Genomic DNA, 144,179 nt, shown 5'->3' with positions numbered 1-144,179 from the left:
GGCTTGTTCTGCTTGGAGTAGACAAAATTAAGGGTAGACATAATCGATATATTCAAATTTCTGAGGTGTTTTGAACAAGAAAATAAGGGGGAACCAGTCATTCTGACGAGTTGGTCGGTAATAAGAGATCATAGATTTGAAATAATTGACAAAAGAGCTAGAAAGAAAATGTGGAAAAAGCTTTGTGGAAAAAAAAGGCTGTTAAGATCTGGAACATCCTAACAGAATGGGCGATGGACGCGGATTCCAAAATAACTGTCAAAAGACAATTAGAGTGTCCTTGAATTTTCAGGATTCTGGGGAGAAAGCCGGAGTGTGTGAATAAATTAGCCAGATCTTTCAAAGAGCCGACACAGACATGAAGGGTCTGAATGGCATCGTTCTATGCTGTAAGATTCCGTGATTCTGAGCTCACACCAGATATAGAGATTGAATTTAATGCGCATTGCGCCTTCAACTTGCTCATTGCGCGGCGGCTACTTGAGTCTCTTAATCCATTGTTGCAGGCACTCATCATTTTTCAATTCCAGATTATATGAGGCTGCCTCCAAAAGCTTCTCTTTACATTCATCCTTGATGTCATAAACCACTTATGTCATCAAGTCCTCCGTGGCTTCACTAACGCAATGGGTCACGAAGCAGCCATGTATCATATTATCAAACTAGATTCAGAGCCACTTTGGTATCCAGTTGGCTGTTCGAAATGAATATTAACATAATCCTGCCTGCTTTCCCATTCTCTTCTCATCCCATCTGGGAAGTAAATTTCCCAGCTTCATATCCTGATCAGACGGTGTATAGTTAATAGTGTAACTGCGCACTACCCATCCAGACACCATCATGTCCATCCTGTACGCTAATGTTCCCGATAAGTGATTGCAAATATAGAGAGAGAGAGAGAGAGAAAACAACTATTAACAGGAGACGCGAACCTGGAACTCTCCTTCAAAAAACTGGACACTAGGATAAATCAATTTAAAGTTTTCAGGACTGAGGGATGACAGCTTCTTGTTGATTGGGCACATTAATGGAGAGAGAATAAAGGTGGGTAAATGCAGTTGAGGTACAGAGCCACTCATGATCTAACAGAATGGTGGAACAGGCTCGAAGGATTGAATGTTCGCCTCTGCAGACAACCTTGTTTAAAATATTTGTACAGTGTTGTAGTTCCAGAGTCACACAGCCATACGTGAAAGAATTAATTATGCTTAATGCATTTAGCATTTCCATCTCTACAGCTTAGTGTAGATATGACTATCCTTTGTTCCTTAGTTTACCCTTGTAATGTTACCTAGCCCTTGTATATCATCCGCCTGCTCTCTAGATTTAATTAATCAATCGGTGTCAAGTGGGATCGCATTTCCTCTTGGCCTTCTCTTTATTGTCGGCTGAAAATGTTTCTTGCATCGACTTCCACGCTACTAAGCAGTTCCATTGCTTTTATTTGGTCATCGCTCCTGTTTTGTCACAAGAACATCATCAAAATGGTTATGTTGCTGGACTAGTAATCCAGAGACCTGAAATAATGACTTGGCGACATGAGTTCAAATCCTGTGACGGTAGCCAGAGAATTTAAATTCAATAAACTAAAAAGACATCTGAAATGGAAAAATAGAATAGGTAATGGCGATCATGAGACAATGGGATTGTTGTAAACAGTCATCTGGTTCTCTAATGCCATTTAGGGAAGGACATTTGCCATACTTACCTGGGCTGCTCCGTATGTGACTTCAGAGCCATAGTATTGTGTTTCACTTTGAACTGTCTTCCAATGGGCTAACAAGCCATTCAATTGTTTTCAAGAATGTGGCTCAGTGCCACCTTCCCAAATGTAATTAGGGGTGGAAAATAAATGCTGGCCTTGTCAGCAACATTGACAACGCGTGAATGTCTTACCTTTTTTTAAAAATTACAAACCGCCATTATTTTTGCAGCAGATTGGCCGGCCGATATTCCTATTTGCAATTTTCCTAACATTTGTTTTATTATGGCAGGAAATATCGTGAAGAAAATTGCTCTGATTTTCTAGGCCAGCCTTGCATGGGAAGTTTCAGAGTCCTTGCATCATTTCTTAAATTGCCATTCAGTCGTTTCTGTTACACGAGTGTCCTTTGTCATTTATTTTCAATGTGAACCTATCCATCTCTAGGTAACTCCCTTTTCATTAGTCCCACTCTCATCACTACCCACTTTCCTGCAGCCAGAATCTCCCTGCACCTTACCAACCGCATTTTTGTCCTAAACATAGTCTCTCACTTCCTAACAACTTCTTCCTTCATGATTTGGTCACCTGCATTAGGAGTTGCTGCTTGATTCAACTGAATGGTCGTAAAGGTTGCCGAAGCTGCATAGCCCATTACTATTCCTCTAGATTCATATTATCGTCCCTTTCTCTGTGTTTTTATAAGTGTCTTCCTTTCGTCACTGCATCTTCAATTAACTGATTATTTGGTTTCCTCCAGCACTTATTTCTGTTTCTTGTTGACTTTGTATCTGTTTATAAAAATCCCTGTCACAAGCTGGCCAATCACTCACCCTCAATATTGAACGCCAGAACGTTGACTGCACTAACCTTTAAATCAGTTAGTCCAATACAATTGGCTCGCCTTTGCTAAATAGCTTTACAATTGTTTCCTTCCGACAGTATACATCAATTGCTCTTCAAGGTCCAAACCTCCCCTTCAGCTTTTTGGCATTTGAGATCAGCCAGTTGCTCAACATGTTTATGATTCATTCTCGTGCTCTTTCACATTGCAAAGTTGCACCTTGTCGACTGTGCACTGCCATCGGTCTGCTGTTAACGTGTTAACAGATACGTTTTGTCAATTTCAGGAGAGTACGTCCGAGGAGCGAGGTACGACCAGTTCTCCAAAAATAACTGAGCAACAATATGAAGTGGCATATTGAAGTGTATTCTATGTTATGCTGTCAAATGTTTGGTATTCACGTAAGTTATGAAGAAGACTCCGAACCAAATATAAAACAAGGCCTCTTGGGCTAGTTAAAGGATCCACTCAGTAAAAAGAGTGGAGGCATGTAATAGATATTTTCGAGGCTAGTCCAGAGGTCATTTTTTTGTTCTCTTATTTACCATGCAAAATCCTCAATAAGTGTGCACACCTTCTGAATGCCAGGTAAAATTATAAATATTATTCATAATGACTTCAAATCTTAAAAAACGAAGGCTTGACATGTAATATATCTGTTTCATGATTTAGAATGCAAATAGTAACGAAATATTGAAGAAAAATCTATTTCAGAAAAAATTCATCTTTCGATACAACAAAGGTTCACTAGATTGGTTCCTGGGATGAAAGGTTGTCCTTTGATTGGCGGGTTATAATCTCTGGTGTTCAGAAGAATAGAAGTGATTTCAAAGGAACGTACAAGGTTATGAAGGGCCTTGACAGGGCTGACACTGCAAGGTTGTTTCCCCTGACTGCAGAATCGAAAACACTAGGGCACAGCCTCAGGATAAGGGGCTGAACACTTAGGACTGAGATGAGGAGAAACTTCTTTGGAATTCTCTTCCCCCGAAGGCTGTGGATGCTCCATTGCTGAAATTATTTCAGGCTGAGATAGACTGTATTTTGAAAACCTCTCAGCATGTTGAGGAATATGGGAGAGGATGGGAAGGTGAAGATGAGAGAGAGGATCAGGGATGGTCAAATTACAGAGCAGGCTGGTGCAGCCTTATGATCTACTCCCACTTATAGTTCTTGTGTTCTCATGATTCGATATAATCAATTCATTAATAAGGAACACTGATCTCAATCATAACCCTGTCACAATGGGTCCTTAAATGGCTTAAAACTGGATAATTAATATACAAGGATATTCACAACTGATTTGGTCAAATCACTTTTGAATGTTCATTTGGAAGAGACTTTCAACATGAAATGTTGACACTTCCATGAGAAAACCAGAAAGGCTCGAATGGTTTGGAACACAAGGAAAGTTGATGATATTTGGAAATATAATGAAGTGAAACAGAAAGTAATGGTTCAGAGATGGCAGGAATGTGTTTTTAACGTTATTATCACCTACTGGCGAGACAGTTCCTCTGGATAGTGTCCTCGGCCCAACCATCTTCAGCTGCTGCATCAATGGCCTCCCTTCCATCATAAGTTCAGAAGTGGGGATGATCGCTGATTCTTGCACATTGTTCAGCACCATTTGGAACTCTTCAGATACTGAAGCAGTCCATGTCCAAATGCAGCAAGGCCTGGGCAATATCCAGGCTTGGGCTGACAAGTAGCAAGTAACATTCACGACACACAAGTGTCAGACAATGATCATCTCCCACAAGAGAGAATCCAATCATCACCCGTTGACATTTAATGACATTACAATCACTAAACCCCCATTATCAACAACCTGAAGATTACCATTGACCAGAAACTGAACCGAACAAGCTAATAAATAGTTTGGCTACAGGGGAAGTTCAAAGGCGGGAAATTCTACAGCGAGTAACTCACCTCCTGACTCCCCACAGCCTGGCCACCATCGATAAGGCACAATTCGAGTGTGATGGAATACTCTCCATTTGCCCGGATGAGCGAAGCTCCAAAAACACCCCAGAAGCTTGACACCGTCCAGGACAAAGCAGGCCGCTTGATTGGCTTGCCATCCACCATCTTCAATGTTTACTCCCTCCAACATGGATGCACAGGGGCTGCATCCATACACATATGCACCATCTACAAGGTGCACTGCCGCAACTCGCCAAGCGTCCTTTGACAGTACCTTCCAAACCCGCGATCTCTGCCACCTAGAAGGACAAGGGCCGTAGGTGCATGGGAACACCAGCAACCTCCAAGTTTACCTCACAGCCACTCACCATCTGACTTGGAACTTTATCGCCGTTCCTTCACTGTCACTGGGTCAAATTTCTGGAACTCCCTCCCTAACAGTCATGTGGATATGCCTAGGCCACATCGACTGCACAGGTTTAAGGAGGCGGCTCACCAGCACCTTCTCAAGGGCAATCAGGAATGGACATTAAATGCTGGCCTGGCCAGCAAGGCCCACAGCCCGTGAAAGAAGAACAAAAAATAATTTCTCCATAAATGGGTTACATATTAGCTGGGAATCTGGCGTAATGCACTTCTGTTGTGTCAATTAGTTAGTGGGGTAGTAATTTTTGAGAATTTGGTGTATTGCTTGCATGTTAGGTCATGTTAAGGCTATTTTGAAGTAAAAGTCTTAAAACGATTCTTTCTGTTGGTGGTTGGGATTTTTTTTCTTGCTTTTTTTTAACAAGTGATTGATTTTTACGAGGTCGAAGCAGAAGCAAACAGAGTCTGGAGCAAGTTGCAATAAAATATTTATCTTATGCTTCTGGAATGTAATTAAACAACGAGTTGTTCCTCTTAAAGAAAATGCGGTTTCCATTCGATAGTTGAAAGCAGCGCTTGGCAGCAGAAGGGTTGCACTGATTCATCTCAAACATGGTGATCTGGCGCCACCTGCTGCCTATGCAGCAACATTACAGGTTCCTGCAGTTCCCAGCTCATTCTACCCAGGAAGTTCCTCTCTCCAATTGAGCTTCAATTTGTTTCTTCTCTCCCCCAGCCCTACTGAGGTCCTTGCTGATCTTTGAGTTTCCAGTTCCGATACAGGGTTTGTACCCGGAATATTAACCTGGTTTCCCTCTCCACCTGTGCCTGAGACAAAGGAACATCGGAACAGGGGTAGGCCATTCAGTCCATCGAGCCTACTGCTGATCATCCGCTTCAATGACTTTTACCCACAGTAACCCAATATCCCTATTCGCTATTGGCATTTAGAAATCTCACAATCTCTGCATTGAACAAACTAAATGCCTGAGACAGAAACAGAAAATGCTGGAAAAGCCCAGCAGTTCTAACAGCATCTATGGAGAAAAAAAAAATCCAGGATATCAGTGTCGGAGTTCCTCAGAATAAGAAGGCCAAAACCAAGGATGTATCTGGCCCAGATGAATTATAATGAAATATTGGTAGGCAAATATGTAACTGAGCAATGAGCTGCCTTTAAAGAAGAATCAGTTCGGGTCTAGCCAAAGTATATTCCCACGAGGGAGGAAGATAGGGCAAAGAAACTCAGATCTCCTTGGATGATGAAAGAGATTGAGATAAGTATGACACGGAAACAGTCTGCTTATGACAGATGTAATGTGGATAATGCAATTGAGAACCAGGCTGAATATGGAAAGTTCAGAGGGGAATTAAAAAACAAATAAGAGAAGCAAAGAGAGAGTGTGAGAACAGTCTGGCAGCCAATAGAAAACGGAATCCAAAAGTCTACTATATGCATGTGAATAGGAGGATTGCGGTTCATTACGGACCATAAGAGGGATCTGCACATGGGGTCAGGAGCCATTGCTGAGGTGTGACATGAATATTTTGCATTTGCCTTTACCATGGGGTAAGGTGCTACACAAGTCACAGTAAAAATGGAGGTAGTTCAGGCACTTGAAGTGTTTAAAATTGATAAGTAGAAGGTGTTTGATAAGTGGCCTGTACTTGAAGTTGATAAGATAACAGAATCAGATCCAGTAAAATACACTGAGGAAGTAGAAGTGGAAATTGTGGAGGCACTGACCATAATTTTTTAATCTTCGATAAACTTGCGGGTGGTGCCAGATGACTGGAGAATTGCATTCTCATTCATAAAAGGGTGTAGAATTAAGCCTAGCAACTACAGGCCAGTCAGTTTAATCTAGCTTGAAGAGAATCTTTCAGAAACGATAATTCAGGACAAACCTAAGTTTCCATCTGATGTGATGCATCAAGTGTGTTGACGTAGTGGGTGGAAGTACATTAATTGTAAAAAAGAGACCTGACTGTGGAAATCACTCCCTGTTAGTACATAGCCTCTCCATCACCAAACCCTGTGCAGTGCCTCACTGTGGTGACATACACAAACTGAGCGCCCCGGGTCCCAGGTTAAACTAGAGGGCACTCGGAGGAGGCCTGGCTCCCAGAAATATGGCATGCGGGTCCACCAGCGAGTGATTCGGCCCTGGTTCCCATGAACCAGAGCCCAGGGCAAAGAGCTTCATCGTCTTCTGTGTGTCCTGGCAAAGAAGAAGACTAAGGACATAACCCCAACATAAAACCCAGGGTGGAATCTCAAACGCCATCATCGATCAGGCAGCTTTCCAACAAGTCCTGCAGCTGAGCTTGTAGCAAATAGTAACTGGCTGCATCCTTTCCTCTGGCATTACCCGCAAGTTTATGGAAGATTAAAAAATTATGGTCAGTGCCTCCACAATTTCCACTTTTACTTCCTCAGTGTATTTTAATGCATCTGATCCTGTTCTGTTGTCTTATCAACTATAAGTACAGGCAGCTTATCAAACACCTTCTACTTATCAATTTTAAACTCTTCAAGTGTCTAAACTTCCTCCCCTTTTACTATGACTTGTGTAGCACCTTACTCCATGGTTTAGGCAGATGCAAAGTATTTATGTCGTACCTCAGCAATGTCTCCTAACCCCATGTGTAGATCCCTCTTATGGTCCGTAATCAGCGACAATCCTCCTTTTGTCATCATTTTACTATTCACATGCATATCGTGCACTTTTGGATTCCGTTTTCTGTTGGCTGTCAGACTGTTCTCATACTCTCTTTGCTTCTCTTATTTGTTCCTTAATTCCCCTCTGAACTTTTTCTCTGAACTGGTTCTCAATTGCATTATCCACATTACATCTGTCATAAGCAGACTGTTTCCGTGTCATCCTTACCTCTAGCAATGCTAACAATGCCAGCGAGGGGATGGGGGTGAGGTGCGTGGGGGGTGGTAGTTGTTATGGGGTCTTGATGCTTGGGGAATTCAGGGTCTCCATGCTATACGACCAAGCCTGTGCCTGGAGTGGACACTCCAGCTTCGTGGATTATGTTGGCACAACATGGGAAGAAGCAGTTACGGTTTACAAATTCTCTCTCAATTAGCGTGGGGAATTAGCACCAGGGGGTATGTTTGATGGTCGTGGAGGTGGGCGTTGGAGCATCATGTCTCATTTGTTAACTACAACCCGGTCCAAGCTGGCCTCAGTCAATTAGGTGTCGTCCTTCCACGGCCTGCCTGCATCAATGGGTGTTTGGAGCTTAGAGAGTTATCTCTCAACATGCGGGTCGATAATCTATGCACCGGGCAAAGCAAGTTCAAATAATACACCAGTTTATTTACCTTGCAAGGTGGAACATAAGGACCATGCATCCTGGCCTTACCGACGACTTTTTGCAGATTTATTTTTCATGCAAGACAACTGTCAGCGACGTAGAACTTACAAGGCTCGATGTAGACATACCTGCACTGCAAGAAACTGGGTTTGCTGAAAGTGTACCCCTTAAAAAGAAACACTACACGTTCTTCTGGCAGGAGAAATCTCAAGAGGCATCGCGTGAGCATGGAGTCAATCTTGCAGTAAAAATAACAGGCTTCTTGTGATGATTGAACTACAGCCCCCACCTCCCCCACCCCATCACCACCACCCCCGCCACTTCCCCGCCCACAGAAGGCTCAGAGAGACTTCGTGCTCCTTGTTTGTCAACACGTGTGGACCCAGTTAGCCACATGTGCATCTATGCGTTAACATTCACCTCCACCCCAGATGTCAAGGATCAGGCCAGAGCACCTGACGTTGCTATCAACATAATACCCAGCACCGAGGGATTATTCCTTCTCGGGGTCTTCAATACAGGGGCGGGTGCCGACTGCACAACTTGGACGTTGTGCACAGGGCACCAAGGAACCGGCAAGATGAATGAAAATGGAGAGAAGTTTCTGGCGCCATGGACTCGTTGTGATGAACAGTTCCTTGCAAACCGAGCCATGCCACAAGGTGTCCTGGAGACATGCGAGTTCATGCCACTGGCGCCAGCTAGGCCTTGTCATCACCAGTAATACCATCCTCAACAGTGTCCACATGACCCACAGCTATCACAGCGCTGACTGTGGCACTGACCACTCCCTGTTCTGTAGCAAGAGCAGGCTTCAGCTAAGGAAACGAAACCACTCCGAGAAGAAAGATCATTCTCGGATAAACACTTACCCTACCACTGACCCAGAAATGACCCAGGCGTTTCTCAACATCCTCAATCGGGATCTTTCAGACAACAACACTCAAGGCCAGAGTGTGGAGTCAGAGTGGGATCATCTGTGCAACGCCATCTAACATTGAGTCGATCACTGCAACCAAGAGGAGAGCCCTCATAAACCAGCAGAAACTCTCCAGCAAATAACAGCTATATACACTCAGGACTGCCAGAATCGAGTCTCAGCAGACTCCTCAGTAATGCACCAATCGATATTCATTGAAACTCTGCAAAAGGATACAATCTGCTGATGTATTCCAGGATGCTACAGGGATGTATGACGGAATTAAGAAAGCAACGAGCCCAGCAGCAAACAGGGCAGCTCACTTGAAGACAAAGATAGGGATGATCATCACTGAACCTAGCAATTAGATAGAAGGCTGGTGGACAACGATCTCAAATTCCACGAAATGGGGATCATTGTCACTAAAGAAGCTCTCGGTGCCATTCCAGACGTTCCAGTCATGAGGGAGCCAGACAGTGAGCCCAATGTAATGGAACTCAAGAAAGCCATTAACTGTCTGGCCAGTGGCAAAGCTGCTAATTGTTGGCATTCCACCCGAAAAAATCAAAAGCAGAAAACGAGCACTGCTGGAGCATTTCCATGAACGTTTGTGTCTTGTTGGAAGGACCGATCTGTGCCTCAAGACAAACGTGATGGAAACATGGTTACCTTGTAGAAAAGAAATGGAGATGGCAGTGAGTGCAACAGTTATCGAGGCATCTACTTGCTTAGTATTATGGGGAAGACCTTTGCTCGCGTTCCTCTGACCAGATTGCAGACCTTGGCAACACGCATCTATCCTGAGTGTCAGTGCGAATTAAGAGCTGACAGATCGATAGTCGACATGGTTTTCTTACTTCAGAGTTGGAGGGAAAGTGCCAAGATTAGCACAGAGCACTCGACATTGCCTCCGTAGACCTCCCCAAGGCCTTCGATTTAGTCAACAGGGATGGACTCTACAAACCGCTGAGGAAAATAGTCTGCCCTCCTGGACCCCAGGGCACCATCCTTTTTTACACGAGAACATGCATAGTTCCGTCAATTGCAACGTAGGAACATCAAGTGCTTTCAAGGTCAGCAGTCGAGTAAAGCAGGGAAATGCTCTGGCGCCAATTCTCTTTGGCATATTTTTTCCTATGTTGCTATTGTACACTTTTGGCAAGTCGAATGAGGGTGCCTACCTGCATGCAGAACTGACGGCAAACTGTTCAATTTGGTAAGGCTGTGCACCAAAACCAACGTACGCGAAGCCTTAGTCTGTGACTTGCTGTTTGCTGCTAAACCTGTGCTGGCAGCCTATATTGAAGCTCACTTGCAGCAGCTTGTAGATCCCTGACCTGAAAGGTGTTTGGACTGGAAATCAGCGTCAGGTTTGGTCTTCAAAGATACGGTCCAGGGTGCAGAGACTACACCTTCCGTTAAGATAAACAACCTCCATTGCCTGGGTCATGTGACTGCCACATTCCCAAAGACATGCTCAATTGCAACCTCGAATTGGCATCAGGCCAACAGGAAGCAAACGTCTGCGATATAAGGATGTCTGCGAATTTTATTTTTAATTTATTAATGCATCCATAGGAGGTGGGCATCGCTGGCTAGGCCAGAATGCATTGCCCATCCCTAATTATCAATGAGAAGCTCGAGGTGAGCTGCCTTCTGGAACCGCTGCAGTCCATGTGATGGAGGGAGTTCCAGGATTTCGGCCCAGCGGCAGTGAAGGAACGGGAATATATTTCCAAGTCAGAATGGTGAGTGACTTGGAGCGGAACTTCCAGGCGGTAGTGTTTCCATCTGCCTGCTGTCCTTGTCCTTCTAGATGGTTGTGGTCATGTATTTGTTAGTTGCTGTCCAAGGAACCTTGGTGAATTCCTGCAGTGCATCTTGTAGATGGTACACACTGCTACCACTGCGTGGATGTGGTGACAATCAAGCGGGCTGCTTTGTCTGGATGGTGTTAAGCTTCTTGAGTGTTGTCGGAGCTGCACTCATCCAGGCAAGAGGGGAATATTCCATCACACCCCTGACTTGTTCCTTGTCGATGTTGGACAAGATTTGGGGAGTCAGGAGATGGGTTAATCGTCGCAGGATTCCTAGCCTCCGACCTGCACTTGTAGCCACTGTAATCCAGCTGATCCTGTTCAGTTTCTGGCCAATGGTAACCCCCAGGATGTTGCTGGTGGGGGATTCGGTGATGGTAATGCCATTGAACATTTGGGACGATGGTTAGGTTCTCTCTTGTTGGAGATGGTCATTGCCTGACACTTGTGTGGCATGAATGTTTCTTGCCACTTGTCAGCCAAAGCCTGGGTATTGTCCAGGTCTTGCTGCATTTGGACATGGACTGCCTGAATATCTGAGGAACCACGAATGGTGTTGAACATTATGCAATCATCGGCGAACATCTCCGCTTCTGACCTTATGATGGAAGGAAGGTCATTGATGAAGCAACTGAAGATGGTTGGGCCCAAGACACTAACCTGAGGAACTCAGTAATGTCCTGGAGCTTAGATGACTGACCTCAACCACAACCACCTTCCTTCATGCTAGGTATGAATCCAACCAGCAGAGATTTCCCCCTGATTTCCATTGACTCGTTTTGCTAAGGCTCCTTGATGTCACACTCGGTCAAATGTGGCCTTGATGTCAAGGGCAGTCTCTGTCAACTCACTTCGAGAATTTAGCTCTTTTGTCCATTTTTGAACCAAGGCTGTAATGAGGTCAGGAGCGGAGTGACCCTGGTGGAATCCAAGCTTGGTGTTAGTGAGCAGGCTATTGCTAAGCAAATGCTGTTTGATAGCACTGTTGATGACCTATTCCATTAACTTACATATGATCGATGTAGACTTATGGGGCGGTAATTGGCTGGGTTAGGTTTGTCCTGCTTTTTGTGTACAGTACATACCTTGGCAATTTTCCACATAGCAGGGTAGATGCCAGTATTGTAGTAGTACTGGAACAGCTTGGGTAGGGGCAAGTTCTGGAGCTTAGGTCTTCACTACTATTACTGGAACATTGTCAGGGCCCATAGCCTTTGCAGAATCCTGTACCTTCAGTCGTTTCTTGATTTCACTTGGAGAGAATTGCTTTGGCTGAACCTTGGCATCTGTGATGCTGGGGACCTCCAGAAGAAGCCGAGATGGATAAGCCACTGAGTACTTCTGGTGGAAGATTGTAGCAAATGCGTCAGCCTTATCTTTTGCATTGATGAGCTGGGCTCCTCCATCATTGAGGATGGGGATATTTATGGAGCCGCCCCCTCCAGTGAGTTGTTTAATTGTCCACCACCATTCACGACTGGATGTGGCAGGGCTGCAGGGCTTTGATCAGATCCGTTGGTTGTGGGATCCCTTTGCTCTGTCTATCACTTGTTGCTTATGCTGTTTGGCATGCAAGTCGTCCTGTGTTGTAGATTCACCAGGTTGACACCTCATTTTTACCAGTATCTGAAGAGTCACGAATGGCACTGGACATCGTGCAGTTGTCAGCGAATATCACCTCATGTCTGGTGCTGCTCCTGGCATGCCCTTCTGCGTTCATCTCCTGGCTTAATGGCAGTGGTAGATTTGGGGATATGCTGGGCCATGAGGTTACAGGTTGTGTCCCAGTACAACTCAGCTGCTGCTGATGGCCCACAGAACCTCATGGATGCCCAATCTTCATTTGCTAGATCGGTTCAACATCTGTTATATTTAGCACGATGATAGTGCCACACAACACGATGGAGGGTATCCTCAATGTGAAGGCAGGGCTTTGTCTCCAGAATGACTGTGCGGTGGTCACTCCTACGATGCTGTCATAGACAGATTCATCTACGGCAGGCAGGCTTGTGAGGGAGAGCCCAAGTATGTTTTTCTCTCTTTTTGATTCCCCCTCTCTACTTGCCGCAGACCTAGCCTAGCAGCTATGTCATTTACTCGGCCAGCTCAGTCGGTAGTGATGGTACTGAGCCATCCTTGGTCATGGACATTGAGGTCCCCCACCCAGAGTGCATTCTGCGCCCTTGCTACCCTTTGTCCAACTAGTGTTTAGCATGGAGGAGCACTGATTCATCAGCTGAGGGAGGACAGCAGGAGGTGTCTTTGCACATGTTCGAACTGATGCCATGAGGCTTCGTAGGGTCCGGAGTCGATGTTCAGGGCTGCCAGGCCAACGCAATTCCTGCTATATATCACTGTGCCGCTACCTCTGCTAGGTCAATCCTGCCGGTGGAACAGGACATATCCAGGAATGGTGATGAAGGTGGTATCTGGGGCATTTTCTGTAAGATATGATTAGGTGCGGATGAACATGTCAGGTTTCACTAGTGTATGAAACTAGTAAGGAGGACTTTGCAGGGTCAACAGGGCTGAGATTTCCGTTGTCGTTTCCCGTGACCCGTCCGGTTTCGTTTGTTGAGGCTTTGTATCAGTTTGATACAACTGAGTGACTTGCTAGGCTATTTTAGAGTCTGTTGTTGTTGGTGGGGTGTGGTTCTCCTGAGAACACTAGTGAAGCAGATGGGTTTCTACAACAATCGACAACGGTTTCATGGTCATCATTAGACTTTTAATTCCAGAGGCTTTTTATTACTGGGATTCGAGCCCGGGCGACAATACCACTATGCCATCGCAGTGTGCAAGAGCAAGGGGGCTATGTTGAACTTGTATAAGACACTAGTTCGGCCTCAGCTGGAGTATTACATCCAATTCTGAGCGCTGCATTTTAGGTAGGAAATGAAGGCATTGGAGGGAATCACAGAGTGCAGAAGAGGCCTTTCGGCCCATCGAGTCTGCACCGACACGTGAGAAACACCTGAGCTACCTACCTAATCCCATTTACCTGCACTTGGCCCATAGCCTTGAATGTTATGACGTGCCAAGTACTCATCCAGGTACTTTTTAAAGGATGTGAGGCAACCCGCCTCCACCACCCTCCCAGGCAGCGCATTCCAGACCCTTTGGATAAAAAACGTTTTTCCTCACAACTACCCTAAACCTCCTGCCCCTCATCTTGAACATATGTCCCCTCGTGACTCACCCTTCAATTAAGGGGAACAGCTGCTCTCTATGCACCCTGTCCATGCCCCTCATAATCTTGTACATCTCGATCAGGTCGCCACTCAGTCTTCTCTGCTCCAACGAAAACAACCCAAGTCTGTCCAACCTCTCTTCATAACTTAAATGGCAACATCCTGGTGAATTTCCTCTGCACCCCCTCCAGGGCAATCACATCCTTCCTATAATGTGGCCACCTGAACTGCCCACAGTGCTCCAGCTGTGGTCTCACCAATGTTCTATACATCTCCAACATGACCTCCCTATTTTTGTAATCTGTGCCTCGATTGATAAAGGCAAGTGTCCCATATGACTTTTTCAACACCCCACTAACATACCCCTCCGCCTCCAGAGATCTATGGACACACACGCCAAGGTCCCTTTTTTCCTCAGAGCTTCCTAGTGTCATACCGTTCATTGAATGCAGAAACTTTTCACGGGAATGATTTCAGGGACATGGAACTTCAGTTATTAAAATAGATTAGAGAAATTCCGGCTGTTTTCCTCAGAGAAAAGGAGGATGAGATGACATTTGATAGAAGTATTCAAAATCACGAGCGCTTTAGACAGAGTAGATAGCGAGAAACTGCTCCCACAAGTGGAAGGATCGAGAAAGAGAGGGCACAGGTTTAAAGTAATTAATAAAGAAGCAAAAGCGACATAAGGAAAATATTTTCTTTCACACAGCGAGTGCTTAAGTTTTGCGATGTGCTGCCTGAGTATGGTGGAGGCAAGTAAAATTGAAGCGATCAAACGGGAATTTGACTCTTATCTACAAAGGACCGATGTCCAGGGCTACGGGGAGAAATGCGGGAGAATGGCATTAAGTAAGTTGCTCACTGGGAGAGCCGATGCAGACATGATGGGCCGAATGACCTCTTTCTGCGCTGTAATAATTAAGTGATTCTGTGATTCTGATCAAATCAGCACACGCCGTCCCTTTTCCAGAAGTGATTTCCCCTCATGTTGACTAAAGTGTCTAATTTCATAGAACAAATTAATTCCCTCCAATGCTCTCACATGCTCCCCATTATCTGCATGTCTTTCACAAATTAGGTTGATCATGAAAATGTTACACAGAGCTCCAGACGAGACAAATCCAAACTTCTCTAGAAATTCCCTTTCTTGTCCTGAGATCCGTCTCTGTTTCTCTGGTTATACAGATCCCTTCACTGCTTTGACATACAGAGCTAACATCAACCGCTTAATCAGAGGAGCCCACAAAAAGCAAAATATGGGAATGGAGAGATCCCGGGATTAAAAACCGGGCAATGTGAGCATTTAATCTGGGGCCTTGGAGCCCCTTTAGCCCCTTAACAATCTCATTTATAATCAGGGAAACGCAGAGTTTTACCGGGGTTAATGACGCCACTCATTTCTCTCCACGCTGTGCACTGTAAAGGGCCTGTGAATTTTCCAATAGACAGAGCAGCATCGGACACTGAGAGTGACTGACAGTATTCTCCGATCCTGAAAGCATTAAACGGTTGATGTTATAAATTAATCTTTGTTGGAATATGTTAGAATTGTTTTAAATGTTTAAGATATTCGTTCGACTGTTGTGATCGAGCAAATGTAGAAAGTGAAATGCTAATGTTGTTTCTATAACTGAGAGAAGCATAACTTGGAAATGCAAAGGGCAGAGATTGGAAAAGCCAATGTCAAGGAAAAGGTTCATAGCGTGATAATAGACTAGTTTCCAAAACACCACTTAGCACAGGAAAAGATATTTTTAGTTGTATTAGAAACAAAGTTTGCAGAACAAAAATAAAGGTTGATAACATCTAAAAAGTTTTACATCCAACTATGTAATATGTGGGCCCCGCAACCCTCCTAGACACCTGCGCTGCTCTACTTCTCGCCCTTGAATATCCCTGATTTTAGTCGCTCCACTACTGATGGCTGGCCCATCAACTGGGCCTAAGCTCTAGAATTCCACCATCACCTCCCCCCCCACCCCGAACCCCGACCCACTCACTAACCCTCCCCTCCGCTCTATCTCTCGTTCCTCCTTTGAGACCTACCTCCGTTATCTGTGTTAATATCTGCTTATGTGGTTCGGTGTCAATTTTGCTTTATAACGATCTTGTGAAATGCCTTGGGATTTTCTAATATGTTAAACATGCTTTGTAAGTAGAACTTATTGCTGTTGTGGTTGTCCAGGTTGCAAGATTGTATTATAGTGTAAACACAAACACGCTCCTCCTTTATGGTATGACTTTTCCAGTTCCACATGCTCCATGGAGGCACATGGACGCCCCACTCCTGGAAACATGGGTCGTGTCTCAGGGTCAGCCGGAAGGCCACAGCCAGGAAAGCAGCCTACAGCCTGCAAGTGATCACTTCGGGACCCCGTGCCCACTTGCCACTTAATACACGGTTATATAAAATCTACTACCGTTTGGAAACTGCAATAAAGAATGTTATAACAATAACTCGTGCGTAAAATATGATCAGTTATTGTTGCCCGACGTACGGTCCTTTAACGCTGCTATGGTAACCTGGAAAGAAATCCATAACAAGAATTTTCTAAGCTGTTTTACCAATATGTACAGAGTTTCAGTAAAGCACGACCTACCTTCACTTCTGACAAGCTTCCTCCTGAAATAAATGAAGTAAGAACAAACAGGAGGACAGTAACAAATTTCAGGAGGAAATAGGCTCGTGAAATGCGCAAAGGGGCAGACAGGGATTCATCAGGAAAGAGTAAAAGCGGTGCATTTTTGAAAAAAATATTCGTTGATGCAACACAAACTGCACATCAATTCAGTCCACTTCCTAAGCACAGTGATCGCCACACCCACCTCACTAGACACACGCACACCGCCAAAATATGGAACAGGAATTGGATTACAATGAGAGTTCGAAGAGAAAATTATAGTTGGACAAGGCGGAAATAATGAGAACCCAAGTCTCCAAATCACGTCATCACATTGCCTAGAGGTTCCAAGCATCGCCAATCGGGATTCTGCTGACAGGGTTCGAATCGATTACTTCGGTGGCAACAGAAGAATCGCCCTGAATAGAAAAACAATCCGTTTTAATCCGTTTCTAATTAGAGAGTAAATGCTGCTTTCATTTCCTAGTTACGATCTGATATTTTGTGACCGTGTGATGTTTCACTGAACTGACCCGCAATCTATTCCTTCACCTTCAGAAATGTCAACTGGTATTTTTGCTCCATCTGTTTCAGCAACAATAAACGTTGCCCTTTCTCAGTAAGAATCTGGTGCATTTTAGTGAACTCGGATGTGACGTGGGTCTTGTGCAAAGAGTTGTCCCCGACCGAGTGTTGCAGACTGGCCTATTCCAAGGTCCAGGACTACGTGCTGAGGGACGCACTAAAGCACGGGGCAGCCTCCAAGGAGCAATGGGGAAAGGTCGATGTCTAAGACATAGTGCACCGAGGGGCTGGGAACTATATAGGCCCCTCGGACTGTATGACTCACAATTAATGTATGTAGTGAATACAAAATGTATTATAATTTTATTGAAGCACCTCAGAGTGCAACATGATTATGTCGATAACTCCAATACCATTGCACTGTCTGACTGTACGCAATGACCATATTGCAATGACCGCAACATTCATTGATTGTATTGAAGCACCTCGTGATCCGTATAAAAGTTGAATATGATTGCACTTTTCCTGATGGTAATTTAGAAATGTTTTGTAACGTTCTTTCAGATATTTTATGATTAAAATATATTTTTCCAAAAACAAAATGAGTGACATCACCTCACGAAAGAGCAGCAGAGAGATCAGAACCAGCGCGAGTGAGGGGAAGCTTCAAAAATTGAAGTCAGCACAAAAATGAGAGCTGATTGGTGAGTAGTGGGTGAGTGTTTCTCTCCAGATTTTTTCTCCAGTTTTTCTCCTGGATGCATGTGTCCAGTGGGGTTCCACAGAGATCGGTGCTGGATCTCTTGCTGTTTGTGGTATATATAAACAATTTAGACTTGAATGTAGGAGAGTTGATCAGCAAGTTCGCGAATGACACGAAAATTGGTGAGGTGGTAAAAAGTGAGGAGGATAGCCTTAGATTACAGGAGCATATAAATGGGCTGTCAGATGGGCTGATCAGTGGCAAATGGAATTTAATCCGGATAAATGTGAGGTGATGCGTCTGGGCAGGACAAACAAGGCACGGGAATACACGATGAATGGCAGGACCCTGGGAAGTACTGAGGATCAGAGGGACTTTGGTGTGCATATCCACTGGTCCCTTAAGGTAGCGGGACAGGTGGATAAGGTGGTTAAGAAGGCACATGGGATACTTGCCTTTATTAGCTGAGGCATAGAATATAAGAGCAGTGAGGTTATGCTGAACTGTATAAAACGCTGGTTAGGCCACAGCTGGAGTATTGCATGCAGTTCTGTAATCCACATTATAGGAAGGATGTGATTGCACTGGAGAGAGTTCAGAGGAGATTTACCAGGATGTTGCCTGGGCTGGAGAGTTTTGGTTCTGAGGAGAGATTGGACAGGCTGGGGTTATTTTCCTTGGAGCAGAGGAGATTGAGGGGGGGTATGATTGAAGTGTATCAAATTATCAGGGGGATAGAGAGAGTAGACAGGAAGGAACTTTTCCACTTAGTGTTGTGGGGGGCGGGGGGCGGGGGGGGTGGTGGGGTGGGATCAATAACCAGGGGGCATCGATTTAGAGATTTAGAGGGTATGTGAATAAGATTTTTTTCTCCCTGAGGGTGGTGGGAATCTGGAACACACTGCCTGAAATTATGACAGAGACAGAAACCCTCATAACATTTAAGAAGTACTTGGATGTGCACTTGCGATGCCATGGCATGCAGGGCTATGGGCCTCATGCTGGAAAATGAGATTAGAACAGTTAGGTACTTGTTTGACTGGCACAGACTCTATCGGCTGAAGGGCCTTTTTCAGTGCTGTAGACCCCTATGACTCTATGACTCTATGGATCCCTGTTTAACTCAATCTTACCTCGCTATTATTTGAGCGGCCCAATTACAGAAGATATGATGCACCCATCAGTCTGCCGAAGACAGGTCAGAGTCTCAGGATCTCCGACTCCCCGCGCTGAGATTTCTATCAGCTCGGAAACATTACAATGTTCAGCTTGGCTAAAAGAAGTAAATAGCGGTGGCCTTGGTGCTCAGTGATACTGTCTTTGTTCTACCTACCTATGCTTCTACCAAGATGTTTATATTAAATTCTCACACAGCACCCAGCTGCTTTTGCATCCTGCTATTCACATGCACTAAAAGAAAAGAACTGGCCATTCAAAACATTTAAATTAATTTTACTTAATTAGCATGAAAAAAATGATGTACGGACATCACAGGGTTCTGGCAGATATGAAAACACAGACCTCAAAATTCCCTAAAAAGACATTCAGTTTCTGAAAGCTTCTTTGGTTCCGAAAATAAACTTAATTTGCACAACCATATAGAAAAGAAGCTGCAAATACATCATGTGCTTAATAAAGACATCTTGGAATTCAAGCCTCTATATCAGTGCATCAATACTCTCTCTACCTCCACCACTCCAACCACATTTTCACCACCCACTGTATAAAGAAAATACTCCTAATCTTGGGGGGACAGATGATCGCCGAAACATTCAGGAATCAGTTGATGTTGTTTTGCCTGGGCGAAGGCCACATGGTAATGATCCATTGAGCACAGAACCCTGCATTCTGGAGTTGTCTGGGAGGACCCGGCTTCAACATAAAATCCACTGCATCATCTCTCCAAGCTTCCTGTGCAAAAATCATTCATGAAAGGATATTTACACATGGAGACAGAGGAAATAGCTGAGGTTTAAAATAAAAAATTGTATCCTTCTTTACCAAAGAAGAAGATGTTAAACAGGCCACGGTGAAAGAGGAGGTAATTAATACACTATAAGAGTTAAAAATTGATAAGGAGGAAGCAAAGGATTGGATGTCAGGTAGCGGCTGCCGTTTCTCTCCAAGCCTCATGATGGTTCCGTGTTCAGATAGGATGAGTCAGGTTTTCCCCACTGCAAAGAATCTCTCTGTGCGGGGCAGGGAGGGTGGAGTGGGGGTGGGGGGAGGGCAGGAGGTGGGTGAGGTGCAGGCTTATGGGAAAAGAACGGAAAGCAGGAGTAATTGGGTAGCACTCTAAAAAAAGCTGACACTGACAGGAGGGGCCGCACCCTTCCACGCTGTAAAACTCGCCGATTTTGGACCTGACTATGAATCATGTTAACCCAGTTGTCGTCGTTTATAGATCTTTAGAATCAATGTCGTGGGGATGTCGATCCCAGAAAGCAGCGGCTCCTAATTTCATGAAGGCTGGATTCAGTCACATTGGAAATGATTGGAAATATTACCTGATGTCTATTTGGGGTAGGCGTGATCTGAGTGTCCGAATTAATGACAAGTGCAGATCAATGTGATGAACCTTGCAGTGTTTCAATGGAAGATTTGGCGATGATAATGTCCGCCTCGACTATTCACTGGCCTACTAGATTGGGGTTAGGCTGCACAAGACTTTGATGCAGGATCCAAAGGCAGCAAACTACACTGAGTTGACCCTGTGAACAACATTCCTCGGTTGTTAATATTCAATGACTGTTTTGTATTTTGATCTGATTTATGTATTGATAATTGACAATCATTTGCTTTGACACATTAAAAAGTGGTTATCAGTAAGTTGACACATTTGACGCCACCCAGTGATAAAGATAATTTCGCGCAGGTAAAGACTCTGGGGGCTCAGCACTCGGCAGTTGGTCAGACTCTGACTGTGTTTCCTTCCCGCTGGACGGTACACAAAGTGGCGCTGAGGAGTGGCGGCATTTAACGTGCGGCATTAGATGGCAAATCTGAGAGCCAGTCCTGCAGACTGCCCCAGAGAACAATGTCAATTCCCAGACTTAATGTTCAGATTGAAGAGAACTATATATTTCATGATGTTAAAATAGTGAAATACCAATTCAATTGTTCCACACAATGTTTTTAACTTCAAGGTAGTGATAACATTTGAACCCGTGCAGATCGGTAGTAACACGGGGTGAAATTTGTCTTGGCAGTTAGCCAGAAGCAGGCATTTGCACATCAGCCTCCCATTTCATCGGCTGTTGATTTACCATCAGCCTTTTGACTTCACTGTTCAAGGTAAACTTTAAACCCATTTAGCCTTTGCAACTTTATCGTGACGAGTCACTTTGACTTTTATTCACTTCCAGCCTTACTTGAGCATCCTTGTGGTTCCAAATCACTGATTTCATTCACCACCATTGGCCACATCTCCCACGCTCTCCCATAAGCAGGCAACACCCCATCACATCGCAGCCTTTCCATGTGAAATGATACCTCTCCGTCCTCATAGTCCAGGTACACACCCATCGTTCGCAGTTTCACACTCATGGTGAGATGGGTGGAAGATAAAGTGTATGGATTTCCAAGAAATGTTAAATTCCTTATATTCATTTCCATTCCCCCGCCACGCCATCTGATATGATATGGATACTGATCCAAACTATCGAGCCGGTACTTCAGATCATTTCCCGTCAATGGATTCTCGAACCATTCACACATTTCAAATCACCTTAATTCTCACCCGCACATCCCAATAGTTTCTTCCTGATGCTGTGAATCCCTCAGATCTCAGCGCCAATAGTCAAATGTTAAACCATTCAGTTAACCTCCGCAGAGAAGTTGAAGGGGAGGTTTAATAGAGATATTCAAAACCATGAAAGGTTTTGTTAGAGTAAATGGGGTGAAACCGTTTCCACTGGCAGAGGGTTCAGCAACCAGAGCATACAGGTGTAAGGTAGTTGGAAATGGGACAAAGATAAAAGGAAAATACTGCGGATGCTGGAAATCTGAAACAAAAACAAAAGTTGCTGGAAAATCTCAGCAGGTCTGACATCTGTGGAGAGAAAGACAGAGTTAACGTTTCGAGTCCTTATGACTCTTCATCAGAACCAGAGAAAACTAGATATGTGGTGAAATATAAGCTGGTTGAGGGGGGTGACTGATGGAGCTGGATATAGGGCCAGTGATAGGTGGAGGCAAAGGAGAGATTGCCAAAGATGTCTTAAACAAAGGGACAAATGGTTGTTGACGGTAGTGATATTAGCTAAAGGATGTGCCAATGGTGACATTAAGGGTCGAAAGCAGAATGAGCAAGTGACAAATGGCCACAGTAGGGTTGGGTTGGGGGGAAGGGACAGAAATAGGTTAAAAGGTGGAGATTAAACAATGGATGGAAATAAATTTTTTAAATAGGTATTTATATATAACTAGGGAAAAGGGGACCAAGAAGGGGGTGAGGATGGAGGAGAGAGTTCATGACCTGAAGTTGTTGAACTCAATAATAAGTGCGGAAGGCTGTAAAGTGCCTAATCGGAAGATGAGGTGCTGTTCCTCCAGTTTGCGTTGAGCTTCATTGGAACATTGCAGCAGGCCAAGGACGGACATGTGGGCATGAGAGCAGGGTGGTGTGTTGAAATGGAAAGCGACAGCGGGGTCCTGGTCATGTTAGCGGACAGACTGAAGGTGTTCTGCAAAGCGGTCACCCAGTCTGCGTTTGGTCTCTCCAATGTAGAGGAAACCACATTGGGAGTTCTGATGAAGAGTCCTATGGACTCGAAACGTTAACCCTGTCTTCCTCTCCACAGATGCTGTCAGATCTGCTGAGGTTTTCCAGCAACTTGTGTTTTTGTTTTGAAAATGCAACTAGGCTGAGAGAAAGAGGGTTTTTCAGAGTCAGATGTGATCTGGAATGCATTGCCTACCTGTGTGGTAGAAGCAACATTTAACAGCAACTTTCAAAAGGGAATTGGGTGAAAACTTCAAAATAAAACACAAAAGAAAATACAGAGCTGTGGGGGAAAGGCACTGAACGAGGACCAGTTGAATAGCTCTATTAGGGTGCCTCTACAGGCACAAAGAGCCGATTGACCATCTTCTGTGCCTTTTCATTTTATGATTTTTCGTTGCTACCCACCCAAAGCAGGATGGCATCTCCACTGCCCATCTCAGAACACAACCCAAGGTGGCAATTGCTGACGTCCCAGACAAACTTCAGTCCCATTTCCAGGCAACTATCACTCCATTTACTCCAGCCGAAGGCTTCTAAAATCACCCAGCTGAATTTGGAATGGGCGCTGTAAGGATTCAGACTGTTTTAGTATAAATAAAACAAACAGCATATTTAGTTTCTAATGTAACAGCAAATTACTGCAGATGCTGGAAATCTGAAATAAAATCAGAAAATGCTGGAAAAACTAAGCAGGACTGGCCACATCTGTGGAGAAAGAAACAAAGTTAACATTTCGAGTCCGAATGACTTCTTTAGAACTAAAGAGAGGTAGAAATGTGATGTGTCTTTTCTGCTTCTTGGATTCAATTATGAGCTGAGTCATTCTTTGAGAAAACTTTCTATTCCAACGGTTCTCAGGTTTTTTTTGTTGAAGATCCACTTTACAAATAAATTATCAATCATGGAGCCAAATGTAAGTTATAATGTATAACACTCTATAAAAGCCATAAAGTAACATCCAAAGAGTATTTTAATAATGCTTTTAATAAAACAAGTAATTACATAGTCGTGATTTAAGGACTATTTCACTGACGTAGACAGTGATGAGACAGACCAGACAAACCAAAGAGAAATGATAACTGTGACTCCACGAACATTCCAGCGCTGCAACTGAACTGCTTTTCACGTGGTTAAAATTACCTGTTAAAAGCATAGATACAGTCCACACATCACGTTCAATACAGACAGACTGTCAAATCAGTACTCACAGCAGTCTCACATCATTTGCATGTTTAAAGAGTCTCTAGGCAGGTTCCTATTTTACTATAAAAGTAACCTGCTAGAAACACATGGGGTTCCTTCCCTCTTATTTTATTAGAGTACCAATTTGAGTGTGACATTCTGGGCAATATTTACAGACCTGTACAAACCCAGTCCAGGTTCTCAGTGTTATTTAAACATACAAGCAAGTTACATTATTGAAACATGGTGAGAGATTGAAGTAAATCACACTGACAGTTTTATGGCGATTACAAGAAACAAACCAACTAGAGATTAATATAAACAGAAAATGATGGAAATACTCAGCAGGCCAGGCAGCATGATAACGGCACTTGCTCACTGCCTGAGCCCAAACTGAGGACAGCCGAGAATCTCAGCAGCAGCTGGTCTCCCGCCTCCCCTCCCCTCCCCTCCCCTCCGACCGAAAGGAAATGTCAGACTCACCGCTGAAAACCATGACAGCCGAAATATCAATCAAGTGAAGAAGGGAGAGAATTCGGGAGGTTTGGGGGTGGAAATCTTGACAGCTGCTCATGCAGGAATAACTCTAACTCCTGGGAATTTATACAAAGCGGGGAGCTTGTTATTTTGATTCGATTCACTTCATAATTTTCCTTTTTATCTCTTCCCAACCTCTGGAGAAATTATTTCCTGGACCCCCTGGAAAAACACCCCGGACCCCAGTTTGCAAATCACTGATCTGATTCATCTCAAACACGCTGATGTCCCACCACCTTCCGCCTGTGGAGCAACATTACAGGCAGGAAGATCACCGGGTTCCTGCAGTTCACAGCTCATTCTACTCAGTAAGTTCCTGTCTACAATTGAGCTTCTATTTGTTTCTTCTCTCCCCCTCCTTCTTTCCCCCAGCCCTACAGAGGTCCTCGCTGATCTTGCAGTTCCCAGTTCCCATACAGGGTTTACATCCACAATGTTAACCTGGCTTCTCTCTCCACCTGTGACAGAGACCGACACCCATCAATTTACAGCTGGCAGGAGGCAGGGAGACGGTGTGAAATTATGGGATGGATCTGTTCGTGGCCTTTAATCCCGCAGATTTCTCAGCGGTGCCGAGTTTACCCCGTCATCATTTGATCCCGGAAAGAAAAATGGGAAGATTATTTCAGTGAAAGTGTGGGTGAAAGTGTGGAGATGGGACATGTTGTCCGCATTGTAAAATGACACCTGTCCACCCTCATAGTCCAGGAAAACCCCGATCTCCTGGGGTTTCAAACTCGGGGTGAGCCGGGTCCATGAGGGGGAGGTGGCGGCAAAATAACCACTTCCAGGATTCAGCTCCACAATCCAGAACCCGGTCTCTGGTTTTGGTTCGATTCCTCCTTTCCTGTTCACAGACTGTCGGATCACTCCCACAATCCATTCAGTCTTCTCCCCCACCTCCACCTCCCAGTAATGTCTCCCTGATGTGAATCTCTTTGATCCCAGGACACAGGCCCAGGGGTCAAATCTCTCCGAGGTGTCAGGGAGCGGCTGCCGTTTGTCTCCGAGTCTCACACTGGTCCGGTCCTCAGACAAGATGAGCCAGGGATTCGTCGTGTTCAGATCCAGAGTCAGAGAGGCTGGAGCTGGGGAAAAGTTAAAATAACACAGTCAGTGATTTGGAGAGAGGGGATCAATCGCAATGGAGAGACAGGTGAGGTAGAGCATAACGAGGGAGAAAGATCAGGAATAGAGGGAGGAGGGTGATGGATAGGGGAGGAGGTGAAAGATGCAAAGATAAATAGAGAGGGAAGTGAAGAGACGACAGCAAGCAGGAGTGCAGAGAGAGTGTGACAGAGGGTGCATTTGGTGGGCTTGGAGTGGCAGAGCGGGAGCAGCAGATGGAGAGGAAGAGTTAACAGAGAGAGCAAGAATGTAAAATAAAACTGGAGGAGAGAACAGTCAGGGAAGAGGGAGGAGAATGAGAGAGGACAGAGTGCAGGAAGGTGGGAGCGAGAGAATGGGAGGGAGTGGGCGGAGGAAGGAAGAATGGAATGAAGGGTGTGGGGAGAGTGAGAAAACGGGAGGGTGTGAGAGCGCGGGTGCAGTGAGAGAGACAGAGAGAGGATGCGTGTGGAAGAGAGCTTGGGAGGGAGGGGAAAGTGGGATGAGGGGGGAGGAGAGTGGGATGGAAGGGTACAGAGTGTGGATGGCTCTTCTTCCTGTTCTCCCTTCCACAATGTCTCTCCCCGTGCATTCATGCTCTCTCCCCTCCCCCCTTGGTCTATCAAGGCTCCCGATGCCAAATGCTCTCCCTGCCCTTCCCATTTTCTCTCTCACCTTCCCCTCCCACGCAGTGGTCCAGCAAACCCTCCCCCGCCAGCTTCTTCACTCACCACCCTTTCCCGTGCTCTTTCTCTCCTCCACTGACTGCACTCTCTTTCCCCTTCCCTTGCTACTCTCTCACCCCTCCCCACACAACTCTCACTCTCTCCTCTACCTCTTGCAACCTCTCCTACCCCTCCATCTCCTACTCACTCTTCTGTACTCCTCATGCGCTCTCCACTCCTAGTGCTCACGCTTTCTGCCTCTCCCTCTACTCTTTCCACCCCTTCTGCAGTCTCTTACCCTCCCACTCTCCACATTATGCTCCAGCTCTTTATTTCATCTCCCCTTCTGCTTTCCTCCATTCCCCCGTTCTTTCCCTGCTCTCTTTCCTCTCCAGTCACTTACATTCTTCTCTCCCCAGCCACTCTCCATCTGACCCTTTCTCCTTCACTCATTCTTGCCCCTCCACGCTCACCCTCATGGCCACCCAGCCCCCTATTCTCCCTCTATCACCTCCCTCCTCTCCCCTTCCACACACTTGCTCTGCACTTCCTCTCTTTCCCAACCCGCTATTCCCTCCTCTGCCCGCCGTTCCAGCTTGCAAATGCCCACATCACCTCTTTCCCTTCTCCATCCTGCTCCCCCCGCCTCTCCATTCCGCTCTCTCACATGCCCACATGCTCCTGCTTACCCTCGCTCCACCCCTCCTGCTCTTACTATCTCCTTACATCCCTGCTGTCTTCTCTCCCTTCCCCCTTCTGGTCTCTTTCTCTTCCCTCCCCTACTGCTCTCTTTCTGCCCCCTCCTCTCCGTTCCTCTCCCCATCACTTCCTATGCTCTTTCTATCCCCTCACCTTCCTACTCTCACTCCACCCCCTCCGGCTCTTTCTCTCTCTCCCTTCCGACTCCCACTCTCTTGCTCTGCACCTGCTTTTTCTCTCCTCCCATTCTGCTCTCTCTCCTCATTGCTTTCACACCCTGACCTTCCTCTCCCACACTCTGAAACATGCACAAACATGTGATGTTGACTGAGTGATAAACATTGGCCAAGGTACTGGGATAAGCAGCGCCCCCCGCCCGACGCCACCACCCCCCCCCCCCCCCCCCCGCCCCAACATCCTCTCCCCACCACCACTCCTGTAAATTGATGCGCCTCCTAACTCCTCAACCAAGGAGTCTGTGGAGCTCCTGTCTCCCACCACCTTCCACATGAACGACCGATCAAATTCGCATGCCAGAAACCCACAGATAACTGACCAGCAATATTGTACTGAAATTCCTCAGAAAGGATTGGATCTCTGACTAAATTCTTAGGTCAAGCAGTTGTCACTAAAAAATCAACTTCTCTCAATCTAAACTGCTTTTCACAGCCCTGCACGACCACCCCCACCACATCCCTCACCACCCCCAGTCTCCCGCTTCTAAGTTTGACAACATCACTACTTTGCATTGGACTTGGTAACTGTGGTAAACCTATGAATGTTCATCTTCTCTGTTCCGTTTAGAATCTTGAACACTCCAATAAGATCCTCACACTCCCTCCCTTATGCAGTGCAGAGTCAAAGTTTGTTATTTTATTATTATTTGTTGGAATGTGTGCGTCGATCTCAAGGCCAGCAACAATGTTGCCCATCCCTAATTGCCCTTGAACCAGGCCATTTCAGAGGGCAGGTAAGAGTCAACCACATTGCTGAGGTCAGGGGTAGGCCAGATTTCCAGAGTAGTAAACCAGATGGCCTTTTACAAAATGTTCTGATAGTTTCATGGTTACCTTTACGGAGGCTAAATTTCATATATGATTTTTTTATTAATTGAATTTAAATTCCACCAGCTGCTGTGGTGTGATTTGAACCGTGCACGAGAACATTAGCCTGGGTGTCTGGATTACTAGTCCAGTGTCATTTCCACTACATCACCTGCATGTCACTGACTCCTCTTCAGACAATCTTGATTAAGGTGTCTATTTTGATCCATCAAATTAGTTGCCTTTTAACATAGTCTCTCTAATGATATCACATACATAAAATATTTACCAAAACTCCAAAAGGAGCAAGACCAGTCTCTTCTACGGATTAGCTACAGCATACTGAAATTCTTGATCTATTCCTTTGGGTATGCTGATCCACTTAATTCTTTGACACACTGTACTGATGGCTTCAACCACTTCCCAGGGGTATGAAGAGGAAAACAAAATTTGAAAACAGAGGTCCTCTGGAGAATTCACAACTGGCAATGAGTATTTAGTCTGGGGCCTTGGGTCTCCTTTAATCCCTTCACAGCTGGATTGAAAATCAGGAAATTTATATAGGAGTTTTACCGGTGTTAATGGCGGTTTTCATTTCTCTCCACGCTGTGTACTCTAAAGGTCCATTGAACTTTCCGATAGACAGGGCGGCATCTGTTACTGAGAGTGTGTGACTCTTATCACTAATCCTGTAAATATTAAACAGTTAATGTTATAAATTGGCCTTTGTTGGAATATTTAAGAAATTATTTAACTGATCAAGCCATCCTAACACCCCTACCTTTCGGCATTTTTCATGATAGGGCCAATGTAGTACAGAGTGAAACGTTAATATTGTTTCTATAACAGAGCAAAACATAACTTAGAAATGCAAAGGTAGAGATGGAAACACCCATGTCAAGAAAAAAAAAACATGCCCTGAAGACAGGTTAGTTATCGGGATACCACAAATTACAGGGGAAGATAACATTTAGCTTACACACTTGATGTTTTATATTTAAAAATCATTAAGAACAAAAACAAAGGCTGAAAGTATTAGAAGCAGTGTGACGTTAAAAATAAATCTGCAGCTTATTTTCCAGTTTATGCAATACGTGAGCCCAACAAACCTCCATAACACCTGCCCTTCTCTACTTCTGGCCCCTCCAACATCTCAGATGTTGAATGTTGCTGAATATAGAGACATTTTGCTGAAGCTTTTTGCCTTGCACTCATCCGGATAAATGGAAGAATGCCAAATTTCAAACGATCGCAACAATTTATACATTGGGAGGGAAGGTTGCTGATTGTTTGGAAAATCGACTCTGTTTGGCCGATGTGTTGCCATGGAGAAAGCAAGGAGGAACTATAACCTCCCCAAGCTCCCAGCTATTTCAAAAAAGGCACAAGGCTTGAACGTATCTCTGATTTTAGTCACTCCCCCATTGTTGGCCAAGCTTTCAGCTGCTGGGGCCCTAATCTTTGGAATTTCCTCCCCCTACACCTCTCTACCTCTCTTTCTTCCTTTAAAATGCTCTCTAAAATCTACATGCGTCATCTCTTTTAATGTGGCATCGCTTCAATGCTTTTTTTCTTTATATCACTTCTGTGAAGAACCTTGGAAGTTTCTAATATGTTGAAGGTGCTATATGAATACAAGTTATTGCTGCTGTTGTTACAGAGCAAGCTTGTATGATCGTACAAAAATAGTACCCGTTACCACTTTATGGTATGTCTTTCTCAGGTTAGTCAGGAGCTGCAGGTAAAAGGGTGACCGACTCCATTGAAACTTGGGGCTTGTGGATGAGGAGAAATGTCTTCACTCAAAGGGCTGTGAATCTTTGGAATACCCTACCCCAGAGAGCCATTGATGCTTCATCACTGATAATATTTAAGGGTGAGTGAGACAGGTCTTTGTTCACCCAGGGAATCAAGGGATATGGGAAGTGCACGGAAAACTGCAGTTGAGACAGAAGATCAAACAGCATGTAGTGAATGGCTGAATGGGATTGAGGGGCCGAATGATCTGCTATTACTCCTTTTTGATGTTCTTATTTGTGGTTCTCTCAGGATAAGTCAGAATCCCTCAGCCAGGCACGCAGCCTTTAGACTGCAAGTAAATCTCTCCGGGCCTGGGGACTAGGTTGTACTTTTTACATGCAACCTTGACATTTAATGCAATATTGTCGAAGAGTAATATAAATGTGAAATGGTAGTGGAAGGCAGAAATCCAGTGAGTGAGCCTGGGAGTCAGAGGCAACAAAAGATCGAAAAGAGAAAAAAGAGAGTGTGGCTGTGGCCAGGGGTATATACTTCAATGCAAGGAGTATAGCAAATAAAGCAGACAAGCGGAGGGCACAACTAGAAACATGGCAGTATTATATCATAGCTATTCCAAAAACATGGTTTAAAGAGGGCCAGGGATGGCAGCTCAACATTCCTGATAACGGGGCTTTCAGAAGCGATAGAGAGGATGATGAAAAGGGAAGGGGTGCGGCAATTTTGGCTAGAGAAGCAATTTGGGTATGAGGAGGGATGATACGTTGAATGATCATCTATTGAGGCCATATGATTGAGCTTAGGAACAAAAAAAGGGGCAGTCACGCTACTCGGAATGTAGACCCTCAAACAGTCAGAGGGAGGTAGAAAAACAATTATGTAGGCAAATCTCTGTGAAGTGCCAAGAAAAAGGCAGTAATAGTAGGGGATTTTAACTACTCCAATATAACTGTGATCGTTTTAATGTGAAAGGAATGGAGGGAACAGAATTCTAAGGGTACATTGAGAAAAACTTTTGTGGCCGGTATGTAGCCAGTCCAACAAGGGTGCGGTTCTGGCATTAGTTTTAGGAAATGAAGCTGTGGTGGAAGGAGCGACAGTGAGAGAGAATTTTTGTGATGCTGATCATAATTCAGCCAGTTTCAACAAAATTATAGAAAAGGATAAAAATGGAATGGGAGCTAAAATTCTAAATTGGGGCAAGGCCAATTTCAGTCTGCTGAGGTGTAATTCAGCAAAATGGACTGGAAACAGCGACTTGAAGGTAAACCAGTGTGTTATGACTGGGATAGGAGGATTACGCAGTTGATCTAGTCCCACTACTCCCCAGGTCATACCAATAGTTTCAAAGATCAAATTGCTCACCAATGTTTACCTTCACGACTGGTATTCAACTTAAAAGAGAACCCAGACTTCTTTCAATAAATAACAAACTTATTGGTTTATTATGAAACCATTCTTGTGGAATAGAAGGGCAAAGCTTATCAACATACGGTATGGAATATTAATTTGTATTAATTTCTCTTTCAACATACCCTAAGTCTCTCTCTCTCTCTCTCTCTCACACACACACATACACACACACAGAAGCACACACACACACGAATGAAAATACTATAGAAATGACAGAATTCGGCCAAAGATTAAAATTCAATGTTCAAAGGCAAAGGATAAAGATGGAACTCTTGGAATCGTGCTTGGGTTATACGGTTGATTTCTCAGCACTGATGCATGAATCAATCAATGACTCTGGCAGGAAAGTGGTAAATGAATTCAACACAAAGAAGTATGAAGTGATGCACTTGGAGAAATCAAACAAGAGTTACGCAACAAATGGGAGTATAATGAAAGGTGTGAAGGAAGTGAGGGACCTTGGAGTGAATGTCCACAGATTGCTGAAAGTAGCAGCAGGTCAATAAGGTAGTTAAGAAGGCACATAGAATCCTTTCTTATGAGCCAACCATAGAATATAAGAGTTGGAAAGTTATGCTTGAACTATATAAAATATTAGTTAAGCCACAACTGTATAAAACATTAATTAAGCCACAACTTAAGTACTGTATGCAGTTCTGGTCATCTCATTACAGAAGGGATGTAATTACATTAGAGAGGATACAGAGGAAATTTACAAGGATGTTGCCAGGACTAAAAAAGTGCATCTTTGACGAAAGGTTGCATAGTCTGGGTTTGTTCTCCTTAGAACAGAGGCGGCTTAGGCGAGATTTGATTGAGATGTAAGAAAATCGTGAGGGGCCTAAATAGAGTAGATAGGAAGGGCCTATTTATCTTAGCAGAGATGTCGGTGACCAGGGGCCAAAGATTTAAAATGATTGGTAGAAAGATTAGAGGGCAGATGAGGAAATACATTTTCACCCAGGGGGTTGTGGGGGCCGGGAACTCACTGCCTGAAAGGGCAGTAGAGGCGGAAACACGTAACTCATTTAAAAGCTGTCTGGATATGCACCCTAAGTGACGTAGCCTGCAGGGCTCCGGACGAAATGCGGGAAAGTGGGATTAGGCTGGGTGGCTCGTTTTTCGGCCGGCACAGACTCGATCAGCCAAGTGGCCGCTCTCGGTGCCGTAAAACTTCAATTATTCCAAAAAATCTAATACTATTAAACCACTGCAATTAAAGTTGTTACTGTAAAAAAAACTTGTGCGTGAGCTATATTGCAGATTTGTCATTGACTAACAACCCTTTAATGGCGTCTAATTTTAACACTGTGTAAGTGAATAGGTTTTGTGCGATTGAAAATCGGGTCCAACCCTGCGATGGTAACCGGGAAAAAAATCCGCCAACAACCATAACATTTTACCAACTGTGCGGAGTTTCAGAAAAGCGCAATTCCTACCTTCTCTTCGAACAAGTTTCCTCCTGAAATAAGTAAAACACGCAAAGTAAGGATGAAATACAAAATCATAGGGTAAGAGGCCATTTGTCCCGCCGTGTCCGTGTTCGATCTCCGCAACAAGAAGTCAACTAGCCCCACTGCCCTACTTTTTTTCCCAGGAGGATACAGACGGGCTGGTTAAGTAACCAGACACAGAGCAGATGAGACCTAACACGTTAAGTGCAAAGAGATGCAGTTTGATGGGCGAATAAGGAGAGGCAATATAAACTAAGTGGTGGAGTTTTATAGACAGTGCGGGGATAGACTATGGAGACGAAATGCACAAATGTTCAGGATGATTGAAAAAAATGGAGAATGTTCTATCAGCAATGACGTTTGTTGATCTGGAATGTGCTGACAAGCCGGAGAAAGCAGGGCTTTGTGTATATATATATATATACATATAAATTGTCCCCACCCATAAGACCATCAGACTATAAGACATAGGAGCAAAAGTAGGCCATTCGGTCCATCGAGCCTGCCCCGCCATGCAATGAGATCATGGCTAATCTGATAACCCACTTCCCTGACTTTTCCTCTAACCCTTGATTCCTTTACTGATTAAAAATCTGTCCATCTCAGCCTTGAATGTACTTAACGACCCAACTTCCACAACCCTCTGCCGTGAAGAATTCCACAGGTCCACTTCCCTCTAAGAGAAAAAAATCCTCCTCATCTCTGTCTTAAATGGGCGACCCCTTACGCTAACCTTATGCCCTCTGGTCCTAGAATGTTCCATAAGGGGAAACAACCTCTCAGCATCTACCCTGTCAAGCCCCCTAAGAATCCTATATGTATCAATTAGGTCGCCTCTTATTCTTCTAAATTCCAATGAGTAGAGGCCCAGCCTACTCCACCAAGTGAAACGTTCACCTCTATCGGGGGAAAGAGCAGGGTAGGACGAATTTGATAACTTTTCCACTAAATCAGCACAGGCAAGATAAGCCGACTTGAAACCCTGTGGATTGCTGATAGGATTATGTTTTTAAGTCTAAACTTTGTGTCACACACTGGATCTCAAAGTCAGTTCCTGTCACAAACACAGTGATTCTCAAGCATCACTATACCACACACTCGTCTGGAGCTGGAAGTGGATTGTAACAGGAGTTCAAGCAGAACATTAATCAGGGGCAACACGGAAATAGTGGGAAACAAAATTTAAAAATCGCGACAACTAATTCCCAGGAGTTTGCAGGTTTTCCAGGGATTCTGCAGACAGTGTGGGAATAGTTCGGCGACAACAGCAGAACCGACCTGAATAGACATTAATTCAGTTCAGGTCCATAGCTTTTTTTCAGTATATACTACATTTATTTCACTCTTATCCGCAGACTTTATCTGACTGTGTGAAGTTGCACTGACTGAACCGACCCTCAATCTGTTCCCTCACCTTCAGAAATATCAGCTCGTCTTTTTGCTCCATCTGTTTCTGCAAATTTGAGAGCTTCTCCTCAATCGAAATTAAATTCTTCTGAATCTCTCGAAAGTTTTTCTCCATTGATTCTAGAATCCTCTCCTCTTCTTCCCTGAGATCTCTGAGTAAACGCTGCTCTTTCTCAGTGAGAACCTGGTGCATTTTAGTGAACTCGGATGTTATGCGGGTCTGCAGACTGCTCGATTGTTTCTAACAAATGAAATGTGAAACATAATTAATGCCCCGCGATAAAGGGAACTAGACTAAGCGAGATGCCGGAAAATCAGCACAGGGACCTTACCCTAACTTCCGAAATCTTCCGCTTCTGTTTCAGTTCCGTTTCTAGAATCTCTGATTTCTTCCGTGTGACAGAAAATAAGGACAATTTCAGTCGATCCAGAGATTTAGGGAGAAAATACCAGAATTAAATAGTGAAACCGTAAGAATCTCGCAAAATAATCAGCCTGTAAAATATTTTCCCTCTTACCTTGTAGATTTCAACAGCTTCATCGATCGGCAGGAAGCGGTGCTCTCTGTGTTCCCGCGAATCTCCACAAATCAGACAGATCCATTTCTTGTTAGTTTCACAAAACAGCTTCAGTTCTTCCTGATGTTCCTCACAGTGAAGTTTACTTTCCTTCTTTATCGGATTCAGCTTTAATTTTCGAGCTTTCTCGGCCAGATTCGCTAAGGCCGATTTACCCTGAGGTTTCTTTCCGGAAACTTCTCTCTACATTCCGGGCAGGAGTTTATCTCCTTCTTTTCCCAACACTGGGTGATGCAGGAGCGGCAGAAGTTGTGTCCATAATCTATTATTACCGGATAGGTGAAGAAATCAAGACAAATGGGACAATTTAAAACCTCTGAAATTCTCTCCCTCCTCTCTGGAATCCATGTTCACACTCGGCAGTTGCTGATTCAAACCGATTTCATTTTCGATCTTATTCAGGTGCTGCACACCTTCAGTTCATGGATCCGCCGACGAAGGTCACTACAACACTCAGGAAATTATTAGTATATACTAGTCTGTGCCCGGTCGGCATTCACATTGACAAACAAGACACAGGGCGGTATGAAAGATACACGGGTGTGCAGTATGGAAAAGAATGGCCGAACGCTGTCAGAGAGGGTAAAGTTTCATGGAGCGTTGGTAATGGGAGAAGGGAGAGAAGGGGCAGGGAGGAGGCGGAAATCGGCAGATCGATATTTCATTGCACTTGCTTCAGGGGAACTCGCTGTCAAGTACAAACACGGCGTCAGGTCCAGAAACATAAACTGAATTCTGTTAATGATTGCAGCCTCTCACCTTAAAGCAGAAAGAGCCAGAAATGTCAATGAGTTATTTTCGATAACAGGTGCCGAGATATTTAGGTCAAGTTCGACTGGGCTAAGTGGGGAGGTAGTGATATTATCTCTGGGCTGGTATTCCAGAGACCCAGGGTGTTGCGCCGGCGATAGCGTTCGAATCCCACCACGGTAGAAGATGACATTTGCATTCAAAGAAAAAAATCTGGAATAAAATGAATGACCATGAAACCACTGCCTAAAAACCCATCTGGTTACCTAATCCATTTAGAGAAGGAAATCCGGCCTACGTGTGACTCCAGCTCCACAGCAATGTGGTTGGCTTTTAAATGCCCACTGAACAAGGGCAATTAGGAATGGACAATAAATGCTTGCCCAGCCAGCGATGCCCACATCCCATGAATAAAGGTTAAAAAATGCTGCTGGAAGGAAAATGAAGACTAGTTATATAGTACCAGTCATGATGCCGAGTCATCCAGAAGCGCTTTAGAACGCGCGAAATACTTTTGAAATATAGTCACCCAATCCCTGGAAGGAACCTCGCTTGATAGCTCCGAATTTACAATGTTTGTTTAGAAACATGGAGGGCGGCTTCTGAACAGAGTCACAGAGTCTGCTCACAAAATTTTAACATAAGAATAAAACATTTATTAAACAAGCACAGGTTACTATATTGCACTACTCCTTGAGCCACAGTCATACCTTTCACACATATACAGAGTTTTAACTTTGGTACAAGTTACAAAATCCATCTGATACTCTAATGTTCACAGTAAGTTTACAATCCATGTAAATCAATAGGTGACTAATGGTCAGGCACACCACACTCTGAAGCTAAGTGACAGATGCCACCCAAAGGAGATTCTATTGATCTCACATCAATTCCCCGCAGATACTGGTCACACTGTGAGCCAACAGGTCTCACTGAAACTCTGTCTATCACATGAGGTTTTGCAATCTCTACACTCGAAGAACTCACCTTGGAATCTTCTTTCAAATGATAATTTCTCTGACACATCTTCAACAAGGATCCACACCCCAGGGTTTCAATCTCTCCTTTCAATGTTCCTCTCCCTTTGATCACAATGTGCATTAAAGCTTTGCCTTCCACACATTCTCCCAGATACTCCGCCATGCAAACAGAACACCACTGCTTCACAGGCTCTTAGTAAGGAGTCACCTCCCTTTGGCTGTCTCCTCGGATCTTCTGGCTTCAAGCTTTAAGTCTGCTTCCTGCAGCTCTGTCTCTTTAATTTGGAGCCGTTTTTATGCGCCTTACTTTAACTAAGCTGAAAAGGACCTTTTTCAGACCCCTCTTCTTTTTCTTTGACGAGAAAGCCTTCTTGGCCCACTCCCTGATTTTTCAACATTTCTTTTTTGTTCTGAGGTCTTTCTGTCTTCACCTTGTGGTATTCACAAACCAACTGAACTTAAACTGCTTTCTGTTTCTCCCAGTCTCTCTGTGGACCTTCTGTTGCAAGGCAACAGCACAAATTTTCTACTATGTTTTAACTTTCCTAATCCAATTCAAGGGTCGTAAAATCTCATTAAAATGCAGGAATAGAAACAAAGCTCTGGCCCTGCTGGCTCCACTCTTAAATGAAATTAGGCCGAGGTTTCACCTTTTTTCCCACAAAGAAAAAATAAATAAACTTAAAGCTAGAGCTTGCTCCTAACACATACAAATAGCCACATAATTTACTAAAATCTATCTTTAGTTCCAAACATCACTGTTGCAATGTATATCAGCCAATTTGAGCTCAGCAAGCTCTCACAAACAGCAATGAAATAAAGAAGCAGAACATCTATTTTTTTCTGTACTGATCAAGGAATTAATATGAGCCATGGCATCGGGAGATTTCTGAAATACAACATACAAAATACTTGAAATACTCAGCAAATCAGGCAACATTTGTGGAGAGGAACAGAATAATGTTTCAGGTCCATGGTGACCCTTCATCGGGAATGAAAAAAGATAGAATGGTAAAATAAAAGTAAAATACTGTAGATGCTCAAAGTAAAAACAGAAAATACTGCAAATACTCAGCACATCATGGTGAGTTAATGTTTCAGTCGAATATGATTCTTCTTCTGAAAATGTTAACTCTTTCCCTCTCCACAAGTGCTGCTGAATATACAGAGCATTTTGCACACTTTCTACTTTTATTAAAATTAAAAATGTAATAAGTTTAAGTAAGTGCAAGTTCTAGGGGGGATCAAAGAGTTTTGCGATGGGGTCAAAGATTGGAGAGATTAAGTGACAAAAGGTTTTGTGGTAATGGGTAAAGAAGCAAAAGATGTGTTCAAATTGGACGTGGATGTTGGGATAGCAGCAATCTGCAAATTAAATAGATAATTAAAGTTATGAAATGGAGGCAGAGATTATGATCTAAAATTGTTTCACTCAGTGTTGCAGTAGAGTGTGTAGTCAAAAGATGAGGTGTTGTTACTCGAGCAAGTGTTAAACTTCATTGGAACACTGTAGCTAGCCAAGGGCAGAACGGCCAGACAGGGCGCAAGGTGGAGAAATAAAATGACAAGCAAAAGGAAGCTCAGAGTCATTCTTGCGGACTGAATGGAATTCTTCCGCAAATCATTTTGCTTTGTAGAATGTAGAGGATGATGCATCGTGAGCAGGAAACACAGCATACTAAATTGAAAAAAGTACAAGCAAATCATTGCTTCAGTGGAAGGAATATTTGTGGCTTTTGATCGTGAGAATCAATGAGGTAAAGGAGCACGTGAAGCATTTCCTGTGCTTGAATAGAAAGGTCCTTCAAGAAATGGAGGGTGTGTTGTTGGTGACAGAGAAGGAAACCAGGGTATTGCAGAGCGAACAATCCCTTTGGAATGCTGAAAGACGAGGTCAGGTGATGGTGTCATGTTGGAGATGGTTGAAATGACGGAGGTTGATCTGTTGAATGTGTAGGCTGGTGGGGTGGAAGATGAGGACTCAATCATTGTTGGGAGAGAGAGAGAAAGGGTTTAGAAGAGAAGCGCTGGAAATAGATCAGACCAGGTGGAGGGACCTAACAATCACAGTGGGACGGAATTCTCAGTTGTTATTGGAAGTGCTATTATGCAGAGTTGCATTGCCTGAACAGGTGTAATGGAGAAACTGGGAAAATGGAGCAGAGTACTAACAGGAAGTGAGATCTGAGGAATTGTAGTCAAGTTAGTTGTGGGAGTCAGTGGGTTTATCATGAATATTGTTGACAGCATGTCCCCAGAAATGGAGACAGGAAAGTCAAGGAAGGGAAGGGAGGAGATGGACCAGGTGATGGTGAGAAATGGGTGGAAATTCAAATCAAAGCCAATTACATTTTCTGGTTCAGGGCAAAATCAGGGAGCAGCGCTGATAAATTAGTCAATACACCAAAAAAAAAGGATTGAGTGAAGGGACATGTGTAGGATTGGAACGAGGAGTGTTGGACATACCCCACAAAAAGTCAGTCATATCTGGGACACATGGAAACACCTTTTATTAGCATGAAATCATTGGAGTTGAAGCAATATTTGCTCAATGTGATAGCTTCAGCCAAGTGGAGGAGGGCAGTTGCGGATGTGGATTGCTTAGGCCCCCGTTCCAGGAACAAGTGGATGTATGAAGTACATTTTCTGCTTTTGACATTGTGATTATATCAGTTTATTGTTTTAATAACTTATCAATGCATAAAAACATTCAAGAAAATAACTGTGTACTGGTGTGAGATGAAGAGAAGGGTAAAGAAAATTACTACAACCATCCAGGTGGGGAACGGACATGTAGACGGATTGGACATTCATGGTCGAAGAAAGAGTTGGTTGGGCTCAGGAAACTGGAAACTGCTGAAGTGATCTAAGGAAAATGGAAGAGTCACAATGTAAGTAATATGAAACAGGGAAGGGGGAGAAAGAATCGATTCAAAATAGGAAGAAATATGTTCAGTGTGGTCAGGAACAGACTGAAACAATAGATTAAGCAGGGCAATCCTGTTCTGGATTTTGAAGGTAGAGGTGGGCTATTCCGTCTTGGGGCACTATGAGTTTGGAGATGTGCAGGGAAGATCTCCTGAGGAGATGAGGTCAGTGACATTCTAACTACATTGGTTTGATGCTTGGTAGTGGAATCATGGCCCAAGGAGGTAGGAAGAAGTGCCACAAAGTTGTCATTTTATTTCTGTTGGTAGAGGCCAGTATGTCAGACAACATCTGCATCACACTTGTCAATAGGTTTAATGACCATGTTATGAACGGATTTGACAGAAGGGAGTGCTGCAATTTCAGAGGGAGATACGTTGAGTGAGAGGAACAGATAAATTGAAACAGCTGATCTCACGTCAGCAGTTGTCAATGAAAAGATCTAGAAAAGATAAGAGGCCAGTGAGAGGTGTCCAAGTGGAGGGAGAACATTGGATGGGTAGAAGGGTCCGCTGTCTGGCAGGAACTCTCCTGACAATATAAGTGAGCAAGGAAGCAGAGACAATTGAAGAAAAGCTTAATGTGTTGCTGAGTTCGAAATTAATAGAGTTGAGAATGTACAGATGTGACACTGAGGCCTTTGACAGATCGTTCAGTGTCAGAGAGAGTAAGGTCAGATTGTATTGTGAATCCCTGGTAAGTGGTGAGAGTCAAAGTGGAAGTAATGTCAGAGGGAAGGGAAGTGAAGGAATAATCCGGAGGGTGTGTGTATCCATAAGGTGGAGAACGTTATGATCCTTCACACCTGAATGGAATATTAAAAAAAAACATGTTCAACGTCTGAATGAGGCAAGGATAAAATGAAACAATGGAGTAGGACACCTTTGAGTTAGAATGAGCCAGTGCATCTTCATAGAAACATTGAGAGTGTGCACATGGTGACACATGACATTGAGACACATGACATGATCTTATGATGTGGGGAGAACATCAGTTCGAGGAAGTCTGAATGTCTGAGAGATATCCATAATGCTAGATAGATCCCAAACACAGAGGATGGAATCTCAATTTGAATCCACATGGTGTAGATGGAGCCAGAGACAGTTGCTAAGGAAAGAGCTCGAGAAACAGGTTTTTGTTAACACATGATGAAATAATACCTCCAGCATTTTCTGTTTGTATCTCAGACCTGCAGCATCTGTGGTATTTGCTTTTGTGCCGGGAATAATTCCCCTGCTCATATTCGAATAATACTATAGTTTTTTTTTATGTCCACTGGAGGGCGTAGAATGGGCATCGATTTATCAGCTCATCCAAATACAGATCTTCTGGGGAGGGAAAAGTTCACATTCTCCTATGTTTGTAATATAGCACTCCCTCAGTAGTGCACAGGAAAGTCTTGCCTGCATTATGAGTTCAGGATTCTGTGATGACCTTATGACTCAGGTCCAAGCATTGCCACTGAAATACAATTAACGCCTGCCACGACTCCAGAGTCAGTTGACAACCTGAGGTTTGAATGTTTGGTAACAGAGGAAGTCTGGAGAGATGATGGTGTGGATTGTCTGCTGTTTTCAGTCCTTGCAAACAACTACAGAACTTAGGCCTCTATTCAAGGGATCCCTCCGAGGCACCCGAGGCCAGAATTTTTGTTTAAAAATGCAGGACGAACTCTCAGTGTACGAATAGTTGCTTGGTAGTGTAGAATTTGATTATTGCTGCAAAAAGAGACATGCTGTCGATTCTTTCTGCCTTGAACTCAACAGGACAGAATTTCAAGAATACTAAATTTCAAACGGAACAACAATTTATACTGCATGGCAAAAAGGGACTGATAGGTAAGCAAGTGGGCACTCATCGGTCGAGACATTGCCATGGTGAATGTGCGAGGCAACAGTTCTGTCCAAACCTTTTTTGAAATTCAAACCAGTCAAGTCAACTGAGATTGATTGAGTTATTGTCATGGGAAATACCCCCAGGGACTTCTTGCTCACCGAAAAAGAACTTCTGTTCAGTTGAAAAAGGTGCAATGTTTGGACATGTTCTTTTTGTTTACAGAGGGCAGAGCCCTGTGTGTGATTTTATGTCGCTTCTGGCAAGCGTAAGTGAGTCCCATTACAAGCCTGACTGTTATTCTTGAATTGGTTGTTCATGTAATATTGTAGTGTAATTGAGTTTGTTCAGTAAGTGCTGCCCAATCGTGGAATCACATCTGATGTTAGGCGCTATGGTCTGAGTTTAGAAAGTACAGGCTGTTTGAGTACGGTCCGTACTCAGGGTGAGGGCAGAGTGGGTGAGGTGGTGGCATAGTGTTAATGTCAACAAACTAGTAATCCAGAGGTCCAGGCTACTGCTGTGGGGATACAGGTTCCAATCCCAGCAAGGCAGCTGGTGGAATTTAAATTCAGTTAATAAATCTGGTATCAAAAAGCTAACCTCAGTAATAGTGACCATTAAACCATTGTCGATTGTCAAAAAGATCCACCTGGTTCACTAATACCTTTACACAAGGAAATCTGTCGTTTGCTGGCTGCATATCCACAGCAGCATGGTTGACTCGTAATACCTTCTGAAATGGCCTAGTTGTTCACTCAGTCCCATTGCAAAGTCTAGAAAAAGGAATGAAACCAGACAGACCACCTGGCAGCAACCTGGGCACCGGAAAAGACAATGACAAAATCAGCCCTGTGAACCTGCAAAGTCCTCCTCACTAACATCTAGGGGCTTGTGGCAAAATTGGATGAACTGCCCTGCAGATAGAGTCATAGAGGTATACAGCACAAGAACAGGCCCTTCAGCCCATTGTGTCCATGCTGGCCATCAAGGATCGATCTATTCTAATCCCATTTTCCAGCGCTTGGCCCTGTATGCTATGGCGTTTCAAATGATCGTCTAATTACTGCTTAAATGTTGTGAGGATTCCAGCCTCCACTACCTTCTCAGGCACTGTGTTCTAGATTTCAAAAACCCTCTGTATGAAAATGTTTTCCTCAAATCCCCTCTAAACCTCCTGCGCCTTAACATAATTCTATGACTCCTGACAATTGACACCTCTGTTAAGGGAAAGAGTTTCTTATTTACCTTATCTATGCCCATCATAATTTTGCACACCTCTATCAGGTCCCCCCTCAGCCTTCTCTGCTCTAAGGAAGCGAACCCTAGCCTATCCAGTCCCTCTTCGTAGCTGAACCTTTCCAGCCCAGGCAACATCCTGGTGAATCTCCTCCGCACCCTCTCCAGTGCAATCATATCCTTCCTATAGTGTGGCGACCAGAACTGCACACAGTGCTCCGCCTGTGTCCTGACTAGCGTTTTATACAGCTCCAACATAACCTCCCTGCTCTTATATTCTATGCCTCGGCTAATAAAGGCAAGTATAACATATGCCATCTTAAGCACCTTATCTGCATGTGCTGCTGCCTTCAGGGATCAATGGACATGTACACCAAGGTCCCTCTGACCCTCTGTACTTCCTAGGTTCCTACCATTCATTGTGTATTCCCTTGCCATGTTAGTCCTCCCAAAATGCATCACCTCACAATTCTCAGGATTAAACTCCATTTACCACTGCTCTGCCCATCTTACCAGCCCATCTATATCGCGCTGTGATCTAAAGCTTTCATCCTCACTGTTTATGACACCACCAATTTTCATGTCATCTGCAAACTTGCTTATCATACCCCCTATATTCACATCTAAATCGTTAATGTACACTAGAAACAGCACGGGTCCCACCACCGATCCCTGCGGTACATCACAAGCTTCCAATCACAAAAAAAACACCTTTGACAATCACCCTCTGCCTCCTGCCATTAAGCCAATTTTGGTTCCAATTTGCCAAATTGCCCTGGAACCCATGGGCATTTACCTTCTTGACAATTCTCCCATGCTGGATCTTGTCAAAAGCCTTACTGAAGTCGATGTAGACTATATCAACTGCCCTCATCTACACAACTAGTCACCTCCTCTAAAAAATCAATCAAATTTGTTAGGCATGGTATTACCCTGACAAAGTCAAGCTGACTATTACTGATTAATCCCTGCCTCTCGAAGTGGAGCTTAATCTTGTTCCTCAAAATTGTTTCCAATAGTTTCCCTAACACTGATGTTAGACTTACTGGCTGTTGGTAAAGTGGAGTTATTTTTAAAAATCCCAGAAGGAAACTTTAAACAATGGTCATAACCAATAATTTTAAGTGTTATGTTTGAGAAGCGACTCTAAACTCAGGAATCAGACCACTAGTTCTCGAGGTTTTACATTAAACTACTTGAAACATTTTATTAATTTACGCAGGTTAAACTATATGTACGCATGGCTACAAATTACTACTATCATATCTTTTTAACAAATTCCCAAACTAATCTCCATTAAGGCAATAGCAATTCATAGACTTAACCAAACACCAGGCAAAGCATTTTTAATTTACGAATTCAAAATGAGGTTCTTTTCACGTGAAGCCAGTTGGAGGCTTGCAGCTGCCTTTTGATCTTACATTGCCTCTGCCCGCACACAAAACTTCACCTTTAAACAACGAAACCTCTTTCATAATCCCAATTTTATTAGTAATATAAACATATTGCTTCGTAGCTGCACGAAAGGCATCAATTTTCACCCCACTTCTTGAACGCTCTATTGAAAACATGCAACTGCATGCTATCTGTCTTACAACTCAAAACTAGTACATATCAAAGCACCCAGACTAGCTGGCTTTAATGCAATTAAGACGTACCCACAAACTAAACCTCTTTTTTAAAAGAAAAATATCTTCCCAAATTTTATGTACATTAATAGATTCATTATACCTGGTTTATCCCTACTACCTTTGTTGAATAAAGTTATCACATTCGCTGACTTCCAGCCCTCTGGCACCTCTCCTGCGGCCAGAGAGGGTTTGAAAATTAGTGTTCGAGCCCTTGCAATCTTCTCCCTTGCCTCACATAGCAGCCTGGGATACATCTCATCTGGGCCTGGGGATTTATCCACTTTTAAGCCCACTAAAACCGTTAATACCTCCTCTCTTTCAATGTTAATTTGTACAAGTACACAGTCCCCCTCCCCGATTTCTACACCTACATCGTCCTTCTCCATAATGAACACAGATGGAAAGTAATCATTTAAAAACTTTAATGTTGAGTCCTCCGGCTCCACGCACAGAGTGCCACTTTGGTCCCTAATGGGCCCTACTCTTTCCCTGGTTATCCTCTTGCCGTTAATATATTTATAAAATGCCTTAGGATTTCCCCTTGCCTTGCCTGCGAATGTTTCTTCGTGTCCCCTCTTCGCTCTCCTAATTACTTATTTAAGTATCCCTCTACACTCCTCTGGGGCTTCTGCTGTTTTAAGCCCTCTGTATCTGCCATAAGCCTCCTTTATTTTTCCTTATCCAATCCCTTATATCCCTTGACATCCAGGATTCCCGAGACTTGTTGGTCCTACCCTTCTTCTTTACGAGAACATGTTGGCCCTGAACTCTCACTATTTCCTTTTTGAATGACTCCCACTTTGTAACAAGTAGACTTTGCAACATGGAGCTCCTCCGACTCACTTTGGCCGGGTCATGTCTTCTTACATTTAAATAGGCCTTCCCTCAATTCAGGACCTCTATTTCCGGCCCATATTTTCCCTTTGCCATAACTACCTTAAATCTTACAGAGTTATGGTCACTATCCCCGAAATGCTCCCCCACTGACACTTCTATCACTTGCCCGGCTTCTTTCCTCGCCCTTCTCTAGTAGGACTTTCTATGTGCTGGCTCAGAAAGCTCTCCTGGATACACTTCAAAAATTCTGCCCCCTCTAAGCCTTTCACTCTAGCACTATCCGAGTTAATATGGTTGAAATCCCCTACCCTTAATACCCTATTATCTTTTGCTTCTCTGAGATTTGCCTACATATCTGCTTCTCTATCTCCCCTGACTATTTGGAGGCCTCCCAGCAAAGTGATTGCCCTCTTTTTGTTTTTACGTTCTCCCCATTTGCCCTCATTTGAGGAACCTTCTAAGATGCCATCCCTCCTCATTGCAGCAATAGGCTTCTTGACCAATAGTGCAATGCTCCCTCCTCTTTCCATCCCCCTTGTCACGTCTGAAGATTCTAAACCCTGGAATATTGAGTTACCAGTCCTTCCCTCCCCTCAACCATGCCTCTGTGATAGCAACAATATCATATTCCTATGTGTTAATCAACGTCCTCAATTCATATGCCTTGTAAGGATACTTTGGTTAAAATAGAGGCAATCCAGCCTTGCATTATTCCCTTGCCTTAACAGGTCTATATTTGCTCTTCCTTCCAGACTGACTTCGTTTCTTTTCCAAATTTGGCTTTGCATCATCCCCTCCTGTGCCTCCACTCTGTATCCCATCCCCCTGCCAAATTATTTTAAACACCCCTCCCCCCAAAACAGCACTTGCACTTCGTTAAAAAAATGCTTCGAGATTTCACCCCTGAATGACCTCGCTCTTATTTTAAAGATAATGACAGAACTCTCCCCATGCTGATGACAGGCGAGAATATTTTCCAAAATTGAGTAGAATTCCGTCCGGCGGGAAGGATTATCGCCAATGACAGGAACTGCCCAGATTTTCCTCCCCTTGAAATGAATATAAGGAAATTCCGCTGGGCTGCGTAAGGGGTGTATTTTTACAACCTTAATAAAATGTCTGTTTATGTCTCAGTTCCGAGACGGGATTCTTTCGAGCAGGAAGTGGTAGCATCTAAGGATCGACCACAGGAGACTCAGATATAGTTTAACGATTGGTTTATTCAAGCAAACGCAGGGAGAAACTGTCTTAGTCTGCCTAACGCAGAATTCTACTGATTACAAGAAAGCCAACATTTTTATACCCTATTGGTCACGTAGACAGTACATTATTTGAATTCCAATCTTTGTCAATACATAATCACATAATAAGCAGGTGTTGCCCTGTCCCATGTACATATTTTCCCTTACTCAAGTAAAGCTCCCCTTATCTTGTCCTAGCCTGACTCGTCCTGGTACCAGCTGTTCTCATCCTTTTCTGTTTATCTTCAACTCCGTTCTGTCTCCCAAACCGTTAATATGTTATGACTCCCAAGGTATGTCTGGAGAACTCTGCTGACACGGACCTTTATGGCCAACAAGGCTTGCCTGGAAAATTCTGCTAACCCTTAATTTTACTAAGAACACAGAAATAGAAACCTTATATAGAAATTTTTACTTAACTCTAACATTTTTATTTTTCTGCATTTATGTTGGACTGTGGATTTAAAACTACAATGGCTGCAGTTTGAAAGATATGTCTACTGGAACAGGGTGAGAAATATATACAAATGTTGCTATCCTGGAACAGAGTGCGCCATGAAAGACTGTTTGGTGCAGGAAAGGAGTCCCGGACTTATGTCTCACCATAATATTTTAATTGGCTCCTGAAGAGGTGACCAGGTTTTGTGTGGTAGCCATGCAACAGAAAATTAGCCTGGAAATACAAAACACCTAAAACCTCTTTCTCTTTGTGTGTAAGATTCCATTAATTCTACAAGAATAGCTGGCTGGATTTTTACTCATATCTCTGTAACCTGCTCTCTCTAAAAAAAAACCTGTAAAGAGGTAAAAGGGAAAATCATCATTAAAAACATGAAAAAGCAAGTTCTCAACCAATGAACGAATGACTGAAAGTGCTGGAAGGCGACCTCATGTCATCAACAGAGAACTGAGGGGAATTTGGAAGACATCAATTAAAATCAGTGCGTCGAATCCTGTACTCCGGATTGGTGCTATTGAACTGTTTTATCCCACCCTTAAAATCCAGGTTTTGTCTGTCTTTTATATCTTGTTGTGTGTATGTGGGATTTCAGAAGGGGTAGAGTTTAAGTTATAGAGTTAGAAGTTAACAGTTCATATTTCTTTCTTTTACCACTTGTTAAAGTCAAGTTGTTTAACAAACAGTTATTTACTTATTAAGTTTACTAACCCGGTGCTCGTATTCTGTTAACCAAAATTAAACAGGTAGGTAGAATTGGGGAAATTTGGTGCTTTGATCAAGCTTTTCACATTTGTCGTGGCCCAGGGCGCAGTGGGGCTTGATTATACAGCGCACTATCCCCAGTGAGTTGTGACACGGGTCACACCCTGTGTTTTCTCCCTTCTGGATTGGCAGGAATGATCTCCCTGTAGGAGGACACAGTTCAATACCAATCCCAATCGGAATGTGATTTAATCCCCTCCCATTTTCCACTGGTCTGTCCCATAGTCCTGTTCAGACACTCTGTGATGTGCAGCCTCTTTTTCAGGCGCTCGTTGTGGGTGGAGCACTGCCTGAGATGTGAATCCACAGGTCCCAAACCCCCAGACACAGCGTTTGAATATTTCGAGATTTTTTTCTAGTTCCGGAAATGAACTTTATCTGCTCAAACTTACATTAAAAAGTCTTGCATTTATATACTACTTCATGCCACTTTATAGACAAAGAGGTAACTTTGAAGCGTGGTCATTGTTGTAGGAAACACGGCAACTAATTTTGTGCAAAGCAAACTCACACACAAATTACAATGTGACAATCGCCATTGTCACTGTTCAAATGAACATACGAACTAGGAGTCAATGACAGTCCATGGAGTTCTGAGGGAGTGCCACACTGTCAGAGGTGTCGTCTTTTGGATGAGATGGTAAACTGAGGCTACATGTGCTTGCTCTGGTGGGTGGCAAAGGTCACATAGCACCTTTTCAAAGAAGAGCAGCTAGCTATCCCCAGGTCATAGTTTGTATGTTCGTTTGACCAATGACAACACAGAATGTCTGACCATTATCACATTGTTATTTTTGCGATTTGCTTTGTATAAAATTAGTTGTTTCCTGCCTTTCAAAAATGACCGTGCTTCAAAGATGCTATAAAGCAGCTTGAAGGGCTATATAAATGCATGTCCTTTTAAATGTCAGTTTGAGCAGATAAAGCTCAATTCAGGAGCAGCGCCCTCCATTTGTCAGATATTAACCCATTCATTTAACATACCTATGGTCTCTTGTAGTGCCCTTATGTCCTCTTCACAAATGAATTTCCGACCTAATTTTGTATCATCAGCAAATTTAGCAACTTTACTTTTGAGTTCTTCATCCAAGTCATTTATATAAATTGTAAAAAGTTGAGGTGATGTTGATTGAGGGATAAATTTTGGCCAGGACGCCGGGGATAACTCACTGCTCTTCTTTGAAATGGTGCCAGTGAAATTTCTAATTAACAAGAGCAGGCACATGCAGCCCCAGTTTATCATCTCATCTGAAAGACGTTATCGCTGACAATGTGGCACTCCATCAGTGCTGCACGGAGTGTCAGCTTTGATTTTAGGGCTCAGGTTTTGGAGGGGGACTTGAACCCAAAACCTTGCGACTGAGCTGCCCTTCGAGACTGCTTTGTCATTCAATACAGATCATGGCTGATCTGACCGTAACATCCAGGCGACCCCCGGAAATATTTCACCCCCTCCTTTATCAATAATCTATCCATCTCTGCCTCAAAAACATTCAAAGGCTCTGCTTCCACTGCTTTTTGAGAACGGGAGTTACAAAGGCTCACGACCCTCTGAGAAAAAATCTTCTCATCTGTCTGAAATGGGCGGCTCCTTATTTTTAAACAGACACCCCTCATTCCAGATCCTCCCACAATCGGAACCATCATATCCACATCCGTCCTGTCAAGACCACTCAGGATCTTTCAATCAAGTCGCCTCTTAATCTTCTAAACTCCAGCGGACATAAACCTAGTCTGTCCAATCTTTCCTCATAAAATAACTTGCCTATTCCTGTTATTAGTCTAGTAAGCCTTCTCTGAATTGCTTCTAATGCATTTACATTCTTCCTTAAATAAGGAGACCAATATGTACACAGTATTCCAGATGTGGTCTCACCAGTGTCCGGTTAAACTTATAGATTTTCATTTATCCATGTTTTCATGACGCCATCGCAGTCATTGCGCGTGTGCACGGTTTCCACCTGTGTCAAAAGGGTTTCAATCAGTTGCAGGCGTCACAGTGAACCTTTCAAAGACAGTCATCGGTTTATTTCTTTATTGGGGTATTGTTTCCTGCAGCACTGAGGTTCTGTCAGCAGGTGGCAGCTGTGTGCTTTGTAACAATGAAAGACTTGCGTTCAGACAGGGTCACAACTCATCCCAGAAACTTACCACCCGCAATGAATTTCCGCAAGTGCAGTAGCCATTTTACATGCAGCAAGATCCACAGAGAGAATGTAAAACTAATAAACTGCTAAATTCTCTTTGGCATTCTTTTGAGGGCAGAAGGATAACTCCCCTGCTTCTCTTTCCTGTCGCCTCCGAAACATAGCTTGAAGCAGATAAGACCTTGGTTTAACATCTCACCTGAAAGGCAACATTTATGCCGATAAACAGAGCGAGCTCGGTGTGGTATTTTGGAAGCGGAGCATTTAGCCTCTCGATCTTTGCGACCATTCAAATAAAGCATGTCTGATCCATACACAATTATAATACTTTGGATGCTGAAAAGGTTGGGGACATTAGCGAGACTAAATGCTCTCCGCCTGATATTCACTTTCATTGACTTCAATGTTACAGAATATCCGCCCTGTCATATAACAGTCGGCAAATGTGATTCCACGACTTTACGACCCCACGGTTTTCCAATATCACCCCGAGTGTTGATTTGCTGCCGTGACTCTGCTCTTCCACACAATCGCTTCAAGTTTAAGGTCACTTGTTATAAATTCATGGTCAGAACAATATTACACTGCACAGCTGGTCTCTGAGCTTTATTCTGCTACTTTGCCGTGTCCTGGTCAGAAATTGGTTTTCGCCTAAGCTGAATTCCAGCTGTGCTGCTGTCACCGTATTTGCTGCAGCTTTTTACTGAGATTGGATCTCAGGATCTTCCTCCGAGCTCCAGTGACCCCATTCCCATTGAACTGCTGCCAGCGAACGCATTTGCCTGTCTTCCATGTTAGCTCACATTGGTGGTGGCTTGTAGTATTGTCACTGGGCTAGTAACCTAGAGACAGTGCTCCGGATACACGGGCTCGAATCGTACCAGAGCAGATAGTGGAACTGGAATTCAATAGAACTCTGGAATTAAAAAGTCTAATGAAACTATTGCTAATTGACGTAGAAAACCATCTGGTTCCTCAACTGGTTTGGCCTACATATGACTCCAGATCCACAGCAATGTGGTTCACTCTGAAATAGCAGAGCAGGTCACTCAATTGTATCCAACTGATAAAAAGTCAATAACAAGGAATGAAAAGGCATGGTAATAGGCACCAGAAACGTCGATGGCAAATGGGGTGAAAGCCTATCGGGGGTAGGCAGGATTGTGAGATTGAGGTTACAATCAGATCAGCCACAAGGCTCAGTGGGCCGAATGGTTTACTCCTGCTTCTAATTGGTATCTAAGCCCAACCCTGTCGACCATTAAAATCTTCCTTGTTAACATCTAGGGGCCTGTGTCAAAATTGGGAGAGCTGCAACACAAACTAGTCAAGCAACAGCCTGAAATAGTCATCGGAATCATACCTTGCCATCCCCATCCCTGGGTATGTCCTTTCCCATCGGCAGGACAGACCCAGCAGAGGTGGCGGCACATTGGTATAGAGTCTGGAGGGAGTTGCCCGGAAAGCCCTCAGCATTTATTCCGACCCCCATGAAGTCTAATGACAACAGGTCAAAGGTGGTCAAGGAAGCCGCCTGCTGATTATCACGTGTCACAAACCCCAACCTCAGCTGATGAATCAGCACTTGGAGGAACCACTGAGGGTGATAAGGGTGTAAAATGTACTTTGGATTGGGGACTTCAATGTCCATCACCAAGAGTGGCTCAGTAGAACCACCACAGTCCGAGCTGGCCGAGTCCTCAAGGACTTACCTGCTAGAATGGGTCTGCGGCAGGTGGTGAGGGAACCAACAAGAGGGACAATCATAATTGACCTAATACTCCCAAACCTGCTTGCTACAGATGCATCTGTCCATGACATTATTGGTAGGAATCGTCACTGCACAGTCGTTGGAGATGAAGTAACACCTTCGCACTGAGGATATCCTCCATTGTGATATGTGGCACTACCACTGTGCTAAATTTGTTAGATTTTGAACAGGTCTAACAACTCAAGACTGGGCAACCATGAGGCATTGTGAGCAATCAGCAGCAGCAGAATGGTACTCAACCATGATCTCTAACCTCATGGACCGACATATTCCACATTCTGCCACCAATGCCAAGATAGGGGATAACACTGGTTCAATGAAGAATGGAGGAGGTCATGCCAGGAGCAGCACCAGGCACACCTGAAAATGAGGTGCCAACCTACTTAAGCTACTACAGAGGACTAAACATCATAAGTAGCAAAAGAAGTAAGTCACTCCACGACCAATGGATCAGATTTAAGCTCTGCAGTCCTGCCACATTCAATCGTGACTGGTGGTGGACAATTAGAAAGTTCACTGGAGGAGAAGGCTCCACAAATATCCCTATTCTCAATGATGGGGGAGTGCAGTTCATCAAGGAAAAATATAAGGCTGAAGTATTCGCAGTAATCTTCAGCCAGAAGCACCAAGAGGATGATCCACCTCGGCCTCTGCCAGAGACCCCCAGCATCACAGGTGCCAGTCTTCATCCAATTCGATTCACTCCACGTGATATCAAGGAACGGCTGAAGGCGCTGGATAGTACAAAGGCTATGGGCCCTTACAATGTTCCGACAATGGTGCTGAAGGCTTGTGGTCCAGAACTTGCCCCGCCCCTAGCCAAGTGGTTCCAGTACAGCTACAACACTGGCATCTACCCGACAATATGGGAAATTGCCCTGTTATGTCCTGCACACAAAAAGCAGGACAAATCCATCCTGGTCAATTTTCGCCTCATCAGTCTACTCACGGCCATCAGTAAAGTGATGGAAAATGGTCACCAACAGTGCAATCAAGCAGCACTTACTCAGCAATAGCCTGTTCACTGATGCCAAGTTTGATTCTGCCAGGGTCACTCAGCTCCTGACCTCATTACAGCCTTGGTTCAAACATGGACAACAAGCTGAACACCAGAGGTGAGGTGAGAATAACTGCCCTTGACATCAAGGCAGCATTTGACCACGTGTGGCATCAAGGGACCCTAGCAAAACTGAAGTCAATGGGAACACTCCCAGCTGGTTGGAGTCATGCCTAGAACAATGAAAGACGGTTATGGTTGTTGGAGGTCAGACATCCCAGTTCCGGGGAAGCACTGCAAGAGTTCCTCAGGGTAGTGCTCTAGGCCCAACCATTTTAGCTGCTCGATCAATGACCTTCCTTCCATCAAGAGGTCAGAAGTGAGGATGTTCACTGATGATTACACAATGTTCAACACCATTCGTGACTCCTCAGGTACTGGAGCAGTCCATGTCCAAATGAAGCAAGACCTGGATAATGTCCAGGTCTGGGCTGATAAGTGGTAAGTAACATTCACGCCACACAATTACCAAGCAATGACCATCTCCAACAATAAAGAATCTAACCAACACCCCTTGAATTTCAATGACATTGCTATTTCTGAATCCCCCAATATCAACGTCCTAGGGGGTTACCATTGACCAGGAAGTGAAATGAACCAGCCATATAAATGCTGTGGCTGCAACAGCAGTCAGATGCTATGAATCCTCTGGTGAGTAACTCACCTCCTGACTCCCCAGAGCCTGTCTACCGTCTTAAAAGGCACAAGTCAGGGGTGTGATGGAATACTCTCCACTTACCTGGATGAATGCAGCTCGAACAACGCTCAAGTAGCTTGACAACACCCAGGGCAAAGCAGTGCCCTTGATTGGCACCACATGCACAAGCATTCACTCCTCCACCAGCAACGCACAGCAGCAGCAGTGTGTACCATCTACAAGGTGCACTGCAGAAACTTACCAAGGCTCTTTTGGCAGCACTTTCTTAATACATGACCATGAAGAAGGACAAGGGCAGCAGATACATGGGAACACCACCACTTGGAAGTTCCCCTCCAAGCCACTCACCATCCTGATTTGGAAACATATCGCCGTTCCTGTCGCTTCATAAGAATCCGAGAACACCCTCCCTAATAGCACTGCGGGTGTACTAAACCATATGGACTGCAGCGGTTCAAGACGGCAGTTCACCGCCATCTTCTCAAGGGCAACTAGGGAGGGGCAATAAATGCAGGTGTAGCCAACGACACCCAGTTCCCATAAATTAATTTTTAAAAATCTCCAGGGTCTCCTCTGAACGCCATTCACCATGGACACTGTCGATTTTCTGTGAAGAATCAATAATTCTTCAATCACAAAGTGTTTATACTCCACAATTTCAGCTCAGCCTTTGCCTCATTCAGCACTTGAACAAAAACTTATTTTTGTTATCTTCTGTTCGGGTGTGAAGGATTGCAACCTTCTCCTACATAAGGATACCAAGACCCTCTGGATCCTACCTTCACTTCGCTTCCCTTCAACACTTTCTCACCTTCAGATTTCACCATTTACCATGTATTCACGATGGACTCTGGCCTTCCTCTCCTTGACACCGAATGATCTGCCCTCAGCAAAGGCCTCAGCTTCATCCCATCACACCTGCACCCCAATGAATTTGATCTTGGAAACGCTTTGAGATCTTCTTCCGTCATCTCCACTCTGTGCTCATTCTTTTGCTAGGAGACTTCCTGCCACTCAGTGGAACATGTTACCCGCTTCTAATGTTCTCCTTCCACATAGACACCACCGTCTGGCCTCTGACGCGCTGTATATTTTTCATTGGCATGGAACGTGGCGTGAGATCAGCTGTCTCAAATTATCTTTTTCCCTCACTCACCAACCTTTCTCCCTCTGAACTTGCAGCGCTCGGTTCTGTCAAGCCCAGACATAAAATCGCCATCAAACCTGTTGACAAGTATGATGCTGATGTTGTCTGACATATTGACCTCCACCTAGCAGAGCCTGAAAACGAACTCCCTGAAACTTCTTCTTACCTCCGCTAAGCCATGACCCCATGGCCAAACATCAAGCCAATGCATTGGGACAACACTGACCTCATCTCCTTTGGAGATCTTCCCTCTACAGCCTCCAGCCTTATAGTCCTGCAACTACAACAGCCCGCTTCTACCTCCTTCCCAAAATCTACAAGAGGATTACCCTCATTGATCTATTGTATAAGGCTGTCCCTGTCCCACTGAACTGAGGCCTACCCATTTTGCCATTATTTCTCCCCCCACTTTGTGGAGTCTCTTCCAACCTACATCAGTGACTGTTCCATTGCCCTACATCACTCCAACTGTTTCCAGTTTCCAGATCCTATTGTCTCTTCTTCACCACGGAGATCCAATTTTACAGGTACATCCCCCATCAAGCTGGACTGAGAGATTTCCACTTTGCCCTGGAATGGAGGCCCAACCGGTCCTATTCACCATCACCCTCCTCCACCAGGCTGAACTTGTTTTCATATTGAACAACCTCTCCTTCACTTCCTGCAAATCAAAGTTGTTTCTATGTGTTACCCCCATGTGCATTTTATATGCCTGACGTTTTGTGGATGATGAGGAACACTCCTTGTTTCAGTCTTCAGGCTCCTTCCCTCATTCCTATTCCAGGATATCGCCGTCTTCTGATTAAATTTCATTATTTTGATTTGAATTTCCACCTTTTTGGTACCTTCACCTGGTCCATCTCTTCCCTTCCCTTCCTTGATTTCTCTACCTCCCCTTCTGAAGATAGGCTACGAACAATATGCATCACCAGTCCACTAACTCCCACACCTCCCTTGACTACACTTCCTCACAATCCGCTTCCTGTACAGACTCTATTCCGTTCTCCAAGTTTCTCCATTCCATCTGTTCAGAAAATAGAACCATGTATATTAGCTCTTCCAACATGTTTTTCTTTTTCCTCAACTAAGCATAACCTCTCTCCTCTCCATCCCCCCGCCACCCCCTCCCACCCCAACCTCCATCGTCGTTAACAGGGCCCCCCACCCTCTCTCATCTATTTCATGCCCTTCTTCTTTGATCCCTTCCTCTCCCTCCCCTAACATCACTAGATTTCTCCCTGTCTTCACCTTCCACCCCTCTCGTCTCCATATTGAACCATCATTCTCCGCTCTTTCCACCACCTGCAGTGTGATGCCACAACCAAACAATATTTCACTGCCTTCCCCTTTTAGCATTCCGAAGTGTCTGTTTCACCTGCAAATCTCTGGTACATTCCAGCCCCAAAATCCCCTCTCCTTCCTACAGCACCTTTCCATGCAAACACAAGAAATGCAACACCTGCCTTTTTACATCCTCCCGTCTCACCATTCAAAGCCCCAAAAGCTCCTCCTAAGTGAAGCATCAATTTACTTGTACTCCTTCCAATCTATTATACTTTACTTGGTGCTCATGATGCGGTTGCCTCTACATTGACCACACTCAGACTGGGTGACCATCTTGTGGAAAAGCTTCATTCGCTTTGCAGGCATGACCCTGAGCTTCCTGTTCCTTGTCATTTTAATTCTCCGCTATGCTCCCACTCTGGTCTTTCTGTCCCTGGCCTGTTACAGTTTCCAATGAACTCAACACAAGGTTAAGAAACAGCACCTCATATTTCGTCTCAGCTCCCTACAGCAACACTGAGTTGAACAAATTTACATCATAACCTCTGCCTGCATTTTGTGCCCTTTCTTTCCTTCTTCCTTCACTTTGCATTAGGCGGCTGTTATCCATCCATTCACACCCCATTTCAACACATCCCTTGTTTCTTTACTACTCATTACCAGAAAAACTACCGTCTTCAACCCTACCGCAGAACTACCTAAGGGGTTGCCGGGGGTGGGGTGGGGGGCGCTTCCTTGCTGTGAAATAATTGCCCGATATGTTTCCCTACATTGCAACAGTGAGTATATTCCAAAGGCATTTCCTGGGTCTTACAAGTATATTCGGACGACACGATTTCGTGAAAGACGCTAAATAAATGCAGGTCTTTTTCTTTCTAGCGGTTAATTCAAATGGAATCTGACGGCCCGAATCCCTCTAAAGCTCTTCCCAGCGCCTGTTATCAAAATAACTCCTTAACATTTATGGTAATTTATATTTTAGGGTGAGCGGCTACAATGATTAACAGAATTCAGTTTATGGATCGGGATTTACACCATGTTTCTCTGGATAGTTTATAACCGTCAGCAAGTTCCTCTGGAGCAAAGTGCGATAGAATCTCGAACCTCGCCCGTCTCCGCCTCCTCCCTCTCTCCAATCTTTCTCTCCACCCACTGCCAACTCTCCATGGACTTTCACCCTCTCTGGCTGGGTTCAATCATTCTCCATTTTCGTAAACTGTGCATCGCTCCCACCACTCTCTGCCTTGTTTTCCCATGTAAAAGACTACGGCACATGGTTTAGTAATAATAATAACTACCCAAGCATGGAGGTGAATTTCGTCGAAAAATCCGTGATCTGAAGGTGTTCGAAAGCGCAGTAAAGTCGAAACTGAAACCGGATTAAATCAGCAGTTGTTGAGTGTGAACATGGCTTCTAAACAGCACGGAGAAAATTTCACAGAGGATTTAAATTGTTCAATTTGTCTTGATTTCTACACCGATCCGATAATACTGGATTGTGGACACAACTTCTGCCGATCCTGTATCACGCAGTGCTGGGAAAAGAAGGACATAAACCCCTGCCCAGAATGTAGAGAGGTGTTTCCGGAAAGAAACCTCAGGGTAAATCGGGCCGTAGCAAATTTGGCCGAGAAAGCTCGAAAATTAAAGCTGAATCCGAAAGAGAAAGAAAGTAAACTTCACTGTGAGAAACACCAGGAAGAACTGAAGCTGTTTTGTGAAACTGACAAGAAATTGATCTGTTTGATTTGTAGAGATTCGCGGGAGCACAGAGAGCACCACTTCCTGCCGATCGATGAAGCTGTTGAAATCTACAAGGTAAAAGGGGAAATATTTTATAAATGGATAGTTTTATCACATTTTCATGGTCTAATACTCTCATTCTGTGATTTTCTCTCCCAATCCCAGGATCAGCTGAAATCTTCCTTAGATTCTCTCACAGAGAAGAAATCGGTGGTTCTAGAAACGGAACAGAAACAGAAACGGAAGATTTCCGAAGTTAGGGTCAGGTCTCACTGTGGTGATTTTCTGGGATCTCGGTTAGTTTTGTTCCCTTTATCGCGGGACATTAATTATGTTTCGCATTTCATTTGGTAGGAACAGTCGAGCAGTCTGCAGACCCACATCACATCCGAGTTCACTAAAATGCATCAGATTCTCACTGAGAAAGAGGAGTGTTTACTCAGAGATCTCATGGAAGAAGAGGAGAGGATTCTAGAAGCAATGGCGAAAAACCTTCGAGAGATTCAGGAGAATTTAAATTCTATTGAGGAGAAGCTCTCAAAAGTTCAGAAACAGATGGAGCAAAAAGACGAGTTGATATTTTTGAAGGTGAGGGAACATATTGCGGGTCAGTTCAATGAGGCTTCACACAGTCACAAAATAAATGATAACTGAAATAAATATAGAATGTACGGAAAATATAAAAACTGAGTTAAACAAATTTCTGTCTGTTTCGTGGCAATTCTGCGGTCTCCCCGAAATAATCGGCTTCCACATTGTCTACAGATTACCGGGAATACTTATAACCTCCAGAGAATGTATTTTCTTGATCTTCTCACTTGCTTTGTGATTATTTCCGTGTTGCCAAGTTTAATTTTCTACTGGACGCCTATTTCGATCCAGTTACAGCTCATGTTCTGTGTGTGTGGGTGTGTCTGGTACGGTGTGTGAGAGTTACTGTGTCTGTGAGAGGGATTGATGTTGAGTTCCAGTTTATTTGACTCTCCACAATCTTCCTTCCAAAATGTATCACTTAACACTTCCGTGTTAAATCTCATCTGCTTTGAGTCTGCTCATTTCACCAGCCGCCCTGTTTATGTCCTCCTGAACAGTGTGCAGGTCAACTCATTACAGAAAGGATGTAATTGCATTAGGACACAGAGGAGATTTACGAGGATGTGACCAGGACTAGAAAAATGCAGCTATGAGGAAAGATTGGATAGACTGGGGCTGTTTTCCCTGGAACAGAGGAGGCTGAGGGGAGATTTGAGATATACAGAATTGTGAGGGTCCTGATAGTATGGGTGGGGAAGGGCCTATTTACATGCCAGAGAGGTCAGTGACGAGGGGGCACAGGTTTAAAGTTTTGGATAGAAAGATGAGAGGGGAGTTGAGGAAAAACTTTTACACCCAGAGGGTTGTGGGATCTGGAACTCACTGCCTTAAAGGGTAGTAGAGGCAGAAACCCTCAACTCATTTAAAAACTGGCTGGATATTGACATCAAGTGCTGTAACCTGCAGGGCTGTGGACCAAATGATGCAAAGTGCGATTAGGCTGGGTGTTTTTTTCCATCTGGCGCAGATACGATGGGCCAAGTGGCCTCTTTCTGTGCCGTAAACTTTCTATGATTCTAAATCTGTTACTTTGCTCCTCACTGTTCATGATTCATTTCTTTCAGGAGGAAGCTTGTCGGAAGAGAAGGTAGGACATGATCTCTACTGAAATTCTGCACAGTTTGGTAAAATAACTCAGAAAGCTTTTGTTATGATTTCTTTTCTAGTTATCATCGCAACATTAAAGGGTCATTCATCGGGCGACAATAACTCTGCTTATGGTTTAAGCAGTAGTCTTTTATTAAAATGACAAACTTTATTCCAGCCGTTAGATGAGATTTCATAAAACTGGTCTACATCATTGAATTAAATTACAAGATGCCATTCAGTCCTGAAGTGCTCACTTGCAGACTGCAGACTGCTGTTAGTGCGGCTGTGACCTTCCGACTGAACCTGAGAGAGCCACACCACCCATGTTTCCATGGTGTCGACCATCTATGTCCCTGCAAGGCTCCTGATCAACCCGAGAGAGTCATATGTTAATGGGGGAATGGGATTTGTTTTTATTCCAATATAGAATATTGATCTGTATCCTTAACACCAGCAAAACAGACCCAGCAGATGTGACGGCACTGTGGGATAAATCTTGGATGGAGTTGCTCTGGGAGTCCATAACATTGACTCCAGAGCCCATGAAGCCTCATGGCGTCAGGTCAAACATCGACGAGGAAAGCTGCTGATAATCTTGTACCCACCCATTCGCCACACCTCAGCCCCTCACCCTTGCCTCAGCTGATGAATAAGCACTCCTCCACGTGGAACTTCACTTGGAGGAAGCACTGAGTGGCAAGTGAGTAGAACGTACACTGGATAGGATTCAGTGTCCATCACCAAGATCGGTCGTGGAACTACCTCCCTAGAGCACTGTGAGCGTACCTACACCACATGGACTGCAGAAGTTCAAAGAGGCAGCTCAGCACCACCTTATGAAGGGCAATTAGGGGGGCAATAATGCTGGCCTCAGCAGCGCTGCCCACATCTCATTCATTGATAAAAAAACAATTTGCCACTACTGGCGAGCTAGATATGCCCCAAAGGACATAGCTGCTAGACTGGGTCTGTGGCAGGTAGTGAGGGAACCAACAAGAGGGAAAAACATACTTGACCTCTTCCTCGCTAATCTGCCTGCTGAGCATACATCTGTCCATGGCTGTATCAGTCGGAGTGACCACCACACTGTTATTGTGGAGGTGAACTCCTGCCTTCAGATTGAGGATACCCACACACAAGACAGGGCATCCATGGAGCGCTGTGGACCATCAGCAGCAGCAAAATTGTACTCAACCACACTCTGTAACTTCGTGGCTCGGCATATCCCCAACTCTACCCTTACCACCAAGCCATGGCATTAACCCTGGTTCAATGAAGGCCCAGATTTTCTGGCCCTGACGCTGCTGCGACCCGCCGTGGGCAAGGCAGCAGCCCAGCCACAAGTCCATTGACTGGCGGTGGGACTGGAAGATCGTGGCGGCGGGCGGGTGCGGAAAACTCCGCCTTTTCAGGAGGGCATGCCAGGAGCAGCAGCATTTATACCTAAAAGGGAGGTGTCAACATGGTGAAGCCAGGACTCAGGACGACTTACATGTCAGACAGCGTAAGCCACATGCGATAGGCACAGCTAAGCGATCCAACAACCTATGGATCAGATGTAAATTGTGCAGCTATGGCCCTTCCAGCCATGCATGGCGGTGGACAATTAAATAACTAATTTGGGGAGGAGTCTCCACAAATATCCCCACCGTCAATGATGTGGGAACCCATCACATCATTGCAAAAGATTAAGGATGAAGCTTTTGCTACAATCTTTAGCCAGATGTGCCCAGTGGATGATCCATCTCAGCCATCTCAGAAATTCCCTGCCTACCAGTATTCAGCCAATTCGATTCATTCCATGTGACAACAAGAAACGGCTGAAGGCATTGTTTCCTGCAAAGCTATGGGCCCTAACAATATTCTGGCAATAGTACTGAAGACTTGTGCTCCAGAACGTCCTGCGCCCCGAGCCAAGCTGTTCCAGTAAAGCTACAAATCTGGCATCTACCCGGCTATGTGGAAAATTGCCCAGGTATTTCCTTTCCACAAAGAGCAGGACAAATCTGCCCTGGACAATTACCACCCCATCAGTCTACACTCCATCATCAGTAAAGTGTTGGAAGGCGTCATCAGCAATGATATCAAGAGGCACTTGCTTAGCAATAACCTGCTCACTGGCGCTAAGTTTGGGTTCCACCACAGTCACTCAAATCCTGACCTCATTACAGCCTTGATTCAATCATGGACAAAAGAGCTGAACTCCTTAGGTGAGGTGAGAGTGACTGCCTTTGACATCATGGCCTAACTTGACCGAGTATGGCACCAAGGAGCCCAAGCGAAACTGGAATCAATGGAAATAAGGAGTGGGGGGGACTCTCCGGTCGTTGGAGCCATATCTAGCACAAAAAAAGATGGTTGTAGTTGTTGGAGGTCAATCATCTCAGCTCCAAAGCATCACTGCACGAGTTCCTCAGCCCATCCATCTTCAGCTGCTTCATCAATGACACTCCTTCCATCATAAAGTCAGAAGTGGGGATGTTTGCTGAAGATTGCACAATGTTCAACACCATTCACGACTCTTCAGATACTGAAACAATCCATGTCCAAATGCAGCAAGACCTAAACAATATGCAGGTTTGGGCTGACAAGTGGCAAATAACATTCGGGCCATAGAAGTGCCAGGCAATAGCCGTCTCCAACATGAGAAAACCTAACCATCTCCCCTTGATGTTCAATCATTTCCATTACCATTGCTGAATCATGTGCTTGCACACAAACAGGAGAGAGAGCTCATCGTGAGTGAGATACAGCCAGAGTGAGTATGGGTATTGGCAATTTGGTGCACAGTGGGAATTCGTTGCATAGGGGAAAAGGTGCTCTTTGCATGTTTATTTGGATATTCAACTTCTTAAATCTTCAAAGAGTGGTCTTGTCCTGCTGCAGCAGTAGAGTCTACAAGGGAAAGGAATGACTGGTAAGTAGTGGGTCAGGTCAGGTAAGTATTTACTACTTTAATCGCTTCTAATTTAAGGTCTTCTTGTGGTTTATACTTTGTATATACTACAGTAACGAAGATCAGGAAAGAAGGGCCCTAGAGTAATTGATTTAAAGGTTTAATTTAAAGTGATAAGACATGGCAGGAGAGCTCAAGCCATGGTGTGCTCCTCGTGCTCCATGTGGGAAGCAGGGGACATTTTCAGTGCCCGGGACCAGCATGTGTGCATGAAATATGTCCAGCTGCAGCTCCTGGAATCTCGGGTTTCAGAGCTGGAACGGCGGCTGGGGACGCTGTGGAGCGTCCGCGAGTCTGAGAGCATTGTCGATAGCACGTTTAGAGAGGAGGTCACACCTCAGCTGAAGGGACTTGAGGAAGGAAGGGAATGGGTAACCACCAGGCAGTCGAAGAGAAACAGGCAGGTAGTTCAGGAATCCCCTGGGGACCCGCTCGCAAATTGCTATTCCATTTTGGAGGCTGATGAGGGCGCTGGTTCCTCCAGGGAGTGCGGACAGAGCCAAGCGTCTGGCACCACAAGCAGCCTGTCTGTACAGGAGGGGAGGAAGTGCAGTAGTAATAGGGGATTCTATAGTCAGGTAAACAGATAGGTGCTACTGTGGCCGTCAACGTGACTCCAGGATGGTATACTGCCTCCCTGCTGCCAGGGTCCGGCATGTCACTGATCAGCTGCAGGGCATCCTGAAGGTGGAGGGTGATGAGGCAGAGGTCATGGCACAGTTTGGTACCAACGACATAGGTAGAAAGAGGGATGTGGTCTTGCATCAAGAATTCAGGGAGTTAGGCATTGGACTAAAAAACAAGACCTCTCAGGTTGTAATCTCTGGATTACTCCCAGTGCCACGTGCTAGCGAGCTCAAAAATAGGAGAATAGCACAGATGAATACGTGGCTTAAGAGTTGGTGCAGGAGGGAGAGTTTTAGATTCCTGGATGACTGGGGCTGTTTCTGGGGAAGGTGGGACATGTACAAGCGGGACGGTCTACATCTGAACCAAAGCGGGACTAAGATCCTTGTGGGTGGGTTTGCTAGTGCTGTTGGGAGGAGTTTAAACCAATTCGGCAGGGGGAGGGGACACAGAATGTTAGCCGGATAGGGACACATCATAATCCAGTAAAACAATCAAGTCTGAGGGAGGACAGCTTCATTATGTTTCAATGGAATAAGGCAAGGCTGGATGGCGTCTACTTTAATGCCAGGAGTATTACAGGTAAAAAGGATGAGTTAAGGGTGAGCATTGACACGTGGAGTGGTGATATAGTAGCCATTGCTGAGACGTGTTTGAGTGAGGGAAAGCATTGGCAGTCAACCTTCCGGGGTATAGAATATTCAGGCGAGGCAGGGGAGGGGGTAAAAGAGGAGGAGCCATTGCATTATTAGTTAAGGAGCCAGTTACTGCAGTAAGGAGAGATGGTATCTTGGAGGGGGCATCGAATGAAGCTTTGCGGGTAGAGCTTTGGAATAAAAAAGGGGCAGATACATTGTTAGGTTTCCCAGATAGTCAGCGGGAAATTGAGGAGCAAATATGTGCACAATTTGCGGAGGTGTATAAAAACAATAACAATAGGGTAATTATATTAGGTGATTTCGACTTTCCCAACATTAATTAGGATAGACATAGTGTTAAGGACTTGGATGGAGTGGATTTCTTGAAATATGTACAGGAGAACTTTTTAGGTCAATATGTAGAGGGTCCAACAAGGGATGGCGCAGTGCTGGACCTAAATCTGGGGAATGAAGCCAGACCGGTGGCTGAGGTGGTGGTGGGGGAGCATTTTAGTGATAGCGACCACAACATGGTACGGTTTAAGTTTATAATGGACAAAGAAATAGACAAGTTGCAAAAAAATGGCTTGGATTGGGGGAGATTGGATTTTCGTAAAATAAGGCAGGATCTGGCCAAGGTAAACGGGGAACAGCTACTTGTGGGGAAATCTACAGAGGAGCAGTGGGGGGCGTTGTAAAAGGAAATAGGGACTCTACAGGCTCAACATGTTCCCTCTAGGGTGATAGGAAGGAGTAACGAGCCCAGAGAACCATGGATGACCTGAGATATTCAGGATACGATGAGAAGGAAAAGAAAGGCTTTTAGGAGGTACAAGGGAAGCAAATCAGTGGAGGCATTAATGGAGTACAGACAGTGCAGGGTGGAGCTTTATAAATCAATTAGGAGAGGAAAGAGGGGATATAAGAAAGCTCTGGCTGGTAATAGTAGGGAAAATCCCAAGATATTCTACAAGCGTATCAATGGGAAGAGGATAACCAGGGAAAGAGTAGGGCCAATAAGGGACCAAGGGAGCAATCTATGGGTGGAGCCAGAGGACATCGCTAGAATGTTGAATGAATACTTCACGTCCGTCTTCACCCAAGAGAATGAAGATGAAGGTATTGAGCTCGGTGAGAGAGACTGCGAGGTTCTTAAGCAAATTGATATAGGGAGTGGCAAGATATTGGAGGTGTTTGCAAGCTTAAAAGTGGACAAATCTCCAGGTCCAGATGATTTGTGTCCCAGACGGCTGAGGGAGGCAAGGGAAGAGATCGCAAGGGCTCTGACCCAAATTTTTAATTCCTCTCTGGCCACAGGGGAGGGTCCTGAGGACTGGGGAACAGCTAATGTGGTTCCGCTCTTTAAGAAGTGTTGTAGAGAAAAGCCAGGGAACCACAGGCCAGTGAGTCTCACGTCAGTGGTAGGGAAACTATTGGAGAAATTTCTGAAGGAGAGTATCTATCTCCACTTGGAGCAGCAAGGTTTGATCAGCGATAGTCAGCATGGCTTTGACAGAGGGAAGTCATACCTTACAAATTTGATTGAATTTTTTGAGGAGGTGACCAGGTGTGTAGAGGAGGGTCGTGCAGTTGATGTAGTTTATATGGATTTCAGCAAAGCCTTTCACAAGGTCCCACATGGGAGACTTATAAAGAAGGCAAATGCACATGGGATACACGGTAATTTGATAAGTTGGATTCAAAATCGGCTTAGTTGTAGGAGACAGAGGGCGATGACAGAAGGATGCTTTAGTGACTGGAAGCTAGTGTCCAGTGGTGTGCCACAGGGATCTGTGCTGGATCCCCTATTATTTGTCATTTATATAAACAACATAGTTGACTATGTGTGGGGTACGATTAGTATGTTTACGAATGACACAAAGATTACCCAGGTGCTTAACAGTGAGGTTGAGTGTCTTGGGCTACATGAAGATATAGACGGGCTCGTCAAATGGGCAGATGGAATTTAACCCTGAAAGATGTGATGTGATACACTTTGGAAGGAGTAATTTGACAAGGAAGCATTCAATGAACGGCATGACACTATGAAGTTCTGAGCAACAAATGGACCTTGGCGTTTGTGTCCATAGATCTCTGAAGGGGGAAGAGCATGTTAGTGGGGTAATGAAAAAGGCATATGGGACACTTGCCTTTATCAATCGAGGCATAGATTACAAAAGTAGGGAAGTCATGTTGGAATTGTATAGAACCTTGGTGAGTCCACAGCTGGAGTACTGTGTGCACTTCTGTTCACCACATTATAGGAAGGATGTTATTGCACTGGAGGAGATGCAGAGAAGAATCACCAGGATGTTGCCTGGGATGAAACATTTAAGTTATGAAGAGAGGTTGGATAGACTTGAGTTGTTTTCGTTGGAGCAGGGAAGACTGAGGGGCGACCTGATCGAGGTGTACAAGATTATTAGGGGCATGGACAGGGTAGATAGGGAGCAGCTGTTCCCCTTAGTTGAAGGAACAGTCTCAAGGGGTCATAAGATCAAGTTGAGGGGCAGGAGCTTTAGGGGGGATATGAGGAAAATGTTTTTTATCCAGAGGGTGGTGACGGTCTGGAATGCACTGCCTGGGAGGGTGGTGGAGGCGGGTTGCCTCACATCCTTTAAAAAGAACCTGGATGAGCACTTGGCACGTCATAACATTCAAGGCTATGGGCCATGTGCTGGTAAACGGGATTGGTAGGTAGGTCAGGTGTTTCTCACGTGTCGGTGCAGACTCGATGGGCCGATGGGCCTCTTCTGCACTGTGTGATTCTGTGATTCTGTGAATCCCCCAATATCACGATCTTGGGGGTTAGAATTGACCAGAAACTGAACTGGATTAGCTGTGTAAATACTGTGGCTACAAGGGCAGTTCAGAGACTAGGAATCCAGCGGTGACTAACTCGCCTCCTGACTCCCCAAAGCCTGTCCACCATCCAGAAGACAAAAGTCAGGAGTGTGATGGAATACTTTCCACTTGCCTGAATGAGTGCTGCTCCAATAACATTCGAAAAGTTTGACACCATCCAGGACAAAGAAGCCCACTTGTTTGGCATCTCATCCACAAACATTAATTCTCACCAACACTGACGAACAGTGGCAGCAGTCTGTACCATCTACAGGATGTACAGCAGGGCCTCACCAAGGCTCCTGAGACAGCACCTTCCAAACCCACGACTGCTGATGGACAAGGGCAGCAGAAGCATGGGAACACCACTACCTGAAAGTTCCCCTCCAAGCCTCACACTATCCGGACTTGGAAATATATCACCGTTCCTTCACTGTCACTGGGTCAAAGTCCTGGAACTCCCTCCCTAACAGCACCATGGCTGTACCTACAACATGTGGACTGCAGCGGTTCAAGAATGCAGCTCACCACCGCCTTCTGAAGGTGCAATATGGCGTTGGCAATAAATGCTGGCATAGCAGTGAAGGCCACATCCCATGAATGAATTAGAAAAATCAACACAACAGCTGAAACTTGTTTTAAGATATACAGCAAAACTGACACCGAACCACAAGGAGATATTAATACCGATAACGGAGGTATGTTTTAAAGCGTATTAAAGGAAGAAAGAGGGATAGAAAGGCAGAAAGCTTTCAGAATTTCAGAGTTCAGGGCCTTGGCAGCTGAAGGTCCAACTCCCAATTGTGGAGTGATTAAAATCAGGGATATTCAAGACGCCAGAAGTAGAGGAGCGCAGGTGTCTCGGAGAGTTGCGTAGACGTTTTCAGCCATTGCCTTTATTCTACAAGCTTTGTTTGTAATACAGCAGGTGGACAGGCTAAATGTTTATCTTCTCCTGTGATTTGTCATATCTCGGTAACTGATCTGTTATGGGCTATGGGCCTTTTTCAGGACATGGGTATTTCCATGCTCTGCCCTTGCATTTCATGTCTAAAATCATGCCTAAAGTGTTCTAATACGATGAATTTATAACAGAAACTGTTTCATATTAACAGGATTAGTGATGACGGTCATGAGCTCTCAGTGTCTGATGCTGCCCTGACTATCGGAAAGTTCAAAGGCCCTCTACAGTACACAGCGTGGAGGGAAATGATAAACTCCATCAACCCCGGTAAAACTCCTATATTAATTTTCTTGATCATAGGCCCCAGATTAAACACTCACATCGCCGGTTGTTAATCCCTAGAGACTCTCCATTCTTATTTTTTTTTCTGTGGTTTCCTCTGGGTAAGTTTCTGAAGCCATCACCACTGTGTGTCAAAGCAGTGAAGGGATCTGTGTAACCAGAGGGATAGAGCACGGATCTCTGGATGTGAAATAGAATTTGTAGAGGAGATTGGACTGGAATTCTGGGAACATTTTTCATCAATGTATAATCAGGAAGTCATGCAGACTTTGAAGAGAATGTGTGAAAAGAGAGCGAATGCGTGAAGTGGAATTACACTCCTTAGTCACGAGAAAGTGAGTCTGCACTGGAAAAGGGAGGACACCAGGGGTTTTATCCAAGTGTTCGAGATTGAAACAGTACAGAGGGGATAAACATTCATAGTTTTCACACAATCACAGAGTCTGCATCAATGTAAGGATAACGACACAGCGGTTTGGGTTGAACGAGGTTGATTTTTTGAGTGACCCCATTGATCGAGCAGGTAGTGAAACAGTGAACCCACTTCTCTGTCTACGAACTTCATCAGAAGCTAAATCCATTCTGAGGGTTGAGCTGCAGTATAATGTCATTGTCCAGTTTGTCATAGGTCTGTTGTGTGGAAAGGTGCTCGGTGGTCCTTGTTAGACAGAGGTGGGCGGGGGTGTGGGAGAAACAAGAAATCCGATGTTCCTCCAGTGAGGGGTTGTGGTAGTGTGATCATCGTAAGGTCATAAGAAATAGGCGTAGGAATAAGCCATTTGGCTCAACCTGCTCTGCCATTTGATACGATCATGGCTCATGTAACTGTGGCCCTAACTGCCCTTTTTTCCTGTCCCCTGTAGCCCTTCACTCCACTATCGATCAAAAATCTGTCTAATTTAGCCCTGACTAAATAAAACAACTTCGTCTCCATTGCTCTCTGTGGAAGAGAATTGCAAAGGCTAACATCCCTCCAAGAGAAGAAATTCCCTCTCATCTCTGTCTTAAAAGGGAGACAGACCCCTTATTTATAAACTATTTCCCCTGCTTCTAGATTCCCCCGCTAGTGGAAACACCCTCTTAGTATGTCCCCTGGCAAGCTCCCTCAGAATCATATATGCTTCAATAAGATCACCTCTGATTTTTCTAAACATCAAGAGTACAGGCCTAATCTGCTGAACCTTTCCTCAAAAGACAACTCCTTCATCCCAGGAATCAGCCTAGTGAACCTTCTTTGAACTATTTCAAAGATAAATATATATCTCCTTTAAGTAAGGAAACCATACTGTACCATTACTCTCGCCAATGCCCTAAGCAGCTCTCTCAAGAGTTCTCCATTATTATGCTCCATCTCCCTTTCAATAGAGGACAACATTCCATTTGCTTATTAATAACTTGCCGTACCTGGTTAGGGAGGTAGTCAGAAAAGTGGAGTTGAGGCGACAGTTAGAGCAACCATGATCTTATCGAATGGTGGAGCAGGTAAATGGGAAAATGGCTTACTCATGCTCATACTCCCTGTATTCTTGTGCCAAACGTTTATGATTAATGTACAAGATCCCCTTGTCCTCCAGTATTCAGCAATTTCTCACCATTTAAATAATATTATACTTTTCAATTCTTCCTGAAAAAGTCATACTCCACATTATGCTCCAGCTGCCAGTTTTTCCCACTTACTTAACCTCTCCATATCCCTTTGCAGACACCTTAAATCCCCCTTCATGATTTGCATTCCTGCATATTATCATCAGCAAATTTGTCTGCAATATAGTCTGTCCTTCTAATATGTCACGAATATAGATCATAAATAGTTGAGGGCCAAGCACTGATTATTGCAGAACTCCACTAGTTACAATTTACCAACCTGAAAATGACCTATTTCCCCTGGCTCTCTGTGTCCTTCGAATTAGACAATCGTCTAATAATGCCACTGTATCACCTCTAACACCTTGAGCTCTTATCTTCTGCAGTAAACTTTCATGCAGCACTTTATCGAATGCCTTTTGGAAATCAAAATACACTACATCTACTATTTTCCCATTATCCACCATGCTTGTTACATCATCAAAGAACTCTAATAAATTTGTCAAACATGATTTCCCTTTCAAAAAACAATGTTGACTCTGCCATATAATGTAACGATTTCTAACTGTCCTGCTATACCTTTTTAAGATAAAGGTTTCCAGGGTTTTCCCAATGACAGATGTTAGATTAGCTGGCCTGTAGTTCACTGATTTCTGTCCCCCTCCTTTCATGAACAGTGATGTTACATTCATGGCTTTCCAGTCCGTTGTGAACTTTCCAGAATCTAGAGAATTTTGGCAGATCACAACAACCATTCCATTCAGCCACTTCCATTCAGACCCAATGATGCAAGTCATCAGGTCCAAGGTTATTGTCAGCTGTTAATCCCTTTAGTAGTTTTCCTACTGCTTTTTCTCGACTAATCATGATCGTTTCTAATTCCTCGGTCCCTTTTGCCCTTATTTTTCTTAGGATGCGTTTTTGTCTCTTCTACTGTGAAGAATACTTGTTCAAAGTCTCTGCCATGCCCCGGGTTCCCAGTATTAATTCGCCAGTCTCACCCTCTGAGAGGCCAGCACTGACCATCATTACTCTTCATTTTGATATAGTTGCAGAAGCTTTTACTGTCTGTTTTAGCTTTCTTGTAAGTTTTCTCTCATACTCCAATTTCTCCCTCTTTTTTTACTCATCCTTTGCAGGTTTCTAAACTTTTCCAAATTTTCTGGACTACCACTGATCTTAGCAGCATTATACATCTTTTCTTTCAATTTTACATCACCCTTAACTTCCTTAGTTAGCCACAGATAGAGCACTCTGTTCACTGAGTCTTCCTTTCTGGATGGAATATATCTTTGTTGGGAGTTATGAAGTATCGCCTTAAACGTCTGCCACTGTTCCTCTACCATCTTATCTTTAATCTATTTCCCCAATCCACTTTAGCCAACGCTGTCTTCATGCCCATGCAACTGTCTTCATTTAAGTTTAAGGCACTAGTTTCAGACCTAAATTGCTCACCCTCAAACTGAATGTGAAATTTTATCATATATGATCTCTCTTACCGAGAGGATCTTTTACGATGAGGTAATTCTTTAATCCTGTCTCATTAGATATTTCCAGGTTTAATATAGACTGTTTCCTGGTTGGTTCAGGAACATATTTTTTTCTAAGAAACTGTCCTGAGTGCAACCTATGAGCTCATCCTCAGGCTACCTTTTCCAATTTGATTTATCCAATCTGTATGAAGGTTAACGTCGCCCATAGTTATTGCAGTATCTTTCTTACAATCCCTGGCTTCTGACTTGCCTTTATAACCATAGTGTCTATATGCTCACACAGTTCAGTGTCTATTCCATGGTAATCCCCAAGGTGTTGATGGTGGGGGATAGAGTGATGGAAATGCAGCTGAATGTCAAGGATGATGCTTAGATTCCCTTTTGATTGTGATAATCATTTCCTGGCGCTTATGTTACGTACTACTCATCAGCCCAAGATTAAATGCTGTCTAGGTCTTATAGCATACGGCCACCAACTGCTCCAGCATCAGAGATGTTGAAAGTGGTCATGAGCACTTTGCAATCATCAGTGACCATCCTGTCAATTGATGCAAGGCAGATTATTTGAGAAAGCAGCTGAAGACTGGTGGGTTGAGGTCACTAACCTGACAAACTTCTGCAGTGATCACCGGGGCTGAGATTATTGGCCTCCAAAAACTGCAAACATCTGCTTTGGTGCTGATGTGATGTCTATAAATGGTGATTCCCTGACTGCTAATGACATCTTATCACTGGCTTTCAGCTCTTTTGTCCATGATGGACGAAGTCTGTATGGGATCTTGAGCCAAGTGGCCCTGCCGAAATGCAAACTGAGAATTGATAAGCATTTTAATTGCTGTGTAAATGCCATCTGATGGCATTGTTGGCAACACTTGTCTGACGATTGTTGCATCAGTGATTGGCCATTTTGGATTTGTCCTGCTTTTGGTGGACAGGATATGTTTGGGCAATTTCCCACATTGTTGGATAGATGCCTGTGTTGTAACTCTACTGGAACAACTTGGCTATGGGTGTAGCTAATTTTTGAGTACAAATCTTCAGTAGTGCAGCTGAGATGTTGTCTGAGCCCATAGCCTTTGCTCTTTCCAGTGAGATAATCCATTACTTGTGATCATGTGATGTCAGTTGAATCAGCTGAAGACTGGCATCTGTGATATTGATAACGTTGGAAGGAGACCAAAATGGATCATCCACTCGACATTTCAGGTTGAAAATGGTTGCTGTTGTTTCAGGCTTGCCTTTTGTATGACATGCGGGGCTCACTCCTCACTGTGCCTGGATATGTAAATGAAGCCTGCTCCTCCAGTGAGTAGTTTAATTGCCCACCCTCATTGATGACTGGATGTGGCAGAACTGCAATTTTTCAAGTAAAAACAGAGAAAGCTGGAAATGCTGGTCAGGCAGCATCTTAGGAGAGGTAATCAGAGTTAACAGGTGGAATCTTCCACTCTAAAGGCGACGTTCGGCGATGGGCACAGAAGTGGAAGTGATTCCCGCTGTCGGGCAGGGCGGCTGAACATGGGTGATCTTGCCCTTTTCCGCTTATTACTGATTCATTGATGTGGAGCACAGAAAATCTGGTGTTGAGCGCGGGCAGGAAGTCGCTGTCCCTATCATTACCTCATGGGTTCGCAGTCCAGGCGTCTTTATTTAAAGATACCCGGAAAACAGGGTGTAGCAGTCAGCAGGCTGCTTCCACCTCTGCTGAGCAAGTACGGGCTGCACCTAGACATAGCGGTAAATTCAGATAAAATTAAGAAGTATGATGCTGGATTAGAACTGCTGTTGGCAGCAGTAGACCATCCAGCCCTTCGAGCCCATTCAGCCATTCAATGGGATCATGGCTGATCCTCTACTTCAACACCATTTTCCTGCACTATCCCCGGGTCCATTGATGTTTTTAATATGTAGACATCTATCCATTGCAATCTTGCACGCACTCAATGACTGAGCCTCCACAGCTGTCTGGGACAGAGACTTACAAAGATTCATCACCCTCTGAGTGAAGAAATTCCTCCTCATCTCGGTCCTAAATGACCTGCCCCTTATTCTGAAACTGTGTCCCCTGGTTCTAGACCCACCCGCCACATCAACCAGGGAAACATCCTTCCTGCATTTACCGTGTCAAGCCCTGTAAGAATTTTGTATGTTTGAACGAGATCACCTCTCCTTCTTCTAATCTCCAGAGATTAATGGGCCCATCTATTTAATCTTTCCTTAAAGGGCAATCCCTCCATTCCAGGAATTAATTTGTGAACCTAAATTACACTCAGTCTATGGCAAGTATATCATTCCTTAGGTAAGGAGAACAAAACTACACATAATATTCCAGGTTCATTCTCACTAAGGCACTATATAATTGCAGTAAGACATCTTTACTCCTGTGCTCAAATCCTTTTGCAATAAAGGTCAACATGGCATTTGCATTCTATATTCCTTGCTGTATCTGAATTTTAGCTTTCAGTGTCTCATCAACAAGGACACTCAAGTCCCTTTGATTTTCAACATTTCCCAGCCCCTCATCATTTAAGAAATACTCTGTATTTCAGTTTTTGCCACGAAAGTGGATACCCCCATATTATTCCGCATTGAATTCCATCTGCCAGATTTTTGCCCACTCACTGAGCCTCTCCAAATCTCCTTGAATCATTTCTGCATCCTGCTCACAACCGACACTTCCATCTAGTTTTGTGACATCTGGAAATTTGGAAATATTACATTTAATCCCAAAACATCCAAATCATTGAAATGGATTATGAATATCTGGGGTCCAAGGACTGATCCTAGTGATACCCCACTAGTCACAACCTGCCCACCTGAAAATGACCCATTTATTCCTACTCTCTGTTTTCTGTCCGTTAACCAGTTCTCAATCCATGCCTGAACATTCCACCAAATTGCATTTGCTCTCATTTTGTTTGCCAAACTCTTGTGTGGGATGTTATCAAAAGCTTTTTGAAAATCTAAATACACCACAAACCCCAGTTACCCCTTACATATTCTGCTAGTTACATTCTCCAAAATCTCCAACAGGTTTGTTAAACATGATTTCTCTTTCATTAAGTCCATGTTGATTCTGCCCAAGCTCACCATTATTTTCCAAGTGTCCTGTTATCACATCCTTTATTAATGATTCTAGCATTGACCCTACTACTGATGTTAGGCTAACAGGTCTGTAGTTTCCCCTTTTCTCTGTCCCTCCTTTCTGAAATAGTGAGGTTATATTTGCCACCCTCCCATCTGCAAGAACAATTCGAAGGTCTATAGGATTTTGAAAGATGAACACCAATGCACCGACTTTCTCTCCAGCCACCTCATTCAACATTCTGGGATGTAGATCATCAGGTCCAGGAGATTTGTCTACTTTAAGTCCCATTCATTTCTCTAATACTTTTCTTTTACTAATGATATTGTGTTGCAGTTCCTTCTTGATATTTGTCCCTTGATCCTCCACTATTTCTGGGAGGTTTTTAATGTTGATCATTGATATTCGGGTGGATCATGAGAAAGTTCATGTGATTTGCCTTGGCCGCATCTGTCATTAAGTATGCAGTTTGTGGTGTGTTCAACCACAGTTTTCCTGTTAATTCATGTTTACTTCATGTTAATTCTTTATGTTAGAACATAAAATAGATAGTATTGTCTGTTTGCCTTGTTGACTCTTGGATATTAAAATTATTCTGTTTGCTTCAAAACATGGATCTATAGGCTTTAGTAAAAATAAAAGCAAAAACTGCGGATGCTTGAAATCCAAAACAAAAACAAAACCTGGAAAAACTCAGCAGGTCTGGCAGCATCTGCGTAAAGGAACACAGTTAACATTTCGAGTCCGAATGACCCTTCAACAGAGCTAAGTAAAAATAGAAGAGAGGTGAAATATAAGCTGGTTTAAGTGGGGGTGGGACAAGTAGAGCTAGATAGATGGCCAGTGATAGGTGGATATAACCAAAAGATGTCGCAGACAAAAGGCCAAAGAGGTGTTGAAGGTGGAGATATTATCTAAGGAATGTGCTAATTAAGGGTAGAAAGCAGGACGAGCAAGGTACAGAAAGCCTTGGTGGGGGTGAGGTGGGGGTGAAGGAATCGAAAAAGGCTAGAAGGTAGAGATAAAACAATGGATAGAAATACATTTAAAAATATTGGAAATAGGTGGGAAAAGAAAAATCTATTGAAATTATTGGAAAAAAAGAGGGGGATTGGAAAGGGGATGGGGATGGAGGAGAGAGTTCATGATCTAAAATTGTTGCACTCAATATTCAGTCGGGAAGGCTGTAAAGTGCCTCGTCAGAAGATGAGGTGTCGCTCCTCCAGTTTGCGTTGAGCTTCACTGGAACAATGCAGCAGGCCGAGGATGGACATGTGGGCATGAGAGCAGGGTTTGAGTGTTGAAATGGCAAGTGACAGGGAGGTCTTGATAATGCTTGCGGACAGACCAATGGTGTTCTGCAAAGCGGTCACCCAGTCTGCGTTTGGTCTCTCCAATGTAGAGGAAACCGCATTGGGAGCAACGAATGCAGTAGACTAAATTGAGGGAAGTGCAAGTGAAATGCTGCTTCACTTGAAATGTGTATTTGGGCCCTTGGACAGTGAGGAGAGGGGAAGTAAAGGGGAAGGTGTTGCACCTTCTGCGGTTGTATGGGAAGTGCCATGGGAGGGGATTGAGGTGTAGGGGGTGATGGAGGAGTGGACCAGGGTGTCCGGAGGGAACGATCCATGCAGAATGCCACCAGGCGGGGTGAAGGGAAGATGTGTTTGGTGGTGGCATCATGCTGGAGTTGGTGGAAATGGTGGAGGATGATCCTTTGAATGTGGAGGCTGGTAGGGTGATAAGTGAGGACAAGGGGGACCCTATCATGTTTCTGGGAGGGAGAGGAATGCTTTATTATCTTAATTTATTATCTTTATTTATCTAATGTCTTTATTCTCTTAGTAAGTAACTGGGATTTCAAATTTGGTCAACTAACAAAAAAAAGTTAATGGTCACTAACCAGATGATAACCAAATTTGAGGGTCTTGTCTGGGACTGTAACAAGTTTTTGGCTCTGGCCGAGCAATATACCAAGAGAGACAGCAGAACTCTACAGCAGAGAGGGATCTGGGAATTCTGGTACATCAGTCACAAAAAATAATACGCAGGTACAGCAAGTGATTAGGAAGGTAAATGAAATGTTGATGTATGTTGCAGGAGGAATCAAGTATTAAACGATGCAATTGTTCCTACACCTGTACAGGGTCTTACTGAGAATGTATATGGAGTACTGTGTACCATTTTGATCTCCTAACTTAAGAAATCAGATAATACATGAGAATCAGTTCAGAGAAGGCTCGCTTTACTGATTCCTGGTACGGAGGGGTTATTTTACGACAAAAGGTTGAGCAGGTTGGGCCTATACACATTGGAGTTTAGACGAACGAGACGTGATCTTACTGAAACATGTAAGATGCTGAGAGGATGTTTCTTTTGGAGAGGAGTCTGTATCCTGGGGACAGTTTAAAAATTAGGGGTCTCCCATTTAAGACTGAGATGAGGAGAATTTGTTTCCTGTCAGAGGGTCGTTAAGTTTGGAATTCTCTTCCCCAGCGAGCAGTGAAGGCTGGGTCATTGATTATATTCAATCAGATCAGCCATTATCTTGTCAAATGGTGGAGCAGGCTTGAGGGGCTGAATGGCCTACTCTTGTTCCTAATTCTAGTGTTCTATTTTAATTTTGTTTGGTATCTTACAGGATAAGATTGCGTACAGCCTGTGTGACATTTTCACACTGCGTCTCGGAAGTATCACTCCCCACCCACACTCTCTCCAGCTCTCTTTCTCTCCTGCCCCGCTGTTCCCTCCCCATCTCTCCCCAACATTATCTTTCACCCTCCTGCTCTCCTTCTCACAATCTCACTTCCCTCTCTCACATTATTTGCCCCCCACCCCACTGTTGCCTTCCACTCCCTGTCCCTCATGCTCTCCCACTTCTCCCCCATCCTTCTCTCCACACATACTTTCTCACTCCCCTTGACCACACTCTCTCACTCACCTCCCACTCTCCCTTTCTCTCTCCCTCTTTAACTTCTGCTCTCTTTCTTACCTCTGCCCTACCCACAATCTTTCTCTCTCCCCTTCCACACACTTTATCTCTCTTCTGCCATGCACTCATCACCCTCCACTCCCTCTCCTGCTAGATCTAACATCAGTCCCTCCTGTTCCCTACCTCCATTCCCTACCTATTGTCCCATTCCGGCCCTTTCGCTCTCTCTTCCACTGACCCAGACCTCTCTCCACTTCCTCCTTCCCTCATCATCCCACTTTACCTCTTCCACGCACCGTCTCCTCCCACGCACCCGCTCCTCCCACGGTCTCCCTTCACTCTTCCACACTTTTCCCTCTTCCGCACTATTTCCTCTCCCCTTTCTGCTTTCCTTCCTGCCTTGCACATTCTCTCACCTCTCCCACTCTCACACCTTCCCATTCTTCCTTCCACACTACTGCTGTCGCTAATCCTGCCCCTCTCTCTTTTCACACACTACCACTTTTGCATTGACCCTCCAGCTCCCCTCTCTCTCACACACTATGCACTCTCCCTGCCCCCCTACACTCTCTACCCCTCCATCTTGCTCTCTCACACCATAACACTCTCCCTGCCCCCCTGCACTCTCTACCCCTGCATCTCACTCTTTCACACCATCACACTCTCCCTGCCCCCTTGCACACTCTACCCCTGCATCTCACTCTCTACCCCTGCATCTCAGTCTCTCACACCATCTCAATCTCCCTGCCCCCGTACACTCTCTACCCCTCCACCTTGCTCTCTCACACCATCACACTCTCCCTGCCCCCCCCCCAGCACTCTCTACCCCTGCATCTCAGTCTCTCACACCATCACAATCTCCCTGCCCCCTTACACCCTCTACCCCTCCATCTTGCTCTCTCACACCATCATGCTCTCCCTGCCCCCCCTGCACTCTCTACCCCTGCATCTCACTCTCTCACACCATCACAATCTCCCTGCAGCCTTACACTCTCTACCCCTCCATCTTGCTCTCTCACACCATCACACTCTCCCTGCCCCCCCAGCACTCTCTACACCTCCATCTCACTCACTCGGATCCCCACACACTTCCTGCCACTCTCCTGCTCTCTTTACTCGAACCTCTCTTTCTCACCCACTCTCCCAATCTCCCTGTCATCCTGGTTTCTCTCTCTCTCTTGCTTCCTTTTTCTCAATCCCTCCTGCTCTCACTCTCTCCCACCTCTTCCTCTCCGGCACTCCGCTCCCACTCTCCCTCTCCACTCTCCTGCTCCCTCCCCCTCATCCACTCCCTCCTCTGCTACCATTTTCTCTCCTCAACTTCACCTCCCACCTCCATCTCTTTCCAGTTCCCTCTCTCTCTGTCTCCGACTCCCCCTCTGCTCTCTCATCCATTTCCTTTCCACTCTCCCCCTCTCTCCCACCGGGATCCTTCCTCACACTCTCTCCCCCTCCCCAGCCCCTCTCTCTAAATCACTGACTGTGTTATTTTAACTTTCCCCCAGCTCCAGCCTCTCTGACTCTGGATCCGAACACAGCGAATCCCTGGCTCATCCTGTCTGAGGACCGGACCAGTGTGAGACTCAGAGACAAACGGCAGCGGCTCCCTGACACCCCGGAGAGGTTTGATTCCTGGGCCTGTGTCCTGGGATCAGAGGGATTCACGTCAGGGAGACATTACTGGGAGGTGGAGGTGGGGGAGAAGACTCGGTGGTGGCTCGGAGTGGCCCGAGAGTCTGTGAACAGGAAAGGGGAAATCTCCCTCAGGCCCGAGTCCGGATTCAGGACTGTGAGGCTAGAGTCCGGATTCTGGGCTGTGAGGCTGGATCCTGGATGTGATTATTTTGCTGCCACATCCCCCTCTGATACCCACCTCACCCCGAGTGTGAATCCCCGGAAGATCGGGGTTTTCCTGGACTATGAGGGTGGACAGGTGTCATTTTACAATGCGGACAACATGTCCCATCTCCACACTTTCACCCACACTTTCACTGAGCGAATCTTTCCCTTCTTCCGCCCGGGATTGAATATTGGCGGGAAAAACTCGGCACCGCTGACAATCTGCGGGATTAAAGGTCACTAACGGATCCATCCCATAATTTCACACCATCTCCCTGCCTCCTGTCAGCTGTAAACCGATGGGTGTCAGTCTCAGTCACAGGTGGAGGGAGAAGCCAGGTTAATATTCCAGGTATTAACCCTGTGTGGGGATTGGGTGGGGTTCCCTGTGTGTGCGGTGGGTTGTCGGGGTCCCTATTTGTGTATTTGGGTAGGGGGTCCCAGTGAGTGCGTGTGCGTGGAGGGAGGTGGGCCCCTGTGTGTGTCTGTGTGTGTGTCTGTGTGTGGTGTGGGTGTCCCTGTGTGTGTGTGTGCCAGTGGGGTGGGGGTCCCTGTGTGTGTGTGTGGAGGGCAGGGGTCCCTGTTAGTGTGTGGTGAGGGGGTGGGGGTCCCTGTGTGAGTGTGTGTGGGGTGGGGATCCCTGTGTGTGTGTGTGTGTGGTGGGGTGGGGGGGGGGTTGGTCCCTGTGTGTATGTGTGCGTGTGTGCGCGTGGAGGGTGGAGTTCCCTGTGTGTGTGGGGGGGGGGGGGGGGGGGGGGGGGGTTTGGTCCCTGTGTGAGTGTGTGCGTGTGTGTGTGCGTGGAGGGTGGAGTTCCCTGTGTGTGTGTGTGTGGGGGTGGGTGGGGATGTGAGGGTCCCTGTGTTTGTGTGTGTGTGGGGGGGGTGTCGCGTTGTTTGTGTGGGGTAGGGTGTCCCTCTGTGTGTCTCGGGGATGGGGGTCCCTGTGTGTGTGTGTGGTGGGGGGGGAGGGGTTTCCCTGTCTGTGTGTGTGTGAGTGTCCCTGTGTGTGTGGGGGTTGGGGGTCCCTGTGTGTGTGTTGGGGGGGGGGGGGGTGATGTCGCTGTGTGTCTGTGTGTGTGTGTGGGGGTGGGTGATGTCGCTGTGTCTGTGTGTGTGTGTGAGGGGGGTTCCCTGTGTGTGTGTGGGTCGGGAGGGAGTCCCTGTGTGTGTGTGTTGGGGGGGGTGGGGGTCACTGTGTGTGTGTTGGTGGGTTGGGGTCCTTGTGTGTGCGTGTGGTGGGTGGGGCTCTCTGTGTGTCTGTGTGTGTGTGTGTGGGGGTCCCTGGGTGTGTGTGTATGTGGGGTGGGGGTCCCTGTTTGTCTGTGTGTGTGGCGGAGGTGGTGGTCGCTGTGTGCATGGGTGGGGTTCCCTGTGTGTGTGTGTTTGGGGTGGGTGTCCCTGTGTGGGTGTGTGGGGTGGGTGTTCCAGTGTGTGTGTGGGGTGGGTGTTCCAGTGTGTGTGTGTGGTGTGGGTCCCTATGTGTGTGTGTGTGTGGGGTGGTGGTCCCTGTGTGTGTGGGGGTGGGGTCGCTGTGCGTGTGAGAGAGGTGGGGGTCCCTGTGTTTGTGGGGGGTGGGTGGGGGTCCCTGTGTGTGTGTGTGTGTGTATGGGGTGGGTGGTGTTCCTTGTTTGTGTGGGGTAGGGGTCCCTGCGTGTATGTTTGGGGTCCCTGTGTGTGTGTGTGTGGGGGGGGGGGGGGGTGGGGTTGCGTGGGGGTCCTGTGTGTGTATGTTTGGGATGGGAGGTCGCTGTGTGTGTGGGGAGGGTGGGGGTCCCTGAAAGATCAGCGAGGACCTCTGTAGGGCTGGGGGAAAGAAGGAGGGGGAGAGAAGAAACAAATAGAAGCTCAATTGTAGAGAGGAACTTACTGGGCAGAATGAGCTGTGAACTGCAGGAACCCGGTGACCTTCCTGCCTGTAATGTTGCTCCACAGGCGGAACTCTTTCGAGTTATCAACAGTCACAGATTGCAACTCTTTCGAGTACAATCACAGTTCTTGGTTTCCGGGAGTGGGACATGAACCCACAACCTTCTGATTCAAAGGCGAGGGTGCTATGAACTGAGCCACAGCTGAAGGTGGAGGGACATCACCGTGTTTGAGCTGAATCAGTTCAGTGATTCTCAGACTGGGGCCCGGCGAGTCTTTCCAGAGGGTCCAGGAAATAATTTCCTAAATAAAAAGAAATGAAGTGGGGGAAATAACAAGCTCCCCGCTTTGTATAAATTCCCAGGAGTTAGTGTTATTCCTGCATGAGCAGTGTCAAGATTTCCACCCCCAAACCTCCCGAATTCTCTCCCTTCTTCACGGTGATGGACATTTCGGCTGTCATGGTTTTCAGCGGTGAGTCTGACATTTCCTTTCGGTCGGAGGGGAGGGGAGGTGGGATACCAGCTGCTGCTGTGATCCACGGCTGTCTTCAATTTGGGCTCAGGCAGTGAGCAAGTGCCGTTATCATGCTGCCTGGCCTGCTGAGTATTTCCATCATTTTCTGTTTATATTAATCTCTAGTTGGTTTGTTTCTTATAATCGTGATAAAACTGTCAGTTTGACTTACTTCAAACTCTCACCATGTTTCAATAACCGAACTTACTTGAGTGATTATATAACACTGAGAAACTGGACTGGGTTTGTACAGTTCTGTAAAAGAAGTTGCCTTGAGACCGTTTAAACATGTAAATGATGTGAGATTGCTGAGAGTAGTGATTTGACAGTCCGTCTGTATTGAAGATGATGTGTGAACTGATCGGGTTTCTCTGCTATTAACAGATTATGTTTAACCGCATGAAAATCAGTTCATTTGCTGCACTAGAATGTTAGTGGAGGTAAAGTTGGAGCAGATTTCCAGCATCCGCAGTGTTTTGCTTTTATCTTAAAGTTATCATTTATCTCTGGATTGTCTGTTTACCTGTTTTATTAAAAACATCATTAAAGTTCTCTGTGCATGTAACCTGTTCATATTATGGCTATTATATAGAATTATAATTTACACTGGGGGTCCATGATTACATTTGTAAATTGTGTTTTCAAACAAAAATACCTGAGAACCACTGGATTGGAAGCAGGTTTTTTTTGTCAAAAAGGACACAGTTCATCATTAAATCCAAGAAGCAAAACTAAATATGTTGTTTGTTTTATTTACAAATTGCTCCAGACTCTGGATCCTTCCAGCGCCCATTCCAGATTCATCAGGGTGATTTTAAGAGCCTCCGGCTGGAGTAAATGGAGCGATAGTCGTCTGGAAATGGGACTGAAGTTTACTCTGGGACTTCATGTCCCCACCCATAAGACCATCAGACCATAAGACGTAGGAGCAAAAGTAGGCCATTCGGTCCATCGAGCCTGCCCCACCATGCAATGAGATCATGGCTAATCTGATAACCCACTTCCCTCTCTTTTCCTATAACCCTTGATTCCCTTACTGATTAAAAATCTGTCTTACTCAGCCTTGAATGTACTTAACGACCCAACTTCCACAACCCTCTGCCATAAAGAATTCCACAGGTCCACTTCTCTCTGAGAGAAGAAATTCCTCCTCATCTCTGTCTTAAATGGGCGACCCCTTACGCTGACATTATGCCCTCTGGTCCTAGAATGTTCTATAAGGGGAAACAACCTCTCAGCATCTACCCTGTCAAGCCCCCTAAGAATCCTATATGTATCAATTAGGTCGCCTCTTATTCTTCTAAATTCCAATGAGTAGAGGCCCAGCCTACTCCACCAAGTGAAACGTTCACCTCTATCAGAGCAGGGTAGGACGAATTTGATAACTTTTCCACTAAATCAGCACAGGCAAGATAAGCCGACTTGTCACCCTGTGGATTGCTGATAGGATTATGTTTTTAAGTCTAAACTTTGTGTCACACACTGGATCTCAAAGTCAGTTCCTGTCACAAACACAGTGACTCTCAAGCATCACTCTACCACACACTCGTCTGGAGCTGGAAGTGGATTGTAACAGGAGTTCAAGCAGAACATTAATCAGGGGCAACACGGAAATAGTTGGAAAGAAAATTTAAAAATCGCGACAACTCATTCCCGGGAGTTTGCAGGTTTTCCAGGGATTCTGCAGACAGTGTGGGAATAGTTCGGCGACAACAGCAGAACCGACCTGAATAGACATGAATTCAGTTCAGTTCCATAGCTTTTTTTCAGTATATACTACATTTATTTCACTCTTATCCGCAGACTTTATCTGACTGTGTGAAGTTGCACTGACTGAACCGACCCTCAATCTGTTCCCTCACCTTCAGAAATATCAGCTCGTCTTTTCGCTCCATCTGTTTCTGCAAATTTGAGAGCTTCTCCTCAATCGAATTTAAATTCTTCTGAATCTCTCGAAAGTTTTTCTCCATTGATTCTAGAATCCTCTACTCTTCTTCCCTGAGATCTCTGAGTAAAAGCTGCTCTTTCTCAGTGAGAACCTGGTGCATTTTAGTGAACTCGGATGTTATGCGGGTCTGCAGACTGCTCGATTGTTTCTAACAAATGAAATGTGAAAAATAATTAATGCCCCGCGATAAAGGGAACTAGACTAAGCGAGATGCCGGAAAATCAGCACAGGGACCTTACCCTAACTTCCGAAATCTTCCGCTTCTGTTTCAGTTCCACTTCTAGAATCTCTGAAATCTCAATAAAATGCAGGTATAGAAACAAAGCTCTGGCCCTGCTGGCTCCACTCTTAAATGAAATTAGGCCGAGGTTTCACCTTTTATCCCACAAAGAAAAAATAAATAAACTTAAAGCTATAGCTTACTCCTAACACATACAAATAGCCACATAATTTACTAAAATCTATCTTTGTTCCTAACATCACTGTCGCAATGTATATCAGCCAATTTGAGCACAGCAAGCTCTCACAAACAGCAATGAAATAAAGAAGCAGAACATCAATTTGTTTCTGTACTGATCAAGGAATTAATATGAGCCATGGCATCGGGAGAATTCTGAAATACAAAATACAAAATACTTGAAATACTCAGCAAATCAGGCAACATTTGTGGAGAGGAACAGAATAATGTTTCAGGTCCATGGTGACCCTTCATCGGGAATGAAAAAAGATAGAATTGTAAAATAAAAGTAAAAAACTGTTGATGCTCAAAATAAAAACAGAAAATACTGCAAATACTCAGCACATCTTGGTGAGTTAATGTTTCAGTCGAATATGATTCTTCTTCTGAAAATGTTAACTCTTTTCCTCTCCACAAGTGCTGCTGAATATACAGAGCATTTTGCACACTTTCTACTTTTATTAAAATTATAAATGTAATAAGTTTAAGTAAGTGCAAGTTCTAGGGGGATAAAAGAGTTTTGCGATGGGGACAAAGATAGGAGAGATTAAGTGACAAAAGGTTTTGTGGTAATGGGTAAAGAAGCAAAAGATGTGTTCAAATTGGACGTGGATGTTTGGATAGCACCAATCTGCAAATTAAATAGATAATTAAAGATATGAAATGGAGGCAGAGGTTATGATCTAAAATTGTTTCACTCAGTGTTGCAGTAGAGTGTGTAGTCAAAAGATGAGGTGTTGTTACTCGAGCAAGTGTTAAACTTCATTGGAACACTGTAGCTAGCCAAGGGCAGAACGGCCAGAGGGCGCAAGGTGGAGAAATAAAATGACAAGCAATAGGAAGCTCAGAGTCATTCTTGCGGACTGAATGGAATTCTTCCGCAAATCATTTTACTTTGTAGAATGTAGAGGATGCTGCATCGTGAGCAGGAAACACAGCATACTAAATTGAAAAAAGTACAAGCAAATCATTGCTTCAGTGGAAGGAATATTTGTGGCTTTTGATCGTGAGAATCAATGAGGTAAAGGAGCACGTGAAGCATTTCCTGTGCTTGAATAGAAGGGTCCTTCAAGAAATGGAGGGTGTGTTGTTGGTGACAGAGAAGGAAACCAGGGTATTGCAGAGCGAACAGTCCCTTTGGAATGCTGAAAGACGAGGTCAGGTGATGGTGTCATGTTGGAGATGGTTGAAATGACGGAGGTTGGTCTGTTGAATGTGTAGGCTGGTCGGGTGGAAGATGAGGACTCAATCATTGTTGGGAGAGAGAGAGAAAGGGTTTCGAACAGAAGCGCTGGAAATAGATCAGATAAAGTGGAGGGACCTAACAATCACAGTGGGAGGGAATTCTCAGTTGTTATTGGAAGTGCTATTATGCAGAGTTGCATTGCCTGAACAGGTGTAATGGAGAAAATGGGAAAATTGAGCAGAGTACTAACAGGAAGTGGGATCTGAGGAATTGTAGTCAAGTTAATTGTGGGAGTCCGTGGGTTTATCATAAATATGGTTGACAGCATGTCCCCAGAAATGGAGACAGGAAAGTCAAGGAAGGGAAGGGAGGAGATGGACCAGGTGATGGTGAGAAATGAGTGGAAATTCAAATCAAAGCCAATTACATTTTCTGGATCAGGGAGCAGCGCTAATAAATTAGTCAATACACCATAAAAAAAAGGATTGAGTGAATGTGTAGGTTTGGAACAAGGAGTGTTGGACATACCCTACAAAAAGTCAGACATATCTGGAACACATGGAAACACCTTTTATTAGCATGAAATGATTGGATTTGAAGCAATATTTGCTCAATGTGATAGCTTCAGCCAAGTGGAGGAGGGCAGTTGCGGATGCGGATTGCTTAGGCCCCCTTTCCAGGAACAAGTGGATGTATGAAGTACATTTTCTGCTGTTGACATTGTCATTATATCAGGTTATTGTTTTAATAACTTATCAATGCATTGAAACATTCAAGCAAATAACTGTGTACTGGTGTGAGATGAAGGGAAGGGTAAAAAATATTACTACAACCATCCAGGTGGGGAACGGACATGTAGACGGATTGGACATTCATGGTCAAAGAAAGAGTTGGTTGGGCTCAGGAAACTGGAAACTGCTGAAGTGATCTAAGGAAAATGGAAGAGTCACAATATAAGTAATATGAAACAGGGAAGGGGTAGAAAGAATCGATTCAAAATAGGAAGAAATATGTTCAGTGTGGCAGGAACAGGCTGAAACAACAGATTAAGCAGGGCAATCCTGTTCTGGATTTTGAAGGTAGAGGTGGGCTATTCCGTCTTGGGGCACTATGAGTTTGGAGATGTGCAGGGAAGATCTGAGGAGATGAGGTCAGTGACATTCTAACTACATTGGTTTGATGCTTGGCAGTGGAATCATGGCCCAAGGAGGTATGAAGAAGTGCCATAAAGTTGTCATTTTACTTCTGTTGGTAGAGGCCGGTATGTCAGACAACATCTGCATCACACTTGTCAACAGGTTTAATGACCATGTTATGAACGGATTTGACAGAAGGGAGTGCTGAAATTTCAGAGGGAGATACGTTGAGTGAGAGTGATGTCACGTCAGCAGTTGTCAATGAAAAGATCTGGAGAAGATAAGAGGCCAGGGAGAGGGGTCCAAGTGGAGGGAGAACATTGGATGGGTAGATGGGGCCACTGACTGGCAGGAACTCTCCTGACAAAATAAGTGAGCAAGGAAGCAGAGACAATTGAAGAAGAGCTTAATGTGTTGCTGAGTTCGAAATTAATAGAGTTGAGAATGTACAGAGTTGACACTGAGGCCTTTGACAGATCGTTCAATGTCAGAGAGAGTAAGGTCAGATTGCATTGTGAATCCCTGGTAAGTGGTGAGAGTCAAAGTGGAAGTAATGTCAGAGGGAAGGGAAGTGAAGGAATAATCCGGAGGGTGTGTGTATCCATAAGGTGGAGAACGTTATGATCCTTCACACCTGAATGGAATATTAAAAAAAAACATGTTCAACGTCTGAATAAGGCAAGGATAAAATGAAACAGTGGAGTAGGACACCTTTGAGTTAGAATGAGTCAGTGCTTCTTCATAGAAACATTGAGAGTGTGCACATGGTGACACATGACATTGAGACACATGACATGATCTTATGATGTGGGGAGAACATCAGTTCGAGGAAGTCTGAATGTCTGAGAGATATCCATAATGCTGGATAGATCCCAAACACAGAGGATGGAATCTCAATTTGAATCCACATGGTGTAGATGGAGCCAGAGACAGTTGCTAAGGAAAGAGCTCGAGAAACAGGTTTTTGTTAACACATGATGAAATACTACCTCCAGCATTTTCTGTTTGTATCTCAGACCTGCAGCATCTGTGGTATTTGCTTTTGTGCCGGGCATAATTCCCCTGCTCATATTCGAATAATACTATAGTTTTTTTTTCTGTCCACTGGAGGGCGTAGAACGGGCATCGATTTATCAGCTCATCCAAATACAGATCTTCTGGGGAGGGAAAAGTTCACATTCTCCTATGTTTGTAATATAGCACCCCCTCAGTAGTGCACAGGAAAGTCTTGCCTGCATTATGAGTTCAGGAGTCTGTAATGACCTTATGACTCAGGTCCAAGCATTGCCACTGAAATACAATTAACGCCTTCCACGACTCCAGAGTCAGCTGACAACCTGAGGTTTGAATGTTTGGTAACAGAGGAAGTCTGGAGAGATGATGGAGTGGATTGTCTGCTGTTTCCAGTCCTTGCAAACAACTACAGAACTTAGGCCTCTACTCAAGGGATCCCTCCGAGGGACCCGAGGCCAGAATTTTTGTTTAAAAATGCAGGAAGAACTCTCAGTGTACGCATAGTTGCTTGTTAGTGTAGAATTGGATTATTGCTGCAAAAAGAGACATGCTGTCGATTCTTTTTGCCTTGAACTCATCAGGACAGAATTTCAAGAATACTAAATTTCAAATGGAACAACAATTTATACTGCATGGCAAAAAGAGACTGATTGGTAAGCAAGTGGACACTCATCGGTCGAGACATTGCCATGGTGAATGTGCGAGGGAACAGTTCTGTCCAAACCTTTTTTGAAATTCAAACCAGTCAAGTCAACTGAGATTGATTGAGGCATTGTCATGGGAAATACCCCCAGGGACTTCTTGCTCACCGAAAAAGAACTTTTGTTCAGTTGAAAAAGGTGCAATGTTTGGACATGTTCTTTTTGTTTACAGAGGGCAGAGCCCTGTGTGTGATTTTATGTCGCTTCTGGCAAGCGTAAGTGAGTCCCATTACAAGCCTGACTGTTATTCTTGAATTGGTTGTTCATGTAATATTGTAGTGTAATTGAGTTTGTTCAGTAAGTGCTGCCCAATCGTGGAATCACATCTGATGTTAGGCGCTATGGTATGAGTTTAGAAAGTACAGGCTGTTTGAGTACGATCCGTACTCAGGGTGAGGGCTGAGTGGGTGAAGTGGTGGCATAGTGTTAATGTCAACAAACTAGTAATCCAGAGGTCCAGGCTACTGCTGTGGGGATACAGATTCGAATCCGAGCAAGGCAGCTGGTGGAATTTGAATTCAGTTAATAAATCTGGTATCAAAAAGCTAACCTCAGTAATAGTGACCATTAAATCATTGTCGATTGTCAAAAAGATCCACCTGGTTCACTAATACCTTTACAGAAGGAAATCTGTCGTTTGCTGGCTGCATATCCACAGCAACATGGTTGACTCGTAATACCTTCTGAAATGGCCTAGTTGTCCACTCAGTCCCAGTGCAAAGTCTAGAAAAAGGAATGAAACCAGACAGACCACCTGGCAGCAACCTGGGCACCGGAAATGACAATGACAAAATCAGCCCTGTGAACCTGCAAAATCCTCCTCACTAACATCTAGGGGCTTGTGGCAAAATTGGATGAACTTCCCTGCAGATAGAGTCATAGAGGTATACAGCACAAGAACAGGCCCTTCAGCCCATTGTGTCCATGCTGGCCATCAAGGATCGATCTATTCTAATCCCATTTTCCAGCGCTTGGCCCATAGCCCTGTACGCTATGGCGTTTCAAATGATCGTCTAATTACTGCTTAAATGTTGTGAGGATTCCAGCCTCCACTACCTTCTCAGGCATTGTGTTCCAGATTTCAAAAACCCTCTGTATGAAAATGTTTTTCCTCAAATCCCCTCTAAACCTCCTGCCCCTTAACATAATTCTATGACCCCTGACAATTGACACCTCTGTTAAGGGAAAGAGTTTCTTATCTACCTTATCTATGCCCATCATAATTTTGCTCATCTCTATCAGGTCCCCCCTCAGCCTTCTCTGCTCTAAGGAAGCCATCCCTAGCATATCCAGTCCCCCTTCGTAGCTGAACCTCTCCAGCCCAGGCAACATCCTGGTGAATCTCCTCTGCACCCTCTCCAGTGCAATCATATCCTTCCTATGATGTGGCGACCAGAACTGCACACAGTGCTCCGCCTGTGTCCTGACTAGCTTTTTATACAGCTCCAACATAACCTCCCTGCTCTTATATTCTATGCCTCGGCTAATAAAGGCAAGTATACCATATCCCATCTTAAGCACCTTATTTGCATGTGCTGCTGCCTTCAGGGATCAATGGACATGTACACCAAGGTCCCTCTGACCCTCTGTACTTCCTAGGTTCCTACCATTCATTGAGTATTCCCATGCCATGTTAGTCCTCCCAAAATGCATCACCTCACAATTCTCAGTATTAAACTCCATTTACCACTGCTCTGCCCATCTTACCAGCCCATCTATATCGCGCTGTGATCTAAGGCTTTCCTCCTCACTGTTTATGACACCACCAATTTTCATGTCATCTGCAAACTTGCTTATCGTACCTCCTAAATTCACATCTAAATCGTTAATGTACACTAGAAACAGCACGGGTCCCACCACCGATCCCTGCAGTACATCACAAGCTTCCAATCACAAAAAAAACACCTTTGACCATCGCCCTCTGCCTTCTGCCATTAAGCCAATTTTGGTTCCAATTTGCCAAATTGCCCTGGAACCCATGGGCATTTAGCTTCTTGACAATTCTCCCATGCTGGATCTTGTCAAAAACCTTATTGAAGTCGATGTAGACTATATCAACTGCCCTCATCTACACAACTAGTCACCTCCTCTAAAAAATCAATCAAATTTGTTAGGCATGGTATTACCCTGACAAAGTCAAGCTGACTATCCCTGATTAATCCCTGCCTCTCGAAGTGGAGCTTAATCTTGTTCCTCAGAATTTTTTCCAATAGTTTCCCTAACACTGATGTTAGACTTTGTGGCTGTTGGTAAAGTGGAGTTATTTTTTAAAATCCCAGAAGGAAACTTTAAACAATGGTCATAACCAATAATTTTAAGTGTTATGTTTGAGATGCGACTCTAAACTCAGGAATTAGACCACTAGTTCTCGAGATTTTACATTAAGCTATATGAAACATTTTATTAATTTATGCAGGTTAAACTATATGTACGCATGGCTACAAATTACTACTATCATATCTTTTTAACAAATTCCCAAACTAATCTCCATTAAGGCAATAGCAATTCATAGACTTAACCAAACACCAGGCAAAGCATTTTTACCTCACGAATTCAAAATGAGGTTCTTTTCACGTGGAGCCAGTTGGAGGCTTGCAGCTGCATTTTGATCTTACATTGCCTCTGCCCGCACACAAAACTTCACCTTTTAACAATGAAACCTCTTTCATAATACCAATTTTATCAGTAATATAAACATATTGCTTCGTAGCTGCACGAAAGGCATCAATTTTCACCCGACTTCTTGAATGCTCTATTGAAAACATGCAACTGCATGCTATCTGTCTTACATCTCAAAACTAGTACATATCAAAGCACCAAGACTAGCTGGCTTTAATGCAATTAAGACGTACCCGAAAACTAAACCTCTTTTTTAAAAGAAAAATATCTTCCCAAATTTTATGTACATTAATAGATTCATTATACCTGGTTTATACCTACCACCTTTGTTGAATAAAGTTATCACATTCGCTGACTTCCAGCCCTCTGGCACCTCTCCTGCGGCCAGAGAGGGTTTGAAAATTAGTGTTCGAGCCCTTGCAATCTTCTCCCTTGCCTCACATAGCAGCCTGGGAAACATCTCATCTGGGCCTGGGGATTTATCCACTTTTAAGCCCACTAAAACCGTTAATACCTCCTCTCTTTCAATGTTAATTTGTACAAGTACACAGTCCCCCTCCCCGATTTCTACACCTACATCGTCCTTCTCCATAATGAACACAGATGGAAAGTAATCATTTAAAAACTTTAATGTTGAGTCCTCCGGCTCCACGCACAGAGTGCCACTTTGGTCCCTAATGGGCCCTACTCTTTCCCTGGTTATCCTCTTGCCGTTAATATATTTATAAAGTGCCTTGGGATTTCCCCTTGCCTTGCCTGCGAGTGTTTCTTCGTGTCCCCTCTTCGCTCTCCTAATTACTTATTTAAGTATCCCTCTACACTCCTCTGGGGCTTCTGCTGTTTTAAGCCCTCTGTATCTGCCATAAGCCTCCTTTATTTTTCCTTATCCAATCCCTTATATCCCTTGACATCCAGGATTCCCGAGACTCGTTGGTCCTACCCTTCATCTTCACGAGAACATGTTGGCCCTGAACTCTCACTATTTCCTTTTTGAATGACTCCCACTTTGTAACAAGTAGACTTTGCAACATGGAGCGCCTCCGACTCACTTTGGCCGGGTCATGTCTTCTTACATTTAAATAGGCCTTCCCTCAGTTCAGGACCTCTATTTCCGGCCCATATTTTCCCTTTGCCATAACTACCTTAAATCTTACAGAGTTATGGTCACTATCCCCGAAATGCTCCCCCACTGACACTTCTATCACTTGCCCGGCTTCTTTCCTCGCCCTTCTCTAGTAGGACTTTCTATGTGCTGACTCAGAAAGCTCTCCTGGATACACTTCAAAAATTCTTCCCCCTCTAAGCCTTTCACTCTAGCACTATCCGAGTTAATATGGTTGAAATCCCCTACCCTTAATACCCTATTATCTTTTGCTTCTCTGAGATTTGCCTACATATCTGCTTCTCTATCTCCCCTGACTATTTGGAGGCCTCCCAGCAAAGTGATTGCCCTCTTTTTGTTTTTACGTTCTCCCCATTTGTCCTCATTTGAGGAACCTTCTAAGATGCCATCCCTCCTCATTGCAGCAATAGGCTTCTTGACCAATAGTGCAATGCTCCCTCCTCTTTCCATCCCCCTTGTCACGTCTGAAGATTCTAAACCCTGGAATATTGAGTTACCAGTCCTGCCCTCCCCTCAACCATGCCTCTGTGATAGAAACAATATCATATTCCCATGTGTTAATCAACGTCCTCAATTCATATGCCTTGTAAGGATACTTTGGTTAAAATAGAGGCAATCCAGCCTTGCATTATTCCCTTGCCTTAACAGGTCTATATTTGCTCTTCCTTCCAGAGTGACTTCGTTTCTTTTCCAAATTTGGCTTTGCGTCATCCCCTCCTGTGCCTCCACTATGTATCCCATCCCCCTGCCAACTTAGTTTAAACACCCCTCCCCCCAAAACAGCACTTGCACTTCGTTAAAAAAATGCTTCGAGATTTCACCCCTGAATGACCTCGCTCTTATTTTAAAGATAATGACAGAACTCTCCCCATGCTGATGACAGGCGAGAGTATTTTCCAAAATTGAGTAGAATTCCGTCCGGCGGGAAGGATTATCGCCAATGACAGGAACTGCCCAGATTTTCCTCCCCTTGAAATGAATATAAGGAAATTCCGCTGGGCTGCGTAAGGGGTGTCGGGGCCCATACATGAGGTTTACCTTCCTATGCAGCTTCTTTCCAGGCGATGCTTAACATCCAGACAGTAACAATAAAAATAGACACGGATGATCCTGATTGTGGAACATGTGGAACATTTTTCACAATAGAAACACAGAATATCTCTGCAATAAAACAAGTTATTTATTTCAAATCAACATTGGCCTCTTCTCTTCCCTTCCCCCTTTGCTCTGTATTTTTACAACCTTAATAAAATGTCTGTTTATGTCTCAGTTCCGAGACGGGATTCTTTCGAGCAGGAAGTGGTAGCATCTAAGGATCGACCACAGGAGACTCAGGTATAGTTTAACGATTGGTTTATTCAAGCAAACGCAGGGAGAAACTGTCTTAGTCTGCCTAACGCAGAATTCTACTGATTACAAGAAAGCCAACATTTTTATACCCTATTGGTCACGTAGACAGTACATTATTTGAATTCCAATCTTTGTCAATACATAATCACATAATAAGCAGGTGTTGCCCTGTCCCATGTACATATTTTCCCTTATTCAAGTAAAGCTCCCCTTATCTTGTCCTAGCCTGACTCGTCCTGGTACCAGCTGTTCTCATCCTTTTCTGTTTATCTTCAACTCCGTTCTGTCTCCCAAACTGTTAATATGTTATGACTCCCAAGGTATGTCTGGAGAACTCTGCTGACACGGACCTTTATGGCCAACAAGGCTTGCCTGGAAAATTCTGCTAACCCTTAATTTTACTAAGAACACAGAAATAGAAACCTTATATAGAAATTTTTACTTAACTCTAACATTTTTATTTTTCTGCATTTATGTTGGACTGTGGATTTAAAACTACAATGGCTGCAGTTTGAAAGATATGTCTACTGGAACAGGGTGAGAAATATATACAAATGTTGCTATCCTGGAACAGAGTGCGCCATGAAAGACTGTTTGGTGCAGGAAAGGAGTCCCGGACTTATGTCTCACCATAATATTTTAATTGGCTCCTGAAGAGGTGACCAGGTTTTGTGTGGTAGCCATGCAACAGAAAATTAGCCTGGAAATACAAAACACCTAAAACCTCTTTCTCTTTGTGTGTAAGATTCCATTAATTCTACAAGAATAGCTGGCTGGATTTTTACTCATATCTCTGTAACCTGCTCTCTCTAAAAAAAAACCTGTAAAGAGGTAAAAGGGAAAATCATCATTAAAAACATGAAAAAGCAAGTTCTCAACCAATGAACGAATGACTGAAAGTGCTGGAAGGCGACCTCATGTCATCAACAGAGAACTGAGGGGAATTTGGAAGACATCAATTAAAATCAGTGCGTCGAATCCTGTACTCCGGATTGGTGCTATTGAACTGTTTTATCCCACCCTTAAAATCCAGGTTTTGTCTGTCTTTTATATCTTGTTGTGTGTATGTGGGATTTCAGAAGGGGTAGAGTTTAAGTTATAGAGTTAGAAGTTAACAGTTCATATTTCTTTCTTTTACCACTTGTTAAAGTCAAGTTGTTTAACAAACAGTTATTTACTTATTAAGTTTACTAACCCGGTGCTCGTATTCTGTTAACCAAAATTAAACAGGTAGGTAGAATTGGGGAAATTTGGTGCTTTGATCAAGCTTTTCACATTTGTCGTGGCCCAGGGCGCAGTGGGGCTTGATTATACAGCGCACTATCCCCAGTGAGTTGTGACACGGGTCACACCCTGTGTTTTCTCCCTTCTGGATTGGCAGGAATGATCTCCCTGTAGGAGGACACAGTTCAATACCAATCCCAATCAGAATGTGATTTAATCCCCTCCCATTTTCCACTGGTCTGTCCCATAGTCCTGTTCAGACACTCTGTGATGTGCAGCCTCTTTTTCAGGCACTCGTTGTGGGTGGAGCACTGCCTGAGATGTGAATCCACAGGTCCCAAACCCCCAGACACAGCGTTTGAATATCTCGAGATTTTTTTCTAGTTCCGGAAATGAACTTTATCTGCTCAAACTTACATTAAAAAGTCTTGCATTTATATACTACTTCATGCCACTTTATAGACAAAGAAGTAACTTTGAAGCGTGGTCATTGTTGTAGGAAACACGGCAACTAATTTTGTGCAAAGCAAACTCACACACAAATTACAATGTGACAATCGCCATTGTCACTGTTCAAATGAACATACGAACTAGGAGTCAATGACAGTCCATGGAGTTCTGAGGGAGTGCCACACTGTCAGAGGTGTCGTCTTTTGGATGAGATGGTAAACTGAGGCTACATGTGCTTGCTCTGGTGGGTGGCAAAGGTCACATAGCACCTTTTCAAAGAAGAGCAGCTAGCTATCCCCAGGTCATAGTTTGTATGTTCGTTTGACCAATGACAACACAGAATGTCTGACCATTATCACATTGTTATTTTTGCGATTTGCTTTGTATAAAATTAGTTGTTTCCTGCCTTTCAAAAATGACCGTGCTTCAAAGACGCTATAAAGCAGCTTGAAGGGCTATATAAATGCATGTCCTTTTAAATGTCAGTTTGAGCAGATAAAGCTCAATTCAGGAGCAGCGCCCTCCATTTGTCAGATATTAACCCATTCATTTAACATACCTATGGTCTCTTGTAGTGCCCTTATGTCCTCTTCACAAATGAATTTCCGACCTAATTTTGTATCATCAGCAAATTTAGCAACTTTACTTTTGAGTTCTTCATCCAAGTCATTTATATAAATTGTAAAAAGTTGAGGTGATGCTGATTGAGGGATAAATTTTGGCCAGGACACCGGGGATAACTCACTGCTCTTCTTTGAAATGGTGCCAGTGAACCTTCTCATTAACAAGAGCAGGCACATGCAGCCCCAGTTTATCATCTCATCTGAAAGACGTTATCGCTGACAATGTGGCACTCCATCAGTGCTGCACGGAGTGTCAGCTTTGATTTTAGGGCTCAGGTTTTGGAGGGGGACTTGAACCCAAAACCTTGCAACTGAGCTGCCCTTCGAGACTGCTTTGTCATTCAATACAGATCATGGCTGATCTGACCGTAACATCCAGGCGACCCCCGGAAATATTTCACCCCCTCCTTTATCAATAATCTATCCATCTCTGCCTCAAAAACATTCAAAGGCTCTGCTTCCACTGCTTTTTGAGGACGGGAGTTACAAAGACTCACTACCCTCTGTGAAAAAAAAATCTTCTCATCTGTCTGAAATGGGCGGCTCCTTATTTTTAAACAGACACCCCTCATTCCAGATCCTCCCACAATCGGAACCATCATATCCACATCCGTCCTATCAAGACCACTCAGGATCTTTCAATCAAGTCGCCTCTTAATCTTCTAAACTCCAGCGGACATAAACCTAGTCTGTCCAATCTTTCCTCATAAAATAACTTGCCTATTCCTGGTAATAGTCTAGTAAGCCTTCTCTGAATTGCTTCTAATGCATTTACATTCTTCCTTAAATAAGGAGACCAATATGTACACAGTATTCCAGATGTGGTCTCACCAGTGTCCGGTTAAACTTATAGATTTTCATTTATCCATGTTTTCATGACGCCATCGCAGTCATTGCGCGTGTGCACGGTTTCCACCTGTGTCAAAAGGGTTTCAATCAGTTGCAGGCGTCACAGCGAACCTTTCAAAGACAGTCATCGGTTTATTTTTTTATTGGGGTATTGTTTCCTGCAGCACTGAGGTTCTGTCAGCAGGTGGCAGCTGTGTGCTTTGTAACAATGAAAGACTTGCGTTCAGACAGGGTCACAACCCATCCCAGAAACTTACCACCCGCAATGAATTTCCGCAAGTGCAGTAGCCATTTTACATGCAGCAAGATCCACAAAGAGAATGTAAAACTAATAAACTGCTAAATTCTCTTTGGCATTCTTTTGAGGGCAGAAGGATAACTCCCCTGCTTCTCTTTCCTGTCGCCTCCGAAACATAGCTTGAAGCAGATAAGACCTTGGTTTAACATCTCACCTGAAAGGCAACACTTATGCCGATAAACAGAGCGAGCTCGGTGTGGTATTTTGGAAGCGGAGCATTTAGCCTCTCGATCTTTGCGACCATTCAAATAAAGCATGTCTGATCCATACACAATTATAATACTTTGGATGCTGAAAAGGTTGGGGACATTAGCGAGACTAAATGCTCTCCGCCTGATATTCACTTTCATTGACTTCAATGTTACAGAATATCCGCCCTGTCATATAACAGTCGGCAAATGTGATTCCACGACTTTACGACCCCACGGATTTCCAATATCACCCCGAGTGTTGATTTGCTGCCGTGAATCTGCTCTTCCACACAATCGCTTCAAGTTTAAGGTCACTTGTTATAAATTCATGGTCAGAACAATATTTCACTGCACAGCTGGTCTCTGAGCTTTATTCTGCTACTTTGCCGTGTCCTGGTCAGAAATTGGCTTTCGCCTAAGCTGAATTCCAACTGTGCTGTTGTCACCGTATTTGCTGCAGCTTTTTACTGAGATTGGATCTCAGGATCTTCCTCCGAGCTCCAGTGACCCCATTCCCATTGAACTGCTGCCAGCGAACGTATTTGCCTGTCTTCCATGTTAGCTCACATTGGTGGTGGCTTGTAGTATTGTCACTGGGCTAGTAACCTAGAGACAGTGCTTCGCATAAACGTGCTCGAATCGTACCAGAGCAGATAGTGGAACTGGAATTCAATAGAACTCTGGAATTAAAAAGTCTAATGAAACTATTGCTAATTGACGTAGAAAACCATCTGGTTCCTCAACTGGTTTGGCCTACATATGACTCCAGATCCACAGCAATGTGGTTCACTCTGAAATGGCATAGCAGGTCACTCAATTGTATCCAACTGATAAAAAGTCAATAACAAGGAATGAAAAGGCATGGTAATAGGCACCAGAAACGACAATGGCAAATGGGGTGAAAGCCTATCGGGGGTAGGCAGGATTGTGAGATTGAGGTTACAATCAGATCAGCCACAAGGCTCAGTGGGCCGAATGGTCTACTCCTGCTTCTAATTGGTATCTAAGCCCAACCCTGTCGACCATTAAAATCTTCCTTGTTAACATCAAGGGGCCTGTGTCAAAATTGGGAGAGCTGCAACACAGACTAGTCAAGCAACAGCCTGAAATAGTCATCGGAATCATACCTTGCCTTCCCCATCCCTGGGTATGTCCTATCCCATCGGCAGGACAGACCCAGCAGAGGTGGCGGTGCATTGGTATAGAGTCTGGAGGGAGTTGCCCGGAAAGTCGTCAACATTTATTCCGACCCCCATGAAGTCTAATGCCAACAGGTCAAAGGTGGTCAAGGAAGCCGCCTGCTGATTGTCACGTGTCACAAACCCCAACCTCAGCTGATGAATCAGCACTTGGAGGAACCACTGATAAGGGTGTAAAATGTACTTTGGATTGGGGACTTCAATGTCCATCACCAAGAGTGGCTCAGTAGAACCACCACAGTCCGAGCTGGCCGAGTCCTCAAGGACTTACCTGCTAGAATGGGTCTGCGGCAGGTGGTGAGGGAACCAACAAGAGGGACAATCATAATTGACCTAATACTCCCAAACCTGCTTGCTACAGATGCATCTGTCTATGACAGTATTGGTAGGAATCGTCACTGCACAGTCGTTGGAGATGAAGTAACACCTTCGCACTGAGGATATCCTCCATTGTGATATGTGGCACTACCACTGTGCTAAATGTGTTAGATTTCGAACAGGTCTAACAACTCAATACTGGGCAACCATGTGGCATTGTGAGCAATCAGCAGCAGCAGAATGGTACTCAACCATGATCTCTAACCTCATGGACCGACATATTCCCCATTCTGCCACCAACGCCAAGATAGGGGATAACACTGGTTCAATGAAGAATGCAGGAGATCATGCCAGGAGCAGCACCAGGCACACCTGAAAATGAGGTGCCAACCTACTTAAGCTACTACAGAGGACTAAACATCATAAGTAGCAAAAGAAGTAAGTCACTCCACGACCAATGGATCAGATTTAAGCTCTGCAGTCCTGCCACATTCAATCGTGACTGGTGGTGGACAATTAGATAGTTCACTGGAGGAGGAGGCTCCACAAATATCCCTATCCTCAATGATGGGGGAATGCAGTTCATCAGGGAAAAATATAAGGCTGAAGTATTCGCAGTAATCTTCAGCCAGAAGCACCAAGAGGATGATCCATCTCGGCCTCTGCCAGAGGCCCCCAGCATCACAGGTGCCAGTCTTCAGCCAATTCGATTCACTCCACGTGATATCAAGGAACGGCTGAAGGCGCTGGATAGTACAAAGGCTATGGGCCCTTACAATGTTCCGACAATGGTGCTGAAGGCTTGTGGTCCAGAACTTGCCCCGCCCCTAGCCAAGCGGTTCCAGTACAGCTACAACACTGGCATCTACCCGACAATATGGGAAATTGCCCTGGTATGTCCTGCACACAAAAAGCAGGACAAATCCATCCTGGTCAATTTTCGCCTCATCAGTCTACTCACGGCCATCAGTAAAGTGATGGAAAATGGTCACCAACAGTGCAATCAAGCAGCACTTACTCAGCAATAGCCTGTTCACTGATGCCAAGTTTGATTCTGCCAGGGTCACTCAGCTCCTGACCTCATTACAGCCTTGGTTCAAACATGGACAACAAGCTGAACACCAGAGGTGAGGTGAGAATAACTGCCCTTGACATCAAGGCAGCATTTGACCACGTGTGGCATCAAGGGACCCTAGCAAAACCGAAGTCAATGGAAACAATCCCAGCTGGTTGGAGTCATGCCTAGAACAATGAAAGATGGTTATGGTTGTTGGAGGTCAGACATCCCAGTTCCGGGGAAGCACTGCAAGAGTTCCTCAGGGTAGTGCCCTAGGCCCAACCATTTCAGCTGCTTGATCAATGACCTTCCTTCCATCAAGAGGTCAGAAGTGAGGATGTTCACTGATGATTACACAATGTTCAACACCATTCGTGACTCCTCAGGTACTGAAGCAGCCAATGTCCAAATGAAGCAAGACCTGGATAATGTCCAGGTCTGGGCTGATAAGTGGTAAGTAACATTCACGCCACACAATTACCAAGCAATGACCATCTCCAACAATAGAGAATCTAACCAACACCCCTTGACTTTCAATGACATTGCTATTTCTGAATCCCCCAATATCAACGTCCTGGGGGGTTACCATTGACCAGGAAGTGAAATGAACCAGCCATATAAATGCTGTGGCTGCAACAGCAGTCAGATGCTATGAATCCTCTGGTGAGTAACTCACCTCCTGACTCCCCAGAGCCTGTCTACCGTCTTAAAAGGCACAAGTCAGGGGTGTGATGGAATACTCTCCACTTACCTGGATTAATGCATCTCGAACAACGCTCAAGTAGCTTGACAACACCCAGGGCAAAGCAGTGCCCTTGATTGGCACCACATGCACAAGCATTCACTCCTCCACCAGCAACGCACAGCAGCAGCAGTGTGTACCATCTACAAGGTGCACTGCAGAAACTTACCAAGGCTCTTTTGGCAGCACTTTCTTAACACATGACCATGAAGAAGGACAAGGGCAGCAAATACATGGGAACACCACCACTTGGAAGTTCCCCTCCAAGCCATTTACCAGCCTGATTTGGAAACATGTCGCCGTTCCTGTCGCTCCATAAGAATCCGAGAACACCCTCCCTATCAGCACTGCGGGTGTACTAAACCATATGGACTGCAGCGGTTCAAGACGGCAGTTCACCGCCATCTTCTCAAGGGCAACTAGGGAGGGGCAATAAATACAGGTGTAGCCAACGACACCCAGTTCCCATAAATTAATTTTTAAAAATCTCTAGGGTCTCCTCTGAACGCCATTCACCATGGACACTGTCGATTTTCTGTGAAGAATCACTAATTCTTCAATCACAAAGTGTTTATACTCCACAGTTTCAGCTCAGTCTTTGCCTCATTCAGCACTTGAACAAAAACTTATTTTTGTTATCTTCTGTTCGGGTGTGAAGGATTGCAACCTTCTCCTACATAAGGATACCAAGACCCTCTGAATCCTACCTTCACTTCGCTTCCCTTCAACACATTCTCACCTTCAGATTTCACCATTTACCATGTATTCACGATGCACTCTGGCCTTCCCCTCCCTGACACCGAATGATCTTCCCTCAGTAAAAGCCTCAGCTTCATCCCATCACACCTGCACCCCAATGAATTTGATATTGGAAACGCTTTGAGATCTTCTTCCGTCATCTCCACTCTGTGCTCATTCTTTTGCTAGGAGACTTCCTGCCACTCAGTGGAACATGTTACCAGCTTCTAATGTTCTCCATCCACATAGACACCTCCGTCTGGCCTCTGACGCGCTGTATATTTTTCATTGGCATGGAACGTGGCGTGAGATCAGCTGTCTCAAATTATCTTTTTCCCTCACTCACCAACCTTTCTCCCTCTGAACTTGCAGCGCTCGGTTCTGTCAAGCCCAGTCATAAAATCGCCATCAAACCTGTTGACAAGTATGATGCTGATGTTGTCTGACATATTGACCTCCACCTAGCAGAGCCTGAAAACGAACTCCCTGAAACTTCTTCTTACCTCCGCTAAGCCATGACCCCATGACCAAACATCAAGCCAATGCATCTGGGACAACACTGACCTCATCTCCTTTGGAGATCTTCCCTCTACAGCCTCCAGCCTTATAGTCCTGCAACTACAACAGCCCGCTTCTACCTCCTTCCCAAAATCTACAAGAGGATTGCCCTCATTGATCTATTGTATAAGGCTGTCCCTGTCCCACTGAACTGAGGCCTACCCATTTTGCCATTATTTCTCCCCCCACCTTGTGGAGTCTCTTCCAACCTACATCAGTGACTGTTCCATTGCCCTACATCACTCCAACTGTTTCCAGTTTCCAGATCCTATTGTCTCTTCTTCACCACGGAGATCCAAGTTAAAGGTCCATCCCCCATCAAGCTGGCCTGAGAGATTTCCACTTTGCCCTGGAATGGAGGCCCAACCGGTCCCATTCACCATCACCCTCCTCCACCAGGCTAAACTTGTTTTCATATTGAACAACCTCTCCTTCACTTCCTGCAAATCAAAGTTGTTTCTATGTGTTACCCCCATGTGCATTTTATATGCCTGACGTTTTGTGGATGATGAGGAACACTCCTTGTTTCAGTCTTCAGGCTCCTTCCCTCATTCCTATTCCAGGATATCGCCGTCTTCTGATTAAATTTCATTTTTTTGATTTGATTTTCCACCTTTTTGGTACCTTCACCTGGTCCATCTCTTCCCTTCCCTTCCTTGATTTCTCTACCTCCCCTTCTGAAGATAGGCTACGAACAATATGCATCACCAGTCTACTAACTCCCACACCTCCCTTGACTACACTTCCTCACAATCCGCTTCCTGTACAGACTCTATTCCGTTCTCCAAGTTTCTCCATTTCATCTGTTCAGAAAATAGAACCATGTATATTAGCTCTTCCAACATGTTTTTCTTTTTCCTCAACTAAGCATAACCTCTCTCCTCCCCATCCCCCCGCCACCCCCTCCCACCCCAACCTCCATCGTCGTTAACAGGCCCCCACCCACACTCTCTCATCTATTTCATGCCCTTCTTCTTTGATCCCTTCCTCTCCCTCCCCTAACATCACTAGATTTCTCCTTGTCTTCACCTTCCACCCCTCTCGTCTCCATATTGAACCATCATTCTCCACTCTTTCCACCACCTGCAGTGTGATGCCACAACCAAACAATATTTCACTGCCTTCCCCTTTTAGTATTCCGAAGTGTCTGTTTCACCTGTAAATCTCTGGTACATTCCAGCCCCAAAATCCCCTCTCTTTCCTACAGCACCTTTCCATGCAAACACAAGAAATGCAACACCTGCCTTTTTACATCCTCCCGTCTCACCATTCAAAGCCCCAAAAGCTCCTCCTAAGTGAAGCATCAATTTACTTGTACTCCTTCCAATCTATTATACTTTACTTGGTGCTCATGATGCGGTTGCCTCTACATTGACCACACTCAGACTGAGTGACCATCTTGTGGAAAAGCTTCATTCGCTCTGCAGGCATGACCCTGAGCTTCGTGTTGCTTGTCATTTTAATTCTCCGCTTTGCTCCCACTCTGGTCTTTCTGTCCCTGGCCTGTTACAGTTTCCAATGAACTCAACACAAGGTTGAGAAACAGCACCTCATATTTCGTCTCAGCTCCCTACAGCAACACTGAGTTGAACAAATTTACATCATAACCTCTGCCTGCATTTTGTGCCCTTTCTTTCCTTCTTCCTTCACTTTGCATTAGGCGGCTGTTATCCATCCATTCACACCCCATTTCAACACATCCTTTGTTTCTTTACAGTACTCATTACCAGAAAAACTACCGTCTTCAACCCTACCGCAGAACTACCTAAGGGGTTGCCGGGGGTGGGGTGGGGGGCGCTTCCTTGCTGTGAAATAATTGCCCGATATGTTTCCCTACATTGCAACAGTGAGTATATTCCAAATGCATTTCCTGGGTCTTACAAGTATTTTCGAACGACACGATTTCGTGAAAGACGCTAAATAAATGCAGGTCTTTTTCTTTCTAGTGGTTAATTCAAATGGAATCTGACGGCCCAAATCTCTCTAAAGCTCTTCCCAGTGCCTGTTATCAAAATAACTCCTTAACATTTATGGTAATTTATATTTTAGGTGAGCGGCTACAATGATGAACAGAATTCAGTTTATGGATCGGGATTTACACCATGTTTCTCTGGATAGTTTATAACCGTCAGCAAGTTCCTCTGGAGCAAAGTGCGATAGAATCTCGAACCTCGCCCGTCTCCGCCTCCTCCCTCTCTCCAATCTTTCTCTCCACCCACTGCCAACTCTCCATGGACTTTCACCCTCTCTGGCTGGGTTCAATCATTCTCCATTTTCTTAACCTGTGCATCGCTCCCACCACTCTCTGCCTTGTTTTCCCATGTAAAAGACTACGGCACATGGTTTAGTAATAATAATAACTACCCGAGCATGGAGGTGAATTTCGTCGACAAATCCGTGATCTGAAGGTGTTCGACAGCGCAGTAAAGTCGAAACTGAAACCGGATTGAATCAGCAGTTGTTGAGTGTGGACATGGCTTCTAAACAGCACGGAGAAAATTTCACAGAGGATTTATATTGTTCAATTTGTCTTGATTTCTTCACCGATCCGATAATACTGGATTGTGGACACAACTTCTGCCGATCCTGTATCACGCAGTGCTGGGAAAAGCAGGACATAAACCCCTGCCCGGAATGTAGAGAGGTGTTTCCGGAAAGAAACCTCAGGGTAAATCGGGCCGTAGCAAATTTGGCCGAGAAAGCTCGAAAATTAAAGCTGAATCCGAAAGAGAAAGAAAGTAAACTTCACTGTGAGAAACATCAGGAAGAACTGAAGCTGTTTTGTGAAACTGACAAGGAATTGATCTGTTTGATTTGTAGAGATTCGCGGGAGCACAGAGAGCACCGCTTCCTGCCGATCGATGAAGCTGTTGAAATCTACAAGGTAAAAGGGGAAATATTTTATAAATGGATAGTTTTATCACATTTTCATGGTCTAATACTCTCATTCTGTGATTTTCTCTCCCAATCCCAGGATCAGCTGAAAACTTCCTTAGATTCTCTCACAGAGAAGAAATCGGTGGTTCTAGAAACGGAACAGAAACAGAAACGGAAGATTTCCGAAGTTAGGGTAAGGTCTCACTGTGCTGATTTTCTGGGATCTCGGTTAGTTTTGTTCCCTTTATCGCGGGACAGTAATTATGTTTCGCATTTCATTTGGTAGGAACAGTCGAGCAGTCTGCAGACCCACATCACATCCGAGTTCACTAAAATGCATCAGATTCTCACTGAGAAAGAGGAGCGTTTACTCAGAGATCTCATGGAAGAAGAGGAGCGGATTCTAGAAGCAATGGCGAAAAACCTTCGAGAGATTCAGGAGAATTTAAATTCTATTGAGGAGAAGCTCTCAAAAGTTCAGAAACAGATGGAGCAAAAAGACGAGTTGATATTTTTGAAGGTGAGGGAACATATTGCGGGTCAGTTCAATGAGGCTTCACACAGTCACAAAATAACTGATAACTGAAATAAATATAGAATGTACTGAAAAAATAAAAACTGAGTTAAACAAATTTCTGTCTGTTTCGTGGCAATTCTGCGGTCTCCCCGAAATAATCGGCTTCCACATTGTCTGCAGATTCCCGGGAATACCTGTAACCTCCAGAGAATGTATTTTCTTGATCTTCTCACTTGCTTTGTGATTATTTCCGTTTTGCCAAGTTTAATTTTCTACTGGACGCCTATTTCGATCCAGTTACAGCTCATGTTCTGTGTGTGTGGGTGTGTCTGGTACGGTGTGTGAGAGTTACTGTGTCTGTGAGAACGACTGATGTTGAGTTCCAGTTTATTTGACTCTCCACAATCTTCCTTCCAAAATGTACCATTTAACACTTCCGTGTTAAATCTCATCTGCTTTGAGTCTGCTCATTTCACCAGCCGCCCTGTTTATGTCCTCCTGAACTATGTGCAGGTCAACTCATTACAGAAAGGATGTAATTGCATTAGGACACAGAGGAGATTTACGAGGATGTGACCAGGACTAGAAAAATGCAGCTATGAGGAAAGATTGGATAGACTGGGGCTGTTCTCCCTGGAACAGAGGAGGCTGAGGGGAGATTTGAGATATACAGAATTGTGAGGGTCCTGATAGTGTGGGTGGGGAAGGGCCTATTTACATGCCAGAGAGGTCAGAGACGAGGGGGCACAGGTTTAAAGTTTTGGATAGAAAGATGAGAGGGGAGATGAGGAAAAACTTTTACACCCAGAGGGTTGTGGGAACTGGAACTCACTGCCTTAAAGGGTAGTAGAGGCAGAAACTCTGAACTCATTTAAAAACTGCCTGGATATTGACATCAAGTGCTGCAACCTGCAGGGCTGTGGACCAAATGATGCAAAGTGCGATTAGGCTGGGTGGTTTTTTCCATCTGGCGCAGACACGATGGGCCAAGTGGCCTCTTTCTGTGCCGTAAATTTTCTATGATTCTAAACCTGTTACTTTGCTTCTCACTGTTCATGATTCATTTCATTCAGTAGGAAGCTTGTCGGAAGAGAAGGTAGGACATGCTCTCTACTGAAATTCTGCACAGTTTGGTAAAATAACTCAGAAAGCTTTTGTTATGATTTCTTTTCTAGTTATCATCGCAACATTAAAGGGTCATTCATCGGGCGACAATAACTCTGCTTATGGTTTAAGCAGTAGTATTTTATTAAAATGACAAACTTTATTCCAGCCGTTAGATGCGATTTCATATAACTGGTCTACATTATTGTATTAAATTACAAGATGCCATTCAGTCCTGAAGTGCTCACTTGCAGGCTGCAGACTGCTGTTAGTGCGGCTGTGACCTTCCGACTGAACCTGAGAGAGCCACACCACCCATGTTTCCATGGTGTCGACCATCTATGTCCCTGCAAGGCTCCTGATCAACCCGAGAGAGTCTTATGTTAATGGGGGAATGAGTTTTGTTTTTATTCCAATATAGAATCTTGATCTGTATCCTTAACACCAGCAAAACAGACCCAGCAGATGTGGCGGCACTGTGGTATAAATCTTGGAGGGTGTTGCTCTGGGAGTCCATAACATTGACTCCAGAGCCCATGAAGCCTCATGGCGTCAGGTCAAACATGGACGAGGAAAGCTGCTGATAATCTTGTACCCACCCATCCACAACACCTCAGCCCCTCACCCTTGCCTCAGCTGATGAATAAGCACTCCTCCACGTCGAACTTCACTTGGAGGAAGCACTGAGTGGCAAGGGAGTAGAACGTACACTGGATTGGATTCAGTGTCCATCACCAAGAATGGCTCGGTCGTGGAACTACCTCCCTAGAGCACTGTGAGCGTACCTACACCACATGGACTGCAGAAGTTCAAAGAGGCAGCTCACCACCACCTTATGAAGGGCAATTAGGGGGGCAATAATGCTGGCCTCACCAGCGCTGCCCACATCTCATTCATTGATAAAAAACAATTTGCCACTACTGGCCGAGCTGGATATGCCCCAAAGGACATAGCTGCTAGACTGGGTCTGTGGCAGGTAGTGAGGGAACCCACAAGAGGGAAAAACATACTTGACCTCTTCCTCGCTAATCTGCCTGCTGAGCATGCATCTGTCCATGGCTGTATAAGTAGGAGTGACCACCACACAGTCTTTGTGGAGATAAACTACTGCCTTCAGATTGAGGATACCCACACACAAGACTGGGCATCCATGGAGCGTTGTGGACCATCAGCAGCAGCAAAGTTGTACTCAACGACACTCTGTAACTTCGTGGCTCGGCATATCCCCAACTCTACCCTTACCACCAAGCCATGGCATTAACCCTGGTTCAATGAAGGCCCAGATTTTCCGGCCCTGTCGCTGCTGCGACCTGCCGTGGGCAAGGCAGCAGCCCAGCCACAAGTCCATTGACTGGCGATGGGACTGGAAGATCGTGGCGGCGGGCGGGTGCGGAAAACTCCGCCTTTTCAGGAGGGCATGCCAGGAGCAGCAGCATTTATACCTAAAAAGGAGGTGTCAACATGGTGAAGCCAGGACTCAGGACGACTTACATGTCAGACAGCGTAAGCCACATGCGATAGACACAGCTAAGCGATCCAACAACCAATGGATCAGATGTAAATTGTGCGGCTATGGCCCTTCCAGCCATGCATGGCGGTGGACAATTAAATAACTAATTTGGGGAGGAGTCTCCACAAATATCCCCACCGTCAATGATGTGGGAACCCATCACATCATTGCAAAAGATTAAGGATGAAGCTTTTGCTACAATCTTTAGCCAGATGTGCCCAGTGGATGATCCATCTCAGCCATCTCCAGAAATTCCCTGCCTACCAGTCTTCAGCCAATTCGATTCATTCCATGTGACATCAAGAAACGGCTGAAGGCACTGTTTCCTGCAGAGCTATGGGCCCTAACAATATTCTGGCAATAGTACTGAAGACTTGTGCTCCAGAACGTCCTGCGCCCCGAGCCAAGCTGTTCCAGTAAAGCTATAACACTGGCATCTACCTGGCTATGTGGAAAATTGCCCAGGTATTTCTTTTCCACAAAGAGCAGGACAAATCTGCCCTGGCCAATTACCACCCCATCAGTCTACTCTCCATCATCAGTAAAGTGTTGGAAGGGGTCATCAGCAATGATATCAAGAGGCACTTGCTTAGCAATAACCTGCTCACTGACGCTAAGTTTGGGTTCCACCACAGTCACTCAAATCCTGACCTCATTACAGCCTTGATTCAATCATGGACAAAAGAGCTGAACTCCTTAGGTGAGGTGAGAGTGACTGCCTTTGACATCATGGCCTAACTTGACCGAGTATGGCACCAAGGAGCCCAAGCGAAACTGGAATCAATGGAAATAAGGGGGGAAACTCTCCGGTGGTTGGAGCCATATCTAGCACAAAGAAAGATGGTTGTAGTTGTTGGAGGTCAATCATCTCAGCTCCAAGGCACCACTGCACGAGTTCCTCAGCCCATCCATCTTCAGCTGCTTCATCAATGACACTCCTTCCATCATAAAGTCAGAAGTGGGGATGTTTGCTGATGATTGCACAATGTTCAACACCATTCACGACTCTTCAGATACTGAAACAGTCCATGTCCAAATGCAGCAAAACTAAACAATATGCAGGTTTTGGCTGACAAGTGGCAAATAACATTCGGGCCATAGAAGTGCCAGGCAATAGCCGTCACCAACATGAGAAAACCTAACCATCGCCCCTTGATGTTCAATCGTTTCCATTACCATTGCTGAATCGTGTGCTTGCACACAAACAGGAGAGAGAGCTCATCGTGAGTGAGATACAGCCAGAGTGAGTATGGGTATTGGCAATTTGGTGCACAGTGGGAATTCGGTGCATAGGGAAAAAGGTGCTCTTTGCATGTTTATTTGGATATTCAACTTCTTAAATCTTCAAAGAGTGGTCTTGTTCTGCTGCAACAGTAGAGTCTACAAGGGAAAGGAATGATTGGTAAGTAGTGGGTCAGGTCAGGTAAGTATTTAATACTTTAATTGCTTCAAGTTTAAGGTCATTTTGTGGTTTATACTTTGTATATACTACAGTAACGAAGATCAGGAAAGAAGGGCCCCAGAGTAATTGATTGAAAGGTTTAATTTAAAGGGATAAGACATGGCAGGAGAGCTCAAGCCATGGTGTGCTCCTCGTGCTCCATGTGGGAAGCAGGGGACATTTCCAGTGCCCGGGACCAGCGTGTGTGCATGAAGTATGTCCAGCTGCAGCTCCTGGAATCTCGGGTTTCAGAGCTGGAACGGCGGCTGGGGACTCTGTGGGGCGTCCGCGAGTCTGAGAGCATTGTCGATAGTACGTTTAGAGAGGAGGTCACACCTCAGCTGAAGGGACTTGAGGAAGGAAGGGAATGGGTAACCACCAGGCAGTCGAAGAGAAACAGGCAGGTAGTTCAGGAATCCCCTGGGGACCCGCTCGCAAATTGCTATTCCATTTTGGAGGCTGATGAGGGCGCTGGTTCCTCCAGGGAGTGCGGACAGAGCCAGGCGTCTGGCACCACAAGCAGCCTGTCTGTACAGGAGGGGAGGAAGAGCAGTAGTAATAGGGGATTCTATAGTCAGGTAAACAGATAGGTGCTACTGTGGCCGTCAACGTGACTCCAGGATGGTATACTGCCTCCCTGCTGCCAGGGTCCGGCATGTCACTGATCAGCTGCAGGGCATCCTGAAGGTGGAGGGTGATGAGGCAGAGGTCATGGCAGTTTGGTACCAACGACATAGGTAGAAAGAGGGATGTGGTCTTGCATCAAGAATTCAGGGAGTTAGGCAGTGGACTAAAAAACAAGACCTCTAAGGTTGTAATCTCTGGATTACTCCCAGTGCCACGTGCTAGTGAGCTCGAAAATAGGAGAATAGCACAGATGAATACGTGGTTTATGATTTGGTGCAGGAGGGAAAGTTTTAGATTCCTGGATGACTGGGACTGTTTCTGGGGAAGGTGGGACATGTACAAGCGGGACGGTCTACATCTGAACCAAAGCGGGACTAAGATCCTTGCGGGTGGGTTTGCTAGTGCTGTTGGGAGGAGTTTAAACCAATTCGGCAGGGGGAGGGGACACAGAATGTTAGCCGGATAGGGACACATCATAATCCAGTAAAACAATCAAGTCTGAGGGAGGACAGCTGCATTATGTTTCAAGGGAGTAAGGCAAGGCTGGATGGCGTCTACTTTAATGCCAGGAGTATTACAGGTAAAAAGGATGAGTAAAGGGTGAGCATTGACACGTGGAATGGTGATATAGTAGCCATTGCTGAGACGTGGCTGAGTGAGGGAAAGGATTGGCAGTCAACCTTCTGGGGTATAGAATATTCAGGCGAGGCAGGGGAGGGGGTAAAAGAGGAGGAGCCATTGCATTATTAGTTAAGGAGCCAGTTACTGCAGTAAGGAGAGATGATATCTTGGAGGGGGCATCGAATGAAGCTTTGCGGGTAGAGCTTAGGAATAAAAAAGGGGCAGATACATTGTTAGGTTTCCCAGATAGTCAGCGGGAAATTGAGGAGCAAATATGTGCACAATTTGCGGAGGTGTATAAAAACAATAACAATAGGGTAATTATATTAGGTGATTTCGACTTTCCCAACATTTATTAGGATAGACATAGTGTTAAGGACTTGGATGGAGTGGATTTCTTGAAATATGTACAGGAGAACTTTTCAGGTCAATATGTAGAGGGTCCAACAAGGGATGGCGCAGTGCTGGACCTAAATCTGGGGAACGAAGCCAGACTGGTGGCTGAGGTGGTGGTGGGGGAGCATTTTAGTGATAGCGACCACAACATGGTACAGTTTAAGTTTATAATGGACAAAGAAATAGACAAGTTGCAAAAAAATGGTTTGGATTGGGGGAGAGTGGATCTTCGTAAAATAAGGCAAGATCTGGCCAAGGTAAACTGGGAACAGCTACTTGTGGGGAAATCTACAGAGGAGCAGTTGGGGGCGTTGTAAAAGGAAATAGGGACTCTACAGGCTCAACATGTTCCCTCTAGGGTGATAGGAAGGAGTAACGAGCCCAGAGAACCATGGATGACCTGAGATATTCAGGATACGATGAGAAGGAAAAGAGAGGCTTTTAGGAGGTACAAGGGAAGCAAATCAGTGGAGGCATTAATGGAGTACAGACAGTGCAGGGTGGAGCTTTATAAAGCAATTAGGAGAGCAAATAGGGGATATAAGAAAGCTCTGGCTGGTAAAAGTAGGGAAAGTCCCAAGATATTCTATAAGTGTATCAAAGGAAGAGGATAACCAGGGAAAGAGTAAGGCCAATAAGGGACCAAGGGGGAAATCTATGGGTGGAGCCAGAGGACATCGCTAGAATGTTGAATGAATACTTCACGTCCGTCTTCACCCAAGAGAATGAAGATGAAGGTATTGAGCTCGGTGAGAGAGACTGCGAGGTTCTTAAGCAAATTCATATAGGGAGTGACAAGATATTGGAGGTGTTTGCAAGCTTAAAAGTGGACAAATCTCCAGGTCCAGATGATTTGTGTCCCAGACGGCTGAGGGTGGCAAGGGAAGAGATCGCAAGGGCTCTGACCCAAATTTTTAATTCCTCTCTGGCCACAGGGGAGGTTCCTGAGGACTGGGGAACAGCTAATGTGGTTCCGCTCTTTAAGAAGTGTTGTAGAGAAAAGCCAGGGAACCACAGGCCAGTGAGTCTCACGTCAGTGGTAGGGAAACTATTGGAGAAATTTCTGAAGGAGAGTATCTATCTCCACTTGGAGCAGCAAGGTTTGATCAGCGATAGTCAGCATGGCTTTGACAGAGGGAAGTCATACCTTACAAATTTGATTGAATTTTTTGAGGAGGTGACCAGGTGTGTAGAGGAGGGTCGTGCAGTTGATGTAGTTTATATGGATTTCAGCAAAGCCTTTCACAAGGTCCCACATGGGAGACTTATAAAGAAGGCAAATGCACATGAGATACACGGTAATTTGTTAAGTTGTTTCAAAATTGGCTTAGTTGTAGGAGACAGAGGGCGATGACAGAAGGATGCTTTAGTGACTGGAAGCAAGTGTCCAGTGGTGTGCCACAGGGATCTGTGCTGGATCCCCTATTATTTGTCATTTATATAAACAACATAGATGACCATGTGTCGGGTACGATTAGTATGTTTACGAATGACACAAAGATTACCCAGGTGCTTAACAGTGAGGTTGAGTGGCTTGGGCTACATGAAGATATAGACGGGCTGGTCAAATGGGCAGATGGAATTTAACCCTGAAAGATGTGATGTGATACACTTTGGAAGGAGTAATTTGACAAGGAAGTATTCAATGAACGGCATGACACTATGAAGTTCTGAGCAACAAATGGACCTTGGCGTTTGTGTCCATAGATCTCTGAAGGGGGAGGAGCATGTTAGTGGGGTAATAAAAAAGGCATATGGGACACTTGCCTTTATCAATCGAAGCATAGATTACAAAAGTAGGGAAGTCATGTTGGAATTGTATAGAACCTTGGTGAGTCCACAGCTGGAGTACTGTGTGCAGTTCTGTTCACCACATTATAGGAAGGATGTTATTGCACTGGAGGAGATGCAGAGAAGATTCACCAGGATGTTGCCTGGGATGAAACATTTAAGTTATGAAGAGAGGTTGGATAGACTTGAGTTGTATTCGTTGGAGCAGGGAAGACTGAGGGGCGACCTGATCGAGGTGTACAAGATTATTAGGGGCATGGACAGGGTAGATAGGGAGCAGCTGTTCCTCTTAGTTGAAGGAACAGTCTCAAGGGGTCATAAGATCAAGTTGAGGGGCAGGAGCTTTAGGGGGGATATGAGGAAAATGTTTTTTATCCAGAGGGTGGTGACGGTCTGGAATGCACTGCCTGGGAGGGTGGTGGAGGCGGGTTGCCTCACATCCTTTAAAAAGAACCTGGATGAGCACTTGGCACGTCATAACATTCAAGGCTATGGGCCATGTGCTGGTAAACGGGATTGGTAGGTAGGTCAGGTGTTTCTCACGTGTCGGTGCAGACTCGATGGGCCGAAGGGCCTCTTCTGCACTGTGCGATTCTGTGATTTTGTGAATCCCCCAACATCACCATCTTGGGGGTTAGAATTGACCAGAAACTGAACTGGATTAGCTGTGTAAATACTGTGGCTACAAGGGCAGTTCAGAGACTAGGAATCCAGCGGTGACTAACTCGCCTCCTGACTCCCCAAAGCCTGTCCACCATCCAGGAGACAAAAGTTAGGTGTGTGATGGAATACTTTCCACTTGCCTGAATGAGTGCTGCTCCAATAACATTCGAAAAGTTTGACACCATCCAGCACAAAGAAGCCCACTTGTTTGGCATCTCATCCACAAACATTAATTCTCACCAACACTGACGAACAGTGGCAGCAGTCTGTACCATCTACAGGATGTACTGCAGGGCCTCACCAAGGCTCCTTAGACAGCACCTTCCAAACCCACGACTGCTGATGGACAAGGGCAGCAGAAGCATGGGAACACCACTACCTGAAACTTCCCCTCCAAGCCTCACACTATCCGGACTTGGCAATATATCACCGTTCCTTCACTGTCACTGGGTCAAAGTCCTGGAACTCCCTCCCTAACAGCACCATGGCTGTACCTACAACATGTGGACTGCAGCGGTTCAAGAATGCAGCTCACCACCACCTTCTGAAGGTGCAATATGGCGTTGGCAATAAATGCTGGCATAGTAGTGAAGGCCGCATCCCATGAATGAATTAGAAAAATCAACACAACAGCTGAAACTTGTTTTAAGATATACAGCAAAACTGACACCGAACCACAAGGAGATATTAATACCGATAACGGAGGTATGTTTTAAAGCGTATTAAAGGATGAAAGAGGGATAGAAAGGCAGAAAGCTTTCAGAATTTCAGAGTTCAGGGCCTTGGCAGCTGAAGGTCCACCTGCCAATTGTGGAGTGATTAAATTCAGGGATATTCAAGAGGCCAGAAGTAGAGGAGCGCAGGTGTCTCGGAGAGTTGCGTAGACGTTTTCAGCCATTGCCTTTTTTCTACAAGCTTTGTTTGTAATACAGCAGGTGGACAGGCTAAATGTTTATCTTCTCCTGTGATTTGTCATATCTCGGTAACTGATCTGTTATGGGCTATGGGCCTTTTTCAGGACATGGGTATTTCCATACTCTGCCCTTGCATTTCATGTCTAAAATCATGCCTAAAGTGTTCTAACACGATGAATTTATAACAGAAACTGTTTCATATTAATAGGATTAGTGATGACGGTCATGAGCTCTCAGTGTCTGATGCTGCCCTGACTATCGGAAAGTTCAAAGGCCCTCTACAGTACACAGCGTGGAGGGAAATGATAAACTCCATCAACCCCGGTAAAACTCCTATATTAATTTTCTTGATCATAGGCCCCAGATTAAACACTCACATCGCCGGTTGTTAATCCCTAGAGACTCTCCATTCTTATATTTTTTAATCTGTGGTTTCCTCTGGGTAAGTGTCTGAAGCCATCAGCACTGTGTGTCAAAGCAGTGAAGGGATCTGTGTAACCAGACGAATAGAGCACGGATCTCAGGATGTGAAATAGAATTTGTAGAGGAGATTGGACTGGAATTCTGGGAACATTTTTCATCCATGTATAATCAGGAAGTCATGCAGACTTTGAAGAGAATGTGTGAAAAGAGAGCGAATGCGTGAAGTGGAATTAAACTCCTTAGTCACGAGAAAGTGAGTCTGCACTGGAAAAGGGAGGACACCAGGGGTTTTATCCAAGTGTTCGAGATTGAAACAGTACAGAGGGGATAAACATTCATAGTTTTCACACAATCACAGAGTCTGCATCAATGTAAGGATAACGTCAAATTTAGAAAAGAGAGGGGACACAGCGGTTTGGGTTGAACGAGGTTGATTTTTTGAGTGACCCCATTGATCGAGCAGGTAGTGAAACAATGAACCCACTTCTCTGTCTACGAACTTGATAAGAAGCCCAATCCATTCTGAGGGTTGAGCTGCAGTATAATGTCATTGTCCAGTTTGTCATAGGTCTGTTGTGTGGAAAGGTGCTCGGTGGTCCTTGTTAGACAGAGGTGGGCGGGGGTGTGAGAGAATCAAGAAATCCGACGTTCCTCCAGTGAGGGGTTGTGGTAGTGTGATCATCGTAAGGTCATAAGAAATAGGCGTAGGAATAAGCCATTTGGCTCAACCTGCTCTGCCATTTGATACGCTCATGGCTCATGTAACTGTGGCCCTAACTGCCCTTTTTTCCTGTCCCCTGTAGCCCTTCACTCCACTATCGATCAAAAATCTGTCTAATTTAGCCCTGACTAAATAAAACAACTTCGTCTCCATTGCTCTCTGTGGAAGAGAATTGCAAAGGCTAACATCCCTCCAAGAGAAGAAATTCCCTCTCATCTCTGTCTTAAAAGGGAGACAGACCCCTTATTTATAAACTATTTCCCCTGCTTCTAGATTCCCCCGCTAGTGGAAACACCCTCTTAGTATGTCCCCTGTCAAGCTCCCTCAGAATCATATATGCTTCAATAAGATCACCTCTGATTTTTCTAAACATCAAGAGTACAGGCCTAATCTGCTGAACCTTTCCTCAAAAGACAACTCCTTCATCCCAGGAATCAGCCTAGTGAACCTTCTTTGAACAGTTTCGAAGATAAATATATATCTCCTTTAAGTAAGGAAACCGTACTGTACCATTACTCTCGCCAATGCCCTATGCAGCTCTCTCAAGAGTTCTCCATTATTATGCTCCATCTCCCTTTCAATAGAGGACAACATTCCATTTGCTTATTAATAACTTGCCGTACCTGGTTAGGGAGGTAGTCAGAAAAGTGGAGTTGAGGCGACAATTAGAGCAACCATGATCTTATCGAATGGTGGAGCAGGTCAATGGGCAAATGGCCTACTCATGTTCATACTCCTTGTATTCTTGTGCCAAACGTTTATGATTAATGTACAAGATCCCCTTGTCCTCCAGTATTCAGCAATTTCTCCCCATTTAAATAATATTATACTTTTCAATTCTTCCTGAAAAAGTCATACTCCACATTATGCTCCAGCTGCCATTTTTTCCCACTTACTTAACCTCTCCATATCCCTTTGCAGACACCTTAAATCCCCCTTCATGATTTGCATTCCTGCATATTATCATCAGCAAATTTGTCTGCAATTTAGTCTGTCCTTCTAATATGTCACGAATATAGATCATAAATAGTTGAGGGCCAAGCACTGATTATTGCAGAACTTCACTAGTTACAATTTACCAACCTGAAAATGACCTATTTCCCCTGGCTCTCTGTGTCCTTCGAATTAGACAATCGTCTAATAATGCCACTGTATCACCTCTAACACCTTGAGCTCTTATCTTCTGCAGTAAACTTTCATGCAGCACTTTATCGAATGCCTTTTGGAAATCAAAATACACTACATCTACTACTTTCCCATTATCCACCATGCTTGTTACATCATCAAAGAACTCTAATAAATTTGTCAAACATGATTTCCCTTTCAAAAAACAATTTTGACTCTGCCATATAATGTAACGATTTCTAAATGTCCTGCTATACCTTTTTAAGATAAAGGTTCCCAGGGTTTTCCCAATGACAGATGTTAGATTAACTGGCCTGTAGTTCACTGATTTCTGTCCCTCTCCTTTCTTGAATAGTGATGTTACATTCATGGCTTTCCAGTCCGTTGTGATCTTTCCAGAATCTAGGGAATTTTGGAAGATCTCAACAACCATTCTATTCAGCCACTTCCATTCAGACCCAATGATGCAAGTCATTAGGTCCAAGGTTATTGTCAGCTGTTAATCCCTTTAGTAGTTTTCCTACTGCTTTTTCTCGACTAATCATGATCGTTTCTAATTCCTCGGTCCCTTTTGCCCTTATTTTTCTTAGGATGCGTTTTTGTCTCTTCTACTGTGAAGAATACTTGTTCAAAGTCTCTGCCATGCCCCGGGTTCCCAGTATTAATTCCCCAGTCTCACCCTCTGAGAGGGCAGCACTGACCATCATTACTCTTCATTTCGATATAGTTGCAGAAGCTTTTACTGTCTGTTTTAGCTTTTTTGTAAGTTTTCTCTCATACTCCAATTTCTCCCTTTTTTTTTACACTTCCTTTGCAGGTTTCTAAACTTTTCCAAATTTTCTGGACTACCACTGATCTTAGCAGCATTATACATCTTTTCTTTCAATTTGACATCACCCTTAACTTCCTTAGTTAGCCACAGATAGAGCACTCTGTTCACTGAGTCTTCCTTTCTGGATGGAATATATCTTTGTTGGGAGTTATGAAGTATCGCCTTAAACGTCTGCCACTGTTCCTCTACCATCTTATTTTTAATCTATTTCCCCAATCCACTTTAGCCAACGCTGTCTTCATGCCCATGCAACTGTCTTCATTTAAGTTTAAGACACTAGTTTCAGACCTAAATTGCTCACCCTCAAACTGAATGTGAAATTTTATCATATATGATCTCTCTTACCGAGAGGATCTTTTACAATGAGATAATTCTTTAATCCTGTCTCATTAGATATTTCCAGGTTTAAAATAGACTGTTTCCTGGTTGGTTCAAGAACATATTTTTTTCTAAGAAACTGTCCTGAGTGCAACCTATGAGCTCATCCTCAGGCTACCTTTTCCAATTTGATTTATCCAATCTGTATGAAGGTTAACATCGCCCATAGTTATTGCAGTATCTTTCTTACAATCCCTGGCTTCTGACTTGCCTTTATAACCATAGTGTCTATATGCTCACACAGTTCAGTGTCTGTTCCATGGTAATCCCCAAGGTGTTGATGGTGGTGGATAGAGTGATGGAAATGCAGCTGAATGTCAAGGATGATGCTTAGATTCCCTTTTGTTTGTGATAATCATTTCCCGGCGCTTATGTTACGTACTACTCATCAGCCCAAGATTGAATGCTGTCCAGGTCTTATAGCATACGGCCACCAACTGCTTCAGTACCAGAGATGCTGAAAATGGTGCTGAACACTGTGCAATCATCAGTGACCATACCGTCAATTGATGCAAGGCAGATTATTGAGAAAGCAGCTGAAGACTGGTGGGTTGAGGTCACTAACCTGACAAACTCCTGCAGTGATCACCCGGGCTGAGATTATTGGTCTCCAAAAACTGCAAACATCTGCTTTGGTGCTGATATGATTTCTATAAATGGTGATTCCCTGACTGCTAATGACATCTTATCACTGGCTTTCAGCTCTTCTGTCCATGATGGACTAAGACTGTATGGGTTCTTGAGCCAAGTGGCCCTGCCGGAATGCAAACTGAGAATTGATAAGCATTTTAATTGCTGTGTAAATGCCATCTGATGGCATTGTTGGCAACACTTGTCTGGCGATTGTTGCATCAGTGATTGGCCATTTTGGATTTGTCCTGCTTTTGGTGGACAGGATATGTTTGGGCAATTTCCCACATTGTTGGATAGATGCCTGTGTTGTAACTCTACTGGAACAACTTGGCTATGGGTGTAGCTAATTTTTGAGTACAAATCTTCAGTACTGCAGCTGAGATGTTGTCTGAGCCCATAGCCTTTGCTCTTTCTAGTGAGATAATCCATTACTTGTGATCATGTGATGTCAGTTGAATCAGCTGAAGACTGGCATCTGTGACATTGATGACGTTGGAAGGAGACCAAGATGGATCATCCACTCGACATTTCAGGTTGAAAATGGTTGCTGTTGTTTCAGGCTTGCCTTTTGTATGACATACGGGGCTGACCCCTCACTGTGCCTGGATATGTAAATGAAGCCTGCTCCTCCAGTGAGTAGTTTAATTGTCCACCCTCATTGCTGACTGGATGTGGCAGAACTGCAATTTTTCAAGTAAAAACAGAGAAAGCTGGAAATGCTGGTCAGGCAGCATCTTAGGAGAGATAATCAGAGTTAACAGGTGGAATATTCCACTCTAAAGGCGACGTTCGGCGATGGGCACAGAAGTGGAAGTGATTCCCGCTGTCGGGCAGGGCGGCTGAACATGGGTGATCTTGCCCTTTTCCGCTTATTACTGATTCATTGATGTGGAGCACAGAAAATCTGGTGTTGAGCGCGGGCAGGAAGTCGCTGTCCCTATCATTACCTCGTGGGTTCGCAGTCCAGGCGTCTTTATTTAAAGATACCCGGAAAACAGGGTGTAGCAGTCAGCAGGCTGCTTCCACCTCTGCTGAGCAAGTACGGGCTGCACCTAGACATAGCGGTAGGTTCAGATAAAATTAAGAAGTATGATGCTGGATTAGAACTGCTGTTGGCAGGAGTAGACCATCCAGCCCTTCGAGCCCACTCAGCCATTCAATGAGATCATGGCTGATCCTCTACTTCAACACCATTTTCCTGCACTATCCCCGGGTCCATTGGTGTTTTTAATATGTAGACATCTATCCATTTCAATCTTGCACACACTCAATGACTGAGCCTCCACAGCCGTCTGGGACAGAGACTTCCAAAGATTCATCACCCTCTGAGTGAAGAAATTCCTCCTCATCTCGGTCCTAAATGACCTGCCCCTTATTCTGAAACTGTGTCCCCTGGTTCTAGACCCCCCCGCCACATCAACCTGGGAAACATCCTTCCTGCATTTACCCTGTCAAGCCCTGTAAGAATTTTGTATATTTGAACGAGATCACCTCTCCTTCTTCTAAACTCCAGAGATTAATGGGCCCATCTATTTAATCTTTCCTTAAAGGGCAATCCCTCCATTCCAGGAATTAATTTGTGAATCTAAATTACACTCAGTCTATGGAAAGTATATCATTCCTTAGGTAAGGAGAACAAAACTACACGTAATATTCCAGGTTCATTCTCACTAAGGCACTATATAATTGCAGTAAGACATTTTTACTCCTGTACTCAAATCCTTTTGCAATAAAGGTCAACATGGCATTTGCATTCTATATTCCTTGCTGTACCTGAATTTTAGCTTTCAGTGACTCATCAACAAGGACACTCAAGTCCCTTTGACGTTCAACATTTCCCAGCCCCTCATCATTTAAGAAATACTCTGTATTTCAGTTTTTGCCATGAAAGTAGATACCCCCATATGTTTCTGCATTGAATTACATCTGCCAAATTTTTGCCCACTCACTGAGCCTCTCCAAATCTCCTTGAATCTTTTCTGCATCCTGCTCAAAACCGACACTTCCATCTAGTTTTGTGACATCTGGAAACTTGGAAATATTACATTTAATCCCAACATCCAAATCATTGAAATGGATTATGAATATCTGGGGCCCAAGGACTGATCCTAGTGATACCCCACTAGTCACAACCTGCCCACCTGAAAAGGACCCATTCATTCCTACTCTCTGTTTTCTGTCCGTTAACCAGTTCTCAATCCATGCCTGTACTTTCCACTAAATTGCATTTGCTCTCATTTTGCTTGCCAAACTCTTGTGTGGGATGTTATCAAAAGCTTTTTGAAAATCTAAATACACCACAAACCCCAGTTACCCCTTACATATTCTGCTAGTTACATTCTCCAAAATCTCCAACAGGTTTGTTAAACATGATTTCTCTTTCATTAAGTCCATGTTGATTCTGCCCAAGCTCACCATTATTTTCCAAGTGTCCTGTTATCACATCCTTTATTAATGATTCTAGCATTGACCCTACTACTGATGTTAGGCTAACAGGTCTGTAGTTTCCCCTTTTCTCTGTCCCACCTTTCTGAAATAGTGGGGTTATACTTGCCACCCTCCCATCTGCAAGAACGATTCCAAGGTCTATAGGATTTTGAAAGATGAACACCAATGCACCGACTTTCTCTCCAGCCACCTCATTCAACATTCTGGGATGTAGATCATCAGGTCCAGGAGATTTATCTACTTTAAGTCCCATTCATTTCTCTAATACTTTTCTTTTACTAATGATATTGTGTTGCAGTTCCTTCTTGATAATTGTCCCTTGATCCTCCACTATTTCTGGGAGGTTTTTAATGTTGATCATTGATATTTGGGTGGATTATGAGAAAGTTCATGTGATTTGCCTTGGCCGCATCTGTCATTAAGTATGCACTTTGTGGTGTGTTCAACCACAGTTTTCCTGTTAATTCATGTTTACTTCATGTTAATTCTTTATGTTTGAACATAAAATAGATAGTATTATCTGTTTGCTTTGTTGACTCTTGGATATTAAAATTATTCTGTTTGTTTCAAAACATGGATCTTTAGGCTTTAGTAAAAATAAAAGCAAAAACTGCGGATGCTTGAAATCCAAAACAAAAACAAAACCTGGAAAAACTCAGCAGGTCTGGCAGCATCTGCGGAAAGGAACACAGTTAACATTTCGAGTCTGAATGACCCTTCAACAGAGCTAAGTAAAAATAGAAGAGAGGTGAAATATAAGCTGGTTTAAGTGGGGGTGGGACAAGTAGCGCTGGATAGATGGCCAGTGATAGGTGGATATAACCAAAAGATGTCACAGACAAAAGACCAAAGAGGTGTTGAAGGTGGAGGTATTATCTAAGGAATGTGCTAATTAAGGGTAAAAAGCAGGATGAGCAAGGTACAGAAAGCCTTGGTGGGGGTGAGGTGGGGGTGAAGGAATCGAAAAAGGCTAGAAGGAAGAGATAAAACAATGGATGGAAATACATTTAAAAATATTGGAAATAGGTGGGAAAAGAAAAATCTATTGAAATTATTGGAAAAAAAAGAGGGGGATTTGAAAGAGGATGGGGATAGAGGAGAGAGTTCATGATCTGAAATTGTTGAACTCAATATTCAGTCCGGAAGGCTGTAAAGTGCCTCGTCAGAAGATGAGGTGTTGTTCCTCCAGTTTGCGTTGAGCTTCACTGGAACAATACAGCAGGCCAAGGATGGACATGTGGGCATGAGAGCAGGGTTTGAGTGTTGAAATGACAAGTGACAGGGAGGTCTTGTTAGTGCTAGCGGACAGACCAATGGTGTTCTGCAAAGCGGTCACCCAGTCTGCGTTTGGTCTCTCCAATGTAGAGGAAACTGCATTGGGAGCAACGAATGCAGTAGACTAAATTGAGGGAAGTGCAAGTGAAATGCTGCTTCACTTGAAATGTGTATTTGGGCCCTTGGACAGTGAGGAGAGGGGAAGTAAAGGGGCAGGTGTTGCACCTTCTGCGGTTGTATGGGAAGTGCCATGGGAGGGGATTGAGGTGTAGCGGGTGATGAAGGAGTGGACCAGGGTGTCCCGGAGGGAACGATCGATGCAGAATGCCACCAGGAGGGGTGAAAGGAAGATGTGTTTGGTGGTGGCATCATGTGGAGTTGGTGGAAATGGTGGAGGATGATCCTTTGAATGTGGAGGCTGGTAGGGTGATAAGTGAGGACAAGGGGGACCCTATCATGTTTCTGGGAGGGAGAGGAATGCTTTATTATCTTAATTTATTATCTTTATTTATCTAAAGTCTTTATTCTCTTAGTAAGTAACTGGGATTTCAAATTTGGTCAACTAACAAAAAAAAGTTAATGGTCACTAACCAGATGATAACCAAATTTGGGGGTCTTGTCTGGGACTGTAACAAGTTTTGGGCCATGGCCTAGCAATATACCAAGAGAGACAGCAGAACTCTACAGCAGAGAGGGATCTGGGAATTCTGGTACATCAGTCACAAAAAATAATACGCAGGTACAGCAAGTGATTAGGAAGGTAAATGAAATGTTGATGTCTGTTGCAGGAGGAATCAAGTATTAAACAATGCAATTGTTCCTACACCTGTACAGGGTCTTACTGAGAATTTATCTGGAGTGCTGTGTACCATTTTGATCTCCTTACTTAAGAAAACAGATAATACATGAGAATCAGTTCAGAGAAGGCTCGCTTTACTGATTCCTGGTTCGGAGGGGTTATTTTAGGACAAAAGGTTGAGCTGGTTGGGCCTATATCCATTGGAGTTTGGACGAACGAGACGTGATCTTACTGAAACATGTAAGATGCTGAGAGGATGTTTCTTTTGGAGAGGAGTCTGTAACTTGGAGACAGTTTAAAAATTAGGGGTCTCCCATTTAAGACTGAGATGAGGAGAATTTGTTTCCTGTCAGAGGGTCGTTAAGTTTGAAATTCTCTTCCCCAGCGAGCAGTAAAGGCTGGGTCATGGAATATATTCAATCAGATCAGCCATTATCTTGTCAAATGGTGGAGCAGGCTTGAGGGGCTGAATGGCCTACTCTTGTTCCTAATTCTAGAGTTCTTCTATTTTAATTTTGTTTGGTATCTTACAGGATAAGATTGCGTACAGGCTGTGTGACATTTTCGCACTGCTTCTCGGAAGTATCACTCCCCACCCACTCTTTCTCCAGCTCTCTTTCTCTCCTGCCCCTCTGTTTCCTCCCCATCTCTCCCCAACATTAATTTTCACCCTCCTGCTCTCCTTCTCACAATCTGTTTCCCTCTCTCACTTTCCTTTCCCCCCCCCCACCCCACTGAATCATTCCACTCCCTGTCCCTCGTGCTCTCCCACTTCTCCCCATCCTTCTCTCCACACATACTTTCTCACTCCCCTTGACCACACTCTCTCACTCACCTCCCACTCTCCCTTTCTCTCTCCCTCTTTAACTTCTGCTCTCTTTCTTACCTCTGCCCTACCCACAATCTTTCTCTCTCCCCTTCCACACACTTTATCTCTCTTCTGCCATGCACTCATCACCCTCCCCTCCCCCTCCTGCTAGATCTAACATCAGTCCTTCCTGTTCCCTACCTCCATTCCCTACCTATTGTCCCATTCCGGCCCTTTCGCTCTCTCTTCCACTGACCCAGACCTCTCTCTCCTTCCTCCTTCCCTCATCATTCCACTTTACCTCTTCCACGCACCCTCTCCTCCCACGCACCCCATCCTCCCACGGTCTCCCTTCACTCTTCCACACTTTTCCCTCTTCCACACTCTTCCCTCTCCCCCTTCTGCTTTCCTTCCTGCCTTGCACATTCTCTCACCTCTCCCACTCTCACACCTTCCCATTCTTCCTTCCACACTACTGCTGTCGCTAATCCTGCCCCTCTCTCTTTTCACACACTACCACTTTTGCATTCACCCTCCAGCTCCCCTCTCTCTCACACACTATCACACTCTCCCAGCCCCCCTACACTCTCTACCCCTCCATCTTGCTCTCTCACACCATCACACTCTCCCTGCCCCCCTACACACTCTACCCCTCCATCTTGTTCTCTCACACCATCATACTCTCCCTGCCCCCCTGCACTCTCTACCCCTGCATCTCACTCTCTCACACCATCACAATCTCCCTGCCCCCCTACACTCTCTACCCCTCTATCTTGTTTTCTCACACCATCACACTCTCCCTGCCCCCTTACACTCTCTACCCCTCCATCTTGCTCTCTCACACCATCACACTCTCCCTGCCCCCTGCACTCTCTACCCCTCCATCTCACTCACTCGGATCCCCACACACTTCCTGCCACTCTCCTGCTCTCTTTACTCGAACCTCTCTTTCTCACCCACTCTCCCAATCTTCCTGTCACCCTGGTTTCTCCCTGTCTCTTGCTTCCTTTTTCTCAATCCCTCCTGCTCTCACTCTCTCCCACCTCTTCCTCTCCGGCACTCCGCTCCCACTCTCCCTCTCCAATCTCCTGCTCCCTCCTCCTCATCCACTCCATACTCTGCTGCCATTTTCTCTCCTCAACTTCACCTCCCATCTCCATCTCTTTCCAGTTCCCTCTCTCTCTGTCTCCGCCTCCCCCTCTGCTCTCTCATCCATTTCCTCTCCATTCTCCCCCTCTCTCCCACCGGGATCCTTCCTCACACTCTCTCCCCCTCCCCAGCCCCTCTCTCTAAATCACTGACTGTGTTATTTTAACTTTCCCCCAGCTCCAGCCTCTCTGACTCTGGATCCGGACACAGCGAATCCCTGGCTCATCCTGTCTGAGGACCGGACCAGTGTGAGACTCGGAGACAAACGGCAGCGGCTCCTTGACACCCCGGAGAGGTTTGATTCCTGGGTCTGTGTCCTGGGATCAGAAGGATTCACGTCAGGGAGACATTACTGGGAGGTGGAGGTGGGGGAGAAGACTCGGTGGTGGCTCGGAGTGGCCCGAGAGTCTGTGAACAGGAAAGGGGAAATCTCCCTCAGGCCCGAGTCCGGATTCAGGACTGTGAGGCTAGAGTCCGGATTCTGGGCTGTGGGGCTGGATCCTGGAAGTGATTATTTTGCTGCGACATTCCCCTCTGATACCCACCTCACCCCGAGTGTGAATCCCCGGAAGATCGGGGTTTTCCTGGACTATGAGGGTTGACAGGTGTCATTTTACAATGCGGACAACATGTCCCATCTCCACACTTTCACCCACACTTTCACTGAGCGAATCTTTCCCTTCTTCCGCCCGGGATTGAATATTGGCGGGAAAAACTCGGCACCGCTGACAATCTGCGGAATTAAAGGTCACTAACGGATCCATCCCATAATTTCACACATCTCCCTACCTCCTGCCAGCTGTAAACCGATGGGTGTCAGTCTCAGTCACAGGTGGAGGGAGAAGGCAGGTTAACATTCCAGGTATTAACCCTGTGCGGGGATTGGGTGGGGTTCCCTGTGTGTGCGGTGGGTTGTCGGGGTCCCTATTTGTGTATTTGGGTAGGGGGTCCCTGTGAGTGCGTGTGCGTGGAGTATGGGGGTCCTTGTGTGCGTGTGTGCCTGGAGGTGGGGGTCCCTGTGTGTGTGTGTGGAGGGCAGGGTTCCCTGTTAGTGTGTGGTGAGGCGGTGGGGGTCCCTGTGTGTGTGAGTGTGGTGGGGGGAGCGGGGGCCGCTGTGTGTGTGTGTGTGTGTGTGGGGGGGGGGGTGGGGGTCCCTGTGTGAGTGTGTGTGGGGTGGGGGTCCCTGTGTGTGTGTGTTTAGGAGGGTGGGGGGGGTTGGTCCCTGTGTGTGTGTGTGTGTGTGTGTCGGGTGGGGGTCCCTGTGTGTGTGAGTGGGGTAGGGGGGGGCGGGGTGGGGATGTGGGGGTCCCTGTGTGTGTGTGTGGGGTGTCGCTTTGTTTGTGTGGGGGAGGGGGTCCCTCTGTGTGTCTCGGGGATGTGGGTCCCTGTGTGTGTGTGTGGTGGGGGGGGGGGGAGGGGTTTCCCTGTCTGTGTGTGTGTGTGTGAGTGTGTGGGTGGGGTGGGGGTCCCTGTGTGTGTGGGGGGTGCGGGTCCCTGTGTGTGTGTGTGGGGGGTGTGATGTCGCTGTGTGTCTGTGTGTGTGTGTGGGGGTGGGTGATGTCGCTGTGTGTCTGTGTGTGTGTGTGAGGGGGGTTCCCTGTGTGTGTGTGGGTCGGGTGGGAGTCCCTGTGTGTGTGTGTTGGGGGGGTTTGGGGGTCCCTGTCTGTGTGTTGGTGGGTTGGGGTCCTTGTGTGTGTGTGTGGTGGGTGGGCTGGGGTGGTGCTCTCTGTGTGTCTGTGTGTGTGTGGGGGGGGGGGGTGGGTGTGTGGGGGTCCCTGGGTGTGTGTGTGTGTGTGTGTATGTGGGGTGGGGTGGGGGTCGCTGTGTGCATGGGTGGTGTTCCCTGTGTGTGTGTGTTGGGTGGCGGTCCCTGTGTGTGTGTGTGTGTTTGGGGTGGGGGACCCTGTGTGTGTGTTTGGGGTGGTTGTCCCTGTGTGTGTGTGTGTGTGGGGTGGGGGTTCCTGTGTGTGTGTGTGTGTGTTTGTGCGTGTGTGTGTGGGTGTGTGGTGGGGGTCCCTATGTGTGTGTGTATGTGTGGGGTGGTGGTCCCTGTGTGTGTGAGAGAGGTGGGGGTCCCTGTGTTTGTGGGGGGTGGGTGAGGGTCCCTGTGTGTGTGTGTTGGTGGGGGGGGAGGCTGGAGCGGGGGTCCCTGTGTGTGTGTGTATGGGGTGGGTGGTGTTCCTTGTTTGTGTGGGGCAGGGGTCCCTGTGTGTATGTTTGGGTTTGGGGTCCCTGTGTTTGTGTGTGGTGGGGGGGGGGGAAGGGGTTTGCGTGGGGGTCCTGTGTGTGTATGTTTGGGATGGGGGGTCGCTGTGTGTGTGGGGAGGGTGGGGGCCCCTGAAAGATCAGTGAGGACCTCTGTAGGGCTGGGGGAAAGAAGGAGGGGGAGAGAAGAAACAAATAGAAGCTCAATTGTAGAGAGGAACTTACTGGGTAGAATGAGCTGTGAACTGCAGGAACCCGGTGACCTTCCTGCCTGTAATGTTGCTCCACAGGCGGAAGGTGGTGGAACATCAGCGTGTTTGAGATGAATCAGTTCAGTGATTCTCAGACTGGGCCCCGGCGAGTCTTTCCAGAGGGTCCAGGAAATAATTTCTTAAATAAAAAGAAATGAAGTGGGGAAATAACAAGCTCCCCGCTTTGTATAAATTCCCAGGAGTTAGTGTTATTCCTGCATGAGCAGCTGTCAAGATTTCCACCCCCAAACCTCCCGAATTCTCTCCCTTCTTCATGGTGATGGATATTTCGGCTGTCATGGAATTCAACGGTGAGTCTGACATTTCCTTTCGGTCGGAGGGGAGGAGAGGGGATGGGAGGTGGGAGACCAGCTGCTGCTGTGATCCTCGGCTGTCCTTCAATTTGGGCTCAGGCAGTGAGCAAGTGCCGTTATCATGCTGCCTGGCCTGCTGAGTATTTCCATCATTTTCTGTTTATATTAATCTCTAGTTGGTTTGTTTCTTATAATCGTGATAAAACTGTCAGTTTGACTTAATTCAAACTGTCACCATGTTTCAATAACCGAACCTACTTGAGTGATTATATAACACTGAGAAACTGGACTGGGTTTGTACAGTTCTGTAAAAGAAGTTGCCTTGAGACCGTTTAAACATGTAAATGATGTGAGATTGCTGAGAGTAGTGATTTGACAGTCCGTCTGTATTGAAGATGATGTGTGAACTGATCGGGTTTCTCTGCCATTAACAGATAATGTTTAACCGCATGAAAATCAGTTAATTTGCTGCACTAGAATGTTAGTGGAGGTAAAGTTGGAGCAGATTTCCAGCATCCGCAGTGTTTTGCTTTTATCTTAAAGTTATCATTTATCTCTGGATTGTCTGTTTACCTGTTTTATTAAAAACATCATTAAAGTTCTCTGTGCATGTAACCTGTTCATATTATGGCTATTATATAGCATTATAATTTACACTGGGTGTCCATGATTACATTTGTAAATTGTGTTTTCAAACAAAAATACCTGAGAACCACTGGATAGGAAGCAGGGTTTTTTTGTCAAAAAGGACACAGTTCATCATTAAATCCAAGAAGCAAAACTAAACATGTTGTTTGTTTTATTTACAAATTGCTCCAGACTCTGGATCCTTCCAGCGCCCATTCCAGATTCATCAGGGTGATTTTAAGAGCCTCCGGCTGGAGTAAATGGAGCGATAGTCGTCTGGAAATGGGACTGAAGTTTACTCTGGGACTTCATGTCCCCACCCATAAGACCATCAGACCATAAGACGTAGGAGCAAAAGTAGGCCATTCGGTCCATCGATTCTGCCCCGCCATGCAATGAGATCATGGCTAATCTGATAACCCACTTCCCTCTCTTTTCCTATAAGCCTTGATTCCCTTCCTGATTAAAAATCTGTCTTACTCAGCCTTGAATGTACTTAACGACCCAACTTCCACAACCCTCTGCAATAAAGAATTCCACAGGTCCACTTCTCTCTGAGAGAAGAAATTCCTCCTCATCTCTGTCTTAAATGGGCGACCCCTTACGCTAACCTTATGCCCTCTGGTCCTAGAATGTTCTATAAGGGGAAACAACCTCTCAGCATCTACCCTGTCAAGCCCCCTAAGAATCCTATATGTATCAATTAGGTCGCCTCTTATTCTTCTAAATTCCAATGAGTAGAGGCCCAGCCTACTCCACCAAGTGAAACGTTCACCTCTATCGGGGGAAAGAGCAGGGTAGGACGAATTTGATAACTTTTCCACTAAATCAGCACAGGCAAGATAAGCCGACTTGTCACCCTGTGGATTGCTGATAGGATTATGTTTTTAAGTCTAAACTTTGTGTCACACACTGGATCTCAAAGTCATTTCCTGTCACAAACACAGTGACTCTCAAGCATCACTATACCACACACTCGTCTGGAGCTGGAAGTGGATTGTAACAGGAGTTCAAGCAGAACATTAATCAGGGGCAACACGGAAATAGTTGGAAAGAAAATTTAAAAATCGCGACAACTCATTCCCGGGAGTTTGCAGGTTTTCCAGGGATTCTGCAGACAGTGTGGGAATAGTTCGGCGACAACAGCAGAACCGACCTGAATAGTCGGTCTGTCCGCAAGAAAGACCCAAACCTCCCTGTCGCTTGCCATTTTAACACTCCACCCTGTTCTCTTGCCCACATGTCTGTCCTTGGCTTGCCGCATTGTTCCAGTGAAGCCCAACGCAAACTGGAGGAACAGCACCTCATCTTCCGACTAGGCACTTTACAGCCTTCCGGGCTGAATATTGAATTCAACAACTTTAGATCTTAAACTCCCCCTCCCCCCATCCCCACCCCGTTTCTTCCCCTCCACCCCCCCTTTTTTTCAATAACTTATATAGATTCTTCTTTCCCCACCTATTTCCATTATTTTTAAATCTAAAACTAAAACCTTGTTAGTCTTTCCACCCCACCCCTACTAGAGCTGTACTTTGAATATCCTGTCTTCCATTCTTAATTAGCACTTTTCTCAGACAAATATCACCACCTTCAACACCTCTTTGACCCTTTTGTCTGTGACATCTTTTGATAATCTGCTCATCTCCACAATCACCACACCCTCAATGTCTCTCTCTCCCCCCACCAACCACCCACCCCCCCACCCACCTTAAACCATTTTATATTTCTCCCTTCTTCTAACTATGCTTCAGTTCTGCCGAAGGGCCATGAAGGCTCGAAACGTTAACTGATTTCTTCTCCGCCGATGCTGCCAGACCTGCTGAGTTTTTCCAGGTAATTCTGTTTTTGTTCTGAATAGACATGAATTCAGTTCAGTTCCATAGCTTTTTTTCAGTATATACTACATTTATTTCACTCTTGTCCGCAGACTTTATCTGACTGTGTGAAGTTGCACTGACTGAACCGACCCTCAATCTGTTCCCTCACCTTCAGAAATATCAGCTCGTCTTTTCGCTCCATCTGTTTCTGCAAATTTGAGAGCTTCTCCGCAATCGAATTTAAATTCTTCTGAATCTCTCGAAAGTTTTTCTCCATTGATTCTAGAATCCTCTACTCTTCTTCCCTGAGATCTCTGAGTAAAAGCTGCTCTTTCTCAGTGAGAACCTGGTGCATTTTAGTGAACTCGGATGTTATGCGGGTCTGCAGACTGCTCGATTGTTTCTAACAAATGAAATGTGAAACATAATTAATGCCCCGCGATAAAGGGAACTAGACTAAGCGAGATGCCGGAAAATCAGCACAGGGACCTTACCCTAACTTCCGAAATCTTCTGTTTCTGTTTCTGTTCCGTTTCTAGAATCTCTGATTTCTTCCGTGTGACAGAAAATAAGGACAATTTCAGTCGATCCAGAGATTTAGGGAGAAAATACCAGAATTAAATAGTGAAACCGTAAGAATCTCGCAAAATCATCAGCCTGTAAAATATTTTCCCTTTTACCTTGTAGATTTCAACAGCTTCATCGATCGGCAGGAAGCGGTGCTCTCTGTGTTCCCGCGAATCTCCACAAATCAGACAGATCCATTTCTTGTTAGTTTCACAAAACAGCTTCAGTTCTTCCTGGTGTTTTTCACAGTGAAGTTTACTTTCCTTCTCTTTCGGATTCAGCTTTAATTTTCGAGCTTTCTCGGCCAGATTCGCTAAGGCCCGATTTACCCTGAGGTTTATTTCCGGAAATTCCTCTCTACATTCCGGGCAGGAGTTTATCTCCCTCTTTTCCCAACACTGCGTGATGCAGGAGCGGCAGAAGTTGTGTCCATAATCTATTATTACCGGATAGGTGAAGAAATCAAGACAAATGGGACAATTTAAATCCTCTGAAATTCTCTCCCTCCTGTCTAGAATCCATGTTCACACTTGACAATTGCTGATTCAAACCGATTTCAGTTTCGATCTTACTCAGGTGCTGCACACCTTCAGTTCATGGATCTGCCGACGAAGGTCACTACAACACTCAGGGAATTATTAGTATATACTAGTCTGTGCCCGGTGGGCATTCACGTGGACAAACAAGACACAGGGCGGTATGAAAGATACACGGGTGTGGAGTATGGAAAAGAATGGCCGAACGCTGTCAGAGAGGGTAAAGTTTCATGGAGCGTTGGTAATGGGAGAAGGGAGAGAAGGGGCAGGGAGGAGGCGGAAATCGGCAGATCGATATTTCATTGCACTTGCTTCAGGGGAACTCGCTGTCAAGTACAAACACGGCGTCAGGTCCAGAAACATAAACTGAATTCTGTTAATGATTGCAGCCTCTCACCTTAAAGCAGAAAGAGCCAGAAATGTCAATGAGTTATTTTCGATAACAGGTGCCGAGATATTTAGGTCAAGTTCGACTGGACTAAGTGGGGAGGCAGAGGCATAGTGATATTATCTCTGGGCTGGTATTCCAGAGACCCAGGGTGTTGCGCCGGCGTTGGCGTTCGAATCCCACCACGGTAGAAGATGACATTTGCATTCAAAGAAAAAAATCTGGAATAAAATGAATGACCATGAAACCACTGCCTAAAAATCCATCTGGTTACCTAATCCATTTAGAGAAGGAAATCCGGCCTACATGTGACTCCAGATCAACAGCAATGTGGTTGGCTTTTAAATGCCCACTGAACAAGGGCAATTAGGAATGGGGAATAAATGCTCGCCCAGCCAGCGATGCCCACATCCCACGAATAAAGGTTAAAAAATGCTGGAAGGAAAATGAAGACCAGTTATATAGTACCATTCATGATGCCGAGTCATCCAGAAGCTCTTTAGAACGCGCGAAATACTTTTGAAATATAGTCACCCAATCCCTGGATGGAACCTCGCTTGATAGCTCCGAACTTACAATGTTTGTTTAGAAACGTGGAGGGCGGCTTCTGAACAGAGTCACAGAGTCTGCTCACAAAATTTTAACATAAGAATAAAACATTTATTAAACAAGCACAGGTTACTATATTGCACTACTCCTTGAGCCACAGTCATACCTTTCACACATATACAGAGTTTTAACTTTGGTACAAGTTACAAAATCCATCTGATACTCTAATGTTCACAGTAAGTTTACAATCCATGTAAATCAATAGTTGATCTAATGGTCAGGCACACCACACTCTGAAGCTAAGTGGCAGATGCCACCCAAAGGAGATTCTATTGATCTCACATCAACTCCCAGCAGATACTGGTCACACTGTGAGCCAACAGGTCTCACTGAAACTCTGTCTATCACATGAGGGTTTGCAATCTCTACAATCGAAGAACTCACCTTAGAATCTTCTTTCAAGTGATAATTTCTCTGACACATCTTCAACAAGGATCCACACCCCAGGGTTTCAATCTCTCCTTTCAATGTTCCTCTCCCTTTGATCACAATGTGCATTAAAGCTTTGCCTTCCACACATTCTCCCAGATACTCCGCCATGCAAACAGAACACCACTGCTTCACAGGCTCTTAGTAAGGAGTCACCTCCCTTTGGCTGTCTCCTCGGATCTTCTGGCTTCAAGCTTTAAGTCTGCTTCCTGCAGCTCTGTCTCTTTAATTTGGAGCCGTTTCTCTGCGCCATACTTTAAATAAGCTGAAAAGGACCTTTTTCAGACCCCTCTTCTTTTTCTTTGACGAGAAAGCCTTCTTGGCCCACTCCCTGATTTTTCAACATTTCTTTTTTGTTCTGAGGTCTTTCTGTCTTCACCTTGTGGTATTTACAAACCAACTGAACTTAAACTGCTTTCTGTTTCTCCCAGTCTCTCTGTGGGCCTTCTGTTGCAAGGCAACAGCACAAATTTTCTACTATGTTTTAACTTTCCTAATCCAATTCAAGGGTCGTAAAACCTCATTAAAATGCAGGTATAGAAACAAAGCTCTGGCCCTGCTGGCTCCACTCTTACATGAAATTAGGCCGAGGTTTCACCTTTTATCCCACAAAGAAAAAATAAATAAACTTAAAGCTAGAGCTTACTCCTAACACATACAAATAGCCACATAATTTACTAAAATCTATCTTTAGATCCTAACATCACTGTCGCAGTGTATATCAGCCAATTTGAGCACAGGAAGCTCTCACAAACAGCAGTGAAATAAAGAAGCAGAACATCAATTTTTTTCTGTACTGATCAAGGAATTAATATGAACCATGGCATCGGGAGAATTCTGAAATACAAAATACAAAATACTTGAAATACTCAGCAAATCAGGCAACATTTGTGGAGAGGAACAGAATAATGTTTCAGGTCCATGGTGACCCTTCATCGGGAATGAAAAAAGATAGAATGGTAAAATAAAAGTAAAATACTGTAGATGCTCGAAATAAAAACAGAAAATACTGCAAATACTCAGCACATCATGGTGAGTTAATGTTTCAGTCGAATATGATTCTTCTTCTGAAAATGTTAACTCTTCCCCGCTCCATAAGTGCTGCTGAATATACAGAGCATTTTGCACACTTTCTACTTTTATTAAAATTAAAAATGTAATAAGTTTAAGTAAGTGCAAGTTCTAGGGGGGATCAAAGAGTTTTGCGATGGGGTCAAAGATAGGAGAGATTAAGTGACAAAAGGTTTTGTGGTAATGGGTAAAGAAGCAAAAGATGTGTTCAAATTGGACGTGGATGTTGGGATAGCACCAACCTGCAAATTAAATAGATAATTAAAGATATGAAATGGAGGCAGAGGTTATGATCTAAAATTGTTTCACTCAGTGTTGCAGTAGAGTGTGTAGTCAAAAGATGAGGTGATGTTACTCGAGCAAGTGTTAAACTTCATTGGAACGCTGTAGCTAGCCAAGGGCAGAACGGCCAGAGAGGGCGCAAGGTGGAGAAATAAAATGACAAGCAATAGGAAGCTCAGAGTCATTCTTGCGGACTGAATGGAATTCTTCCGCAAATCATTTTACTTTGTAGAATGTAGAGGATGCTGCATCGTGAGCAAGAAACACAGCATACTAAATTGAAAAAAGTACAAGCAAATCATTGCTTCAGTGGAAGGAATATTTGTGGCTTTTGATCGTGAGAATCAATGAGGTAAAGGAGCACGTGAAGCATTTCCTGTGCTTGAATAGAAAGGTCCTTCAAGAAATGGAGAGTGTGTTGTTGGTGACAGAGAAGGAAACCAGGGTATTGCAGAGCGAACAGTCCCTTTGGAATGCTGAAAGACGAGGTCAGGTGATGGTGTCATGTTGGAGATGGTTGAAATGACGGAGGTTGATCTGTTGAATGTGTAGGCTGGTGGGGTGGAAGATGACGACTCAATCATTGTTGGGAGAGAGAGAGAGAAAGGGTTTAGAACAGACGCGCTGGAAATAGATCAGGCAAGGTGGAGGGACCTAACAGTCACAGTGGGAGGGAATTCTCAGTTGTTATTGGAAGTGCTATTATGCAGAGTTGCATTGCCTGAACAGGTGTAATGGAGAAACTGGGAAAATGGAGCAGAGTACTAACAGGAAGTGGGATCTGAGGAATTGTAGTCAAGTTAGTTGTGGGAGTCAGTGGGTTTATCATGAATATTGTTGACAGCATGTCCCCAGAAATGGAGACAGGAAAGTCGAGAAAGGGAAGGGAGGAGATGGACCAGGTGATGGTGAGAAATGGGTGGAAAGTCACATCAAAGCCAATTACATTTTCTGGTTTAGGGAGCAGCACTGATAAATTAGTCAATACACCAAAAAAAAAGGATTGAGTGAATGTGTAGGATTGGAACAAGGAGTGTTGGACATACCCCACAAAAAGTCAGACATATCTGGGACACATGGAAACACCTTCTATTAGCATGAAATGATTGGAGTTGAAGCAATATTTTCTCAATGTGATAGCTTCAGCCAAGTGGAGGAGGGCAGTTGCGGATGCGGATTGCTTAGGCCCCCGTTCCAGGAACAAGTGGATGTATGAAGTACATTTTCTGCTGTTGACATTGTGATTATATCAGGATATTGTTTTAATAACTTATCAATGCATAAAAAACATTCAAGCAAATAACTGTGTACTGGTGTGAGATGAAGAGAAGGGTAAAAAATATTACTACAACCATCCAGGTGGGGAACGGACATGTAGACGGATTGGACATTCATGGTCAAAGAAAGAGTTGGTTGGGCTCAGGAAACTGGAAACTGCTGAAGTGATCTAAGGAAAATGGAAGAGTCACAATGTAAGTAATATGAAACAGGGAAGGGGGAGAAAGAATCGATTCAAAATAGGAAGAAATATGTTCAGTGTGGCAGGAACAGGCTGAAACAATAGATTAAGCAGGGCAATCCTGTTCTGGATTTTGAAGGTAGAGGTGGGCTATTCCGTCTTGGGGCACTATGAGTTTGGAGATGTGCAGGGAAGATCTCCTGAGGAGATGAGGTCAGTGACATTCTAGCTACATTGGTTTGATGCTTGGTAGTGGAATCATGGCCCAAGGAGGTAGGAAGAAGTGCCATAAAGTTGTCATTTTACTTCTGTTGGTAGAGGCCAGTATGCCAGACAACATCTGCATCACACTTGTCAACAGGTTTAATGACCATGTTATGAACGGATTTGACAGAAGGGAGTGCTGCAATTTCAGAGGGAGATACGTTGAGTGAGAGTGATGTCACGTCAGCAGTTGTCAATGAAAAGATCTGGAGAAGATAAGAGGCCAGAGAGCCGGGTCCAAGTGGAGGGAGAACATTGGATGGGTAGATGGGTCCGCTGACTGGCAGGAACTCTCCAGACAAAATAAGTGAGCAAGGAAGCAGAGACAATTGAAGAAGAGCTTAATGTGTTGCTGAGTTCGAAATTAATAGAGTTGAGAATGTACAGAGATGACACTGAGGCCTTTGACAGCTCGTTCAGTGTCAGAGAGAGTAAGGTCAGATTGTATTGTGAATCCCTGGTAAGTGGTGAGAGTCAAAGGGGAAGTAATGTCAGAGGGAAGGGAAGTGAAGGAATAATCCGGAGGGTGTGTATCCATAAGGTGGAGAACGTTATGATCCTTCTCACCTAAATGGAATATTTAAAAAAAACATGTTCAACGTCTGAATGAGGCAAGGATAAAATGAAGCAGTGGAGTAGGACACCTTTGAGTTAGAATGAGTCAGTGCTTCTTCATAGAAACATTGAGAGTGTGCACATGGTGACACATGACATTGAGACACATGACATGATCTTATGATGTGGGGAGAACATCAGTTCGAGGAAGTCTGAATGTCTGAGAGATATCCATAATGCTGGATAGATCCCAAACACAGAGGAAGGAATCTCAATTTGAATCCACATGGTGTAGATGGAGCCAGAGACTGTTGCTAAGGAAAGAACTCGAGAAACAGGTTTTTGTTAACACATGATGAAATAATACCTCCAGCATTTTCTGTTTGTATCTCAGACCTGCAGCATCTGTGGTATTTGCTTTTGTGCCGGGCATAATTCCCCTGCTCATATTCGAATAATACTATAGTTTTTTTTTCTGTCCACTGGAGGGCGTAGAACGGGCATCGATTTATCAGCTCATCCAAATACAGATCTTCTGGGGAGGGAAAAGTTCACATTCTCGTTTGTTTGTAATATAGCACCCCCTCAGTAGTGCACAGGAAAGTCTTGCCTGCATTATGAGTTCAGGAGTCTGTAATGACCTTATGACTCAGGTCCAAGCATTGCCACTGAAATACAATTAACGCCTGCCACGACTCCAGAGTCAGCTGACAACCTGAGGTTTGAATGTTTGGTAACAGAGGAAGTCTGGAGAGATGATGGATTGGATTGTCTGCTGTTTTCAGTACTTGCAAACAACTACAGAACTTAGGCCTCTACTCAAGGGATCCCTCTGAGGGACCCGAGGCCAGATTTTTTTTTAAAAATGCAGGAAGAACTCTGAGTGTACGAATAGTTGCTTGTTAGTGTAGAATTGGATTATTGCTGCAAAAAGAGACATGCTGTCGATTCTTTTTGCCTTGAACTCATGAGGACAGAATTTCAAGAATACTAAATTTCCAATGGAACAACAATTTATACTGCATGGCAAAAAGGGACTGATTGGTAAGCAAGTGGACACTCATCGGTCGAGACATTGCCATGGTGAATGTGCGAGGGAACAGTTCTGTCCAAAACTTTTTTGAAATTCAAACCAGGCAAGTCAACTGAGATTGACTGAGGCATTGTCATGGGAAATACCCCCAGGGACTTCTTGCTCACCGAAAAATAACTTTTGTTCAGTTCAAAAAGGTGCAATGTTTGGACATGTTCTTTTTGTTTACAGAGGGCAGAGCCCTGTGTGTGATTTTATGTCGCTTCTGGCAAGCGTCAGTGAGTCCCATTACAAGCCTGACTGTTATTCTTGAATTGGTTGTTCATGTAATATTGTAGTGTAATTGGGTTTGTTCAGTAAGTGCTGCCCAATCGTGGAATCACATCTGATGTTAGGCGCTATGGTCTGAGTTTAGAAAGTACGGGCTGTTTGAGTAAGGTGCGTACTCAGGGTGAGGGGTGAGTGGGTGAGGTGGTTGCATAGTGTTAATGTCAACAAACTAGTAATCCAGAGGTCCAGGCTACTGCTGTGGGGATACAGGTTCCAATCCCAGCAAGGCAGCTGGTGGAATTTAAATTCAGTTAATAAATCTGGTATCAAAAAGCTAACCTCAGTAATAGTGACCATTAAATCATTGTCGATTGTCAAAAAGATCCACCTGGTTCACTAATACCTTTACAGAAGGAAATCTGTAGTCTGCTGGCTACATATCCACAGCAACATGGTTGACTCTTAATGCCTTCTGAAATGGCCTAGTTATCCACTCAGTCCCACTGCAAAGTCTAGAAAAAGGAATGAAACCAGACAGACCACCTGGCAGCAACCTGGGCACCGGAAATGACAATGACAAAATCAGCCCTGTGAACCTGCAAAATCCTCCTCACTAACATCTAGGGGCTTGTGGCAAAATTGGAATAACTGCCCTGCAGATAGAGTCATAGAGGTATACAGCACAAGAACAGGCCCTTCAGCCCATTGTGTCCATGCTGGCCATCAAGGATCGATCTATTCTAATCCCATTTTCCAGCGCTTGGCCCATAGCCCTGTATGCTATGGCGTTTCAAATGATCGTCTAATTACTGCTTAAATGTTGTGAGGATTCCAGCCTCCACTACCTTCTCAGGCATTGTGTTCCAGATTTCAAATACCCTCTGTATGAAAATGTTTTTCCTCAAATCCCCTCTAAACCTCCTGCCCCTTAACATAATTCTATGACCCCTGACAATTGACACCTCTGTTCAGGGAAAGAGTTTCTTATCTACCTTATCTATGCCCATCATAATTTTGCACACCTCTATCAGGTCCCCCCTCAGCCTTCTCTGCTCTGAGGAAGCCATCCCTAGCATATCCAGTCCCTCTTCGTAGCTGAACCTCTCCAGCCCAGGCAACATCCTGGTGAATCTCCTCCGCACCCTCTCCAGTGCAATCATATCGTTCCTATAATGTGGCGACCAGAACTGCACACAGTGATCCGCCTGTGTCCTGACTAGCGTTTTATACAGCTCCAACATAACCTCCCTGCTCTTATATTCTATGCCTCGGCTAATAAAGGCAAGTATACCATATGCCATCTTAAGCACCTTATCTGCATGTGCTGCTGCCTTCAGGGATCAATTGACATGTACACCAACGTCCCTCTGACCCTCTGTACTTCCTAGGTTCCTACCATTCATTGTGTATTCCCTTGCCATGTTAGTCCTCCCAAAATGCATCACCTCACAATTCTCAGCATTAAACTCCATTTACCACTGCTCTGCCCATCTTACCAGCCCATCTATGTCGCTCTGTGATCTAAGGCTTTCCTCCTCACTGTTTATGACACCACCAATTTTCATGTCATCTGCAAACTTGCTGATCATACCTCCTAAATTCACATCTAAATCGTCAATGTACACTAGAAACAGCACGGGTCCCACCACCGATCCCTGCAGTACATCACAAGCTTCCAATCACAAAAAAAAACATCTTTGAAAATCACCCTAAGCCTCCTGCCATTAAGCCAATTTTGGTTCCAATTTGCCAAATTGCCCTGGAACCCATGGGCATTTACATTCTTGACAATTCTCCCATGCTGGACCTTGTCAAAAGCCTTACTGAAGTCGATGTTGACTATATCAACTGCCCTCATCTACACAACTAGTCACCTCCTCTAAAAAAAATCAATCAAATTTGTTAGGCATGGTATTACCCTGACAAAGTCAAGCTGACTATCCCTGATTAATCCCTGCCTCTCCAAGTGGAGCTTAATCTTGTTCCTCAGAATTTTTTCCAATAGTTTCCCTAACACTGATGTTAGACTTTGTGGCTGTTGGTAAAGTGGAGTTATTTTTTAAAATTCCAGAAGGAAACTTTAAACAATGGTCATAACCAATAATTTTAAGTGTTATGTTTGAGAAGCGACTCTAAACTCAGGAATCAGACCACTAGTTCTCGAGGTTTTACATTAAACTATATGAAACATTTTATTAATTTATGCAGGTTAAACTATATGTACGCATGGCTACAAATTACTACTATCATATCTTTTTAACAAATTCCCAAACTAATCTCCATTAAGGCAATAGCAATTCATAGACTTAACCAAACACCAGGCAAAGCATTTTTACCTCACGAATTCAAAATGAGGTTCTTTTCACGTGGAGCCAGTTGGAGGCTTGCAGCTGCCTTTTGATCTTACATTGCCTCTGCCCGCACACAAAACTTCACCTTTTAACAATGAAACCTCTTTCATAATACCAATTTTATTAGTAATATAAACATATTGCTTCGTAGCTGCACGAAAGGCATCAATTTTCACCCCACTTCTTGAATGCTCTATTGAAAACATGCAACTGCATGCTATCTGTCTTACATCTCAAAACTAGTACATATCAAAGCACCCAGACTAGCTGGCTTTAATGCAATTAAGACATACCCGCAAACTAAACCTCTTTTTTAAAAGAAAAATATCTTCCCAAATTTTATGTATATTAATAGATTCATGATACCTGGTTTATCCCCACTACCCTTGTTGAATAAAGTTATCACATTCGCTGACTTCCAGCCCTCTGGCACCTCTCCTGCGGCCAGAGAGGGTTTGAAAATTAGTGTTCGAGCCCTTGCAATCTTCTCCCTTGCCTCACATAGCAGCCTGGGATACATCTCATCTGGGCCTGGGGATTTATCCATTTTTAAGCCCACTAAAATCGTTAATACCTCCTCTCTTTCAATGTTAATTTGTACAAGTACACAGTCCCCCTCCCCGATTTCTACACCTACATCGTCCTTCTCCATAATGAACACAGATGAAAAGTAATCATTTAAAACCTTACCTAAGTCCTTCGGCTCCACGCACAGAGTGCCGCTTTGGTCCCTAATGGGCCCTACTCTTTCCCTAGTTATCCTCTTGCCGTTAATATATTTATAAAATGCCTTGGGATTTCCCTTTATCTTTCCTGCGAGTGTTTCTTCGTGCCTCCTCTTCGCTCTCCTAATTACTTATTTAAGTATCCCTCTAAACTCCTCTGGGGCTTCTGCTGTTTTCAGCCCTCTGTATCTGCCATAAGCCTCCTTTTTTTTACCTTACCCATTCCCTTATATCCCTTGACATCCAGGATTCCCGACACTTGTTGGTCCTACCCTTCACCTTTACGAGAACATGTTGGCCCTGAACTCTCACTACTTCCTTTTTGAATGACTCCCACTTTGCAACAAGTAGACTTTGCAACATGTAGCGCCTCCAGCTCACTTTGGCCAGGTCATGTCTTATTACTTTGAAATCGGCCTTCCCTCAATTCAGGACCTCTATTTCCGGCCCATCATTTCCCTTTTCCATAACTACCTTAAATCTTACAGAGTTATGGTCACTATCCCCGAAATGCTCCCCCACTGACACTTCTTTCACTTGCCCGGCTTCTTTCCTCGCCCTTCTCTTGTAGGACTTTCTATGTGCTGACTCAAAAAGCTCTCCTGGATGCACTTTAAGAATTCTTCCCCCTCTAAGCCTTTCACACTAGCACTATCCAAGTTAATATGGGGGAAGTTGAAATCCCCTACTCTTAATACCCTATTATTTTTTGCTTCTCTGAGATTTGCCTACATATCTGCTTCTCTATCTCCCCTGACTATTTGGAGGCTTCCCAGCAACGTGATTGCTCCCTTTTTGTTTTTACGTTCTACCCATATGCCCTCATTTGAGGAACCTTCTAAGATGTCATCCCTCCTCACTGCAGTAAGTGGCTTCTTGATCAATAGTGCAATGCTCCCTTCTCTTTCCACCCCCCTTGTCACGTCTGAAGATTCTAAACCCTGGAATATATGAGTTACCAGTCCTGCCCTCCCCTCAAGCATGTCTCTGTGATAGCAACAATATCATATTCCCATGTGTTAATCAACGTCCTCAATTCATATGCCTTGTAAGGATACTTTGGTTAAAATAGAGGCAATCCAGCCTTGCATTATTCCCTTGCCTTAACAGGTCTATATTTGCTCTTCCTTCCAGACTGACTTAGTTTCTTTTCCAAATTTGGCTTTGCGTCATCCCCTCCTGTGCCTCCACTCTGTATCCCATCCCCCTGCCAAATTAGTTTAAACCCCCCTCCACCCAAAACAGCACTTGCACTTTGTTAAAAAAATGCTTCGAGATTTCACCCCTGAATGACCTCGCTCTTATTTTAAAGATAATGACAGAACTCTCCCCATGCTGATGACAGGCGAGAGTAATTTCCAAAATTGAGTAGAATTCCGTCTGGCGGCAAGGATTATCGCCAATGACAGGAACTGCCCAGATTTTCCTCCCCTTGAAATGAATATAAGGAAATTCCGCTGGGCTGTGTAAGGGGTGTCGGGGTCCCATACATGAGGTTTGCCTTCCTATGCTGCTTCTTTCCAGGCGATGCTTAACAGCCAAACAGTAACAATAAAAATAGACACGGATGTTCCAGATTGTGGAATTCACAATAGAAACACAGAATTTCTCTGCAATAAAACAAGTCATTTATTTCAAATCAACATTGGCCTCTCCTCTCCCCTTCCCCCTTTACTCTGTATTTTTACAACCTTAATAAAATGTCTGTTTATCTCTCATTTCCGAGACGGGATTCTTTCGAACAGGAAGAACATATCTTTGTTGTGGTAGCTTCTAAGGATCGACCACAGGAGACTCAGGTATAGTTTAATGATTGGTTTATTCAGGCAAACGCAGGGAGAAACTGTCTTAGTCTGCCTAACGCAGAATTCTACTGATTACAAGAAAGCCAACATTTCTATACCCTATTGGTCACGTAGACAGTACATTATTTGAATTCCAATCTTTGTCAATACATAATCACATAATAAGCAGGTGTTGCCCAGTCCCATGTACATATTTTCCCTTACTCAAGTAAAGCTCCCCTTATCTTGTCCTAGCCTGGCTCGTCCTGGAACCATCTGTTCTCATCCTTTTCTGTTTATCTTCAACTCCGCTCTGTCTCCCAAACCATTAATATGTTATGATTCCCAAAGTATGTCTGGAGAACCCTGCTGACATGGACCTTTATGGCCAACAAGGTTTGCCTGGAAAATGTTGCTAACCCTTAATTTTACTAAGAACGCAGAAATAGAAGCATTATATAGAAATTTTTAGTTAACTCTAACATTTTTATTTTTCTCCATTTATGTTGGCTGCAGTTTGAAAGATATGTCTACTGGAACAGGGTGAGAAATATATACAAATGTTGCTATCCTGGAACGGAGGGCGCCATGAAAGACTTTGGTGCAGGAAAGGAGTCCCGGACTTATGCCTGACCATAACATTTTAATTGGCTCCTGAAGAGGTGACCAGGTTTTGTGTGGTAGCAATGCAACAGAAACTTAGCCTGCAAAGAGAAAACACCTAAAACCTCTTTTTCTTGTGTGTGTTACATTCCATTAATTCTACAAGAATAGCTGGCTGGATTTTTACTCATATCTCTGTAACCTGCTCTCTCTAAAAAAAAACCTGTGAAGAGGAAAAAGGGGAAATCAACATTAAAAACATTAAAAAGCATGTTCTCAACCAATGTACTAAAGACTGAAAGTGCTGGAAGGCGACCTCATGTCATCAACAGAGAACTGAGAGGAATTTGGAAGACATCAATCGAAATCAGCGCATCGAATCCTGTACTCCGGATTGGTGCTATTGAACTGTTTTATCCCACCCTTAAAATCCAGGTTTTGTGTGTCTTTTATATCTTGTTGTGTGTATGCGGGATTTAAGAAGGGGCAGAATTGAAGTTATAGAGTTAGAAGTTAACAGTTCATATTTCTTTCTTTTACCACTTGTTAAAGGCAATTTGTTTAATAAACAGTTATTTACTTATTAAGTTTACTAACCTGGTGCTCGTATTCTGTTAACCTAAATTAAACAGTTAGGTAGAATTGGGGCAATTTGGTGCTTTGATCAAGTTTTTCACATTTGTCGTGGCCCAGGGAGCAGTGGGGCTTGCGTATACAGCGCACTATCCCCAGTCAGATGTGACACGGGTCACACCCTGTGTTTTTTTCCCTTCTGGATTGTCAGGAATGATCTTCATGTAGGAGGACACACTTCAATACCAATCCCAATCGGAATGTGATTTAATCCCCTCTCATTTTCCACTGGTCTGTCCCACAGTCCTGTTCAGACACTCTGTGATGTGCAGCCTCTTTTTCAGTGACTCGTTGTGGGTGGAGCACTGCCTGAGATGTGAACCCACAGGTTCCAAACCCCCAGACACAGCATTTGAATATCTCGAGATTTTTTTCTAGTTCCAGAAAGGAACTTTATCTGCTCAAACTTACATTTAAAAAGACTTGCATTTATATAGTACTTCAAGCCACTTTATAGACAAAAAAAGTAACTTTGAAGCGTGGTCATGGTTGTAGGAAACACGGCAACTAATTTTATGCAAACCAAACTCACACACAAATAACAATGTGACAATCGCCATTGTCACTGGTCAAATGAACATACGAACTAGGAGTCAATAACAGTCCGTGCAGTTCTGAGGGAGTGCCACACTGTCAGAGGTGTCGTCTTTTGGATGAGATGGTAAACTGAGGCTGCATGTGCCTGCTCTGGTGGGTGGCAAAGGTCACATAGCACCTTTTCAAAGAAGAGCAGCTAGTTCCCCCCAGTTCATAGTTTGTATGTTCGTTTGACCAATGACAACACGGAATGTCTGACCATTATCACATTGTTATTTTTGAGACTTTGTTTTGCATAAAATTAGTTGTTTCCTGCCTTTCAAAAATGTCCATGCTTCAAAGATGTTATAAAGCAGCTTGAAGGGCTATATAAATGCATGTCCGTTTAAATGTCAGTTTGAGCAGATAAAGCTCAATTCAGGAGCAGCGCTCTCCATTTGTCAGATATTAACCCATTCATTTAACATACCTATGGTCTCTTGTAGTGCCCTTATGTCCTCTTCACAAATGAATTTCCGACCTAATTTTGTATCATCAGCAAATTTAGCAACTTTACCTATGAGCTCTTCATCCAAGTCATTTGTATAAATTGTCAAAAGTTGAGGTGATGTTGATTGAGGGATAAATTTTGGCCAGAACGCCGGGGATAACTCACTGCTCTTCTTTGAAATGGTGCCAGTGAAATTTCTCATTAACAAGAGCAGGCACATGCAGCCCCAGTTTATCATCTCATCTGAAAGACGTTATCGCTGACAATGTGGCACTCCCTCAGTGGTGCACGGAGTGTCAGCTTTGATTTTTCTGCTCAAGCTTTGGAGGAGGACTTGAACCCATAACCTTGCGACTCAGCTGGCCTTCGAGACTCTTTGCCATTCAATACAGATCATGGCTGATCTGACTGTAACCTCCAGGCGACACCCGGAAATATTTCACCCCCTTCTTTATCAATAATCTATCCATCTCTGCCTCAAAAACATTCAAAGGCTCTGCTTCCACTGCTTTTTGAGGATGGGATTTACAAAGACTCACTACCCTCAGAGAAAAAAAAAATCTTCTCATCTGTCTGAAATGGGCGGTTCCTTATTTTTAAACAGTGGCCCCTAATTCCAGATCCTCCCACAATCGGAACCATCATATCCACATCCACCCTGTCAAGAACACACAGGATCTTTCAATCAAGTCGCCTCTTAATCTTCTAAACTGCAGCGGATATAAACCTAGTCTGTCCAATCTTTCCTCATAAAATAACTTGCACATTCCTGGTATTAGTCTAGTAAGCCTTCTCTGAATTGCTTCTAATGCATTTACATCCTTCCTTAAATAAGGAGACCAATATGGAAACAGTGTTCCAGATGTGGTCTCACCAGTGTCCGGTTAAACTTTTAGATTTTCATTTATCCATGTTTCCATGACGCCATCGCAGTCATTGCGCGTGTGCACGGTTTCCACCTGTATCAAAAGGGTTTCAATCAGTTGCAGGCGTCACAGTGAACCTTTCAAAGACAGTCATCGGTTTAGGTCATTTCTTTATTGGGGAATTGTTTCCTGCAGCACTGTGATTCTGTCAGCAGGTGGCAGCTGTGTGCTTTGTAACAATGAAAGACTTGCGTTCAGACAGGGTCTCAACCCATCCCAGAAACTTACCACCCGCAATGAATTTCCGCAAGTGCAGTAGCCATTTTACATGCAGCAAGATCCACAGAGAGAATATAAAAATAATAACCTGCTAAATTGTCTTTGGCG

General features: G+C 44.6%; 1 protein-coding gene and 2 pseudogenes across 2 annotated transcripts; 2 read left to right on the top strand and 1 right to left on the bottom strand.

Annotated features, from left to right (window-relative positions):
* Nucleotides 1-24,938: 24,938 nt before the first annotated feature.
* LOC144695438 (zinc-binding protein A33-like) lies at nt 24,939-54,069 on the bottom strand (annotated as a pseudogene).
* A 2,579-nt stretch (nt 54,070-56,648) lies between these two features.
* LOC144695627 (zinc-binding protein A33-like) lies at nt 56,649-78,155 on the top strand. Its single transcript, XM_078566525.1, has 6 exons — nt 56,649-57,059; nt 57,150-57,245; nt 57,339-57,572; nt 58,643-58,665; nt 66,848-66,963; nt 77,578-78,155. Exons 1-6 carry the CDS (start codon nt 56,649-56,651, stop codon nt 78,153-78,155), a joined length of 1,458 nt encoding a protein of 485 aa, XP_078422651.1.
* A 24,170-nt stretch (nt 78,156-102,325) lies between these two features.
* On the top strand, nt 102,326-123,881 carry LOC144695624 (zinc-binding protein A33-like; annotated as a pseudogene). The gene is made up of 6 exons (XR_013579980.1): nt 102,326-102,958; nt 103,049-103,144; nt 103,238-103,471; nt 104,542-104,564; nt 112,744-112,859; nt 123,304-123,881. The product of XR_013579980.1 is annotated as a zinc-binding protein A33-like (transcript).
* The last annotated feature ends 20,298 nt before the right edge of the window (nt 123,882-144,179 follow it).

The sequence above is a fragment of the Cetorhinus maximus genome, chromosome 21 (genome assembly GCF_964194155.1).
Source record: "Cetorhinus maximus chromosome 21, sCetMax3.hap1.1, whole genome shotgun sequence".
Classification (NCBI taxonomy): domain Eukaryota; kingdom Metazoa; phylum Chordata; class Chondrichthyes; order Lamniformes; family Cetorhinidae; genus Cetorhinus; species Cetorhinus maximus.
This window is presented reverse-complemented; position numbering and strand designations above follow the sequence as displayed.

Excerpts from the sequence above, each read along its gene's own strand:
- LOC144695627 (XM_078566525.1), top strand. The coding sequence starts at position 56,649 with ATGGCTTCTAAACAGCACGGAGAAAATTTCACAGAGGATTTAAATTGT. Across the intron at positions 57,246-57,338 it reads GGAAGATTTCCGAAGTTAGG|GAACAGTCGAGCAGTCTGCA; the intron begins GTCAGGTCTCAC and ends TTCATTTGGTAG. Across the intron at positions 66,964-77,577 it reads GATAAACTCCATCAACCCCG|CTCCAGCCTCTCTGACTCTG; the intron begins GTAAAACTCCTA and ends ACTTTCCCCCAG.